This window comes from Artemia sp. Qi Xiang Cuo, chromosome 12 (genome assembly GCF_049724085.1).
Source record: "Artemia sp. Qi Xiang Cuo chromosome 12, ASM4972408v1, whole genome shotgun sequence".
In the NCBI taxonomy this organism is placed as follows: Eukaryota; Metazoa; Arthropoda; class Branchiopoda; order Anostraca; family Artemiidae; genus Artemia; species Artemia sp. Qi Xiang Cuo.
The window spans coordinates 42,407,542-42,551,720 of NC_142805.1; the positions used below are offsets into that span (position 1 = coordinate 42,407,542).

General features: G+C 35.4%; 3 protein-coding genes across 3 annotated transcripts in view; 2 read left to right on the plus strand and 1 right to left on the minus strand.

Annotated features, from left to right (window-relative positions):
- Positions 1-22,810, plus strand: part of LOC148946134 (uncharacterized) — a 103,445-nt gene extending 80,635 nt beyond the window's left edge. Inside the window, exons 10-14 of the mRNA XM_089097616.1 lie at positions 14,285-14,528; positions 15,451-15,618; positions 17,904-18,054; positions 19,666-19,909; positions 22,564-22,810. Coding sequence (XP_088953742.1) covers positions 14,285-14,528; positions 15,451-15,618; positions 17,904-18,054; positions 19,666-19,909; positions 22,564-22,601 — 845 coding nt within the window. The 3' untranslated portion in view covers positions 22,602-22,810. The remainder of the gene's footprint in view (positions 1-14,284; positions 14,529-15,450; positions 15,619-17,903; positions 18,055-19,665; positions 19,910-22,563) is intronic.
- Positions 22,811-31,944: 9,134 nt separating this feature from the next.
- On the minus strand, positions 31,945-37,502 carry LOC148946135 (uncharacterized). The gene is made up of 3 exons (XM_089098162.1): positions 37,404-37,502; positions 33,681-33,827; positions 31,945-32,141 (listed from the first exon to the last, which is right to left on the minus strand). Exons 1-3 carry the CDS (start codon positions 37,500-37,502, stop codon positions 32,082-32,084), a joined length of 306 nt encoding a protein of 101 aa, XP_088954288.1. The 3' UTR covers positions 31,945-32,081.
- LOC148946136 (uncharacterized) lies at positions 36,246-88,849 on the plus strand. Its single transcript, XM_089098161.1, has 12 exons — positions 36,246-36,287; positions 39,283-39,505; positions 43,879-44,018; positions 45,597-45,781; positions 56,903-57,000; positions 60,520-60,752; positions 64,743-64,856; positions 67,732-67,859; positions 73,814-73,908; positions 75,732-75,848; positions 82,409-82,518; positions 84,731-88,849. Exons 3-12 carry the CDS (start codon positions 43,968-43,970, stop codon positions 88,766-88,768), a joined length of 5,169 nt encoding a protein of 1,722 aa, XP_088954287.1. The 5' UTR covers positions 36,246-36,287; positions 39,283-39,505; positions 43,879-43,967; the 3' UTR covers positions 88,769-88,849.
- Positions 88,850-144,179: the final 55,330 nt, after the last annotated feature.

The following is a 144,179-nucleotide window of genomic DNA, read 5'->3' on the forward strand; positions in this document are numbered from 1 at the left end:
GTAGAACCCAAAATCACCATCCCTAAAAAAAAGGTAAGTAAACCCTAAACGCTTAATGAATTTCTATGAAATTACACTTTCAGATCCAACAGTTAAGTGACCAAGCTTTCAGGTTCATCATGTAGGAGAACCCTAAATGCTCATCCCTAAAAAAGGTAAGTTACCCCTAAACGCTTAAAGAATTTCTCTGAAATCCCACTTTCAGATTCAACATGTAGGAGAACCCTAACTGCTCATCCCTAAAAAGGTAAGTTAACCCTAAACGCATAAAGAATTTCTCTGAAATTACAATTTCAGATCCAACCGGTCTGGGAAAAATCTTTCAGTTTCAGCATGTAGGAGAACCCTAAATGCTCATCCCTAAAAAAGGTAAGTTAACCCTAAACTATTAAAGAATTTTTCTGAAATCCCACTTTCAGATTCAACATGTAGGAGAACCCTAAATGCTCATCCCTAAAAAGGTAAGTTAACCCTAAACGCATAAAGAATTTCTCGGAAATCACACTTTCAGGTTAGGTCAGGTAGGACCCCGACCCCACGACCACAACCCCCAACGGGTACAACCCCCCCAACCCCAACCCCCAACGAACCCCCCCCGGCCACAAATGTTGCCCAACCACCCCAAAGACCACCCGGCACCCAAAGGACCCCCGGACACCCAAAGGCCCACACCCGGTCCCCAAAGGTCCACCGGACTCCCAACGGACCAATCGGTCCTCCACTACCCCCTCCCAGACCCCCACAGGCCCTCTCCGGGCCTCCCAAAGACTAACCGGGGACCCCAAAAGACCACCGGGCCCCCCAAAGAGTCCTCCGGCCCCCAAACGACCCCTGAGTCCCCATTTTTTTAATACTTTTTATGGCTTTATTATATCTTTTCAGGACAAACTATTTTCCTAATGTCCATCCTAAACCCATTTTACAAGTTGAAGTACCCATCCCTTAACATTACTTTACAGCTCTTGAATGCTCCAACACCAAGCAATACTTTTCAAAGACATTTCAGAACAAGTTCCTTTCTTAATGTTCCTCCTAAACCCATTTTACAAGTTGAATTCCTCATCCTTTTTACCATAACTTTAGTATACTACTTTTTTGAATGCTCCAACACCAAGCAATACTTCTCAAATGACATTTCAGAAACTAATTTTCACATTGATGTGAAGGAAAGTTCAAGTTCCTTTCCTAACTATCCATATGAAAATAAATAAGTTACATATCAATTCAATTTTTTCAAGAAAAAATAAAAATTTTCCACTTCAGTTCAGATTTTTCTCAAAGAGATGGAAAAATTTAAAATTACTGTTCTAAATTTTTCATAGAAGATGCAAAAGTTCAAGTTCTCTTCTGAATTTTACCAAAGAACACAATTCAATTCTAATTTCTCCAGAGAAAATAAAAATCTTCCTCTACAGTTCATAATTTCACAAAGACACAAAGAAATTTTAATTTCTCCTCTGAATTTTTGTAGAGGAAAGAAAAAGTTATCATATGATTGTGATTATTTTCCATGAAGATAAAAAGTTTCATTTTAATTCTATATTTTCTTAAATTCAATTCCAACCTTTCTCAAAGAGATCAAAAAATTTAAAGTTCTGTTCTAAATATTTTCCCGAGAGAAGAAAAGTTCAACTTCAATTCTGAATTTTCTCAATGAAAATGAAATAAGTTTTTGATCATTTCTATTTTCCCAAAATAAATATAAAAATTTTCCACTTCAGTTAAGATTTTTCTCAAAGAGATGAAGAAATACAAAATACTCTTCCAAATTTTTCATAGAAGTTAAAAAAGTTCAAGTTCTCTTCAGAATTTTACCAAAGAACACAATTCAATTCTAATTTCACCAGAGAAAACAAAATCTTCCACTTCAGTTCTTTATTTCACAATGACATAAAGAAATTTAAAGTTCAATTCTAAGTTTTTCGGTATACAAAATCAGAAAAATCTTCAATGTTCCTCTAGTACCTACGCAATTAGGCTAAAAATGAAGATATTTATGCACAGTTTCGACTCGATATGGCTAATTTTTCTAAAGACAATCTATTTAAGTGCTAAAACACAAACACTACTAAAAAATTTTCAATGTTCCCTTAGTACCTACACGATTAGTCTAAAAATGAATATAACTCTTATCAGTTTCAACTCGATATGGTTAAGTTTGCTCAATACAAGCTATTTCCTTGCGAAAACACAAACAATAAGAAAAAATTTACAATGTTCATTTAGTAAATACACAAAAAGACTAAAAATGAAGATATTTATGCTCAGTTTCAACTCGCTATGGCTAAGTTTGCTAAAGACAAGCTATTTCCTTGCGAAAACACAAACAAACTCAGAAAAAAAAATGTTCAATGTTCCTTTAGTACCTACTCAATTAGGCTCAAAATGAAGATATTTATGCAGAGTTTCAACTATCTATGGCTAAGTTTGCTAAAGACAAGCTATTTTCTTGCGAAAACACAAACAAAATCAGAAAAAATATTCAATATTCCTTTAGTACCTACGCAATTAGGCTTAAATGAAGATATTTATGCAGAGTTTCAACTATCTATGGCTAAGTTTGCTAAAGACAAGCTATTTTCTTGCGAAAACACAAAATCAGAAAAAATGTTCAATATTCCTTTAGTACCTACACAATTAGGCTAAAAATGAAGATATTTATGCAGAGTTTCAGCTAGCTTTGACTAATTTTGCTAAAGACAAGCTATTTTCATGCGAAAACACAAACAAAAGCAGAAAAATTTTCAATGTTACATTTGTACCTATTCAATTAGACTAAAAATGAAGATATTTATGCAGAGTTTCAACTATCTATGGCTAAGTTTGCTAAAGACAAGCTATTTTCTTGCGAAAACACAAACAAAAACAGAAAAAATGTTCAATGTTCCTTTAGTACCTACGCAATTAGACTAAAAATGAAGATATTTATGCTAAGTTTCAACTATCTATGAATAAGTTTGCTAAAAACAAGCTATTTTCTTGCGAAAAAACACACAAAATCAGAAAAAATGTTCAAAGTTCCTTTACTACCTACGCAATTAGACTAAAAATTAAGATATTTATGCAGAGTTTCAACTATCTATGGCTAAGTTTGCTAAAGACAAGCTATTTTCTTGCGAAAACACACAAAATCAGAAGAAATGTTCAATGTTCCTTTAGTACCTACACAATTAGGCTAAAAATGAAGATATTTATGCACAGTTTCAACTAGCTATGGCTAAGTTTGCTAAAGACAAGCTATTTTCTTGCGAAAACACACAAAATCAGAAAAAATATTGTTGGGTTAGGTTAAGTTAGATTAGGTTAGCCTACGTACGCGCGCATATAGGTTAGGTTAGGTTGGATTAAGTTAGGTTAGGTTAAGTTAGGTTAGGTTAGATTAAGTTAGGTTAGGTCAAGTTAGGTTAGATTAAGTTAGGTTAGGTTAAGTTAGGTTAGGCTAGGTTAGCCTACGTACGCGCGCGTACGTAGGCTAACCTAGCCTAACCTAACTTAACCTAACCTAACTTAATCTAACCTAACCTAGCCTAACCTAGCTCTAACCTAACCTAACTTAACCTAACCTAACTTACTCCAACCTAACCTAACCTATATGCGCGCGTACGTAGGCTAACCTAATCTAACTTAACCTAACCTACGAATATTTTTTATGAGTTTGTGTGTTCTCGCACGAAAATAGCTTGTCTTTAGTAAACTTAGCCATAGCGAGTTGAAACAGTGGATAAATATTTTCATTTTTAGCTTAAATGCGTAGTTACGAGTGAACCGATTAACATTTTTTTCTTATGTTGTGTGTGTTCGCAAGAAAATAACTTGTCTTTAGCAAACTTAGCCATAGATAGTTGAAACTCTGCATACATATCTTCATTTTTAGTGTAATTGCGAGGGTAGTAAAGGAAATTTGAACATTTTTTCTGTTTTTGTTTGTGTTTTCGCAAGAAAATAGCTTGTCTTTAGCAAACTTATTCATAGCTAGTTGAAACTTAGCATAAATATCTTTATTTTTAGACTAATGGTGTAGGTACTAAAGGAACATTGAATATTTTTTCTGATTATGTGTTTTTTCGCAAGAAAATAGCTTGTCTTTAGCAAACTTAGCCATATATAGTTGAAACTCTGCATAAATATCTTCATTTTTAGTCTAATTGCTTAGGTACTAATGGAACATTGAATATTTTTCTGATTTTGTTTGTGTTTTCGCATGAAAATAGCTTGTCTTTAGCAAACTTAGCCATAGCTAGCTGAAACTCGTCATAAATATCTTCATTTTTAGCCTAATTGCGCAGGTACTAAAGGAATATTGAACATTTTTTCTGATTTTGTGTTTTCGCAAGAAAATAGCTTGTCTTTAGCAAACTTAGCCATAGCTAGTTGAAACTCTGCATAAATATCTTCATTTTTAGCCTAATTGCGTAGGTACTAAAGGAATATTGAACATTTTTTCTGATTTTGTTTGTGTTTTCGCAAGAAAATAGCTTGTCTTTAGCAAACTTAGCCATAGCTAGTTGAAACTCTGCATAAATATCTTCATTTTTAGTCTAATTGCGTAGGTACTAAAGGAAAATTTAACATTTTTTTCTGATTTTGTTTGTGTTTTCGCAAGGAAATAGCTTGTCTTTAGCAAACTTAGCCATAGCGAGTTGAAACTGAGCATAAATATCTTAATTTTTAGTCTAATTGCGTAGGTACTAAATGAACATTGAACATTTTTTTCTTATTTTGTGTGTTTTCGCAAGGAAATAGCTTGTCTTTAGCATACTTAGCCATAGCGAGTTGAAACTGAGCATAAATATCTTCATTTTTAGCCTAATTGTGTAGGTACTAAAGGAACATTGAAAATTTTTTCTGATTTTGTGTGTTTTCGAAAGAAAATAGCTTGTCTTTAGCAAAATTAGCCATATCGAGTCGAAACTGTGCATAAATATCTTCATTTTTAGCCTAATTGCGTAGGTACTAGAGGAACATTGAAGATTTTTCTGATTTTGTGTACCGAAAAACTTAGAATTGAACTTTAAATTTCTTTATGTCATTGTGAAATAAAGAACTGAAGTGGAAGATTTTGTTTTCTCTTGTGAAATTAGAATTGAATTGTGTTCTTTGGTAAAATTCTGAAGAGAACTTGAACTTTTTTAACTTCTATGAAAAATTTGGAAGAGTATTTTGTATTTCTTCATCTCTTTGAGAAAAATCTGAACTGAAGTGGAAAATTTTTATATTTATTTTGGGAAAATAGAAATGATAAAAAACTTATTTCATTTTCATTGAGAAAATTCAGAATTGAAGTTGAACTTTTCTTCTCCCGGGAAAATATTTAGAACAGAACTTTAAATTTTTTGATCTCTTTGAGAGAGGTCGGAATTGAATTTAAGAAAATATAGAATTAAAGTGAAACTTTTTATCTTCATGGAAAATAATCACAATCATAGGATAAATTTTTCTTTCCTCTACAAAAATTCAGAGGAGAAATTAAAATTTCTTTGTGTCTTTGTGAAATTATGAACTGCAGAGGAAGATTTTTATTTTCTCTGGAGAAATTAGAATTGAATTGTGTTCTTTGGTAAAATTCAGAAGAGAACTTGAACTTTTTGCATCTTCTATGAAAAATTTGGAAGAGTATTTTAAATTTTTCCATCTCTTTGAGAAAAATCTGAACTGAAGTGGAAAATTTTTATTTTTTCTTGAAAAAATTGAATTGATATGCAACTTATTTCTTTTCATATGGATAGTTAGGAAAGGAACTTGAACTTTCCTTCACATCAATGTGAAAATTAGTTTCTGAAATGTCATTTGAGAAGTATTGCCTGGTGTTTGAGAATTCAAAAAAGTATTATACTAAAGTTATGGTAAAAAGGATGAGGAATTCAACTTGTAAAATGGGTTTAGGAGGAACATTAAGAAAGGAACTTGTTCTGAAATGCCTTTGAAAAGTATTGCTTGGTGTTGGTGCATTCAAGAGCTGTAAAGTAATGTTAAGGGATGGGTACTTCAACTTGTAAAATGTGTTTAGGATGGACATTAAGAAAATAGTTTGTCCTGAAAGGATATAATAAAGCCATAAAAAGTATTAAAAAATGGGGACTCAGGGGTCTTTTGGGGTCCGGAGGACTCTTTGGGGGCCCGGTGGTCTTTTGGGGTCCCCGGTTAGTCTTTGGGAGGCCCGGAGAGGGCCTTTGGGGGTTCGGGAGGGGGTATTTGAGCGCCGTATGGTCCTTTGGGAGCCGAGTGGGTCTTTGGGGTCGGGGTGTGGGCCTTTGGGGGGTGGGTTGTGGATTGTGGAGCCGGGGGTTCTTTGGGGTAGTTGGGTACCATTTGATGCCGGGAGGGCTGCCTGGGGGTTGGGGGGAGGGGGGGTGGGAACCGTTTGGGGTTGTGGTCGGAGGGGCAGGGTCCTACCTGACCTAACCTGAAAGTGTGATTTCTGAGAAATTCTTTATGCGTTTAGGGTTAACTTACCTTTTTAGGGATGAGCATTTAGGGTTCTCCTACATGTTGAATCTGAAAGTGGGATTTCAGAGAAATTCTTTAAGCGTTTAGGGTTAACTTACCTTTTTTTAGGGATGAGAAGTTAGGTTTATCCTCAATTTTGTACCTTAAATTATGTTCACTTACAGTGTTTATCTGACAGTGTTAATTCATAGACATTCTTTCATAGTTTAAGGTTCACTTACCTTTTTATTGTTTTGCCTATATTTTTATAGTCAATGTTTAACCTGACCGTGGTATGTCAGAGAAATTCTTTAAGCGTTTAGGGTTAACTTACCTTTTTTAGGGATGAGCATTTAGGGTTCTCCTACATGCTGAAACTGAAAGAATTTTCGCTGACCGGTTGGATCTGAAAGTGTTATTTCAGATAAATTAAATAATCGTTTAGGGTTAACTTACCATTTTTAGGGATGAGCATTTAGGTTTCTCCTACTTGCTGAACCTGAAAGTGGGATTTCAGAGAAATTCTTTAAGCGTTTAGGGTTAACTTACCTTTTTTTAGGGATGAGCATTTAGGGTTCTCCTACATGTTGAACCTGAAAGCTTTTTCCCTGACCTGTTGAATCTGAAAGTATAATTTTCATGGCGACGGATATTTCTAAAGAATAAAAACGGTTGAGGCTTAAGATATTTATTGCTTAAACATATTTAAAAACATTTGAAAAAATAATGACATATTAAAAAAGAAGCTTAATCCATTTGATATGAGGAGGAGCAAGTTTAGGACTTTTGATATCTGATGCATTTTTCCATGTCAGGTATCTTTTCCGGTATCCATTGTGCGAAATATCTAACTTCATCTTCTGGGTCATGGACTGAATGCGGGTATTTCTCACATTTGAAGTCTTCTAAATTGAATAATGCTATGTTTTTATCACATTTTTCTAGCAAGAGTTTATCAGTTGGCACGTTTCCCTTAACATAAACAGCTTGCACACCGAAAAAACTGCATATTTCCTGAATTTCTTCTTGTACGTGTTGTATTTTATAGCCATTTTCAGTATGTGCTCGTATGGTTTTAGCGTAAAAGCCATTTCGATTTATAAAATTTAGTGTAGGACGCCATCTGTTTTTCTCGTACTTATACATATTGTATCTGATGTTCCATTTATAGCAATGAATTTCACGTCGTTGGTTGTCTAGGAGTGAGATAGCTGCTTCGAAAATGATGCCAGTTGAGGAATATTTCAGACCAATATATTCCGTATCAATCACACCAAACATTATTATATCTGAAAAAAAGTGCTTAAATTAAATAAATATGTAATGATTCTGAAGCTCTAACAAATACAGCTCACTTTCATAGAATAAACTGAGAAGGAGGGAGTGTGTTCAAGGATCTCAACTTGAAAATTGTGAAAATGATTGGCAAATAGGTAACGTTTTACATTTCAGCACCCACTCCTCTGAGTAAATATTTAGAGGGGTCAATTTTCTGAGGAATAACTCAAAGCATTGTTATACGAGAATTCAGTTTGAATATGTAAAAGAGATTGAAGCAGGGTGTAATAGCTTCTATCACATTTAGAAGGGGCATGGATCAATCATCTTGTGGAAATTTCCGTATGTAAGGAGAAATCTTTGTCGAAAGCAACCTAAACTCTGAAAATCATAGTTTGATTATAATTAATTAAACTTTTCTCGGGAATAGGTCAAAGCATTATTATATGAAGGTTCAGGTTTTTATTCAAGTGAAAGGCATAACTCACTAGCTTTTATTCAAATGTTATAGCTAAAATCACTAAATGATGAAGAAGCAATTATCTTTTCTATCTCTAATAAAAGCGCTAACCCCCTCCCCCAACAAAAATCCTGGATTCACGCCTGGGAATATAAAATAAACTTTATCGAAAGAAAGCTTGAAAATAATCTGTTTCTCTCCTTCCATACAGGTTACGAAACTACAATTCTAATTATTGCTTAAAAGTGTTTTAATTTTGACGGAGAAACCCTTTGACTACCGCGTTTGTAAACCGGAAAAGGGTGACTGCTAATTTTAACCTTGCATAGAGCCTTGTGTCAAAACCAGAGCGGTTAATAGCTAAGAGATATGCAGAAGTTGATAAGGCTTACAGAAAGGCCAAATTTATCAAAAAGGTATTTCTTTTTTCGGTGGTTAGGTTTTGAGGTTAAAATGTATATATTTTACGTTTTGCATTCAGTATGGTTTGTTGGGGGGGGGGATTTAGCTGGAAATATAGAGGGAAGGAATTTATCGAAAAGAGAATTTCTTTTTGCGAGAATTTGGGATTGTATAGTTTGTTGTGGGGGGGGGGTAGGTTTTGAGGGTAAAGGAATATATTTACATTGACTATAAGGATTGTATGGTTTGGGGGGGGGTTTGAGGGTAAAGGAATATATTTACGTTTTGTATTGAGTATGGTTTGTGGGGGGGGGGTTGAGGGTAAAGGAATATATTTACATTGAGTATAAAGATTGTATGGTTTGTTGGGGGGGGGGGATTTAGCTGGAAATATAGAGGGAGGAATTTATCGAAAAAAGTATTTCTTTTTGCGATGGGGTTGTAAGACAATAGGGGGGGGGTTAGGTTTTGAGGGTAAAGGAATATATTTACATTGACTATAAAGATTGTATGGTTTGGGGGGGGGGGTTGAGGGTAAAGGAATATATTTACATTGACTATAAAGATTGCATGGTTTGGGGGGGGGGGGTTTGAGGGATAAAGGAATATATTTGCGTTTTGTATTGAGTATGGTTTGTGGGGGGGGGGGGTTTGAGGGTAAGGGAATATATTTACATTGAGTATAAAGATTGTATGGTTTGTTGGGGGGGGGGATTTAGCTGGAAATATAGAGGGAAGGAATTTATCGAAAAAAGTATTTCTTTTTGCGATGGGGTTGTAAGACAATAGGGAGGGGGGGTTAGGTTTTGAGGGTAAAGGAATATATTTACATTGACTATAAAGATTGTATGGTTTGGGGGGGGGGTTTGAGGGTAAAGGAATATATTTACATTTTAGCTGAATATAAAGATTGTTTGGTGGTTAGGTTTGTTGGGGGGGGGTGGGGGTTTGAGGGTAAAGGAATATATTTACATTTTAGCTGAATATAAAGATTGTTTGGTGGTTAGGTTTGTTGGGGGGGGGGTTTGAGGGTATAGGAATATATATACGTTTTGCATTGAGTATGGTTTGTGGGGGGGAGGTTGAGGGTAAAGGAATATATTTACATTTTAGCTGAATATATTGGAGGATGTCCAAGGAAAATTTGTTTGAAAATAAAAATGCACTTACATTGCTAATTGCGGCTGCCAAGGCCTCAAGCTCATCAATTATCTTAATTGTTCTATCCATTGTCAGGTTGTTTGCACTGTGTCAAAATACTTTCTGATAATTTAATCACAATGCATGCCCGGTATATACGAAATCTCAAAGGGCGAATTGTTATGTAACGGGGAAAACTATATGTAACCATCCCCCTGATTGGCTGAGAAGGGGGATGTAACCGACTCGCTGATTGGCTGAGAAGGAAACACGTGATCTATCTGTTTCCGGGAACTCGTAACATCTGGCTCGAATAACAATAACAAATACTATTTCTGGATCATAACATCTTCCTCGAACCGGAAGGAAGTGTCATTAACTGTTTCCGGGAACCTCATAACATCTGGCTCGAATAACAATAACAAATACTATTTCTGGATCATAACATCTGCCTCGAACAGGAAGGAAGTGTCATTAACTTTGCTTCGAACGACAACAACATTGACCCTATTAACCACGTGTTCTCTCTAATGACTCTGTTCAAAACAACAATAACATTGACCTTGGCATTTGCATCGAGCAACAACAAGAAGGAAGTGTCATTGACCTGCCCCCATTAGACTCAATAATCCATAAAAACATCAAATAATCAACACACATAACCATCCATGAAAACAGACATAAATGTGACAAACTTCCTGTTTTTTCATTCTCACTGACAAAATCCATAAAACCATCCATAAATGTGACAAAATTCCTGTTTTTCAAATTCTCACTGACAAAGTCCATAAACCACGTGGTTCTATGCCCATATATGGTGTGGGTACCGGAGATATTATGGCATCTCTACTTATCCATCAGTTCGAAAAAATTATAACTCCAAGTCTAATGAATAAATACGTATTTATTCCTGTAACATTTTGTCGCATATTTAAAGCGTTTATTTGCCAATTTGGCTGTTGGTGGGTTTTTTTGTGGGGGTCGTCTTGCTGGTCCTTGACCTTGTTTGTTGTATATGAGCTTCTTCTGATTGTGAGAACCTAGGCCACCAGTCTTTCTGGTGTGTTTCCAGTCTTTCTGGTGTGTTTAGCCTTATGTGGATGGTAGTTTCTTCTAAAATCCCTGTTATTGAGTTTTTCTTCATACTTTTGTAAAACACTTGGCCTATAGATATCGAAGATTCATGGGCGTGAATAGTTCTGAAATTTCTTCATAAATCACGGCTATTGGATTCTTTGCTGTGCTTTTGTCCAACATTGACAGGAGGCCAAAGTATTTCATATATACTCAGTTTTTTTTTGTGATTGGTTTGGCAATTTGGCCATCAATCAATAATTCAAAATCTTTGGAGTTACAATTGTTTGGGTATCTAACCCACTGCGGTTTCATCTTAGTAGTGATGTCTCTATAACTGGTCAAATTACGTGATGTTATTTTCATGACTTCAATCATCTTTCTCGCATTTCCATTATTGTAGGCTTGGTAACTGTCAAATATCAAGTTTCTACTCAGCTCTCCGTTTTTAGCACAACTGTCCTGTCCAGTTTTAGCAAGGGAGCGATGGAATATCTCTTCAGAGTTAGTTCCTGCTGATAAATCTGCTTCTGATTTAATATGCTTTTGCAGATTCAGCGTTTCATGGACTGTAGCAACCTCAGCTACTACTATTATTGCTTATGCTCTTACAATTGAACTGAATCAAAAGAGAGTAAGTGCATCCAGGTTGTAAAAATTGCATAGATACAGTGTTTTAGAAAGGGTATTAAGTTTTATTTTTTAGGGAAACTTGCAGAGGTGTAAAAATAAATCAAGGGATACGATGTGTGTCCAGATTTCCAAAAGGGTGTATGTTATAGGAAATTGTTGAACAATTTTGTCGGTCATATAAATAGTAAGCCATAATATGAATTCTTATAGAAACAAACGAAAAGATTAAAAATATTATTTTCTTTACCTATTAAAAAGACTTATGTCAATAAAAAACAATAAAAATAAAATAGCCAAGACCCAGGGTGTTTTTTCACAGCTAAAAAAAAGTTTGAAGAATAGGAAGATAAGTCCGCAAAACAATATTAGAATATTGGAATCTACAGTGATGACAGTGGCCAAGTATGGTTCTGAAGCATGGGCGCTCCGAAAAACGGAGGAAGATTTGCTAGATGTTTTCCAGAAAAATTCCCTACGGATTGTTTTGAGTACCTAGATGGCAGACCGCATCTCAAACATTAGGCTGTACAACGAGTGTGGTTCAATTCTGTTTTCTAGGGCTATAATGAGGGAAAGCTTTAGATGGCTTGGGCAAGTTCTACGGATGAAGGCTGACAGCTTGCCAAAGATTGTCCTTCTCGGTCGACCGTTTAGGGCCATACGGAAAGAAGTTAATCCCCGGGTAGTTTGGGGTTATGTTATAAGGAAAGATTTAAGAGAAATGAGAACTTCTTGGGAGGATGTAAAGAGGGAGACTTTGAAGGCTCCCTTCTTGGGAGGCGTTAAATAGAATTGGATACAGGAGGAGCGTACATAGCTGTGTTGGGCTCAGGTTGCTTGTTGCTGCAGTGAGTTTTTAGTAGTGTATGTAGTAATGGAAGATAAAAGCATGCATAACGAGCCCATTCTGCACGAGTTAAGTCGGTTTATTCTTATTTCAAATTGAACGATTTTAAATTCGCTACATTATTTGATATGCAACATTCGTATCTCTGTAATGGAATAGCGGCAAAAGTTTTCGAACTAAGATTTGTAATTTTCTAACATAATTTATTTTACCAAGGGAGAGGAGGAAGGTTATAAATTTAAAGATAAAAAAATAGAATTATATTGAAAATCATATAAGAATACAACATATTTTTTTCATCTGGTCATATTCAGAGAATTGGAAATTTGGTGCTCTAGAGCTGGCTTTGTACGCAAATTCCTATAAATAGGGTTACCTTCCCCTTCGATGTGTCAGGACCATCACCGTGAGGGACCTTTTTATCCCAACCCAACCGTTACCACCCATCCTGACAGGACCCAATTTTGCGTGATTTTACTAAGGGTAAAATTCTGGACGGGTTTCATGCTATCTTGGAAAGCATATGAGGAAGGTGGACACAACTTTTAGGAATGGATTCCATAGTCTCAACTATGCTCTGGAAGGTCTTTTGAAGACCTTCCAGGAAAGTCCTTCTCCACACCTTTCCCTCTAAATTACATTGACCTTTGATAACATGGGATAAATCTATATTATACAAGTGAAACGTTTAGAATAGATCAAGAGTGTGAGTGAGGTCCACGGAAAGTATGATGAGCCTTATACTTTTGTTAAGCCCTGATTTGTATGCCTTCAAAGAATTTTTGAAAATGTTTCCTAGTTAAAAAAAAAAAAAAATCCAGTATGGCTGAAAATCTTACTCAATTCATCGGAACTGTGTTTCCAAGATTGGGTATCAAAGCTAAGTAGACTCAAACCAAAATGAAAGGTATTTTTTCTATAGTCAAGAACTGTCTTGTATCCAATTCTGCAAGAGTATTTTTGCTTATGTGCATGTAAATGAAATCCCGTTTAAGTGAATTCTGTTCAATTCAACCTATTTAATTGAACCCTCGTTCCATCAAGAACCTGTTTAACTCAACATCCGTTTTACTCAATTTCCATCCAACTCATACTCCGTGTAACTCAACACTCATTCTACATATACCCCGTGTACTTCAATCCTCATTTAACTTTACCCATATTTAAGCAGCTTAATAAACATAACCTAGGGCTTAAATTGTACGGGGACTGAGTTGAATGGGGGTTGAATTAAATGAGGGTTGAATTACACAGATGTTAAGCTGAATGAGGGTTGAGTAGCACGGGGAGTTGAGCTGAATGGAGATTGAGTTAAACGAGAGTTCAGTTAAAGGAGGGTTGAGTTGCATGAGGGTTCAGTTAATTGGGTTGAGTTGTTAGTCCAATGCAATGAAAGCTGTAAGCGAAAGTTTCTTACGCACAGGGAGGGGTTTTGGGCTTCTGCTCTCCCAAGATTTCCTAATTTCATCTGCCTGTTGGCAGATGTTTTACTCAGTGTCTTGTTCGTTTATTTTTGCTAGTTTTAGATTCAATAATAATACTGTTCTTTAAAAAAAAGGTAAAAATACGCACGGTATCTTACCAATGAATAATGAGCTTTGATGTTTGATGATGTTGTTGATGCTTGCACAGCATGGTAATTCAAATTTTTTTTATAAGACTGTGAATTTTAAATTTAGTAAAAGAGGAAGAGATATATTTATATATATATAAGAGGAAGAGATTTCTTCTTTATAGCTATTTTAAGGGGACGACTTGAATATAACTTTGTTGAAGTTCTTAACTTCTCATGGTCGATAAGAAATAAGATAATGAAAGCTGAGACCGCTAAGGTGGTTCTTTTGTGAACTAATATTTTCTCTTTAGTCTTATGAGAAGTTAGACCTTATTAGATGGGTAACCATGAAATAGAGCTGTTCAGTATTGCACTTTTTTTTTTAGAGAATAGCTTGCTGAGTTTCTTTTAGCCAAGTACACTAAAATGAAATCTTTTTACTATCAGTCAAATTTCTTTTCTATTACAGTAGCGCCAATAAAAGCACTATGCGCAGAGAGGTACAGAGATTGGTCTGTTCGTTTTGGATCATTGGGGTTTCGATGCGTCCAAATTACAGGTGATCAAGCTACCGTAGATGAAACGGAATCCTTCAAATATGCTAATTGTATCATAACTACTCCTGAAAAATTTGATTCCCTTTCTCGTCGTTATCTCAGAGACAATATTCACGACGTGAAGCTTTTTATGATAGATGAAATTCATCTAATAAGGTAAGATTCGTATTTGTTAAATTTTGAAGGTTTGTGTTTGAATTGGGAACTAAAGGGAAGTGGCGTAAGAGAGATGAATAGAGAGACATAGAGATAAAGGGTGAAAATCAGATAGAAAGAGGGAGAAAAAGAGAGAGAGAGAAAGGAAGTAAGAAAGAGAATCATATAAAGAGTTACTGACCATACGCAATCAAATAGAGTTTGTCACAAAGGTACTACTGGCTTTTATGTTGCTGTGTTGCCCTTCAGTGGGCTTTGTGGGCTTAAGCTTCGTGCTTAAAAAAAAAAAAAAAAAAATAATGAAGAACTGCTCTATTCGAATTATTTTTTTTTTAAGCACGAAGCTTAAAAAATCGTTTACTTATAATGACAACTCATAACAACATAATAAATTATCTTCAAAATGTGTTGTTGGGCCAGTGCCAACAAAGTAGTACCTTTGTCAGTACTTTTGTAGGTACTGATTTTATTCTTCATGATTAATACGAGAATGTCTTCGTCCCCTTTGTAACTGTCTTGCTTTCTTGTTCTATTATATTTTATTATTTATAGATAATAAAGACAAAGAAAGAGATTCCCGTTTTCTTACCTTATTAGCAAGACAGTTACAAAGGAGACGAACACATTCTCGAATTAATCATGAAGAATAAAATCAGTACTACTATACAAAGGTAAACACAGTACTATACAAAGGTATACAAAGGTAAACACAATAACAAAGGTACTACTTTGTTGGCACTGGCCCAACAACACATTTCGAAGATAATTTAAAGATAACCTTATTTACCTTATTAGCTTATTAGCTTTGTCACTACTGGCTTATATGTCGCTGTGTTGCCCTTCAGTGGACTTTGTGGGCTTAAGCTTCGTGCTTAAAAAAAAAAATAATGAAGAACTGCTCTATTCGAATTATTTTTTCTAGCGAAGAAAATCGAGGACCTGTATTAGAAGCTGTCGTCACAAGAATGAAATTGCTCGCTTCTCAGCTTGGCTGTTGTACTAGGTTTATTGGAGCATCAGCAACCATCCCTAATGGAGAAGACTTTGTTCGCTGGCTGAATGGTGACCGAGGGACAGGAAAGCTAATAAGGTAAAAAAACGGGAACCTCTTTCTTTGCCTTTATTATCTGTAAATAACAAAATATAATAGAACAAGAAAGCAAGACAGTTACAAAGGGGATGAAGACATTCTCGTATTAATCATGAAGAATAAAATCGCGGTAGATCTCATGCTGAAGGAATTAGGTTAACGTTTTTGAGCAACAATTTCGTTAGTATACTTTTATTTAGATGTGAGATAATTTTCGTCCGTTTTTCGATGTATCACTATTTTCTGATGATATATCTCTTACTCACTCTCTCTCTCTCTCTCTCTCTCTCTCTCTCTCTCTCTCTCTCTCTCTCTCTCTCTCTCTCTCTCTGTCTCTCTCTCTCTCTCTCTCTCTCTCTCTCTCTCTCTCTCTCTCTCTCTCACTCTCTCTCTCTCTATCTCTCTCTCTCTAAAAAAAAAATAATAATAAAAGGAAAGCCCAGTACTTTCTTCACCAAACTCTGATAGCAAGCTATTTATTTAAATATTTGACTTTACTTTATAGTTTTTTAAAATAAATAATTTGACATATTAGATTAATTAACCTTTTAAGTTTTATGAAATAGCCCTTATCTTACTGTACTATTTTAAGAACGGCGGTTCTCTATTAGCTCTTTATTACCGAAAATCTTTGGTTTCGCTTTAATTGTTGGCACTGTTTCAATTTTTAAAGTTCTTTTTAAGTATTGTTTGTTGTTTAAATATATGGATATCTAAGGCTCTGTTTTGAGAAATTATTTTGGTTGCAACTGGTACAATATTTCGAAAGCATGACACCCCAATGTCTTGCGGGTGAAATTTCGCTTCAAAAAAAATCGTGATCAATCGCCTTTCAGAGACCGTCTCATGGTAGTTAATGGTTCTAAGATCTTGTCTAAAGCGTAGTGTTACAACAAGTTCACTCAAAAATCTAAATATAACATAATTTTGAAGTTTAGCTGATCTAAGAACAAAGAAGAAAATTTTGAATAATTTTTTTTTTAATCTCAAGTTTTTCTCGTTTTGCTTAGTTTTAAAGTGAAATTTGGTAAACTTTTTGTTTTGTCTGTAAGTAGCTTGTGTAAGTTCATTGCTACTTTACTGTTAATTTTTCTGTGGTTTTAGTTTCCTTCTCTCGTTCGTTACTTTCGATAGGCAGTAAAACACGCCTTTGTTTCATACGCTTTCTTATCCATCATCTCTAATTGTGACACTTGCTGTTTTCTTCAATATATTAACTAGATTCATTTCGTTCTGGGAATAAAATTGAATTTCATATCCGTTTCTTTCATTTATTCATCTTCTTCATTAAAAGTGGTCATTAAACACACAGTGAGAATTAAATTAAACGTGGTCATGTTTCAAAGTTTTGAAGTGGTCTGGGCCCTCAGGCCAATGCCTTGGATAAGTCTATTTCTGGTTATGCTGAGAATAAACAAATCCTTTTTTTGTCCCAGAAGAGGCATTGTGATTTATGATCCTAATGCAGCTTTGTACTTAATCTTAAAAATGCTATCGTAGTATTTAAAATGCACACTTTTTTTGTGGAATAATATGTCTATTTTTTTACGGAACTTGTATGTTTGGCTTTTCCAAAAAATTCAACTTTATTGTTTAGAAAAGGTATGCTGATGCAACTTTCTAGGCTAAATTCTGCAATGTATCTAATTTTTTCTCTCAAAGTTTTTTTTTGCAATAGATTATGTGTGCTATAAAATCCTGAAAATGGAAAACTTCGTATAGAATAAAATTTGGTTTTGTGAATTAGTCAAAACGCCTAATTTCCGCATCCATTTATAACAGCAAACTTAACAATGAATATTGCTCAAAACTATGGTGGTGCAAACAATTTTTGATTGTATTTTTAATTTAAGTCCAAAAATTTGCATTGAAAGCATGATTTTTTTTTTATGGTTGCTGTAGTTAGTGCAACCTAGTAGAGAGTAAACCACCGCCTATAGTAGCCAAAATTTCAAGACGGGATTTCAAGGAAACTGTCGAGTGACCAATATTTCCAGTGTAAAACTAGTTTAAAAATAGTAATTCAGATTCAAATGAAAAGTAATTTGTAAATACAAGAAATTTTTTTTGAGAATTTCCAAAATGAGCCTGAAACCCCTAAAAAAAAATGACCTTCAGTTGAAATAGAAATTCCACCATTGACATTACCGTTGTCAATGACACCTCATTTGAGCATGAACAAGATGGAAAAATATATTTTTACATGGATAAAAATTCTCTTTTTTCTTAATTTAATGTCATGAATGACATTCGCAGTGACATTTAATTTGGAGCAATCCATTTAGTATTTCAGATGACAAACGTCCAGTTAGAGTGCAACGAATGGTCCTTGGATTCAAGTGTCAGAATGACCATTCGAGATTCAAGTTTGACATCATGCTCAATTATAAATTGCCAAGACTTATTCAGCAGTACTCAAACGGAAAGCCAACACTGGTAAAGCATAATTTACAATTTACGCTGAAATAGCTTTAGAGTTTTATATTAATATCATCGAGGAATACTTTTATCATCAAGGAATACAAGGAAAGAAAACTGTCTGTTTTCTTTTTTAGGGTTTTCGATTTGTTGTAATCCCTTGCTAAAATATATAGCCTACAAGTATTTTGCAATTACCATTTTTTTGCTCTTTATGTAATTTAATGTCTTTTCGTACTGCAGTCTGTTCAAAGATATTCGATTATTGAGGCTAGTCAGATTTCTAACAACGATATGTTCTAAGCTTCAAACTTTTGGTTTTACTTTTAAGGTTTTTGAATTGTTGTAATCCCTTGTCCAAATGGAGTATCATCATTTGTAATAATTGCAAATTTTCGTTTTTTTGGGCCTTCCTACTGACATAATATAACTGGTTGCGTTCAAAAAGGTGTTCTTTTTTAAGGTTTTTTAATTGTTGTTATCTCTTGTTAAAATATACAAAATATTTTAGTAATTACCAGTTTGTTTGCTCTTTACGCAATTTAATGTCATTTCATACTGCATTCTTTTCAAAAATATTTATTTATTGAAGCTTATCCAATTTCTAACAACGATATGTACTAAGCTTGAAACTTTTGGCTTTCTTTTTAAGGTTTTTGAATTTTGCTGTAATCCCTTGTCAAAATCTTGAATCATCATATGCAGTAATTGTAAATTTTTAGTTTTTTGAGCCTTCCTACTGACATTATATAACTGGTTGCGTTCAAACCTGTTAGCTTAATCACGTAGCGAGTGGATTTTATCTAACAAAAAAAACACAACTAATTTTACAATTTTCAAGCATTTTTCTAGTTTTGAATTAAAACATTAAAATTATTGCTCAGGCACCGTAAATATTTTTACAGTTTACCTAATAACTTTAGCGATTCTGGACTGAACTTAAAAATTGTTTCTAACTTTTTTCGTGTCTTAAAAAGACATAGCTTATACTTATAAGAAAAGAAATCCTCTAATGATGTGTTTCTAAGAACGATTTCTACTAAGCTTCAAACTTTTGGTTTTTTTTTTATTTTTTTTTTTTGAATTGTTGCAATCCCTTGTTATAATATATACAGATATTTTTGCAAATGCATAATTTGAGAATCGTACGTGTGTAAGCATACCACAAAATTTTTGAACAAAAAAACTTCTCTTTTTTTGGAATAAAATGGTATTTGCCTACTTTTAATCAAGTTTTTTTTCGTCTATTCAGACAGATGGGGTTGTTTGATGGTTGGCCATCTTAATATTTATGGTTGTTTGTGTATTGAATGTTAATATGGGTTTACCTGCGTATTTGTTAACTTCCACATTTCCAGCAATCTCTTTCTGTTTCTCTTATCAATGGGAATAGAGAGAGAGGGTTGAGTAATGGTTTCATGCGGGAAACGTGTCCTTTTTTATACTGTAATAAGTTTTAAAGTTATCTAATTAAAAAGTACCTCTGCTTGCAGTGAAGGACTATCGCTATTTTGGATTAAGGTGTGATTGTCGTCTGGTTGTTTACTTTCAGCTAATAAAACAACGTTGTCCTCTACTTGATAAATTATTAAATCTGTAGAAATAATTTATTGTTCATCTTTGCTATAGATATTTTGCTCGACTAGAAAGGGAACCCAGCAAACTGCTTCTTACTTAGCGAAACAGTCCGCTCTGTCTGTGTCTGAAGGAGGACGAACACTGGCAAAAATACTGTCCGATCCGAAGCTTAAGGAGTTTGTGCAGTCTGGTGTAGCTTTTCACCATGCTGGACTCAATTTAGAAGATAGAAGAATTATCGAAGAAGCTTTCCTACAAGGTCGTATACCTGTTTTGGTTGCTACCACCACCCTTGGTAAGTAGAATGACATTTACTAAAAGTACTATGTTAAAAACGGTGATCTGCAAAAACAGTTCTTTCTTCCTTTAGATTTCTTGATGCCTTCTATTTATATTGGAAGGTACTGAATCTGAATCAGGGAAAGTTAACCCATTTTAGTAATCATAACTGTTTAATATAAATAACTATAAATAACTTTTTTTTTTTAATTACTGAAAAATTTGAGTACCTTGCACTTGAAAAAGTTTGTATAAAACTTTATCAATTTTTGTAGTTATAATTGTAATTTTTTATGCTTATTCCAAAACATATGATAAGATTTTTTTACTGGTATCTATAGATTTGCATAATAATTTACAAAATTCTTTCCATGCAATCGGAGGATTTAAACTTAAAAAAAAAATGAAAACAGTAATTTAGGGAAAATAGAATTTTCGATATTATGACTAAAAAACTTTTAGTTATAACATCGTAAGAGCAAAATGAACTTATTTATGTGCAGTACTTTGTAACAGCGGCCGCCACTTTTAGAAGTTCATGGACCACTAAATGTATTATTTTTATTTGATGGACCACTAATATGGATTTGGAAAAAAGGTGCTGTAAATACATCCATACATTATAATCAGAAAAGTTTTAATATAGTTAACAGGAAATACACACAAAGAAAAAAATATATATATTTTAGTGGGATGGTTGCTCTCGTTTTGTTTGACATCATGTTGTGGAGATTCAGTTTCAGTGATGTCGCTGCGGGACGAAGAGCTGCATCTATTTCAAGCTGAGAGCGATACCGAGTTTTAATTACTGTCACAGATGTAACACTTTTTTTTTTTTTTTTTTTTTTTTTTTTTTTTTTTTACATAAATATGTAGTTAAAATTGAATCAAAATTTCCATAGCCTTTTCACTCAGTAATGGGTGTTCATTTTTTAGAGAGACCCAAAAATGAGTTCTTGATAAAGAGGACTTGAATTTTAATTCGAAACTATCATCACAAGAAAGATCGATGAGGCTTTTTTTTCATTTATGCTTAATTTGTCCTATTCGATGCTAGCTGCAAATGGATCTGTTATCCATATGTTTCCAGGTCTGGGATCTCCTTCCCTTGGGTAATAGAAAAAAAAAATATTCTGTCAGTGACTATAAGTGCTGTTGAATAATCATGGATACCCTTGACGATTGAGATCCTTCTCTCCCATATATTTGTCAACATTTATAAACATTGGTAGATCTCCATCTGCCAACCGTGTGTGCCATTAATATTTTCTTTTGAAAAGCATCTATCTTTCCTCTAATTTCTAATTTCTTCGAAAATAATCCAATTTCTTCACGCAAGAGGAACAGTAAGGCTCAATATATTGCCCCTTGATAGCCATCTTACCTCAGCGTGAAAAAGAAGGTGAGTATACTGGAAATCCATTTTTTTTGCAGAGCATTTAAAACATCCGAGAATTTAGAGCTCTATGTCTAATCTCATTCACAATTTTTATAACACTGAATAATAGTTTGTTTAGATCTGGGGACTTTTTGTTTACCACAAGCTGCACACAATATATAATACAATGGGTAGACAGAAAGTTTAGGTTACCAACATTTTTACTCTTGCAACAACTCGTAAGCAATTTCCAATCATGTTTGAAGCGCTGTCTGTAAAACTGCCAATACATATTTCCCACTCAATTTTGTGCTTCAGGAAATAAGTGCAAGTGCTTGAAAAATCTCGAAGCTAGTTGTTCTGCCTGACAAGTTTCGCGAGCAAAGAAGTTCGTTTTGTAATTCTCCTTGAAACTCAACGCTTACAAAACAAAGGAGAAGTGCTTTGTTACTGACCTGCAGATTCATTAAGTTGAATCAAATAAAATGATGCATTTTTGCCATTTTTATAGCTTGGTTCTGAATATCTTCAGCTATTTCTTTAATTCTGCGCTTAACAGTGTTAGCAGACATAGGAATTAACTTCAGTCTTTGAATAGCCTGTTTTCCCAAAACAGCTTCACAGGCTTGTAACATGCTAGGTTTGATTAAGTCTCCTCCTGTCATATATGGCTTTTTATTCTGTGCAATTTGGAGTGCTAACAAGTAGAAAGCCATTACTAGGAACTTATCTTCAGCAACCATTTTTTTAAAGCGTCTATTTGCTTTTTTATACCTTCAAGCACTCTGTGAAAACATTCAAGTTGTTTGTCAACTAAATGTGGGTGTTTTGTATGCATGTGAATTTTAAGTTTTGACGCTTTCATGGCATCGCTAGAATAACTTTCATGACAAATAACACAAAGAGGCTTGGATCCAGCTCACTACCAGGTTTTTGAATAAATCCAAATTTTAGGTTGTTTGAATCGTATTTTCTTGATATTTTGCATTTTTTATTTTCGCATCCTATTGGAATGTTCTTTCTAATGCTGTCTGCCGAGAACTGTGGATGCTCCGTAAGTCTAATTCACTGATCAGCTCACTACTATTACTATTTTCATCCCTTAATTAAGCTTTACTTTTTCAAAAGAATTGCAAAATATTCACATGCCTTTTCTCACTCAATAGTTTCATCAAAGTCCATTAATTAAATAATTTTCAAATTGATAGCTGTGCACTTCGTATGTTTCAACTTTGAGAACACTTGCTCACATAAGTATTAGTTTACTTTCAAGGAGCCTATGCCTGCCGCAGAAAATCAGGAACGTAAGCTCCCACTGGAACTAAATTAATACTGGAGACTGGATTGAAAATTGAAACAGAATTTAGAAATTCGTTCGCAGAAATAGCAGGCCAAACGGAAATTGTATCCTGTCATAAATGTATGCTGATTCAAGAATGTACATCAGAGAAATCATTAAATGCATCCTGACATAGATGTATGTTGATTCAAGAATGTACAACAGCAGAAATCGTTAAATGTGTCAACACAATTCCCATGTCAATTTTTTTTAAGCCTTTTCAGTCGCAATAAAGCTATATAATAATAAACGTAACTCTTAAGTTCTAAATGTATGATAAGTTTCCTTAATTTTGTCTCTTTTTTATGTTCATGAAATATAAAAAAAAGGAAATTATTTAATAATGGTCCCATTTCTTCGTGGACCACCCAAACGTTTTCATGGACTACCAGTGGTCCATGGACCATAGGTTGGCGATCTCTGCCTTATAAAATGTATTTTTTTTTAAAGAAGAATGTGTTTTCGTTTTGTAAATTTAATAAATAAGTGGTAAAAATGTTTCTTACAAAGGTTATACAGACCCAGATAAAATGTGACATGATAAAAAAAATCTACTAGAAACAAACATATACTTTAAGCATAAAACAGTTTCAGGTGCCAAAATTTTAGCAATTTTTGGTTTTGTAGATACTGAATAGGCTAGTATTCTGATTAGCCAGGTTGTCTGAATCCCTTTGTCATGATTGGAGATAATGTGGGAGCCTTTTCAAGTCTCGGCCTTTATAGTTTGGTAACATTCGTGTATAATATGGGTTTACAAAATAAATGAAGCTGTTGGGCAACCCCGTGCAAAGCTGACACAGCTTGACCCATAAGCGGAAATTTTAGTCCGAAAGAATATCAATATCAGAGTATTGAGAAAATAGGGGTGGCAACCCTGCTTCTCCTGCACACTCCCTTCATTAGAATATTAGTGATTTCTTATTATCGTTTGAAGTTCTTGCTTGAAACTTCTTTATGGCTTCAGTGGCTGCCTTAGTAAATATTATCAAATATTTGAATAGAACAAGCTATCAATATAAATATTTTCCATTCACAACCTGAGGAAAATAATATCAGACTTACCATTTTTTGTTGAAAATCAGTCGTTGAATCCATGGAATTCATTTTTTCTTCAATTTATATACTTTGTGAATATGAGCTAGTCCAAAATATGAATGATTAATTGTTGAAAATTCGGTGTTCTTATATGGCATAAGATAAACTTTTTCCACAAAATAAGTTTTTCAAAGAAAAGTAAAGACCTCCATTAAACCAAAAATGAGCAAAAATAAGATTAAATAATCTACCAAGCGTGAAACTACCACAAATCAGCATCGATAAATAAATGAAACCCAAAACGAACAGAAATTACAATAAAATAACCGAGTCAAACTCAAAACGAGCAGAAATTTACATGAGTAGGGTTCAAAACCCCTGTGCCTTCCTAAGGCCAGAACATAATTTGCACTTTATTGAAAAAATACAAATGAATGTGCATTGCCTGATATTTTTTAATCAAAATTTTAATATTATTTGGTTTATCAAAGTTATAAAAGTAAAAACATTTATATTTTTATGCGACATCAATATCCACTTCGACCTGTATTTGAAATGAAAATACACATATCATAAGGCTAAACTTTCGAATTTATTGGCGTCAACCTCCGTAATCCTGTTTTGATCATGGTATGTTGTACGTGGTATTTTCTCGTGTTTTATTTAATGTAATTAAATAAAAAAAACAAGTTTTTTTTAACTGAAAGTAAGGAACGACGTTAAAACTTAAAATGAACAGAAATTATTCTGTATATGAAAGGGACTGTCCCCTCCTCAACCCCTTGCTCTTTACGTTTAAGATTGTTATTGTTTAAAAAAAGAGTTGTAAGACAAAATCACACTTTAGCGTCAAGAGCGAGGCGTTGAGGAGGGGACAGCCCCTTTTCATATGCGGGATAATTTCTGCTCGTTTTAAGTTTTAACGTCGTTCCTTACTTTCAATTAAAAAAACTTGTTTTTATTTTATTTAATTTTTAAACGTTTTTGAATTGATGCAGGTTTTGATTTTGGCTCACCGTACATGATTGATTAAAACAAAATTTGTATATTAATTTTACTTTTATTTGGTTTAATGGCTTTCTCGAAACTTGTTTAATTTTATTTACGAACGTTTTTATTAGTAATTAATAGTACGTAACTTACGAATTAACTTACGTAACGAACTTCTATATTCATAGAATAAAAATAAGTATATTTGGGGGTTCGCCCCCTATTCAATACCTTACTCTTTACGCTAAAGTTTGAATTTTGTTCCAATTCTTTAAAAATGACCCCTTAATCACAAAGGCCGTTAATTAGAAGAAATAGCTCTTATGAAAGTACTAAAAAATTTTTGGCTTAAAGAGTGAGGTATTGACTAGGGGGTGAACCCAATCATATACGTAATATTTTCTGTTCGTTTTAAGTTTTGATGTTGCTCCTTACTTTCAGTTGAAAAACTTGTTTTTTATTTAATTTCTGATCTCTTTCTTTAATAATGCTGGGAAATCCTTCACCCCCTTCTTAGCAATGTCCCTTCCCCCATGAAAACTTCCTCCATGGAAAGATCCTCCCATATAACCCCCGACCCTCCCCCCCCACCTACCAGAGAAAATCCCCCCTGAAAACGTCTGTATACTTCCCAATAAACAATACTATATGTTAACATTGGGTAAAGTTCATAACTTTCAGCCCTCGCCCCGGGGACTTCGGGGGATTAAGTCATCCTACAAGACATAGTTATTTTATTTTCGACCATGCTGAACAAAAGGGCTATCTCAAAATTTTGATCGGGTGACTTTTTGGAAAAAAATGAGCGTGGGAGGGGGCCTAATTGCCCTCCATTTTTTTTGGTCACTTAAAAAGGGCACTAGAACTTTTAATTTCCGTTCCGATGAGCCCTCCCACGATATTCTAGGACCACTGGGTCGATAAGATCACCCCTGGGAAAAAAAAACAAAACCCCAAAAAAACAAATAAACACGCATCCGTGATCTTTCTTCTGGCAAAAAATGCAAAATTCCACTTTTTTGTAAATAGGTGCTTGAAACCTCTACAGTAGGGTTCTCTGATACGCTGAATACGATGGTGTAATCGTCATTAAGGTGCTATAACTTTTAGGGGGTCTTTCCCCCTTTTTTCTAAAATAAGCCAAATTTTCTCAGGCGCGTAACTTTTGATTGGTACGACTAAACTTGATGAAACTTATATATTTGAAATCAGTATTAAAATATGATTCTTTTGATGTATCTATTGTTATCAAAATTCCGTTTTTTATAGTTTCGGTTACCATTGAGCCGGGTCGCACTTTACTTACAGTTCGTTACCACGAACTGTTTTATTAAAGAGTGATCTCCTTCACTGTAGGAAATTGTTCGTTTGAAAACAATATAGACGTTAAAAGAATATACCTTTCTAATGATTTCAGATTTCATGTTAGGATCAATGTTTATTTGCTAACAATTTCAGTTGAAAAAAAAATATGAGTGGTATCCATACAGTACCTATGATCAACTGCATGCTGGATAGTTCAGAAAAAAAAACAAGCTTCTTTCATATGGCATCTTAAACCAACTGTTTGTAACTCTTGTTATCGGGCACGGGTTCATAATCACGATTACCACCTAACACGCTCAATGCTTTATTCTATAATATTCTGAGAGAAATAATACATCAATTAAAAGTAGCGGACCAGACACTCATAAAATTCAATAAATAAGAGTGAACCAGCGAAAAATAAGGAATTTGTAGTTCTTTTATTGGAAAAAAATATCTCAACTTCTGAAATATTGCAACGTTTCTGGCAGTTTCCGCACAAATACATTCGGTCTGATCTCGAAAACTGAGATATTCGTCAACTAAATCGAGGAGGTACTTGACAACACGAGTTCTTGGAAGGGTAAAGCATTACTAAGCCTCAGTTCTTAGGGTCCATGAGGTTTGGTTAATATTAGACTATCTTCTCTGTTAGATGTCATAATTACATAAATTTATGGGCCCTTTTTGACTTCCTCCACTTACGATGTATTGTGTCTGGAAACCCCAAAAGTCATATTAGGCAGTTACTCTTACTTCCTGTAAAATTTGACTGAGATGCGATAACCCCCTTGTTTTAGATGTTCAGATTAAGAATTTATATACCCCAGCACTGGTGGGATTGGATATTGACATCCGAAAAGCATAACTACGACACTTGCTCTTACTTATCACCAGGTTTAGTTGACATCTATAAACATCTTCTCGCAGATGTTCTGGTGATAAGGATTATGTCCCCCTCCCTCCAGGTTGGGTTCGGTTCTGATCCCTCAAAAGTATAAATATGGTACTAATTCTTGTCTACCAGCCAGTTTAGTCAAGATGCGAATCTCACTTGCGGTACATGTCCGGATGACAACAACTAAAACTCCTCCAACCCTCTTCCACAGGAGGGGTCAGATTGCGTCTAAATAACTCAAAAGAGTACCTAGACTGCTATGTTTACTTTCTATCAAGTTTTGTTGAGATATGACATTTCCTTCTGTTAGATATGCAACATACTAGAATCTCGAAAACCCTAACTTTCAATACCCATGAATTGGATCGCAGCTGGACTCATTTCAGCCTGGCTTTAAGCTCGAAGCTTATATGTATAAGACGATTTAGAGAATTTGATATAGAAGTTTTCTTTAGAAATATGAATTCAAAATTTTGTAATTAGATTTTCTTGGAAAATGTCCTAGCAATCTACATGGCATGCAAAATTTTTATTTCCCGTGGCAGAATGTACATGATTGGTCGTTTTGACAACCAGAGGGGATGTGATGACGTGTTATTCATTTGAGTTTTGTATTTAAAAGAGTACACATCTCAGCAATATTATACGAAAGAAAAGAATGTATTCCTGATTTTTGTATTAGACTCTATAAGACAACTGAAATGTTCTAGCAGTAACAAATAGGTATAGCATCTCATTGAATTGTCTATAGTAACCAGACATGCAGTATAATTTAAATACAATATTATGATTGGATTTCTCTGAATGTATCGAACGGGGGGGCAACTGTCCACCTCAAACGACGCCACTGGTTTTAATTAATTTCATTCTTGGCTTTCAATTGGTTTCAAATTGGCATTCAGGTCGTTTCACTAATGCTTTCAATATTGCTTTCAGTTATGTTAAAACAATAAACTGTTTTTCATAAGAACTTTTTTTTTTATTTTTTTAATTTAAATGGCTCCCACAAAAAATACGAGTGGTGATTACTTAATATAACGTATCTTTACTCATGGACGTAGAGAAGGGGAGCGGGGGGAAAGCTGTCCCCCCCTAGAAATTCAAATTTGCACTAGATATTAACGAGGACTTTTTGTATGGATTTTCTGTTGAATGTTCACTGCTAGATGGTTGAAAAAGCTGGAAATAAACAGAAAGTTCCAAACATTGTTTGCCATGTCGATATTTACGTTTCGATAGTCAGTATTAATATTTGGTCTGATATATAGATGTATCAGTTTTGATATCTAATATCACCTAACTTTAACCCTTAACTGGCAGGGAGAAAATAGTTACACTACTGAAAAGTTGGTTCTGTGGGACCCTACTTTTTAAAAATTTGAGAAAACTTATGTTGCATATTTATCCCAATTTCGCTTACAAAATATTCAGATGAATCATTTAGAAATACTAAAAAACAAAAAATCATTCCACTATTCGCATTTGCGACAGAGGAACTTGGCATATTCCATACATACATTTTTTTTTGGCATGAACTGCAGGTATGTTTAGATTTTTGTCCTTGCTTAGGGGGCAAATGATGCAACGACCTTTTTAGTCATTGGAACCTGAAGAATAAACACGGGGAAAAAAACTGACATTCTCAGCTGAAAATCATATGTGGTTCTTGATCAAATTACTCAGTGTTTGTGGGATCTTTTGTATGGTTGCTCTGATCCTAAGCTGCGGGTCGATGAGGGATCGTCCTAGCTCTATCAGCATTTTTTCTCTGGTCAAGTCTTTTCTTGGGGTGACGAATAGTTCAGAATGGCATTGGCATTGACACCATCTATATCCATGATCGCATGCCACACCTCCTTGGATCATCTTCTCGTGCGGCGGCTAGTCGTATAAGTGAAACACTTTTGGTCTACAGAGTTCACTCTATTTTTTGTTGCGCTGTACATCATGATGATCTCTGGTGTACTACTCTCAATTGCTGCTCTTTCAGCAGCAATGTTCAGTTGCTGCTGAAAAGGGGATCGACACAGCAAGAATAACTGCTGTTTTTTTCTTTGTAAAATACGACATCACGTTCGGATGGTCACTAAATTTGAAGATAGACGAGTTGGATTCCCTTGTATGACTAGCAAGGAAAGAGGGTGGATCTGTCTTTTGTTCTTTTTCACTGTGTTTTCTTATGCCATTCTCAAGGTTCTGAGCATTTCAATGAGTTCTGTGGACGTGAACCAGTTGCCAGCTTTGATGTTGGTGTTGCAGCTCTTCAAGAGATCGACAATGTTCATGTTCTCGCTGTAACTGAATCATTGTGGTTTTCAACTATAGGTTTTTCATTTCCAGTGTAGACAATGATTTTAGATAAATAAAATGTCTTCAAGACCGCTAAACATTAAATCTTGAATCCAAACTTGTTCGGTTTAGAACAAATTTACTTCTTGAATTTGCACCATTCTCTAAGTTCAACTAGCATTTCATCAATCGCCAAGTAATCGCCTGGTGAGTAATTTGCTTTGCAGTTTACGATGAAGGGGTCAAAAACTTCTTTGATGGGAGCTAGAGGTCCCACTCTTTCGTGACATTTGTGCATATCCATGAACTGAAGACAGTTTTCCAGGTACTAGAATTGCTTCAGGCTCATTGTTGCGTGGAAAATGTCCCACCTTGTGTATAAGAAGATTACAGGTTCTCGAGTCTAATGGGCAATGCAGGACGATCTTCTCAAGGATTTCAGCTGTGATGAAAAGGTTCCGTGCTTTTTCAGGGGGTTTTAGGTCTTTGTGTCCTTTGAGACCTGAAAAGTATATAACAAGATTACAGGTTCTCGTGTCTTATCTGTAAGAAGTATCTCACTTGTTCATAGCATTGGTCCGGATTGTCAGTTGTTTCATAGGAGACCATAGTCTAGCTATAAATGATATTTACCGGCTCTAAAAGCCAAAGAAAATTGGAATTACTCTAGGAATATAGGAAAATTGGAATTACTAAATAGGGTCCAGTAAAAACGAAAATCCTTTCCTCTCGAATGTAGGACACTTAAATAAGATGAAATCAAAGTAATTGTTCTAAAAATTAAAAGTTGATTTCACTGCTAAGCCACAAAGAAGTTATATAAACTGCAGGGTGGGGTCTGCTGGACCCTAGAGCCCTGTATCTCTGCACCTGTAAGTGATTTCGAGATGTTCTTTTTACTGAGGTTTAGTACTCAACTGGTCCGAAGATTAGAAGAGATATCAGCCTCCTTGCATAAGCCATTAGTACGAAATGAACATAAAACTTAGTGCTGGGGTCTGAGAGATCCCAACCTGCCAGTTAAGGGCTAAACTTTTGAATTGAATTTTCAGAACCTGAAGCTATTATCTAACGGTAGTGTGATTTGAGATTTCTTAAAATAAGCAGAGGAACTAACAAAAAGCAGGGACCTTCTTTTTGTCGTTAATGCCTTTTTGATATAACCAGAACCGCCGTTTTGCCGTGTTCATTTCAAAAGATTGGCGCTAATAACTAGGCATAAAAGATTAAAATATTGACCTATTACTAATCCAAGTAGGCCTACACTTAAATAGACCATGCACGTGTCACGATACGCGCAATTTTTTCTTTTTACTGTAGCACCGAAAATCGCTGTGTAGAGCGTGAAATTGGGCAATTTTAGCACTTTAGGAACTGACCGTAGTGGCAACCCTGTACACAGCACTACCTCGTCGTATTTCATATAAGTTTAATGAAAATAACCAAGAGATATTACCGATATAACTTCATCCCCCCACCTCTATCACAGAATCGGCTGCCCCCCCCCTCCTCTAGATAAGATGCTGCCTACGCCCATGTCTGTACTACGTTTGGTATCGGTAGCATTCTAAGATCTTTAAAGCTAAGTTACCTATTATTTCAAATATGCTTTTTCAATTATTTCATTATTTCAATTGCAAATATACAATTACTTCAAAATTGTCCAAAATTTTCCTTCTTATTCAGCGATGGGGGTGAACCTGCCTGCACACTTAGTCATTATACGGTCAACTTTCCTCTATGGACCGGGCGCTGACAAAGACTATGAAGTTTCTCAGCTATTACAAATGATTGGACGAGCTGGAAGGCCCCAGTTTGACACTTTTGCGACAGCCATTATTCTTACAACAGAAGAAAACAAAGTAAGTGTTTCTCGATGCATTAAGAAAAAGGCTCATTATGTTAAAAAGTGCTCTTAAAAGATATTTATAATAATACTATTGTCGTGACCTTGCAAAAAAAATTTGTAAAATAAAAGAAAAAAGAGAAAGTAAAGATGTAAACGATCGTAGAAAGCGTTTGCTATTGATTTTAGGAGAACATTCCTAAAAGGAAAGAACTGGCTTCTTACACCTATTTCCTATATTTCTTGTGTGTTGGGGTTTCACCCCTGTTTCTTTTCTTTTCAGATAAATGGCCTGTTTTCTGTTCCGTAATTACATTTGCCTAAAGGATAATTTTCAATCATAAGTTAAAATCTCGTTGCTAAGCTAGATTCTTTCGCAATAAGTAAGCTTGCAAGCTAAATTCTGTTTTGGCATTCCTGTTCTGGCGCATTGAAAGATAATATTATTCGAAAGAAGCCAGGGATTTGAACTTTTATTGAGCCGATTGGTTGGGTTAGTAGTTAGTCTGCATTTGAGACCCCGCTTACGGAGTCTGTATTGAGAAGTTGATATATTTTGTGCCCTTTTGGAAGAATACAAGTAAGCTATTTTCTACAACCGTGTTGACTATTTTTTCAGGAACCCTGACAGGGTAGGAAAAGAGTTTGCTAGACATACCAAGTATGTCTAGAGTATATATTAACATACTCTGTATTTACGGTACAGCAGTGGGGACCGCGAGCCATTCCATTACAGTATTTGGTGCTAGCAAGGCTTTATCCTCATAACAAGTGGTGCAGCACCATTTCCGCGCCAATATCTGGTGGCAACCGTGGTTACCATTACAATATTTGGTGCCAGCGTTGATTACACCGTAATATTGTCATTGTAATGTTTTCCCAAATATATCGTGCTAAAATAAAAAGCAAAAAAACATACCATACATTTTTAATAAACACGCTCCTGTCTGAGGCTACAAAAAAGCGTGATTACGCTACTATAGTTATCGAGGGAAGAAACGGAAGTGGCGTAAGATTTTTTAAATTCAGTATGTATTTTGCTAAATATATAATGTAGTTCATGTTCTTTAGTAATCACGTTGGATTCATAGTTTCTTTCTCATTTCTATGAAGGTGCAAATGGACTAGGAAGCATTGTAATTCTTGGTAGAAATCCAGAATCATCCTAGAAAATAAAGTATGAATTTTTACAAATAAAGTTTTAACAATAAATATCAGGTAAAATTTTATGCAAAACAAGCTGATGCTTAATCCAGGGATCTGTTGTCCTTATATCACGTTTAGCCATTGAAATCTTTGAACATGGGCTTCTTTTGCATCTCTATCTCAGTTTGTAGAAGCAGGTTTGTTGGAATATGTTATAGTCTAAAGTATTAAATAGTTTGTTCCTTTAAAAAGATTCATTATGTACAATTTTAGCTTTATATTTTAATTTCAAACACAGGGCTGATCCTTTTACAGACAGGCCTATATCCAGAATGTCGGTTCTGGTCGAAAGAATGCTCAATCTATTTCGGGGGGGGGGGGGGGGTCATAATAGAAATATTGTGTCTTCGACAGATCAATGACGAAACCGTATTTTATATATTTTTTTGCATTGCAAGGAGGTTCAAAACAAGTACATTCTCTATGTAGGCTCCGTCCCAAAACAATAAAATAGGTCCGACCAAAAAAAAAAAACTATTTAAAAAATGTTAGTCGTTGGGCTCAAGTTTAAGAACTTGAAAAACCAGAAATAAAGCGACATCGTTCTAATCTCGAATAATAAATATTTTAGACCTATTCAAATGCAAATTTTCAGCCAACCAGGACGGTGGAAAATGAAAGAAGCATGAAAGACCTTTTAGTGTACGGATAGATGTGGCCTCTCCCAAGGTTCTATAACATTTTTCTCTGTATAATGAGGTCGAAAAACCTGTATGAAACAAATCGTGCTTTGTTAAGTTGTAATATGATTTATGTAATTTCCGGGACTTACTCATGGAATTGCCCGGCGTAGGTTGCCCCTGGGGGCACAGTGTTTGGACATTTCGACCGTTTTGTTTAGAATGGCTATCGTATAGTTTTAATCCGATCACGTTTGCCCTTGGGCATTTGGGATTTTATGATAATCTTCGAATGATTTCAGTCCATAGAAAGTGTCCTAGAAATTTTAATCTGCTATTGAATAAGCCCGCCTCTAAAATTTTAGGACCATCAACTGTGGAGGGTAAAAACTACATGGGAGACACGTTGTTCTTTACTAAAGTAAACCATTATCAGTATCACGCGGATTTTTTTTATTCAGTTGACTCCGTTCAGTGCTTGAAAAGAGTAACTCACTTTTCGGCTATAGTAGATATTAGCGGGGGTTTTGCAATTTTGAAGCTCCAGATGTGCATGCTCCGGACTATGGAGATCAAAAGCGAAGCAGTAGGATTTCTCTGCTTTATTAAAGATAGTACCATATGACATTGACCTAAAAAAATGGGAATCGGTAATTGAAAAAAAAATCCTTTCAATTTCTTAGAAGACAATTTTCAGTAAAACTCTGTGGCAGAAAACTTCGGTATTTATGTGGTTATTTCTGTGGTAATAATAAAATTTGGTTATTCAGCAAAATCTGAGAGTGTTTTTTTCCTTGTTAGAATGCAAGTTGAACCTACACTACCTAATATATAATGCTTTAAATAGAAAAAAAACTTAAGAACTGAAAAAGTATTACCTCAACACTATATTCGACTAGCATTACGCGATTATTTGGCAGCAAAACATAGTATTTACCAACAGTCCTTGTTTCACCTTCTGATCTCTCGGCAGCACCATAGTACAGGTTATCAAACTCACTTTTGACCTCCCATTCATACTGGTACTGAAAAAACAGTCTAATTTACCGAAATAGCTAAGTTTATTAAAAAAAAATAACTTATTCGTTATTCACTATTCATGGCTTATTATTACAATCAAAAGAAACTGCCTAATGTCAAATTGCTTAAACCAGTCTTAATGAGCACTAAACGCTTTCCATTATTACGTTTTTGGATCCAAAACTTTAGTTTTGTCTTGGGTATTGTTTTTTTTCTATGTCACTGATTTCTGTTTATTGTGCTAAAGGCCTCTGTAATTTTTACGGAAAGTGTTGGTTTTGGGGTAAGGTTGATGAATGTGACGTTAAATGTTGGAAACCGAGTGATTCAAGTAAGACTTAATTTGTTTATGGCCAGTGTTGCATAGCTGCGTAGAAGAGGGGGTTGGGGGTCTGTCTGACGACCTAAAAATTGCATACTCTTTTGCTAAAATCTTTTATTTTCCGTGAGAGGCTCTTTATTTCAATATTGAAAGCCCCTGACTTTCATTCATTGAAGAAATATATTTGTACTAAGCCTGTAATTTGGCTGTTGTAGTGTTTACTGTTCCTTTCTTATTATGGAAGCAATTTGATTGCAAAATTAAATATCTCTTTCGTGTGCTTATCTGCGAAGAGCGGAAGGGTTAAAAAGTATCCGTAAGAAAAAGATTTGCACCAAGACCACCCCATTCAATAATTTTAAAATGTGACCCAAAATTTATTGCTTGTCTTCTAGCCATGATTCCAGACGTGATAGTCAGGGAAAAAAGAAAATTTTCCCACAGGTCTGAGAATGATACCATTTAATACTGCAAGTCATTTCTGTTTGTTATTTCAATTTATGAGGCAGAGGAATTATGTCATGTAAGCCTCCCAGACTTTAATAGTTCTCTCATCCTTAAGAAAATCGGAGCTTGAGCTTTGCTCCTTTCTTAATCGGCGAGAAAATCAACCCTCCTACTAAGAATGGTACAATTTAATTTTTAAGGCACAATAAAGGTCCTTGAGGATCTGATAAGAGTATATGCAATTGGTGTTTTTTAACAAAAATTAGCTACAAAGGCACTTGAGGATTTTATAAAAGTATATGAAATTGTTTGTTTTTTTTTTACAAAAATTAGCTCATGAAATGCACCACGGGCTACCTTTTTAAAGTTTCTAGGGTAAGGACAACTTCCACGGTTATGCTACAGATTGGAAAAAAAACGGACAATGACTGTGTAGAAACAAACTAAGTCTTGTTTCGATTAAAAAACGAGCCAGGTCCTGATTTTGTATAAAACAAGTTGGATTCTGGACAAAAAGAAAATAGGCATAGTACACCTCGGTTGAACGAGAATCACGCAAGGACTTTCAATCTGTATGGTTCAAGAATCAAAGTTGACAAGCGGCCTCCCCCAGTCGCGCCTATTTCCCTTTTTTAGTTGTAATCCAGGGACATTGCACCTTGTTTGAACTAGAATCATGCAAGGATTTTCAGTATCTGGGACTCGGGAGCCAAGGCTGGTCATATCCTCTCTACCTTCACCCTCACACACAAACCACTGTCAAATTGTCTTGTGAAAACTTTACCCCAGTACTAACTTCTTAATGAAAAGTGTAGCTTATATCACTTTCTTTGAACAAGAATCTCACAAAGATTCTGAGGTAGTACTATTGAAGGCAAAAAGAAAAATAGTGGCTCATCTAGAACCTCTCCCCTTCCCTGCTAATTTATTTTTGCAGAAAGAATGGTATGTTGCACTTTGTTTCAAGTGGGATCATGCAAGGATTTTCATCTGTAAAATTAGAGAAACAAAGTGGCACTGTTTTCCTTTTGAATATCTCCCAGCCCCTGTTGCTGTCAAGTTTTCATTCCAAAGGTTGGTCCTTTGCACCTTATTTGAACCGGAATCGTTTAAGCACTTTCAATTTGTATGGTTCGATAACTAAAGGATCAGAAGCTCTCCAGTGCACTCCAATCCTTCTTACGGTTAACTTTGTTGCCGAAGAGCTAGGGATGTTCCACTTTGTTTAAACCAGCAATATACAAGGTTTTACTATGTAAATGGTTGAATAAAGGGACACTATGGTCCAACAACTCCAACACCCCCTTCCTTCCCTGCCCACTGCCATTTTTGTAGAAATGTAGTTATGTTACATCTGGTTTAAACCAAATACATGCTGATCTGCATTGTTAGTGACACAAAGTGGATCTTGCCCCCTTCCTCGATTTTTTTTTTTTGCAGATGGACAGGCATATTGCACCTTGCTTGAAGTGGAATAAAGCAGAGATTTTCAATATCTTATTGGATGGATGGAGTAGCCCAATGGTCCCTGAAACATACCCTAATTCCTGCTTCTGCCAACTTTCTTGCAGTGATGTAGGCATGCTACTCCTTGTTTGAACCGAAATCACACAAGGATTTTTTCTTGAATGATTAGAAAACCAAAGTGACCCAGGACCCATGCCCGTCTCTCCACCAACTTTTTGCAGAGACATAGGTATTTTGCAGCTTGTGTGAAGTGGAATTATGGTGAAATTTTCAATTTGCATGATTGGACTCACAAAGAGGGCCCTTGGCCCTCTGTCTACCGAACAGTTGTTCAGTAAAAGGGCGGGCATTAGTTCTTTTCAGCGATCGGCATGAAATTTGTGAGGCAAATATGTTTTGCAAATAGAAAATTAGAATGGTGTTTTTTTGTTTTTTTTTTGGGGGGGGGGAGGTATAATTCTCTTGTCCGAGTTTTACACGAAGGTACTTGAAGGTGCGTGAAATTTATTGGACAATAGGAACAAAGGCAACGGGTTTTTACCGTTCTTTTGTATCAAAATGTTCTCTACAAAATTCACTGAAATTTGGTAGGCAGATACCTACAACTAAGAACACTAAAAGCGTGATTTTTTAAACAGCTGGTGTTCAGATTCCAGGTGTTAAGTTTCATTGTTTGGGGATTTATTGTCTATCACCAGAGAGTCCACTTCTAAGCAACAATAATAACACATGCTAATCTTTAGAGAAGAAAGGTTAAATAAGCGTGTTAACTCTCTATTTTTTTTTTCGTTTCTGATTCATTGTAAGTTCCCTTTTGCTTTTGGAAACACTTGCTTTTGTATTTGCACGTTAAACATTGCAATCTCTGTAATCATTGCTGCAGCGGTAGTTGCAACCTAGTAAAGAACGAACCACGGTCCATAGTAACCAAAAAACCCAAAAACGCGTTTATAAAAATTGGCTATTGAGAAAAATTGCCATTTCCAGCTGATCCAATAATGGTAACTTTTATCTCGATTAGTCTAAAAATAGCCTAAAACCCAAAAATTGCGTTAGATCGAAATGAAAAGTACACCATTAGAATTCCACCAATTCAACAAAAAGGAAAAATGACTTTTTCCATGGGTAGTACTGATGTGTCCTCTTTTTTTCCTTTTCTGCACTACTAGTTTGGTACTGGAACATCGTAAAGAGTTATTTAAGGGGCCATTTGAAAGGCAAATGATATATCTAGGTGCTTTTGTAAATACCAAGCGTAATGTTAAATATAAAATCCATTTTTTTTTAGAAAATGTATCTAAATGAAACTGATAGGTATTTATCTACTCATCAAAAGAAAACTTACAGGGTTGCGATCGGTCCTCTTTACACCACCGTCAGTGCCTTGAGGTGCTGCTTCAGAAAGAAAGTACGAACTAATAAATAAAAGACAGTACAGCTTCATTTGTGTTTACTAACTATTTCGAATCAATGATTTTCCGTCTTTTATTTGGCAGTAGATGCGTGATATTGTGGTGGTTTTGCATGTTCATCTGATTTCCGGTTGTTTTTATCGTTATTTCTTTTTTAAATCATAAATTTATTGACCTTTTCAAGGTGGCTTTTGGTTGGCATAAGTGATTTAGCGTAAGATAATACCCAAGGACTATAGATTTTAAACTTACTCACTTTTATTGACTTCTACAATATTTTATTAAACTTATACTAATATTTATACAAATTTACATTCAACTTATACTGAAGCTTCTCATGCTTATTTATTTGTACTAGATCTTAGACTTAACTGTCTAAGATTTAGTACATGATAATGTACTTGATGAAATACATGAATGTTAATGCTGGTAAGGAACAGTTTTATTGCATGTAAATGATTTGATTGCAACTACTTTTAGCTATACAATTGTACCCCATGATTAAAAAAAAAAAAATATTTTTTGCTTGGCCTAGAGTTTGTACATAAGAATTTTATTGTTTGTTTAATCGCAAACTTAAGTGTTTTTCATTTCTGAAACACAATGAGCTGGATGGCAAATTGGGTCCACAAGTCTCACGACTGTTTTAGAAATGGAACTTTAAAATATTTTTTTTTTTTTTTTTTTTTTTGCATCAGTGCGCTTGCGTACTTTGAGATTTTAGGAACTGTACCAAACATCCCAAATTTGAACGAACGGTCTCGTGGAATTCTAAATTTTTGATAAATAAACTTGCATTTTCTTACTTTTCTCTTCAAGTTCTGTATAGTTTTAATGGGCTGTCTGGTTTTAGATAGAACGAAAGCATAGTTTTCAAAGATATACTAGTTTTGACTATGAACTTAGCCCTTTCTCTTTTATCAACGACCGAGGATAAACATGTATATTTACATGTAAGGTAAATAAACATACTGTTTCTTACTTTTCTCTTTATTTACTTTATAGTTCTCAATAGGTGTCAGGTTTAAGGTAGCATAACACCATGGCTCTTCTAAGATAGAGTGGTAGATAGCCTTCGACAGCCGAGTGATTTTGTGCCGCGTCATTTATTTAAATATTTTATTTTAGATAGAATAAAACCATGACTTTTGTGAGATAGAGTGGTAGATAGCCTTCGACAGCCGAGTGGTTTCGTGCTGTGTCATTTATTTAAATATTTTATTTAAGGTAGAATAAAACCATGGCTTTTCTGAGATAGAGTGGTAGATAGCCTTCGACAGCCGAGTGGTTTCATGCCGCGTCATTTATTTAAATATTTTGTTTAAGATAGAATTAAACTATGGCTTTTCTGAGAGAGTTGTAGATAGCCTTCGACAGCCGAGTGTTTTTGTGCCGCGTCATTTATTTAAATATTTTATTTAAGGTAGAATAAAACCATGGCTTTTCTGAGATAGCCTTCGACAGCCGATGTTTCATGCCGTGTCATTTATTTAAATATTTTGGTTAAGATAGAATTAAACTATGGCTTTTCAGAGATAGAGTTGTAGATAGCCTTCGACAGCCGAGTGTTTTCGTGCCGCGTCATTTATTTAAATATTTTATTTAAGGTAGAATAAAACCATGGCTTTTCTGAGATAGAGTGGTAGATAGCCTTCGACAGCCGAGTGGTTTCGTGCCGCGTTATTTATTTAAATATTTTATTTAAGGTAGAATAAAACCATGGCTTTTCTGAGATAGAGTGGTAGATATCCTTCGACAGCCGACCGGTTTTGTGCAGCGTCGTTTATTTAAATATGTTATTTTTTCTTTTAGATCAAGTATTAAAAGCTGATCAATGACGCAGATCCAGTTGAGAGCTTCTTGCATTTAAAGCTGAAAGAACATTTGAATTCAGAGATAGTTTTGCAGACCATATCGGGGCTTGAATTAGCGCTTCAGTGGCTGAAAAGCACTTTCTTGTACATAAGAGCCCGTAAAAATCCGAAGTATTATGGTTTTGGAGTAAAATGTGACGAAATAGATAGGAAGCTTCAAGGTAGGATGGAGCCCAAGTTTGTTTTCAGTTGCATACTGTTTTGCCATTCAAATGTTATAAATAACTGGAAATTCAGTGAGGTTGCTTTATGAGGCAAACGAAATTTCCCCTTTGCTGTGTTCAGTAAAGACTGATAAGTAATTATCTCTATTCGAACCCTTGCAAAATCAAGCCGTAAAAGTACCTAAGGCTGAAACATTGTTTTACAGTTTTAAGTCTCTTTTTCTTTCTTTTTTTGTTTAGTAGTTAGGGTTTCCCTGTGAAACAGCTGCTCCTTTTTCGGTGCTGAGATCTGAAAAAGAAACCCATTTTCAATCCCACATAAGCCCTGTTTTATTTGGAGCTTTTACAGACAACATAAATGACTTGGTCAATCGGAAAACCCGTTTTTCCCTTAAAAACAACTGTCTTGCATTTTATTGGTTGACTAGATTTCTGTTGTGTTCCTGTAACGCCGAATTAAAATAGGTCTTTCGAGTCAGGACCAATTATGCACCTACTGTCTTTACCCCTAGGCGCGGTTGTAAAATACCCAAAGTAAAATTAAGTCTTTTAATGATCGGTATGAGGAAAAATTACCTTATTTACTTCTGAATTCGAATTTACTTTTATTTACTTTTGAAGGGAGCCAGATGTAGCTCCACCTTGCCTGACATCCATAATTTTGCTAATAGAATCTTTCCATGAGGTGTGATCTTGAGTGACAACCTTGAGATGGTACAATGAGTCACTGTCCCAGAGCCGACTAATTGGAAACCTGCCTCCACAGAAACCCGCCAAGTGGCTCCTCGTCTTTCCTTGACCACCAATTTCTTTCTGTTGTTCAGGACGTTATTTCCAGTCTTCAAGTGGTTGTGCTTAGATAGTGTTAATTTTGAGACGCAACGCTGGTCGAAAGGACATAGAACAGGATCAAACCCTATTAGCCATCATTTATTCATAATTTCCGGGACTGGTGTTCTTTTTAGAGCGCTTTTGAGTCTCCTTATTGCATATACGGTTGTGTCGCCTTTATATATATATATTATATATATATATATATATATATATATATATATATATATATATATATATATATATATATATATATATATATATATGTGTATCCTTTTTATATATTATCAAATCATTTTTATTCAAAGTCCTACCTGAAAAAAAGTTACCCGACCTTACATTGTGGCAAGGTTGTTTCCAAGACTTGGAGCCATATTTTTGAACCAAACTTGATAAGTTCCTAACTGTATCCTATTTTCGTAGATCCTTTCAGACCTTGTGCAAGAAGGAAGGGAGTGTAGGCATGAGTTTGAAAAACATCTTCTCTGTTCTTGATTTGTAGGTGTAGTACTGAATGTTTCATTTGCCTAGTAAGGCATTTTCTGTTTTAGGAGAAGTGGTTGTTCTGAATAGAGAAGAAAATATTGATACGTATTCAAAGTGCCCGCCCAAATCCTAATTCGGACTATCGATCCGTTAACAATACTTTATTCGTATAAAACAAAGGCTTTCTCTCTTGGAGAAAAATTGCCACTCTGCCTTTTTATTTTGTGATTTCATGTTTCTAGCATTAACTCCTGCTTTTAAATATCGTTTGCAGTACTTTGAATTTGGTTCTCTAATTTTTCGAAGTTTTTGAGAACTGATGAGAGCTGCTGTATGATTTTCACTAGTTGATCACCCAAGTTGGGCCTCTGTCCATTTTGCAAACCTGAGATAACGTTGATCTCTAGGGCCAAAGCGTTACCGATCCGCAATTATGCAAATCCTCTATTGAAAACAGAGATTGTATGAAAAAATTTATGTAAAATGTCGGACATCTTATACCTTGTGGAAATTACAGACATATAAGAATCTTCATTCTGCATGATTGACAAGCCCAAAATAAGGCTTTTGGGTGACCTCCAATACACTTTCACTTTAAACTTGCCCACATAGACGTTTTCTATGTCTAATGGTGGCTACTTGATAGATCATTTCTATAGAGCTTATAATAAAAATTCGTAAACATTAGACAAGGGTAAATTTACAAGGATGGCTCCTCTCCCTTCCTCTCCAGCCCCATCTTACTGCAATAGTAACATCACCTGTGAGTTGACTGAAATCGTAAAGTAGAATAAGTTGTATAGAAGGGAAAACACATGGGACTGTCACCTATGACGAATTCTACCGTTTTCAAACGTGAACCAAGTAGCTACTGATAGTTTCTATAGCAATTAGAACAGAAAAAGTAGAATCTAAGTTTCTTTGACCTCCCCTGGAAGAAATTTGCAATATTACCCGTGCTACAGTTGAGAAAATGACAATACGTGGCTCGTTATAACCTCACTCCTATTAATTACCCTTTTGAGGAAGCTTGCAGGTTGGAATTTTTTTAAGATGAAAAACAAAACTATTTTAGAACGGTTGCTCCAAATTGCCAGAGTTAGTAAAAACTGATAACTTTGAATGTTCTGCTTTTCTTTATGTCTTGACGCAAAATTGCTTACTTTCAAGGTAAATGTCACTCCGTAGCCCGCCATCTTCCCTTACATGGAATACAAGTGTTTTAAAATTATACGAAAAATACGGGAGACTGAATTAGTTATAAAAATGTTTCAAATAGTCCAAAACATTGGCGAAATAAGAGAATACACTTTTGAATGGTGCGTTTTGGTGTGTTTGGGGGTGGTGGTGACAACCTTCTCATGGTGCTCCTGAGAATGGCAGGTAAACTGGCATCTGAGGGGCAGTTGTCCTTCTGCCCCGTAGCAAATTATGCCCCTGTTGCACAGAACCAAATGTTTCGAGGGGGAGATATTGAGTTTGCCGACTGGCTGGTTATTTTTAGCCACTTTTTCAGCCTATCAAAATCAGTGTTTCAATAAGAATCTGCAAAAACTTTCATAAAAACTTATGAAAGTTTTTGAGAATATCAATTAGAGGTTCTCAATTCGGAATTTCAGAAACTCTGAATCTTTATCTTAGAATTAAAATCTCAAATTTTACTCCAGTAAACCAAGTACGCTGGATGGATAGGTTCCCCCTCCCCTTATACATACACCCCTAAGTGTGAAGTGTTGCAATGTTCTGTAATTTATAGTAGTTGTGTTAAAATCCAATTACAAGAGAAGTTTTTTTTTTCATGAAAAGTAAAGACAGAACGTAGAACTTCAAATGGGCATGCTTAATGGAGGAGGGGGCAATACTAAAAGGAAAAAAAGATGAATCACATGGAAACCGTAGAATTTCCGTTCTAGTTATCTATCTGGGGCCCAATGAAAAGCAGGTCGTCTCTGAATGGGGTAGGGGAGGTTGTAAGGGAGGATTAAAGGGAAATTAGAGCTTCTTCGGAGGGCATAAAGAGGGAAGTATTGAATAGATTGGGATCGAGGAGGAGGTTGCGTAGCTGTATTGGCCCAAGGCGGCTTGGTGCTGCAGTAAGTTGTTGCTAGGAGTAGTGGTTAAATACCGAAATCAGATGAATTGTCTCAAACATTTTATTTTGAGAAATATTAGTAAAATGAATGATTTTTTCGAGGATTTAAGAATTCTGTGTGCAAGAATAGGTTTGAAAATTAATATTAAGAAGACTAAGTCGTTTTGATTGCGCATAAGTGAAGGTGGAGAGGGGATGTTGGATAACAAGAAGGTAGTTCAAGTGATAGCTTGGCTTACCTAAGTAGTATTATTAGTAAAGATGGAATGAAGATGTTAAAAGTGGAATAGCGAAATCCCTGGGTTTTTTTCACAGTTAAAAAAAGTTAGTAAGAATAGGAAGATAAGTCTGCGAACCAAGACTAAAATTTTGGAAGCCATAATGATGAGAGTGGTCATGTATGGTTCTTAAACGTGGGCGCTCCGAAAGACGAAGGAAGATTTGTTAAATGTTTTCCAGAAGAACTGTCTACGCATTATTTTGGGTACCCGTGTGACTGATCATGTTTCGAACAGTAAGCTGTACGAAAAGCGTCTTTCTATCCACCTTTCTAGGGCTGTAATAAGAGAAAGATCAAGATGGCTGTGACACTTTCTGTAGGTGAGGGATGACAGATTCCCAAAGGTCGTCCTTTTTGGTCAACCAATCTAGGGCCCAACGAAAAGCAGGTAGTCCCCGAAGGCGTTGTGAAGAGGTCATAAATAAAGACGTAATAGAAAATGAAGCCTTGTGGGAGGGGTAAAGAGTGAAGCTTGGAATGGATTGAGTGGAGGAGGATCTTGCGCAGCTCTGTTGGCCTCAGGTGCCTTGGTGCCGGAGTAAGTTCGTAGTAGTAGTAGCAATATTTACAAGCAATTGAAATGGACAATTTTTCCTTGTAAGTTAGGATAAAATTGACAAAATACCTTTTTTGTTTTGTTTTCTCTTTTCTATTTACCCTTTTTCTTTTTTACCTTTAAAGAGCTCTGCGTAAGGAATTTAAATGGATTGGCAAAGTATGGTCTAATTTATTTTGATGAGTTCCAAATTACACCCACCGACATTGGGAAGATGATGTCGAGAAGCTACCTAGCCTTTGAAACTATGAAAATGTTCACAGAGGTAAGTCTACAGTATAGGACTTCAGTGTCTTAACTTTTCAATAAACAAAACTACTTTCATTCCTTCTAGCCTGCTTCCGACCCACGAGCCGTAACCTAATTAGAGGATCCTGAAAGCCCAAATTTTCATAAGAGGTATAAATGGGGGAGTTCTTTATGTCCCTCTAATGTGGAAATGGTAGCTTTAGCAATGGGTAGATTTTAACATCTACCCACTCATACGCTAAGGTTTTGACTTTTTTATCTTAGTGTTTCATAAGTGAATGCTCTAACAGACCAAAGTGCTTTACGATCCTATATGTTTTTTTTATATTACAGCTCTTTTATTGCGTAATCCTAAAAACATAGGGAAATATCAAGAGTGTATTTACTTGCCCTAGTTTTATATGTGCACCATAGGCTTCAAAGTAATAATTTTTGTAGCAATAATTTTTTAATTCCGCCTTTTACTTCTATCACAAAAAGTATTTTTTTTCGAAAGTGTCAGTGTATGTTGTATAGCAGAGTCTTCATTTAATCGGAGCTTGATTCGTCGCTTTAGAGTATGTACTATCAAAAGACAATAATCCCTAGTCCACTTTCGTCCTAGCGCTGACCTTTTCAACATATGTAGAAAAGTTCAAATTAAACTCTTCCAAATTGTTTATCAATTTGGAAGAGTTCCTGTAAAATGTTGGTACTGGAATTAAAGTACTTCCAGTAAAGCACTGGAAGAATTTCCAGTAGAACTTAAGTCGCTTCTCTATCCCGTTCGGGTCTCTTTGGATCAAAAGTCAGGGTAGTAGCTTGCTAATTTTGGCACCCAAGGAATTTGAAGATATCTAAAATGGGAGTTGTTGGTTGCTAGTTTTGGTGTTTATGAAAATCAATGAAGTACCGCATATGATAGTACTGATTGGATTGTCACTTTAAAGAACTATTTCGGTAGGAAAGCATTAGTCAATAATGTAGATGGAAGAAAGTAGGGAAAAAATATAGTTGATTTACTGCACACAGGAAAACACTGCAAGAAAATTTTTCTCAGAGGTCATAGCCCCACGGAATGGTCACGCCAAATAGGAAGAGGGTGGGGTGGTGGTGGCTCATAGTTGTACAACGAGTGCACCTACGAGGAAATCCAATTTATGTGATTTCCTATAGCACAAGAATAAGTAAGCTGCTATCCCGAATTTAGCTGTCTATGGGTCCTAAAATTAGCACAAATTACTCATCTGACAAAAAGCACTGACCCAAGCACCGCAGACCGGATTTTAGCAAGAACCTCTGTTTTCTATTACCTCACATTGTCCATTATATTCGTTTATCTCAAATATATCTATGATTTTAGATAATTTTAAAAACATCATTTCTGAATCGGAGTCTTAACTACATTGTGCTTTCGGCAGATAAACCAGTTATGGAAATTTAAGTTCTTCTTTTTCAGTTTGATGAGCTAGTAGTGAGAAAGAAATAATCTTCTACTAGTACTTCGTTTATTGGATGAATATTGAAACAAAGGAAATTGGAAAGAGCTTCCCATACCGTTTGCTATCGAACATGTCTTTCCTCTTTAAGTAATGTTAATCTGTGTATTAAATAGTTACAGGGAACGGAGACTTTGGACTTGCTTCTTTCAAAAATTAGTGGATGTTACGAGCTTCAAGATTTTACTCTAAGAGCGAATGAAAAGAGAACACTTAACTCATTAAATCGGGACAAACAGAAAGTAACAGTCCGATTTCCTCTACCTGGAAAGATTAAGACACCAGAGATGAAGGTCAATATGTAAGTAACTCACGACCAAATAATTAGCAATTAATGTATATTTTAGAGTGCTGTGAACATTTTGGGGAGTACCAACGGGGTCATAGCCTTTCCATACAAGACTTAACCTGAATCAAATTTAAACAAACATAAATTATCACAATTCAGGGTAATATCGTCGCCGCTTAAACCCCCTTCCCTTCAGAGGCTAGAAGTTCATCTCTGCTTCACCAAAATTAAATACGTTCCTTGAGTTGGATGTTTAGATCAACCAATTTTTCTTTTATGTATTTGAAAGGATCTCTGGACCTTCTAGGGCTAAAGAAAATGTAGGTCGTCCTCAATTGGAGTGGGAGGATGCCGTAGGGAAAGATTTAAGAGAAATGGGAACTTCCTGGGAGGATGTGAAGAGGAAGGTTTTGAAAAAATTGGGATGGAGAAAGAGCGCACGTAGCTGTGTTGGCCTCAGGCGGCTTGGTGCTGCAGAGCTGTGGTAGTTAAAAGGATCGGGTCTAAAAGAAAGAAAGCAGTGACAAAAATAAGGTCTTTAAAAAGAAGTAAAACTAAAAATGGACTGTGATGAATCTGCTATGTTGATAATTGTTTCCACATTTCATAGTGGGGTTACCACCTTCCAATCTTCTCACCTCATTCAAAAGGTTAGAATGTTATTTATATAAAAAAAAAGAGTACGGCATTGGACTTAACAGTCCCTACCGGCGGTGCTTATCTCCGTTTCTTGGCCCTTCAGACAGGAAGTGCAATGTGGGGTTGGGGGCCAACCATCCTGTGCTTTCACACACCCTTCCTGTTTACCTTCCCCGTATTTCTCCAGGTACCATTTAGAGCTGGGTCGACTCTGGCTGAACTTACAGAGTCACGCCACTGACCCCCGTCCCAAACCAAATAATTGGATACACAAATAATTGGCGTTATTTATGCTTTACTGAAATCTGTATAACGGCTTAAAGGGTCGAAAATATTTGTGAATATCCATTGCATGTTAGACTAATAGAATTTTATTGACTTTTATAACTGGGGTAATACCGGTTAGCAAAATTTCAAGATGTTTTATCAGCATTAAATTTGCTTTTAGTGAAGTGGAACGATACTCTAGCCGGCCATTTGGGAGGCGGCAAAACTACAGTTATTTCTGGAGATTTTTGTTTGTTTTTAGTTTCGTTTTGGTATTAATTTTACTTCCCGTTCGTTTTTAGTTCAATATAATCATTCGTCATGCTCGTTGCTTGTTTAAAGTTCTATTCACCCTTTACTTTCCGAAAAAATTAATTGTTTTTGTTGTTGATTTTTGTTTGATTTTAGTTTGGTTTTTAATTAACATAGTTTTACATATAATAGCATTTTAATGTTCGGCTAATGACCTGGTTTTGATTTTAATTAACAATAGAAATTTGGTGGTCTAAGTCATGATTGGAGTAGTCAAAAAATGACTATGGACTTATGTATTGCATGATTTGCCTCAAATATACAATCAAAAGCCTCTTAAGTCTTAAATTTTGACTTAAGAGAAATAAAACGTGTACCCTAATTTAATAAAATTAATAGCAAAACGAAACTAAAAACAAACAAAAATCTCCAGAAATATTGATTGGAAATTCTGAACTGGGAAAAATTTGAATAAACGAAATTACAAAACAAAAACGAATTGGTTTTTCGGAATGATTTTTTCCTGGAATCGCAAAGTTCCACTTTTCTGATAATCAACAGCTTATATATTTTGAAACAGAGGCGACGCCCTAGCCTTGCCATAGTAAAGAGCCATGTGCCTTCAATGAGTTACTTCTACTTGTTACTACTTGTTACTTCTAACTTCTACTTTATCTACTTTAGCCAGAGTCGACCCAGCTCTAAATGGTACCTGGAGAAATACGGGGAAGGTAAACAGGAAGGGTGTGTGAAAGCACAGGATGGTTGGCCCCCAACCCCACATTGCACTTCCTGTCTGAAGGGCCAAGAAACGGAGATAAGCACCGCCGGTAGGGACTGTTAAGTCCAATGCCGTATTCTTTTTTTTTATATAAATAACATTCTAACCTTTTGAATGAGGTGAGAAGATTGGAAGGTGGTAACCCCACTATGAAATGTGGAAACAATTATCAACATAGCAGATTCATCACAGTCCATTTTTAGTTTTACTTCTTTTTAAAGACCTTATTTTTGTCACTGCTTTCTTTCTTTTAGACCCGATCCTTTTAACTACCACAGCTCTGCAGCACCAAGCCGCCTGAGGCCAACACAGCTACGTGCGCTCTTTCTCCATCCCAATTTTTTCAAAACCTTCCTCTTCACATCCTCCCAGGAAGTTCCCATTTCTCTTAAATCTTTCCCTACGGCATCCTCCCACTCCAATTGAGGACGACCTACATTTTCTTTAGCCCTAGAAGGTCCAGAGATCCTTTCAAATACATAAAAGAAAAATTGGTTGATCTAAACATCCAACTCAAGGAACGTTTTTAATTTTAGTGAAGCAAAGATGAACTTCTAGCCTCTGAAGGGAAGGGGGTTTAAGCGGCGACGATATTACCCTGAATTGTGATAATTTATGTTTGTTTAAATTTGATTCAGGTTAAGTCTTGTATGGAAAGGCTATGACCCCGTTGGTACTCCCCAAAATGTTCATGACAGTTGACTCCTGTAAATTAAGCATTTCGGCAACTAATATAGATTTTTAAATTGATGAATTATCGACATATAACAAGTCAAACTTAAGACGTAAAAAATTGCTACGAACCAATGAATGATAGCTTGAGGAAGTTGAAATTAAAATAAAGAGCAAATTTAAACTTAAAATGAATAGAAATGTGTCTAAAAGTTGCCCTTCACTTTTTCCGTTAATTGTAAAGTATGATATTATTTCAATATTGAATTGCAGAGAAGAATGAAAATTAAGCTTACAATTTTCAATTATGTATTCTGCGAGGTGGTTGTGTGTTCCATATCTATCGTTATAATTAATAGCTTCATTCATTTTAATGGTAGATGCAATACTGGTTGTTTCCTAAAGGGGAAGGAAAATGTTAGTTTGAATGCATGTGTGTAAGTTGGTATTTTTGAGGATAACTAAACACATTTCTTGTTTTAAGTCTGTTTTTGTAAAAAAAAGGGTGTTGAGAAAAAAAGGGATGACGCTGAGAGGGAAGATGGTGCGATCTACTTATATCGCACCGTATATGCGATGTACCATATTATATTATAGAAATAGGTTTAGCAGGGATGAATTGATCTCAGGAGTATATTATTATTTATATCATTTTATGTATTATTATCTTATATATATATATTATTACATAATTTTATTATGGTAGATTGCATAATTAAGTATCAAAAATATAGAACATACCTTACGTAGCTTGTCAGATGACTCTTCTGGTAGGTTTGTTTCATAATTTTATTATGGTACGGTAGATTGTATAATTAAGTATCAAAAATATAGAACATACCTTACGTAGCTTGTCAGATGACTCTTCTGGTAGGTTTGTTTCATAATTTTATTATGGTACGGTAGATTGTATAATTAAGTATCAAAAATATAGAACATACCTTACGTAGCTTGTCAGGTGATTCTTCTGGTAGGTTTGTTTCATAATTTTATTATGGTACGGTAGATTGTATAATTAAGTATCAAAAATATAGAACATACATTACGTAGCTTGTCAGGTGATTCTTCAGGTAGGTTTGTTTCATAATTTTATTATGGTACGGTAGATTGTATAATTAAGTATCAAAAATATAGAACATACCTTACGTAGCTTGTCAGGTGATTCTTCAGGTAGGTTTGTTTCATAATTTTATTATGGTACGGTAGATTGTATAATTAAGTATCAAAAATATAGAACATACCTTACGTAGCTTGTCAGGTGATTCTTCAGGTAGGTTTGTTTCATACCTGTATCCTGCATTACTATTCTGTTAGGTAACAAAAAAACAGAATACAAAGGGGTTGCAAAAACTTGAAAACATGTGAATAACGGACAATATTGAAAAACCTTAATTCATGTGTGCTCCATGGTACGTTGAATTAAGGTAGCAAAAGCTATGGAGCTCAAGAGAGTGTGCTTTTTCCCTTTAATTTGTAATTAGTGACTTACATCCTTTAGTAGGGATCTAGGAAACAAAGTCTAATACTTACAGAAAGCACGTATTCAAGCGGTGAAATACGTTGCTTTAGTTCCATGGGCTGTGAAATATGTGTTAGTTAACGTAGTTGTTTCATACCTGTATCCTGGATTACTATTCTGTTGGATTACAATATCTATTCCGTTGGGTTACAAAAAACAGAATACAAAGGGGTTGCAAAACTATTCAAATTCCATTTATTTCCATAAATAACAATAACAAAAACAATATCCCAAAGGGCTCAATGGCCCGTTATTTGGAAAACGACACAGAATAAATGACTAATATTAAAACTTGGCATAAACAATACTAAACAATGTCTAATTTATAAATCTATAAGGAAAAGAAGTCAACTCACCGACAGTCCACACTAAATAGCGACCCTCCTATCACGCGACAATAAATAACAAATTAAAATTCTCTACATCATCGGGGATCCATCGCCAACAAAACAACCAAACAACCACCCCCCCCCCCAAAAAAAAATGAAACCATAAAACAATTAAAAAACAACTAAAAATTATTTAAAATAAAATAAAACAACAACAAAAATTCTTTTTGGGTTACAACATCTTCTTGAAACTCATTTATAATCTAACTTGTTTTCACATCAAGTACTATTTGTACTGAATAATTCTGTCTTGGTCTGAATTCCATTGGTTGATACTAGCACATTGTTGACTTTTCAACCTATAACTCATCGAATGGTGTAATTGGCACATGATAGGTTCCCTGAAACCACTTCTTCTTCTTCTTTTTTTATGTTCTTGACTTTAGTTCTTTATTTCAGACCCACTTACTAGCTTTTACTTTAAGCTACACAGCCTAGAATATTCTGTATGGGACTAATGTGTTATAGAAGCTTGAGTGATTTTCTTGAGCTTTCAAGCGTATTCTCCATGTTTATAATTGATGAAGTATTTGTGGTAAGATGTCTCAGAATTAGTCTCTGGGGCCTGATTAGACAATTGTTTACAAAATTTTATTTGTTTTAACCTCCAGTATTTGAAACAGTTCGGTATCTAAACTGAACTGCTGAATAAACACCCGCTCGGATTTTTTTTTATTTGAAAAAAAATTTAATACTCACAATTATACATTCAAAATCTCACATTGAGGGGAGGAATACTACTTCCGTATGTAAATTTCAACTTAATCATCTATATTTCATTTATGCAATCTCCAACTAAAAATTGGACCTCCAAACGTGCAAACCTAATTTGCATGAAAAAAAGAACAAAATACAAAATTATTCGTGAACGATTTCGATCGATTTTTATCTTCAAAGAACAATACCAAGTGTTTTTTTTTTCGCTCTGATTGGTCAAAGCCAAGCAGTCTCCTCTCCTTCCATTTCACTTTGGCCACAAATATTTATTAATGTAGTGTTTGGTTAATTTCTAGCAACTTTTGTTTTGTCTCCCAAATATAATAGTATGTTACAGGTAATTATTTGGTTAAATAAAAAAAAAAAAAAAAAGAAAAAAAATAGTGACAACTGTCTTCCTAATTTAATAACTGAAATAAATGAGCACTTGAACAAGGTCTAGACCTTATTCGTCCATCCAATCACCTAGGACAAAACAGTATATCCATTCCAATAGCCAAAAAATTTCCAAAATTGAGCAAATTTTTTTCAGTCCTACAAATCTACATATTGAGATTTTGTGCCCAACTCAACTTTCAACAAGGTGTAGCATCCCACTATTTGCAAAATATGTGCTTAATATGTTTTGAGTTAGGACTTTTTTAATTTGTTTTGAGTTTGGAGTAATATTAGCCTTTGATCTGTAATCGGGTTCTATTGAAATCCAATACTATATGTGAAATATGCATTTGATTTTTTTTTTTACATTCGTATTGTGATCTCAGTGGTCTTTTAGGATTAAAGTTCAATTGTTTAGGGTCATCCCACATTGGGCACTGGCGTAAGGACCCATCTACTGGTCCTCCCATCATTCGGATTGAAAATCCCCGCATGAATCAAATTCCAGCAAGACGGAATGTGACTACCTTTTTTAGGCATATGCTGCCTAATTGTACTTGCCTTTGCTTCATTTGGCTCCAGGGTAGTCTGTCCTTAGTTTATTGCTCTAGAATTGAAAGTTTTTATATATATATATATATATATATATATATATATATATATATATATATATATATATATATATATATATATATATATATATATATATATATATATATATATATATATATATATATATATGTGTGTATGTGTGTGTGTCCCTAAAGGTTCTCTGAAGGATGACGGGTCTAAATAAACATAACATGTCTGTGTTTTTGAAATGTTGTAGGGTGCATAGGCGTCTGGGCCCTACATAAAAATCCTTGTTTAATCGTTGAAAATCTTATTTTTGACGAGATTTCAGCAAGGTGCTACATTTCCACCATTTTGAAATATTTACTTGACGAGTCCTGATTTTGAAAGTCTGTATTGCAATACTGGCCTCATATTTTTGATCAGTAAGCTCGTAAATCCGTTATAACCAATCTTTGTGGAAATTAACCACCTTAGTTTAAGTGTGTACTCAATTTGTTTTGATTTTGAACAGTAATATTGTGACCCTTAAAGTTTTGGAGGCTGTGAAGACAAGGGCCTGTCTTCTATGACACTGCTGATTATAGTTCTTTGTATAACCATGATTTCGACAAGGTTTAACATGCCTTTTATTCTGGTAAAACAGGGAAAGAAACATCAGGGACGGGAGGGGGGAAGAGCTCAAGGGACTCACGTCAGAGCCTCAATCATACATGTTGCAAATCCTTGGGAAAAATTGAAGCTACAAAGGGGATATCTCTCGGGCCCTTCAGATTGAAAAGCGTTGTATGACTGAAATTTCAAAAAGGCATAATATGCTCTGTTTTTTTTCTATTGATTAATTTTAAAAAACTCGAAAAAAGAAGTGTTTCAACGAAAAGTAAAGACCCGTATTAAAGTTTAAGACGAGCTGAAACAAAGTCCAATAATAATTCAAATTCAAAACGACGAGAAATTACTATCAAATTACTGTCGTTTTGTGTTTTGTATTTTTAATTTTGTGCTTCAATTTTCCAAAACATCAACGAAAAATGAAAATAAAACTGCTATCGAACAGTTCGTGGTAACGAACTGTAAGTATGGAGTGACCCGGCTCAATAGTAACCGAAACTCTAAAAAACAGAATTTTGATACCAATAAGATACATCACAAGAATTATATTTTTATTCTGATTTCAAATATATAAGTTTCATCAAGTTTAGTCCCACCCATAAAAAGTAACGCGCCTGAGAGAATTTGCCTTGTTTTCGAAAAAAGGGAGAAACGCCGCCTAAAGTCATAGAACCAGAATGAAAATTACACCATCAGATTCAGCGTATCAGAGGACCCTACAGTAGAGGTTTCAGGCTCCTATCTGCAAAAATATGGGATTTTGTCTTTTTTGCCAGAAGAAAGATCACGAATGCTTGTTTATTTGTTTTTTTTTCTTTTTACCAGGGGTGATCGTATCGACCCAGTAGTCCTAGAATATCGCGGGAGGGCTCATTGGAACGGAAATTAAAAGTTTTAGTGCCCTTTTTAAGTGACCAAAAAAAGGGCGGCTACTAGGCCCCATCCCACGCTATTTTTTTCCCAAAGTCACCCGATCAAAATTTTGAGATGGCTATTTTGTTCAGCATAATCGAAAAATATAATTACTATGCCTCTGAGGATGATTAATCCCCAGCGGTCTCCAGGGGAAGGGCTGCAAGTTATGAACTTTGCCCAATGTTTACATATAGTATTTGCTATTGGGAAGTACACTGACGTTTTCAGGGGGAATTTTTTTTTCTGGTAGGGGTGGGGATCGGGGGTTACATGGGAGGATCTTTCCAAGGAGGAAGTTTATATGGGGGAAGGGACATTGCTATGAAGGGGGCACCGGATTTCTCAGCATTATTTAAAAAAAACGATCAAAAAAAAAACCAGTTTTTCAACTGAAAATAAGGAGCAACCATGGGCCCCCATATGGGGGGGGGGCAGGGGGGCCCCCCCCTGGCTGAATGATGCTGCCTTATTTTTATATTTTTGTTCTGAGATTTCTATTATATAGCATTAAAAGTGTCAATTAAACGAGGTTTGCCCCCCCCCTGGAATTCAGCTTATGGGCGCCCATGCATCAAAACTTAAAACGAACAGAAATTATTAAGTATATGATTGGGTTCGCTCCCTAGTCAATACATTGCTCTTTACGACAAAGTTTTTTTTAGTATTTTCATAAGAACTATTTGTTCTAGTTAACGGCCTTTGTGATTAAGGGGTCATTCTTAAAGAATTGGAACAAAATTTGAGCTTTAGCGTAAAGAGTGAGGTATTAACTAGGGGGCGAGCCCCCTAATATACCTAATAAAATATACAAATATAGAAGTTCGTTGCGTAAGTTAGTTCGTAAGTTACGTATATTTATTACTAATAAAAACGTTCGTAAAAAAAATTAAACAACTTTCGAGAAAGCCATTTAACCAAAAAAAGTAAAATTAATATGCAAATTTCGTTTAAATTATTCATGTACGGTGAGCTAATATCAAAAACCTGCATTAATTCAAAACGTTCAGAAATTAAATTAAAAAACAAGTTTTTTTAACTGAAAGTAAGGAGCGACATTAAAACCTAAATCAAACAGAAATTATTTCGTATATGAAAGGGGCTGTCCCCTCCTCAATGCCGCGTTGTTTACGCTAAAGTTTGACTCTTTCTCACAACTCTATTTTTAAAACAATAAAAAACTTCAGTGTAAAGAGCGAGGTATTGAGGAGGGGACAGTCCCTTTCATATACGGAGTAATCTCTGTTTGTTTTAAGTGTTAATGTCGCTCCTTACTTTCAGTTAAAAATAACTTGTTTTTTTTATTTAATGAATAGAAAGAACTAATAAAAATCAACTGAATGTTTAAGATATAACGATGATAATTCCTGGAAATAGAAGCAATTCAAGATTCAAGATTTTATTTAACAGTAATTTTTATTAGTGTTGTAATTATAAAAATTCAGTTTAAAATATGTCTTGTTTGGTATTGTTATTTATTTTAATTTCTGTTCCTTTGGGTTTGTAATTAGGACTTCACATCTGCTAAGTTAGTTTCTGTTTGTTTTTGATAGCCTAATTTTTATTAATGGTTAGTATAATAGTTTTCAGGTTTTGTGGTTAAGTTCAGCATCCCCCTCAACATTCTCAAAGTTTCAAGTTAATGACCCTTAATTGTTGTTGAGATATTGAAGATATACTGTTTTCACAACTTTTATGCATACATTGTCTTTTGTTTAAGTTTAGCATTCCCTTTAGTAGTCCCTGAAAGTTTTAACTTAATAGCCGTAGCTTTTCCTCAGAGGCATAGGTATTGGTTCTTTTGACTATTCTAAAAAAATAAATGACTATCTCAGATTTTGATCAGTATTGAGGGAGTCTAAAAATGGCGGTGAGGGGCTTGAGTTTTCCTCAAATCACTGACTATCTGTCTTGGCCTTTTCCACTATTAAACCATGGCTTGATGCCCGCAGCTGTCCTCCGATCACTTTGACTCTTAAAAAGGGCACTAGAGCTTCTTATTACCAATGCAATGAGCCCCATCAGATGTTTATTCGATCACGCTTTCTATAAAAATCTTAAACGCCCCCAGGGTATAACTTGCAACCCTTGACCTGAGGGCTGGGGGGGGGGGTGAGGGTTGTCATCCTCAGATATAATTTCCGGACCTTTCAACTATGTTGAACAAAATGGCTATATCAAAGTTTTGATCGGAAGTGTTTGGGGAAATGATGGCCGTGGGGGGGATGCATTTGCCCTCCAATCCCTTTCGACTGATAAGAAGGGCGCTAACCCTCTCAATTTCCAATCAAATGAGCCCTTTTTGAAGTTTCTACGACAACACTTTCTACAAAAACCTTAAATGTCCCCAGGGCATGACTTACAACCCTTGCCCTGAGGGCAGGGGGTTTTCATCCTCAAAGACACAATCTCCGGACCTTCAAACTACGCTGAACAAAATGGATATCTCAAAATTTTGATTTAATGTGTTTGGGGAAATGGTGGGCGTGGGAGGGGGTTAGCTGGCCTCCAATCACTTTCGAATATTAAAAAGGGCAGTAGCCCTTTCAATTTCCAATATAATGAGCCCTTTTTGAAGTTTCTACGACAACTCCTTCGATACGAAGTGCCAAACAAACCAAAAACTGGTCTAAAACAAACCAAAATAAATAAATAAATAATACATTGCGCCGACATCGTTCTTAACTTAAGCAGTACTATTGCGCTGCCTATGATTAAACCATGGCTTGATGCCCGCAACTACTTGATTTTAATTAAAAATCAGTTGATTTCTAATTAAAATCAAGTAGTTGCGGGCATTAAAAATCCCTTGATTTTTAATTAAAATCAAGTACGAGTAGTTGCGGGCATCAAGCCATGGTTTAATAGTAGAAAAATCCAAGACATATAGTCCGTGATTTGAGGGAAACCCATGCCCCTCACCGCCATTTTTAGACTCCCTCAATACTGATCAAAATCTGAGATAATCATTTATTTTTTTAGAATAGTCAAAAGAACCAATACCTATGCCTCTGGGGATGGCATGACCCCCCCCCCCCCACCACAGTGTTTATATATAGGATTCGTTTTAAGGAGAAGGCGGCATGTTGATCAAAATACACTAAGTGCATGCTAGTTTCAAAAGGGCGTGTCTGCAACATCTTAGGACCGGCTAAGGGTATTAACTTGAAACTTTCAGGGCTGCAAATACTACTACTGCTACTGGTCAGAAAAAATAAAGCGAGTGAGTAACGTGATGCTAACTTGTATCAATTTGTACTTTGCACTAGAATCTACAACAGAATAGTTTCTTATGTCTATTTTCTTCACCCTAACAAACCGACTTTGCATTTGCGGCTCTTTGCTGTTTTCATTTTGATCATTTTCTTTTTTATTATTTTCATTGATTCTCCCACATTAAGTTTCCACCTATTCCCTTGCAGATTAATTCAAGCTGCCATTGGATGCCTAGTTTTACCTGATCCTAGTCTATCCCTGGAAGTTCCTAAAGTTCTACGACTATCATCGCGTATTGCTAAGTGTAAGTTTTTTATTGTCTTTTATCAGTCTTATATTGACGATTCTGCGTTTCTAGGCTCGTTTATAAATTTCTAATATAACAGAGAACCATTGAAATACTACCAGAAGCATGTTTAATAAAAAAATTTCCACAATAGGAGTCCTGCAATTCGAGTATCTGATTCGTCCTGTTGAAGAGTATTTTGTTTCTTTTTTACCATGTAAATTATTTTAAAAAGTTGAATGGAGATTAAAGCGCACGCTAGGACAAACAAAATGAAGTGCATTGTTTTTAAGGTCTTGATGCTCAACATCTTTTTTGGTTCAATATATTTTTTTACCACTTGGTGATAAGTTTCTACGAAGGGCAAAGTCGGAAATATGTTCCTACTTTTGCCCAATGTGTGGAGATGGGGAGGGTGACTTAATTCATTCTTTCAGTTTTTTAACGAATTAAATGTTCTAAGGGAGAAAATCTTTCCGGGGTGGAATTCAAGGGAGGAGTGGGTGGATATACTGTTAAGTGATATAACTTGTATGGATCTTAAGTGTAAGATTTTGCGTAAGGGTATGATATATAGGGACCATTTCTTGTAATTTATTTATAATTAATTTGGAGTTAAGGGTTTGATTTGTTTGTGTAGTGCTATATTTTGTATTAACCATGGCCCATAAAGGCTTTTAGTGCTCATAAGTATCATATCCTATATGTTCTACAGGCCCGGTCTCACTAAAATCGGGTCTTCAATACCCGGGCTGGTCCTGTATAGGATCAAAAATCGGGGTAGTAGTTTGTTAATTTTAGGACCCAAAGGCATCTGAAGTCAGGATAGCAGCATGGTGATTCGGGCTCCCCAGGAAATCCAACAAATTTGATTTAAATTCAATTGGATTCCGAGAACTGGGGAAAAGTTTTCCCTTCATTTTTCCTTGGTTAAAGTAACCGTCTGTACTTTGTATATACGTATACTTGTATACTTTGTAGTGCATATTTTATGACTTTATTCTTGGGGCTCTAAATTTCTGGCTCTTGGGAGGAACGGGGCATGGAAGGCATTTGCTCCCTGTTTTCATCAGTCTGTACTACCGACTGATTCTTTCTACTCAAAATGCTTTCTTAGCAAAACGGTTATTGCAGGTACTGATGTCGCTGGCACCCATTGAATACACTATTACTTTATTTATATTGGTTTATTAATTTTCTTGAGCACCGAAATGAGCAATTGACTTACTCGGTTTTGGATACTTCCAAGTTTCTTTGACACCATTGGCACCAAGCTTAGCAAGTTGCTGCACCGAATTTTGACCCATAGGTGCCCAACCTGGGTACAAAAGCACCTACTTTAGTTTTATCGCCACAAGTCAGGCTTCATGAACCTGACAACCCGGCTTGAAAATGATTGGAGGAAATTTTGACTCTCCAAAATGCGTGTCTTCTTTTATCTACCGAATAATTTAAATATAAAATCAAATGAAATTGGTAAATTTTTCAACGTGTTTTGCGTGAAAAGTTCTAAATTCTGGTTGATCAATTTAAGTCACGGGTGGCTTATAGAACTTGGGGTCGTCCATTTTCTGTAGGATATCTTTAATATATCTTTATATAAGCTCTGAGTCAGGCCAGTTGTTGAATATGGTGGCCCACTTTACACTTTGCCACTAAGGTGGCCACTAAACAGGAACAAATAGGAAATGCTGTAGCATTCTCCATAATTATCTCCTAAAATTAAAGCCCACTCATCTCCTTCTGAGAAGATTTTTCAAGGTGAAAGGACAAACACCCAGCTACGCTACTAAATATAATAGATTGAAAAAAAAACCGCATTGGCAAGATTTTCTAAGAACAAGTGTATATTTTCTGGCCAAAATATTTTCTGATCAGTTTTCAGTTCAAATCCTTGTTTTTTTAACAGTACTATTAGGAATACACAACATTCAAAGCCAATGTACAGCTTCGACACTAAAATCTTTGAAATATAAAAGAGTGGACTTAATGCCTGATGGAAAGTGGACAAATTTGACGGTTAAGAATAATCAGGTGCCGGGTCTAACCAGCAGAAATAAAAAAAAAAACAAAAAAAAACGATGATTGTAGTATCCTTAAATTTTTATCTTATATTTATTTTTTATATTAAGCTTAACATAGAACTAAAGAACTGTATGTCCTACGAAGCTTTGAACCCGGTAGTTTTCAGCAAAGGTGATCGAATGTACCTCCCATTACTTCCATATGGAATCCCTTGGTAATCGATGCTTTGTCATAGCTGTATCAGATGACCCTCTAGAGAAACGCTATCAGGGGTAGGATGATTCTAAGATTTACACAATCGCAACAACTACATTCTTTGACCATTGAACTTCAAACCAATTTCCCAATGTTCTACACAACATATCTCTAAATTTCTTCAATGCCCGAGACAGCTCTAGGCACGCGTAGATGAATGTCCTTCGAATTTTTTCTTAGCCTCCAGCACACTGTTGTTACATAATAGTGGGAATGATACACCATCCTTGCTAATACCGTTCCAAACACGTGTTAAATCGAAACAAGGAAACTCACCCGCGTCGTGATTTATTTTTACATATGAATGTTAAAGCCTTCGGTAATTGCTTAATTTAGCTGGTTTCCCAAAAAATTGATAAAGTGTCATAATTCTTCCTTTTTTATCTGCATAAACTCATTAAATGCTCTTGTATATGCGCCTGTAGCTTGATTTTCGTTTATTTTTGGCTAAATTATTAAGTCTTCGTTCTTTAGTTTAGTCCTTTTATTTTTTGTTCTTTGTTTTAGACAATCGGTAGCTTTTGTTTCAACTCAAACCTTGATTTAAATTTCAGTATTGACCTTTTTCGCTTTTACGTGCATTTTACCAATTTCTATTTTTTGTTTTTATGTAACTGCATTACTTTTTTGCTATTTTAGCGAAAAGATATATTTTTTTATATAAAGAGAGTGCTAATAAACTTATTAGTTTTAAACTATTAACAAGCGTCCTCAAAAAGATTGGGAACAATCTAAAGTTTGTACTGGAGTAAATTTGAAGAAAAAAAAATTAAGAACGAAATAAAATACAGATGTAACATTCATATTTCTATATGGTGAAGTATTTGCCGCATTAAAACTAAGAAAATTGCTATAATATGAATATCCTTTTTGCCACTAATGAACGAATTATTTGCCACAATTAACAACGAAATAATATACAGATGTAACATTCATATTTCTATATGGTGAAGTATTTGCCGCATTAAGACTAAGAAAATTGCTATAATATGAATATCCTTTTTGCCATTAATGTCGCATAAAATATGCCACCTTAATGCTCCAACCACCTCTCCAAAGCCTCCCAGTCAAGAAATGCCTTATCTTAATGTATGTGTATGTGATTTTTTTTCTTTTTTTTAGTAGACTAGTTAGTTTTGAATTTAGAATAATCTTTATCATATTCAGAAATGATTTTAGTGCATTACCTGGCCTGGAATAGCGCCAAAGAAACAAAAAAAAATCTATAATTATTCTTTAATCTATTTCTCGTTGCAGGTTTAGTTCGATATGTCTGGCATAAGACTCAGACAAATCAGAAGAATTGTTTCGAGCTTTTGTATTCAGCTGTTGTTTTGAGCAAATGCCTCAACTGTAAACTGTGGGAAAACACAATCTATGTTACAAAACAGATTGACCGTGTTGGACCTGCTTTGTCGCGACTTCTTGCAGATTCTGGGATTACATCATTCGGAAGTTTGGAAGTGAAAAATGCTCGTGACATTGAACTCGTAATTTTTTTCTGTCCAACTTTTGCTAAATTTAGGGAGATAAATTAGAAGTATAAATAGCCTACAACGTAAAATGCGATTTTTTCAAGAAAACTCACATATATTTCATTTTGAAAATGTAAAATGGGTTGGATAGGTTAACATTAGTTCTCAAAGCGAAAATGTTTAAACGTCAGTGTTCAAAAATTTCTCTCGTCATTTTGCAGCAGCATTGCCACTTAAGGAAACTAAAAAACGATGGCAGAAAAAAAAAATCAAAATGATATTCAGAAGGCCTCTATATTGAAACTATAGTATTGATTGTTACCTCAAAACAGATTTGCCACTAGCCCATCCGTAAGAAAATTGTCACAACACAGTTCAATTTAGGTATTCATTATGCACAGAGGAACAGATTAGCAAGGATTTCTGAGACTGGGCTGAGCCTTTTCTGACACAAAGATTTTGCAACCTGTCCGATTTAGTGTTATGAATACAAATCTTATTTGTCAACGAAAATCGCTGAGCGTCAAAAACAATGAAATTGAATCTTGGAGCCAATGAGCTTATGGAGCTACTGAGCTACTGGAGCTCATAGCTAATGAAAAAAAAACAAGTACTTTTCTACATATTTAAATGAAGAATCTCATTGAGCAATTTACAAAAAATCAAATCATTAGAGAATAAATTATAAGATCAATTCCTACCGAAGTTGTGTCTTTGTCTAGCTGATTCTCAGCTGTTTGTATCATTGATTTTAACGTTTTTAATTGGGGTGCAGCGAAAACTTGCAAATTTTTACTTTGAAAACTGGGTTCAATCCCAGTTTCTAGGGCTATAATAAGAGAAAGGTCGCGCCAACTGTCTAGGGCCAAACAAAAAGCAGTTCGTCCACCAATGGGGTGGGAGGATGTCTTAAGGAAATATTTAAGGGATTTAGGAACTTCTTGGAAGGCTGTAAAGAGGGAAGCTTTGAATAGATTGGTATGGAGGAGGAGCGTGCGTAGCTCTGTTGGCATCAGAGATCTTGGTGCTGCAGTGAGTTGTTAGTAGCAGTAATAGTAGTAGTTGTAACATAAAACATTAGTTAAAGACCTAGTTTCTGAACCTCGAGACATCTTTCTCAGGGCTAAGTTTCTAAAAAACAGTCAAGTGAAGCAACTTTGGTATCAATCAAAAGTACATTCCTTTTTCTTCCAAATTATTTCTTCTGTTAATGTGTCTTGGCATATAGATACTTCGCCCAGCATTGTCACTTTCGAAAGAACTCCCTTTATTAATGTGCTAGTTTTGTTGGGAATTGGGACCTATCGTGAGAATGATGATTTAGTACCTAGTTATATTTATAGTTTTCTGAACGCTTCATGGATAAATGTTTGTTTTCCTAACTGAGTTTCCATACTAGGTTCTTTGAATTTTGAGAAAAAAAGAACATAAAATAAGCAAAAACAGTTTAGAGGAAATTGCTAGTAAACCCAATAAAAATAAATAAATTTGTTTATCACTTTCTTTAATTTGTCTTTTCATTCTTGTTTGTCCTCTGTTCTAGCGTTTTATTCTGTCTGTTGGTGTTTGTCGCTTTTCTAATTTTTTTGTTCTTCTTTTACTTATGATTCTTTTTCGTACTCAATTTTGGTTGTTCAAAACCACTTGAAAACAAATTTTCTTGCTAATAAAACGGTTACTTAACCTGGAAATAGTTTACTGTTTAACTGGTTTTCTTCTTTTTATTCTTAAATAAAAAGTCTACGAAGAATGGGGGGGGGGGTATACACTATACAGTATTACAAACCACTCCTCCTTCAATATTAAAGACACCTGCTGATATTGCAAATCTTATTGTGATGCCAAATGTCCCACAAGTGTAGGGTGAAAAACAACGTTCTTTCAATATTAAGACACCCTTCTTTAAGCGTGTCTGAGGTTAGCATTATTACAGCATTATTTTCCATTTTAGTAGCGACTTTAAAGTATTATTCATTCATTCAGAACTATTATGAAAAATACTATAGTTTATGGTTATGATTGAAACTCGCTTTCTCACCATTTTGAATGCCAGAAATAAAAAAGGAGGGTTTTAAGCATTTGAAAACTTTTTTTGGTTCATTAAAGATGTTATTATGCTTCCTGTTCCTAAAGGCAGAGCATGAAAGTCACGTGATGTACATACTTTACCATATAGTGATCCCTGTCACAGCTGATTTGAACGTTTTGGCAAGCATTTTTTTCTTCATAACTTTCAAAGAAAGAGGAATTGACTGGAATAGAAGTAAACACTAAAACATTCTCTTTTTTTCATAGTATTAGTTAAATCTTTTAGACCGAGTTAGTTATTTCTTTTAGAATGATTCTCTTCCTTATGATGGTTAAACATCCCCATTAACAATAAGAACATAATATGCAATATGTATTTTGTCTGGCGCAGTGGTGCCAATTGATGGGGGGAGGGGGGAGGAAGCATATGGCTCTTAGAATTCGAAAAATGCCTTGAGAGGGGGGGAATTTCTATTGAAAAATGCATATTTCTTTTTCGAAAGATTGAAAAACGACCAATTCCTCCCCCCTCTCGAAATTTTTGTTAAGTAACACCAATGATCTGGCAATTTATTTTTTTTATGCATAATATCACGACAATTCAGAAAATGTACAAACTGATCTGTGCGGTTGCACGTTATGACTACTTCCATGCGTCTCAGTGTCTCAATGCGCTTATTAATGCATTATTAAATATCTCGATTTTAGCAACTATCATTCGTACTGACTGGCCTTTGTTAATAATGTTGCAACTAATCACTTCTTTGACAATGTGTGTATCTGTATGTATATGTATGAACCAATTAAAGCCTAATTTGACGAGACTGTTAAACAAACAAAGGAAAAAGTTCAGAAAGGAATCATATTACTGGTTTTAAATTGAGCCTGGCTGGTCAGGCAAAAAAGATGTTTTGTGAATTGTGATGTTTGACGATGTACTTGGGTATGGACAGTTTGTTTGGATACGTTTTATTAGGAACAGTGTTGGACCGAAGAGGAACAATCCCCCCCCCCCCGGAGGGGCTTTGATATGACCCTTGCATAAATACATAGAGTAAAAATAAAAATTCTTAATGTGAAAAAAAAAAAATAGAATCCAACAAAAAGAAGCAATCAAAGTCTTGGGTGCCCCCTCTCCCTTTCCTAAAGTCTTGGATACATCACTAAGTATGAATATAGTCAAGTTTTTGCATCTAAAAAATGGTTAGTTGACCGATGAGCTAAATGTATTTTTTTTTATCGATTTTAGTGTTAATTCTTATTTTTAGGGATTGCTGCTTTGAAGATACAAAACGCTGATAAGCGTGTTTAAACCTAAAATATACAAAAAAATCCTGAAAGGGCCACTGAAAGTAATTTAGGTCTTATAATTGTCAGATGCCATTCGAAGCCACGTTTATGCATATATCTCTTAAATTTTTGGCGAATTGGAAATAATGAAATTTCAAGCGGTAAAGATCTTAATTAACCGCTCCAAATGATTATTTCAAGCTCAATTAGCAATAATTAACTACAATAATACAAGTGTGGGTGACCACATGCACATAATACATAGTTCACTAAACCGGAGTAGACGCTAATGAGCCACTATTGATAGGAGTATAAAGGATAAAAATATTCCACATCCATTGCTGGCACATGGGCATTGATGGGTTATTGTCGATGTTTCAGTTGCTAGGTCTTTTACACGGACGGGTAGCAAACCTATCACCCAACCTTATGGCAGCTGCAATCAAACCCCAGGTCCTGTGTTACCAAGCACCAATCCACTGCGCTACCACAGGTTAGCCAATTAAATATTTTTAAAGTATTTAAGTGGAAGTCATTAATGCCTAAACTCTGCTATGTGTCAGAAATATAACTCTTGCTGCTTACAGTTTCCCACTGTAGAGACTCAAGACGCCTTTAATGAGCCTTTAATCAACTTAGGTTTTGAATAAACAGCAACGTAATGTTTATTTCTATTTTTTTTTTTAGGTGATTAATAGACAACCACCGTTCGGAAATCGTTTAATTGAGTCTGCTAGGCGTCTACCAAAATATTCCTTGTCTTTAAAGCAACTTGAAGCATCAAATTTTACCGATGCAATGGTTAGTCAAGCTCCTACTTGTTAAGTTCCTTTTTAGGTTTTTCCTAAAGACAACTAAAAAAGGGTATTGAAGCTTAAGGAGGTCAACTAAAGTTTTGCCTTATTTTTTTTTATTTTTAAGCTATCTTACCAGAAGCAAATAAACAAAAGAAATTTTTGGCTAAAAATGATAGTCTTATAGATAGAATTCAGTTGATAAACATTTAGTGTTGTTTCGTAGGCTACCGCTGTAATATTCTTCGGTAGTGTTTCATCCTTTTTCGTTTTTTCTGTCTATATACATTAACTTTTATGACAAAAACTAATTTACTTTCTAGGTGCGCTTCTTTTGCTTTTTTGCCCTATTTTTTTTAGTATCAAAGCTGATTTTCCCTTTTATTCTTATCACATTTTAGAATTTAAGGACCCAAGGACCAAGGACTCTTTGTGATGGAATTTCAATTATTGTTCGTTGGTTTAATTTCGATGATTAGAATTGTCTTATCTTCTATGCTCAGTAGATAATGTACCATTAAATGTAGGCTGATTGAGGTATTGTATCCGATCATTTGACATTTTATATGCTTCGATCTAGAAAAGACACCTTTTTAGTGGGTTCCAAAAAAGTAGGGCAGTTATATTCAATGTTCAGAAAATATATAGTTATTATTATAAATACTGACTGTTTTGACTTTTCATCCTATCAATCACATTCATGAGCATAGATAATTTTCTCTAACCCTTTATGGGCAATGTACTATAGGTAAAATACGTGTCAAATATATCAAAACTATATTATTGCGCGTACGACCGTACATAAGTATTAAAAGCAGCAAGTAAGATAAACCTATAATATACCTCATACGCAAAGAGACACTTTGAGATTGAGTCAAAACTTATAACTGAACCGAAAACCACAAAGCTTAAAAAAAGAAATATACTCTGCATTGAAGTCTAAGGTTATTCTCGTCAAGGTGTAAAAGTGGGCATAAACGCCCCTTTTTATTCTTACTAGCAAATAAAACTCATCCTGCCCTTAAGTTACGGTAGTTCGCCTTTAATGGTGTCCATTGACGAAAATTCAAATGTCTTGAATTTAAATAAATCCAATGTCTAATATACGCCTTCAGCGAAAATAGCTGGAATATGGCAATATGATAATTCCAGAAAAATTTAATCTGAGTAACTATTTAGGTACATCCCTGTTTTTAGTTTGATCAAATAAAAAATAATGAACTCCAACTTCAAAAAAATGAAAATTTCCACTCTTGTGTTATTCATCTGTATACATCCTAGCCTGTCTGGGCTTATTGCTTACAACCCAAATTTATTTGACACTACTTTAAAATCTGTTTTTAAACTTTATGTTTTTAATTTTTTCCTGAAAGGATCTACTAGCATAAATTCAAGAAGTTCTAACTTTTAGGGGATAGTGGTAAGAATATTTGTTCCAAGGATCGGGATTCAGAGGCCACAAAAAGTAATTTAAGGACCAACTATTTCTGAGTTATAATCGCATGCACAGCTCCGTATAATCCCATTTCTATTAAATGTCTTTGAAATTTATTTTATTTGCAGATCTGAATATTTAATTGTGGTGTTTTTTACTATGATTACGTTCATAGGTCCCCACAGCCAAAACTTTTGAGGGTCTTGGAGAATCTTACCAGAGGGATCTTAAATCTACTGAAATTGCATCTTTAAGCCTATATTTTCAAAATATTTCCAGTTTGTTCTTCAGACTGATCCAAAGAATGTTCTACTTACTCCTCTCTCTCATATGAAACAGATGATTTGTACCCCAGTATCAGAATCGGGGTGGGTAAACTGTCTGGCGTGATGGTTGAAAAACTATATCACTTCAAGTAGAAAGATGCAATAAAATGATTAACATTGGAAATGGTTAACTTCCACCGATTTTTGCCTTACCGCGGCTTGCATAAGACTTTCTAAAATTACTTTTGTCTTTTCGGTCATCTCATAGCAATCATCTGTGAAAAAATTCAGTTCGATTTAAACTTACAAAGTTATGACTCTTTCATTGACTGCATATATTGTTTAAAGATGTATCTTTCAACATGCTCATTCATTTAATTTTTCGGGCTCTAAGCAGACAAGTAAAGGTCATACGGCACTATAACTGTTAAATGTAGCGTCTTGTTTTGAGAAATTATTGATGATCAAATTCCAAATGGTTTTTGGATTTTTGGTAAGTATACATAAAAGGATGTGTGATCAGTTGGGATGTAAATAGAAGTGACAAGATATAACAATAAAAGTATTTCAATACTTAAAACTTTCGAGTCTGGTAGACCCTAAAGTTGAGTCCAAGGGAAATTCTTCCGTCTCCATGGGGCAGTCCACCGCTGGTTTTCCCATCTTAGCAGGAGGATTGAGTAGCTTCTCTTTTCATCTCTTCTTCTTTTTAACACATTTTTTAATGTGAAGACGTTTTCATTGGTGTATGATTCAGATGTTTTTTTCTTCTGAAGGGTTTCCTAAAGGGTAAGGGCATGGGTGTGTTTTTAATTTCCCTTCCTTAGAAGACTAAAACAATAGAAAAATATTAAACGTTTGAAAAGTTCAACCGTTTTTCAGGAAAGCACTGATTTTAAAACCTTACATTTTGAAGTAAGTTTTTGCAGGCCTGGGGGAGAAATTATTTGTTTTAACTTAAGTATTTATGGGTGCTTCCAGAACTTTCGTCTTAAGGGTGAGAATAAAACCGTAAATATTGTTTTTCTTTCTTTTTTTTGGAACGGGGGGGGGGGGGGTCTTTACATATATTTATGTAGTTTGTGTTGACTAGATGTATCTATTAAGGACAATAGAAGAAATATGGGATTACCAGGGGATCTTAAATTTATAGCCCTTTTGTATCTTTTATGTCATTTTAGATTGAAATAAGGGTGATTCTCGAGAACTATGAGCTGCTTCTCCAGGGAGCAACTGCTGGACTTGAACATTCGTCTATTTTACTGATTGGTAGTGATACCAATGACATTATTCTTCGCTGCAGAATCAAGTAAGTACTTTAACTACATTGTAAGTAGTTTTATCTCTTTATATTATTCGTATCTGCTCAAAAGCTATAACCTTACCTTTGACGCCTAGCAAACCATACATCTGAATTTATGTATTATATCAGTAGATAGTTTTCTAATAAAAATTTTTCGAATTAAATTAAACTGAAACATTTCCTTTTCCCCTTCAAGCTCAAGCCCGATTCCTTTTGAAGCAGAGTTTAAGATCCTGGGGCCTTATTTCCTTTTAGGGAAAGACTGAATAGTCCTGCGGAAGACCCATTCTAGCGGAAAAGGGATGATTTCTGGACACAGTATGTGCATTGATGAGTGTTTCCACAAGAGGTGTGATCAACAAATGCCTTTCATCGAACTGTGTAGTATTGTTTATGGTGTAGGAAAAAAAAAAATCTAGGCTAGGGAAAGATTGTGTGGGAGGATGAAGGAAAGTTATTTTTAAAGAAAAGCAAGAGTTTAGGGAATAGTCTACTCTATATAACTCATAAGGGCCGTGAAATGTACTTTGGAAAGAGCAAGAACGATAGCAAGCTGGGAAAGCAAAGAATTAAGCAGGCTTCTAGTTAGATAGATTGAAGGAAATTCATAAGGAATTTGAAGAATTATGTAGAATGAGGTCGTGAATTGGGTCGAGTAATCGACCCAACTTCACCCAACTTCAGGAAGCGGGTCGAGTTTCTTCAGCTGAAAGTTTAGCTGAATATTTGGATGCTTAATATTTTAAGAAAGGAAGTTCAGGTGTTGAATGAGTAATGTTCAGATGTCGATAAAGCTATGGGTTTTGCAATTCAATACGGGTGATTCAGTTGAATACAGAGATAAAAGAGTAACATTTGTATTTTTATCGAATAATAGCGTCCCACAACAACGTTATCATTTACTGTTGAAGATATTCGAGAAGGTATACAAATCATAGGCAGCGCTAGCGCGCTGCCTAAGTAAAGAACGATGTGGGCACAATATATTTTTTCTCCACCCTGGCACTTCGTATCGAAGGAGTTGTCGTAGAAACTTCGAAAAGGGCTCATTCGATTGGAAATGGCAGTGGCTAGTGCCCTTTTTAATAGTTGAAAGTGATTGGAGGGCAACTACCCCCCCCCACGCCCATTATTCCCCCAAACACATCCAATCAAAATTTTGAGTTAGCCATTTTGTTCAGCGTAGTTGATTTCCAGATAGAAAATATGTTTCTGAGGAGGACACCCCCCACAGCCCTCAGGGCAAGGGTTTTAAGTTATGCCCTGGGGGCATATAAGGTTTTTTATAGAAGGCGTTGTCGTAGAAACTTCAAAACAGGCTCATTCGATTGGAAATTCAAAGGGCTAGTGCCCTATTTAATAGTCGAAAGTGATTGGAGGGCAACTAGCCCCCCCCCCCACGCTCATCATTCCCCCAAACACATTCAATCAAAATTTTGAGATAGCCATTTTGTTGAGCGTAGTTGTTTTCCAGATAGAAAATATGTTTTTTGAGGAGGACACTCCCTCACAACCCTCAGGGCAAGGGTTTTAAGTTATGGCCTGGGGGCATATGAGGTTTTTATAGAAGGCGTTGTCGTAGAAATTTCAAAACAGGCTCATTCGATTGAAAATTCAAAGGGCTAGTACGCTTTTTAATAGTCGAAAGTGATTGGAGGGCAACTAGCCCCCCCACGCCCATCATTCTCCCGAACACATCGAATCAAAATTTTGAGAGCCGTGTTGTTCAACGTAGTTTTAAGTTCTGGAAATAAGCTCTTTGAGGATGACAACATCCTCACAGCCCTCAGGACAAGGGTTGTAAGTTATGCCCTGGGGACATATAAAGTTTTTATATTACGCATTGTCGTAGAAACTTCAAAAAGGGCTCATTTGATTAGAAATTGAAATGACTTGTGCCCTTTTTAATAGTCGAAAGTAATTGGAAGGCAACTAATACCGCTTCCATGCCCACCGTTTTCCCAAATACATCCAACCAAAGTTTTGAGATAGCCATGTTGTTCCACGCAGTTAAAGTTCAGAAAATTATTCCTTTGAGCAGGAAATCCCCCAACAGTCTGCAGGGCAAGGGTATAAGTTATGCCCTGGGGGCATATAAGTTTTTATTGAAATCTTTGTCGTAGAAACTTGAAAAAGGGCTCATTAGATTGGAAATTCAAAGGTCTAGTTCCCTTTTTAATAGTCAGAAGTGATTTAAGGGCAACTAGCCCCCCTCTCTCCCCTATCTTTCTCCCAAACACATCCAATCAAATTTGTTCGATAGCCTATTTGTTCAGTGTTGTGCTGTTCCAGATAGAAGTTATGTGTTTGAAGAGAACACTCCCCCACAGCCCTCAGGGCAAGGGTTGTAATTTATGCCCTGGGGGCATATAGGGCTTTTACTGAACGCGTCGTCGTAGACACTTCAAAAATGACTCAATCGGTTGGAAATTGAAATGGCTAGTGCCCTTTTTAATCGTCGAAAGTGATTTGAAGGCAACAAACACCCCTTCCACGCCCACCATTCCCCCAAACAAATCCGATCAAAATTTCTTGATAGCCGTTTTGTTCCACGAAGTTTAAAGTTCAGGAAATTATACCTCTGAGCAGGACACTCCCCATAGTCTTCAGGGCAAGGGTTATAAGTTATGCCCTGGGGGAATATAAGGTTTTTATTGAAATGGGCAACTAAACCCCCTCTCACGCCCGCCATTTCCCCAAACACATCCAATCAAAATTTGTAGATCCATTTTGTTCATCGTAGTCGAAAGTTCTGGAAATTAGGTCTTTTAGGATAAAAACCCAATCAGAGCTTTCAGTGCAAGGGTTGTAATTTGTGCCCTGGGGGCATATATGGTTTACATAGAAAGTTATTGTAGCAATTTCAAAAGGGGCAAAATTGCCCTTTTTAATAGTTGAAAGTGAGTGGAGAGTGATTAACCCCCCTCTCACGCCCTCCATTTCCCCAAACACTTTCAATCAAAGCTTAGAGATAGCCATTTTGTTCAACATAGTTGAAAGTTCTGTAAATACTGTATTTAAGGATGACAAACCCCCTATAATCCCCAGGGCAAAGGTTGTAAGTTATGCCCAGGGGGCATATAAGATTTTTAATGATAGAGTTGTCGTAAAAACTTCAAAAGGGGCTCACTCAATTGGAAATTGAGAGGGATGATTGGATGTGTTTGATTCCCCCAAACACATCCAATCATAATTTTCAGATAGCCATTTTGTTCAACGTTGTAGAAAATTCTGGAAATTAGGTCTGTGAGGATGACACCCCCCCCCATCCAGCCCTCAGGGCGAGGGTTGTAAGTTATCGCATATAAGGTTTTTATGGAAAGTGATGTCGTATAAACTTCAAAAGGGCTTATTTGATTGGAAATTTAAAGGGCTAGTGCCTTTTTTATTAGTTGAAAGTGATGGGAGAAAGACTGACGCCCCTCTCACGCCCACCATTTTCCCAGACACATCCAATCTAAATTTTTAGATAGCCAGTTTGCGTAACGTAGTTGAAAGTTCTGGAAATTATGTCTTAGAGGATGACAACCACCCTCACAGCCCTTAGGCTAAGAGTTGTAATTTATGCCCTGGGGGCATATAAGGTGTTTATAGGAAGTGTTGTCGTAGAAACTCGAAAAAGGCTCATTCGATTGGAATTCGAAAGGCCTAGTACCCTTTTTAATAGTCGAAAGTAATTGGAAGGCTTGACATTTTTATAGTAAAGATCGATGTGGATATAATGTATTATCCTTTTGTTGTTGTTTTGGTTTAGACCAGGGCACTTTGTATCAAAGGAGCTGTCTTAGGAACTTCAAAAAGGGCTCATTCGGTTGAAAATAGAAAGGGTTGATGCCCTTTTTATAAGTCAAAAGGGATTGGATTGTAACTGAACCCCCTTCCCACGCCTACCCTCCCATTTCACTTTATGTTTAAAACTGGATGTTGCCGTAGGATTAAATTCAAATACACGGTGTTAATACTAATTTCCAGTGAGGAATACCAGCAGTATCCCAAGAACGACTAAAGGTATTATGTTCAAACTTTTGGGGCTACTTCTGCTCTTAAAATTTAACCAATTCAAAACAGCGTAAGTGTATCCAAGCTATCAAAGAAAGTAAACAGATTTTTTTTTGCGAATGGTATCAAGTTTTCCATTTCAGGTCAACTAGAGGAGGTATGAAACTAAATTAAACATTACTATTTTGTGTCCAGATTTTTAAGAGGGTGTATGTTGTCAAAAATTGCTGAAAAATTTTCTCCAGCATACAAATTGCAGGCCAAACTATAAATTCTTAAAAAAATGAAAAGATTTAAAGTATTATTTTCTTTTTCTCTGAAAAAAGACTATGTCAATATAAAACGAACAGAAATTATTTAAAAAATTTGAAGATTTTAGAACTTTAAAATACAAAACTTGAAGATTTACAAGCAGATATTTCAGGTAAAGAAAATATTCGTGCTTCTATTATTATTTGTGCAAAAATAGGTTTTTTCGTTTTCCATTGTGTTGCAAAAACATTTTATCCGTTTTATGCATTTTCCTTTCGTTTTGATTGTAAACGGAAAAGCAGCTTGTTTGTAAAAAAACAAAACAATTTACATAATAAGCCGAGACAGATTGGTCACCACTCAAAACAGTTTTACAAATACCCATAATATCAAAATTTGATGAAGATTTCTAAATTAAATGCAGAGTATCTAAATATCCTGGAGTTAGGTATTAATTCTACGAGCGAAGACGCAGTGACATGTCTGAACTAACTTATTTCGGCAATAAATAAGTACTTTTACAAAGCGGCTTTGAAGACATAAATCTTCACATCCAATTTGAGCCTCTAAATGTTCATCAGTACCGAGCGGATTATTTAGAAGGGTCATAAACAAAGAAAATTACTCCAAAATAAATGTACAAATAAACCAATGTCTTCATCCAAAAAAAAATAAAACTGAAGAAAAATAATGTGAAAATAAGGTGATACAAGAAGCGTAAATGATCAACTGATTAAATTTTACTGAATATTAAAGGGTGTCAACAACTCACAATATGCGTATTGGATAGCTATCACCTAGCTTACGATTGTAAACATGATTGCGACCTGTCCATGCGTTCAGAACACCATATCTGTCCCTCACATCCTCAGGAATCGCTTCTTTCATTTCCGTTAGACATACAGTTGCAAAGATGCCCCAATTCTCCATCTTTGATTCCGATCGGAAAACAGTGCAGGCCCTTCATTACAAAGAATGACGTCTTTAGATATCACCTCATCTCAGTACATAAACAGAGTACATATAACCAATGTTTAACTTTGTACAGCAAATTTTAATAATAATGATACTAGATGAAAACTATTTTTAAACTAAGAAAAAGCCAATGATACTCATCAGTCTTTACAGATTGTAGCCTACTCTAGGCGCACTTATCATTGAATTTGGTATGATCTTGCCTCGTCTTTCCGATGTCAAAATAATCTTTATCGCATTGAATAATATAGTTTTGGATCTTTTGCAATCGATTTTAGAAACTCTTGTATTTATATTTTTTTATTTATACCAACTCACTAAACAAAAGTTGCTATAACCTTCCTTCCGTTGTCCCATACTAGTTTAAACTGCAGTTTCAATGCTATTATTATTATTATTTTTTTCTTGATGGCCGAATTGGGGTTGTTGATCATGCCGAATTCTAAGAGAGGAATCAGTTTTCCATAATTTCTATGACGAATGATATTATTAAGAAAAAAGAAGAATAGAAAGTTTTTTTATATATATATTATATATATATATATATATATATATATATATATATATATATATATATATATATATATATATATATATATATATATATATATATATATATATATATATATATATATTTATCAAAGAGAAATTTTGCTTCTTTGTGCCCACATTTTGCTTGTAAAATTTTAACCTTGTTTCAAGTTTGTTAACCTTGTAAATTTTTGTTTTTTTAGGGATGAGGTACTTGTGAAAAATGAAGGGATGTATACGCAGACGATGAAAGTCAACTGTCAAAAAGTGGTAGCCCATTTAGTCAGTGAATTCTGGGGTATGAGTGTACCTTCCTTTTTAGCTCTCTTCAAGCTTCTTGTATTTTGTATATATATAATATATATATATATATATATATATATATATATATATATATATATATATATATATATATATATATATATATATATATATATATATATATATATATATATATATATATATATATATATATATATATATATATATATATATATATATATATATATATATATATATATATATATATATATATATATATATATATATATATATATATATATATATATATATATATATATATATATATATATATATATATATATATACGTATATATATTAAGGCCCAGTAAGCAGATGACAAGCATCTTGTATTTTCACATGCAAAGCTCTTTTTTATTTATTTTTTTCCTTGTGATTAAAACTAACTGACCCTGGCTACGATTTCGAAATGTGTTGGTTGTGTTAAATTTGAATATTTATTTATTTTTAGCTATGTTAATTATAACCCCCTTAAAAGTTTTTGTCACTACAGAATCTTAAAAGTATCCAAACCAAAATTCAGGGTGAAATGTAAGAGGTTGTAATCAACAAAAATGAACTGTAAAGGTCTTTTTAAAATATATTCTATCATGTCATAAGCTATATTTTCTTAGCTGACCGGAATTGAGATTAAAAAGTTTGCTTAGCCTGATTAAATTTTCCCATGAGTCACTTCAAAAATGAAAGATAGGCCTTGAGGCCTGGATGGACGCAGCTGTTTCTTCAAATGTTTTAGTTTTGTCGTGTAAAACTCTCGTACTTAAATCTTATTAATTCTGCTAATGATAATATTACTGCTAATGCCTCACTGTAACACCAAATTCCCTGAAGCCAACACAGCTGTGCACCCTCCCGTTTAGCCCTAATACATTAAAAACTTCCCTCTTAATTCCTTCCTAGAAAGTTCCAATTCCTTTTGAATCCTTTGATTTGAACTCTTCCCTTGCCATTCGGAGATACCCCGATTTTTTTGGCCCTAGGTCATGAACCAAGAAGCGAAACCTCTGGCAATCTTTCGCATAATCGTCCCAAAAAAGCTCGAAATTAGAGATAACCCATAAAATGAAAACAAAAATTGAAGAAGAGAAATTGAGGGTAATTTCAGTCAATAGAAAAAGGAAAGATAAGCATACAGATATCTCAATCAAGACCTCTGATTTAATTTAGTGTTTGTTTTTTAGTTTTTTTATTGTGTCCTTGGAACTTCTATGTGCATGTTTTCTACTCTCGTTTACCTTTATGCACTGAGGACGGTCGAGTGAAGGCCTCGACAGAAAAATCGGCACATTTCTCCATGTTTTTTTCATTGGTTGGAATTATCCTTACTCTTTCTTCTTCATTTGGTCATGCATAGTCAGCGTGGTCTTAGAAATTATTAACGATAATCCACAATGAATTCCAAGGTTGAATTTTGTCAATTTTAGGTTCAAAAATGATACGTCTGTCAAGTCTTTTGTTCATTTGGCAACAGGGAAGGCTTGTTGTTATAAATTGATTTTTCGTCCTATCACTGTTGGAACACACATACTGTTAGCACCTAACTATAACGTTAGCTAAAGTTTCCCAAATCTGCTTAAAAAGCTATAATAATTGTCGTTGATGAGATCTAAACTAATGTGATGTAAAAGATAACGTCATTTCTTTCTTCTTCTACTTTCCTTCTTTTTTTTTCTTTTTTCCTTTTTTTTCCTTTTTTTTCAATGGACTGAGAGTATACTCGTTTTACTAAACCAATTTCCAAAGACCAATTTAGTTTCAGAATTGTAAAAGAGAAATATGCAATCTAATTATTCGTTTCAGCCGGTCTTGATGTATCTACCACTTTTAATCCTTTTTTTCAACGAAGAAAGATGAACTATGAATTTCGTAACAATCAGGATGTAGTGAAATACACTGAAGAAGCTGATGAAAACTATGGTAAGTTTTTCTAGCTACTTATTGTAGGACAGACTCTTGTACATACTAAATGTGTTTTATTCCAATGTTGTTGTGTCAGTTCCATTCAGTTTATCCCAAAATAATAAATTAATAGTATTAATTTATAATATTATTATTATATAATTATAATATTATAATTATATAATAATATAAGTATATAGTAATATTTATATGTTATTATTATTATATTATTATATAATTATAATATTATTAATATAATTATTTTATGATATAAGAGTTAGCTATTTAATGAGGAAAACCGTAATATCGAGGAGTGGATAAAATATGGAATTCTTGGGAGCCTGCGTAATGATTTGGGACAAATAGCTTAATGACTTGTAAAAAAAAGCTCTACCAACTGCTCGAACTCTCAAGACTAACTTATTGATAATTTAAAATCAGGTTTTATTGTTATCCTATAAAGTTAACATTTGTCAAATTTTCCTGGGGGTGAAGGGGTCCTACATAACAATCCGTTAGTAAGGATTTACTTCCGAATGCGGAAGTATCAATTAAAGAGTTAAAATCAGGTGGAAAAGTAAGCACCCTGGGATTACAAAATGTGAATATTTTTGGGAACTGCAGTTTATTTTTCTTGCATTTTTCAAACATTTTCTTGGGTTTTTCAATACATTCAAGAGGGTAATCCCAGTTCCCTGACTGTAATCTTTGGATGAAATAAATAAATTTATCTTTTGGAAGAAGCCCATTCGACATTAATTGACAAAATTGTATGGTTTCATGTAACTGAGAGAATAAAGTAGGCTTTAATTTGTGTGTTATACTGAATGACAATTAATCTTGCTTTATTACAGCTTCTAGTTTAAACTTATTACAATAATAAGGTCCTTGGGATTATAGCACTGGGGATTACTTCTCCTTCCTCCCACTTACTCTAAAGTTTCTGCCTTTGCCTATTCAAAAAAAAATTCGCAAATACTTTAAGTCATTGAATCTTGTTCCAAGCATAATCTAAAGATATGCTTGTTTTGCCAGCCTTTGTTTTAGCCCCTTGTAGACCACGCATTTTGTTATAAAATTGACTGAGGGTTGGGTGTAGTAGTGAATCCCATTCTCTCTCGGTGCACTTGTTGTTGTTTACATATTGTTTACATGTTGTTGTTGTTGTTTACATGTTGTTTACATGTTGTGTTACAATAAATAAGCTGTTGTTCTGTCATGACCGAGGGTCAAATAATTTAAAAAGCCATCTGGCTTTTGTCACTGTAGTTAGGGAGGGGTTTAGAAGAATCTCAAGGCAAAAACCAATACATCAATGTCAAGCTGTATTCAACTCTGTCTAATGGTGTCACATTTGAGCCTCCATATTTACAATTCAAACACAACTGGCTGATATGGTAATTTAAACTGATGAGCTTGGCTTGCAATATATATACATACTCAAACATATAGCTTACATATCACTAATTTACATGTACAATATTAAAATAATGTGAAATAATATTAATATATACAATTATTAATACAAATTACAGCACTAAGTGTAGCTTAGTATCTACAATAAAACGGCCTAATACTTCCACAGATTTTTTCCTAGCCCATGGTGGTGCCAGTGCATGGCCCAGGATACTTCTGAGCGTGAATGCACCAAAATACTTTAGGCAAGCTTTTTTCAGTGACAATCTCTGTGCCTCATACTTTTTAAAATACATTAAAATATACCTAACATCCTCTTCTACATTGCAGACCTCACATAAAGGAGAGTCGACTGACTCCCATTTAAATAATACACTCCTAATTCGAGCACGGCCTGTTCTGAGCCTGAATATACTGATAGCCAGGTGTCGTACTGGGTGACATAGATCAGGAGGTGGGGTACCATAATCATACAAATCAAGGATCTGGTTCTGAGACCTTTGACCAAAAACCTCTTTCTCCTTTTCCTTTAGCAACTTATCATAATAACATAAGAAATCATTCACTGAATACTGACAAACTAATTTCTCCCCATACCTAGCACCCTATTTTGCCAGCTTATCTGCCTGCTCATTTCCCCTAATTCCAACTTGTGCTGGTACCCATGTTGCAACAATATCATACTTGGCTGTCATCAGTTTTAGCAGTATCTTTTCTAAAAGCAGCACTGATTTTCTTGCTGGCCTATGACCATACATCAAATGATTCAGCACTGAAAGTGAGTCACTACATATCAAATATTACCTACTGGCAAAGCACTTGCAATAAATTCAAACGCTTTCAATAGTGCATACAACTCAAATGAAAATATTGACAACTTCTCTGTTGCTTTGAGAGACAGTGCATGACTGAGCCCAAGGACCACAACTGCAGCCCCACCCCAGTGGCAAAGCATGATCCATCAGTGAATACCATTTTATGTCCAGTCTGTATCGACTGCTCTACCCATTCATGCCACCTAGCTCTTGCCATCTCTGGTGGTTACTCTGGGCTACCCCTTGAGAATGGGGGTAGTCCTATATTTGACTTTATACCTGTACTAGAAGCTGAACCTACCTCATCAGTAACATCAGGAGCTGGGATAGGAGCAGGTGTTTCAGAGATGTGTTTCACCATTCGACAGTATGGTGGAATTGATTTTGGTTGGAATCTTTGGTTCTGATCATACGTTTCAATAAGTTCTTTTTAGATAATGTCATTTGGGATCAACATCTTCCGTGTAAAATATTGTGCTTCTAATTTCTTCATTCTAGTTTCTAATGTTGTCAGTCCTAGTTCACAGTATATTGCAGGTAGGGGGGTTGATTTTAGGCATCCGAGAATTTTCCTCAGTATACAATGCAGGGCTGCGTCCATTTTTTTCAGGAGTTGTGCAGGTGCTTCTCGGTATAGGAGGCAGCCATAATCCAGCTTGCTTATTACAACTGCTTTCACAAGCTGGGTGGCAAAAGAGGAAGGGGCTCCTCTCTTAGATAAGCAAATAGCATTGACAAAGTTGGCTCTGCTCTTGAGGTTTCCAATTAAATAATTTACATTGCGAGTCCATGAGAGTGAAGTGTCAAAAGTCACCCCAAGGTAGCAGAACTTTTCAACTGCTGGGACTGTGGTGCCATTGATTGAGAGCCTTGGTGTTGAATAAATATTTGTTCTTGTGATGAGGAGCACTGCTGACTTAGCAGGAGAGAATTCCATGTTGTTGACAGTTGCCCATAAACTAAGATAATCAAGACCCTTCTGGACAGCAGCTTGCAGGACATGCTTATCTCTTGAAGTTGCAACAAGTGCAATATCATCAGCATACATATACACATTGCATCCCAGAATATGTTCAAAACTAATATCACTGCAATAAATAAGGAAGAGGAGTGGAGTACCCCCCCCCCCCCCTCCCCTTGCGATACTCCCACATCTGGCTTAGTTCTTGATGGAGATTTACTCTCTCCCATATGGATATCCAGTCCCCGGCTTCTCAAGTAATCTTCTATCCACATTCTCAGTTCTAGGCAGATTTGGAAAGACTGTAACTTTCCCATCAGGTTATCCACACTAACCCTATCAAAAGCAGCCCTCATATCCAAGAAGACTGCTTGTGTCTCCTTACCCTGCTTGAAACCAAATTTTATCTGGTGGTCTAACCTTAGAAGTGCATCTGTGGTTCCTCTATTAGGGAGAAAACCAAATTGTTCATGTTGGAGTGAATTTGGTAGTTCTGGGAGGATTCTTAACTTAACAAGGTGTTCCATAAGTTTGCAAAGGCATGATGTGAGGGCTATAGGTCTGTAGGAGGCTGGAAGTTTTGGATCCTTTCGTGTCTTCAATATAGGAATTACTGTGGCTTTCTTCCACTGCTTTGGAACTGTTGATGTTTCTGAGACTTGTTGAACAAAGCTGTAATGATGTCTACTGTTTTGGGGCTAATGTTCCTTAACATTTGATTGTGTATCAAGTCAGGTCCCATTGCACCTGATTTCAGTCTCTTAGTTTGCTGAATAACTTCTGATACAGAAAAGGCTCAAAAGATATGTTGTATTTGGTAGAGTGGGTCTTTTGGTGATGTTTGCACTTTCTGGTGCTTGTTCAGTGAACTGGTCCAGAAGAACATTGAATTTTTCTTGGGTTGAGGTAATTGGAATGCCATTCTCATGGCATCCCATGGCATGCCATTTCTCAGGAGGACTGGGGGTTCCTTCCTTGTTTTCTTTTTCCCCACAAATGCTTGGAAGCTTCGCCACAGATCTCTAATAGAAGTTGACTTTTTGAACTTTGTCTCAATAAGAGAGGTCCAGGTTGCAGTTGTTTCTTGGATTATGGTCTGGTGGAGTTTTGCTAACTTTTTATTCAGTTCAATACGGTTTTCTGTGCTAGGGTTCTGCTTGATCTTGTTCACAGCTTGTTTCTTCTCAATGTGGGCTTTTTGTCATGTTGAATTCCATCCAGGGATTGAGTTGAGCTTTTTTCCTTAAATTTCTTAAAACCAAATACCTTCTGACCTGCCCTGATTAGGGTGTTGGTGATTGTGTCTGTCAGTTCATCTGTAGTCATGGCAGCTGTATCTTGAGTTTTGTTAAGCTGCTGGTCAACTTCATATCTCCAGGCTGGCCACATCTCTTCTTTAAAATTTCATAGTTTCAATTCTTGTACTTGGTATGTGTTCCTATGCTCCTCAAGTATGTGAAAAGTAGTTAACACTGGATAGTGATCTGATGAGAAAGTGTCTGGGATTCTAATGCTGAATTCAGTTGATAGGTTTGTGGAAGCCAAGGTCAAGTCAATTGTAGATGTTTTTCCAGTTGTTTTATTAGAGTCTTGTACCAAGATCCAGGGGGGTGAGTAAGCATGTCAAGAAGGCTGGATCAATGATAATGTTGATCAGTTCATTTGACTTGTGATCCTGAGGTGATACTGTATCCCACATGGGATACATTGTGGAGGTTGAAATCTCCAGCCAATATTTTTGAGTCTTCACAACTATTCGGAACCTCCTTTAGTTGTTTCACATCAAAGTTTCCTGTAGAACTGTTATAATAGTTAACAATACTTATCAAATTTTCCTTGAATTTTACTTTAATTGATCCTATTTCATTTCTTCCTGGTACATTAGGCTGCACGATATGGGCAAGGCAATCTTTAACCAAGGTTATGAGCCCACCCCCAGTTCCCTGGTCCCTGTCCCACCTTTCTGCAGTATATCCTCGGAACTTTGGTGTAGCTTTTTCTGCAGTAAGGAACGTTTCTTGTAGCAAGACTAAATCTGGTTGTAGCCTGAGGATGAGATTACGGAGCTCAATTACCTTTGTCCTTCCCAAGGTGCACTTACTGAAATGACCCAAAATATTGCTTTCATATCTTTTTCTTCTTCTTTTAGTGTCCAATCTTTTGTTGGATACTTAGCTAAAGTTGATATCACACCGAATACCTCAAGTCATGGCCTACTTTGGATTCAGTCTTTCAGATACCTTTAATTGTTTAAATTCAATTTTCTTTTAGTGATGCATTTTAACTTTTATGTTTTACATCGAATATTAATAAAAGGAGTCCTGAAGGCTCCTTTTCTCTAGAGTCTGCAAATGCAATGCATGACAATTCTATATATTGAATTTAAGTTTTGCTAAATGAAAATGCTATGTTTTGAAACTAAAAATGCTCTAAAAAATTTCAAAAAAGATTTTAGCTGTCAGACAAAATTACAGCTATGGAAACAAAAATTAACATAAATGGTGTCAAAAAGTATTTCCTCTTGCTGCACCAGTTTAAAACCTCCAATGAAACTAATTTATCTTGCAATGGGAGGTTTCTTTTTGAAGATTATCAGCTTATCAACGCGTTAGGAAAACGCTTTTAAGCAAACACTGAAAATAAGTAAGTAAGTTTTATGGTGGTAAAAGTTCTAGGGCCATGGCAATATATATATATATATATATATATATATATATATATATATATATATATATATATATATATATATATATATATATATATATATATATATACTTCTAAATAATTGACATTACAAAAACAAAGGAAAACACAAATCAAGAAATCTACCTCTGTTTCCATTGCACTTCTGTGTGAAACTGAAAAATCGTTCTAAATTTTTAACATCAGCAAAATATTCATCACTCATTACATTCACCAGCAATTTCTCATCAAACCTATATTCCTAATACACTTCATTTCGCACCTCACATAGTTCTTCACACTCGTGCATCACACTCGTTCATACTTCCACACATCAGGCAGAAGTAAGGACAATCCTGCCCCGCCTCCTCTCTAAATAATTCCTTCTTACCCCAAGTGGTAAACTAAACCCCCTAAACCCAATAATATACTTCAGTTGCTCCTCCTTTAAACTCACCTTAAACAAAATCCCTTCAGCCCGTAGTTGTCAGACTTTACCCTATCTTTTTTTCTTTATTATTGTACAATTCTCTTTTATCATAGAGACAGTCCTTTTCGAAGATCACCTATTACAGTCTATCAAAGGGTTCGAAAAAGACCTTCAGACAGATATTGAGAAATGCAAGACTTGTTGTAATTTTTCCCAATCGAAGTTAATTTTTTCTGCTTCCTTTATCATTACATATATTTCTTTTTTGTTACAGAGACATCGCCGCAGCCAATAACTTCAACTCGAAAATCTAAACCATCAAACAAGATGCTGAAGTATGTTGACAAGTTTTCCGCTGAAACAATGGACATGGGTCGTATCTCAGTAAGTTTACATGTTTTTATATATGTGTTTTATATATATATATATATATATATATATATATATATATATATATATATATATATATATATATATATATATATATATATATATATATATATATATATATGAATCAAGTTGAGAGATTAGCAAATATAAACAACAAAGAATTTCCCAACCACAAGGCCACTCTTTGCGAACAAATCGCTTCAATCTATTTTATTAAAGGCTGGATAAGAGTACTTTGACATGTCTTCTGATTCGGAATGATCGTACCCCTTAATTGAATTCTACCAAAGATCTCTCAAAAAGTCAAAAGAAACGAAGGATGCAACCGATTAGACTTGGATTAGGGTATTATACTAGAAATTGAAATATTTGAATTTTCATTTGAGTGATAGCAAGGGAAGAACCATTCCAGACCACTTGTTAGTGGCTTGACTTCAGTTAGTTTAACTATGTAACGATTATGTCTAATCATTATAATATTCTTTTGTTTTATCTGTTTCATAATGTAAAGATTATGTCTAATTATTATAATATTCTTTTGTTTTATCTGTTTCAGCCCGAAGGACTCTGAGGTCCATATTCTTCTCCTAGAGATTTTGATATGTGCCTGGATAAACGTAAATTAGTATTAATTTTAATCAATATTAGCTAGAAGAGTAATATCGATTTGGTGATAATAGATGTGAAAGTAGTCAATAGTGCTTCATTGTCGAAAAATCGTTGATAACGGTATTTGCGGGTAATTCCGCAGCAAAACACAGTTTTTCGTATCAAAAGTATGTCGTTGTCTTTTTAATCTAAGCAGTTACTAAAGCTGAGTTTGAATTACTCAGACACGAATTTACATCAGTAATAACTTAAGAAATGCCTTAAATTTGAGGGATCTATTGTAAATGCACTTTCATTTGCTAAGAACTATTGATGAGATCAAATTGCAAGATTTACAAAACTAACTGATGGGCTGATGATTCCTAGAAGGAGTTTAAACCACACAAATATGTGTAAATTTTTTCGTATTTGAGCCCGACACTTTCCAAAAATTATGCTTATTTACCTTAAATAGTTAAACATAAATATAAATATATAATATGCGGGCATATAAAAATACGCGGAATTGTGTAATTCTTTTTTAATATTTCTATTAAAAAGTATTTATAATCAACATAACCTCTATCGAGGCTTATGCTATAGTCCAGGCAAGAATTCCATCCTTTTAGACCAGTTTTGAGGAAATCTGGAGACCCTTTAATGAGCCGTGTTTTTGTTAAAGTGGATGCCTCTAAACTGTTCCTTTAGGTTTGGGAACAAGCAAATTTCTACGGAGCTAGGTGTGTTCTATAAGGTGGATTTGGCAGTAATTCCCACTGAAATTCCCTCGGGTCTTTTTTTGTAACACTTGAAGAATGTGCTGGGACCTACTCATGGTGGAAGAGTATTCTACAATGGAGCTATCTTGGACGTTTTTTAGCTTATTCTGAAATTTTTTCATAACAGGCTCTTATGGCAGTTTAAAATTTTTAGAGGCCTATGAGTACGACTCCACAAAACAGTTGGCATTACCTTGTTGACAGAAATTCTGCGTATTATTTTGGATGCCCATATGTATAGTTTTGTGTATAGTGTTTATATATAGTTTTTTATGCTTAGAACAATTACTTTCTTCCGATACTTTAGCAAATCTTTATATCATCATTAGTTCTTGTGGTGTTACAAAATAACTATCTTTTAGGAAATAAAAATGAGAATTGATTTAAGAATATGTTGACAATTTTCATGGTAGAAAGAAGAACTAAAAAATAATATTGATACTTTCTTTATTGATACTGTAACAAAATGTGCTCCAAGGTGTAGTTTAACTTAAATTATATGAGAAGCAAGTAAAACCAATCCTGTTACAGCTTCAGACGAACAAATCAATGTGGAACCATTAACTAAAACTGGGATTATTGGAGCAACATTTTAACGAAACAGGAACAGGATAAATATTATAAATGCTTAATCGTAAAATGATCCGGCCTACATAGGCACATGCGCAGTGGTAAGGGCCCTCACTCACAAAGTCTTGAAATTTTACGATTCACAATCTGTAATATTTTCTTTGTTTTTTTTTTTAAGTTTCAATTCCTTCTCCTCTGAAATAGATTCTTCTGCACATACCCGATCATACTGCTTCTTCTTCTTTTTTTTACTTGTCTTTCTTTTTCAGCTTCCAGCTAAAAGTCCTCTGCCCCTTGAAGAGGAATGGTATTTAACTGAAGACGAAATTGAGTGTGATCTTGGAGATAAACATGATAAACCGAATAAAGGAGACAATTTTGATTTTGGCTCAGATTTCATTGATCAGTTACTTCGTAGTGATTACGAAAGTGTCACCGGAACAAGTTCAAATAATTCTCATCTTCAGGGAAATAGCGAACCGGCTGCAAAGGCTGAAGGTCTAGAATATGTAGATTTTGAAGAGGACTGGGAATCGTGGACCGCCTCGTCTGAGATTCATCAGCAGGGCAATGTTTCAAATACCACGTGTCACAAAACAAAACTGGATGAATATGTAGGTGATCCGACATCATCCAAGTTGTCAACGAGTTACGATCTCGCTCCTGATAGTTTTTCTTGTGACTGGGAAGATTGGGAAGTTCGTGTCGGTGCTGAATATATTGATAATTCCAGCTTAAATTCTAGTAAACCTAACAATGTAGATGAAGAAATCAGCAATAACCTTAATGCCTGTGAAGACATTCGTCAAAGTACTAAGCGAGCGAATAATTATTCGCTGATTTTGAATGGTGATATAGAGCCGAAGGAGAAGAGAAGTCGCTCCTTATTCACAGGCTCTATCCCAGCAGAATTCAACAAGAGAGATGAATTTAATAAGGGTATATTAGAAGCATCGGTATTTAACAGTGGAAGTTCAGTGCTTGTCCAGAATCCAACAGGCTCTCTTGATTCCAGCCAGAAGAACTCTTATCTAAATGCTCATAGTTCTGATGGGTTTGCTGAAACCAATACCTCTCTTCCATTTTCTTATAAGAAGAAAACCCGAGAGAAGAAAATTCGCATCCTACCTGCTACCGATCTTGTTTCAAAGGATATGGGCTTGGAGCTCGTACCTGAGCAAGGTGTAACAAAAGTGCTGCATTCTCAAGACAAAACCAAGAATTTTAATGACCCGAGACATCAGCCAGGTCCTTCAGCAAACCATTCAGAAGTTAACGTTCCTTGCGAAAAGCCGTGTCAAAGTGTGGTTAACAATAGAGTAAAGCGAATTATTTTTGAAAAGAAACAGTCTCTACCTACTAAACAGGAACGTATATTCATTATGGCTGAAAAAATTGAAACAAATCGTTCATCAGCCGGAGGAAATTTTTCAAACAACTTTCCAGTTGATTCTGTTCCCAAGAATCCTATCCTAATGGAAAGATATTCTACCATGCCTTCAAAACCAGCTGTTTCTGGATCATTTAAGGCTTTTCCCAAGGAGACAGAAATAGTGCGAAGACCCAGCGCTAAAGAGCTGTACGGTTTCAATAATACTTCTCTCGGCAATGGCTATGAACTCATGGAAACTTTCGATTTTTCTAAAACGGAAACCATCCTAAAAAGAGATAACTTTGTTCAAAATATTTGTTTGAATAGTTCGGATACAATCAAAGCAAGTAACGTGTCAAAAACTTATGCAGGGCAAGGCAAAGATAAAATTGAGCTAGCTTATGTATATGACAATGATGCTAAAGGCATTAGCTACTTGAACCCAGACCCTTGTAATGAAGAATTTGATCCAAGACTGTCCAGATCTTATGGCCCAACCATGAGTATACAGGAGGAAAGTCCTCAAAGCAGTGGCAACAGAAATTTTTCTTCTGGATTAGGTGCACTTCATGACTTCATCCCCGTGTTTCACGAATCTAGACCAGTGAAATCTGAAAACTATGTTTTGACTATGAACATACCAGAACAAATTATTCAAAGCAGTGATAAGCGCAACTGTGGTCCTAGGCCCTATCAAGATACCGACAGATATCATCATAGACCAATGAGACGTCATGATTATGATTCAACTTTCAGAATACCTGAACAAAATCCTCTAAGCGGCCCTAAGGAATATCGTATTCCTAGATTTGATACTGGTAGCAGCAATAGCTCTATTTTCTATGATCCCAGAGTGGCTAGGTCGCGTAATTTTAACTCAACTACAAAGGAACACCAACAAAGTCCTCAAAGAAGTGGTGAAACAAGTTTTGTTCCTAGATCAAGTAATGGTAACGACAGTAGCCCCATGATGCGTTATGCTAGACCGGTGAGATTCCATAATTATGATTCAACTGTAAAGATTCTGGAACGAAATCCTCACAGCAATGCGGAAGGCGATTTTGCTCCTAGATTAGACACAGGCAAGGATTGTAGCACTGTGCTCTATCATTCTAGATCGATGAGACGTCAAGATTTTGATTCGTATGTACAAATGCCTGAAGAAGCTGATCAGAGCTATGACGACATTAGTTTTATTCCTAGAATGGATACATATAATGGCAGCAGCCCTGTGATCCGTGATGCTGAACCGGCGACGTCTCACAGTTTTACTTCAAAGGTAAATGTATCGAACCTAAGTTCTCAAAGTGATTATAAAAGAAGCATTGCTCCTGGATGCATTACGGGCTTTGACAGTAGGCTCATGACACCAAGTAAACTAAGTTTGCCTGAAAATTACTTATCAGATAGCAATGTAGAAAGGAACGTTCGAGACGTAAAAGAAATGATTTTCAAGAAACATTCTGAATTGCCCATTGAGTGGGCTAATGATGTCAATTTAAAAAATTGTTCAATTCAGAAAGAATTTGCTAATTCTAATAATTGTTTGAAGCCACCAGAAAACTGGAACTACAACGAAAGATGTGGTGCAGCAACCTCTGGGCATTTGAGGAACAATGGGCTCAATTCCTCACCAACTAGAAATGCTAAAAAAAATACTAATGCTTCATTTTCAAATAATATAACTGTTTCAAGGCATCTAGATGGCCCCATCACTTCTTCCACCAACAATGGAACCGACCACGCAACTGCAATAAACACACACGACTCTCCAATTAATTGTATTTCTGATGAAACGCGAAACTATGAGACAAGTCTATTATCCCATGAACATTTTCTACCCTCTCAAACTGAGGAAGGGGAAATTCTACCATCTCTGATTACATTAAACGAAGACAATTCCTCCAAAGTATTACCACGTCACACCATATCGCCTCCAGGCGCTTTTCATGCCTGTGCTCCTGTTGATGAAAGCCTTATTTCAAATCATACAAATGGCGATAAGTTATCTGAACTATTGAATTGCATTGAAGCTGACTTACCTCCGCATTTTCCTGAAAATTCTGTTGAATCACATTTTACTGAGGAGTCGCCATTTGGTAAATCACCTATGACGCCGTTTGCATCCTCCCGATGTTTTTCTGCGAGTGACAATAAAGGACCCCCGGTTTTTGATGCTACCTTAGATACTGATTCTTTAAACTTGAGCAGCTGCGGTAGAGAAGAACCGGCGGCTGAAGTTGTAGAAAAACTGAACGGTGGTGAATTTGGTTATTCAAATCCATTTAAAGCTGCAGATGCCGAAGAGCTGTTTTTTCAGCCAGGAAAAACCAGTTCGGAAATGAAAACTTGTATAGACATCAAATCATGTTTAAATGTTTCCAAGGTCTCGAAAAATCCGAAGCATATAAATAAAAACATAGATTTTACAAACACAGCTGAGCCGAAAATTGGCTCCAGTAACTCATTTTTAGATATGATTCTAGCCAAAGATAGCAATTCATGCAACATTGATGAAAAATCCGACGAAGTTCCCGAACCATCCGCAGTAAGATACAAAAGAGCTATTCAAATGACGTTTCGTACTGGGGCTGCAGGATTCAACCCTTTAACACTCTCTTCTTCAAAGCCTAAGTCAATTGTAAAATTAGACCCATCTGCTGATGTATTCTTCTCTCGCATGGGAATAATGGGTCGGATTTCTGATACTTTTTTAAAATCGGATAAAGTCTCTTCGGAAGTATCTAACTGGAAGACTGAAAATGGTCTCGTTGAAGAGATGCAGAATAACAAAGGAAGTTCAAATGATGTACCTGAGTCTATTAAAAATGTACAACTCGAACGCGGCAAAACAAAGAAGCTTATTAAGCTTCGAGAGGTCTTTCAATTTGAAAAGCGATCTGCCGAATTCGCTGTAGAAGAAGAAAATGTTTAACATGAATTCTAAGTTTTATGTTATACTGATACTATACTCAAGAGTGTATTCAGGATTTAAGTTTGAGGGGGGGGGGCTTTACAAAAAGAATTCTTAAAATGCATAAACAATTTGCGTATTAGTATTTTTGTTACGTTTTTAAGAGTCGACAAAATTTCGGGGATGGGGAGTCCCTGACCTCCCTCTGGATACGGCCTTGACTATACTCCTAAGTATTCAGACAGGTTTGCTTTGCTCGTCAGTAGAGTTCCATGGAAAACATATTTTATTCAATATGACAGCGGGACCAATTTGATTTGTTTTTTGTTTTTTTTTTTGTTTTTGTTTTTTTCAAGAATCCTTAGTTTTTCAATTTGTATTTTAATATTTTCCTGCTATATCCTCCTTTTTTAGACGGATCTCTAACGTCAAATATAAACGAAAAAATACCTGCAATTACAAGCCTTTGGCAAAAAATAGAGAAACCACTGCCCGGTTCATTCATATAACTCATCGATTATAATTAAAATAAATAGCCATATTTTTTGTACAAACCGTTTTTTAAAGCCGCAAAAGTAGTGTTTATTATAGTTTTTCTTTGTTTCATCATTGCGCAAGGACTAGGCACGTACGCTGGAAGGGAGGCTTTAACTCTTGGCCACCTGAAAATTCCTCGATTTTAAGCTCTTGTTCATTATTTTCCTAACTTTGTGTTGACTTGGTTATAGATATTGGTCATTTATTCAACACTTGCATTATTCAATGAAAATGAGGGCTTTATTCCGTTGTCATCTTAGGCTAATCCACGTTGCAATAACGTAAAAAATACCTTGTACATTATTTCATTTATATTTGTTGTTGTTCTGAGCTTAATGTTATATCACAACTCAAAGCTGGAACAATTATCAATATTTTGTACTTGGCGTCAGGCTTATTTTACTGACGCCAGGCTTGTTTTCCTGACATTAGGCATTGTTTATACTTTTCAATTCCTTACAGCCATTGTATGATGGTCACAAAATTATTCTTCTCAAAATTTTCTGGTTTCTACCTTGATTAGTTTTGCTGCAAATTGACCGACTAGAAAGAAGTGTAGAAAAACAGATTAATTTTATATGTATACATTCTAAATTCATAAACTAAGTGTATGTCTGTCTGTCGTTTTTCACTGCATTAGCAGCTAAAATATTTAAGGTAGAAATGTGAGAATTTATACAATTTCGGATCCATGGCACGGACATCGGATATAAAACATGGGCATATGGGAATATGAGTATCGAAGACCAAAGTTGCCGGTTTCAAAGAGTAAAGCGAGTAGAAGAAGGTGGCGTGAGGCAATTTCTTCAAAATTACAAACAAAAAATTAATTTTATATATTAAAAAAAAAATATTGAGTAATTGTTAGCAAAATACGACTCATGAAACTTGACTGACAGAATACTTTTTGTCAAGGAAAAATAGTTAATAAAAGGAACTGAGAGGTGTTTATATACATCAACTAAAAACTAGGATGTAATTTCTTGATTTTAGCTGACATTTTACTCCGGAAAACTTTCATTATTTGTGATGAAATAAGTCCTTTTTCTAATGACTGTGTCTATTTATTGTTTTTTCTCTTTTCCCCACCCCTCCCTCCCCCTACAAAAAAATATATGTAAGTCTCTGTAAAAAAAAAATATATGAAACTTTCTTCATCATTTCGACTTGTGGCTTTGTAATCATTATAAGTTTAAATTAGTTATGCATAAAAACTGAAGCATATAAAATATGTGTTCAGTCAACATATTTCAAACAATGAGTCTGGAAAACCTGGGGTATGTTTCCGTCATTTCAATTGTCGCTAACAGTTTGATGTTAGGTCGTGGAAGCGCAATTGTTTTAGTAAAATTCTTCCCAACATTTGTTATGATCAGAAGATTAATTTCCTCTCCTGTTAAAAGAATTTCAATGCAAGTTTTGGCCCTAGGTGCGATAGTGACAATAGCAAATTTTTCTAGTTCTAACTTTTAACCAGTTCTGAACAGTCGTCATTTAACGATTGCTAAACCTATTTCTCTGTCGTATCTTACACTGTTAGTAAGGCTATATTGACTTCCTGTATTTAGACTAGGTGCTTTGAAAGAAACTTTAATCTCAAATGATAACGCTAATATTTTACCTTATTAGAAACGAAAGGTATTATAGGCTTTGTTCTATTCGTACTTGGACTACGTTATTTGTTTTCTTTTTCAATTGTCATGCATTATTCTCTTTATTTAAATCTGTTTTTATATTCCTTTGCCACGTGTGTTCCTTCTGCAAGATTGATGCAAGGGTTAAATGTCCACGAGGCTAAAAAAAAAAAGGATCAAGTGAAAATAGGTAGACTGAAGGGGTTCCCCTTCTATGTTCTTAAATATACCATGCCCAATAAATACAGCAGTTTACAGCAGTACAGGGGTTTTAAGTTGCACAAAAAAAGTTGGAACATCTTAATTAGACTTAATTGCTTAAGAGTTGTTATGTATAATTAAAAAGATAACCATCTTCCTGCTTTCGCAATTTTAACTAGAAGATCTCACCAGTTTCGGGAGATTTGTGTCCAATACTATTGTTATATAAACTGAATGGACAAATGATATTGATATGGTGCTTCTTTGTTTGCCTACTTTATTTTTTTACCTGCTATATATACTATGTTTTTATCTTCTATATTTTCCTGTGGCAACTAGCGTTTGTCATATCATACATCCAATATATCTGATATATTTTCTGTATTTCGTGAAAACGTGAATATGTATTAGTAACTCCAATCATTTCCAATCCAAAGACGATAGTGGCTTAAGATATGAAATAGATGGCGAGTATTATTTGTAAAAAAAATTGTTCGTCTCTGCACCCTTCTCAAGCTACTCAGTAGATATATCCTGATAATTGAAGTTAAAGACACTGATACTGTTCACTTGCCTATTTGAGATCAACTTTAGTTTCTAGCATTATTATTTTGCTATAAAAATTTCTACAAACCTGTCATTCATTTTGAGATATTTGTGAGAGTATGAACATATTCAATTGTAAAAGCAGTAGACCAGTTGATTATGCTGAAATTCCTTCGAAAGCAGACGCTACGTTTTTGGTTGAAAAAAGAATAAAACTTATTAATGGATTTTAATCTTATAATTTAAAGGTTTTACGGGAATATTTCTCATTGGGGCTATTGATAATCTAGTTGGTAAAATGAGCGGATTGTAAGTATTTCTTGAACTTTGAATATAGAAGTTTGGAAAAAGGCCAATGCTTTATTGGATTTTCTTTTCTAACATTATAGGCTTGATCAATTAGTCTACTGTTGATAATATTTTCCTCTTTTCTTGTTTAAGGTATTAATTATATTTTTTACATTTTCTTTGTTCTTTTGCTTATTTTGTGTTTTATCTTTATAAGAGTTCAATAAAAGAGAGTTGTTTTCTTTTTCAGTCTTTTTCTATTTCAAAAATATCATCCATTTCGCCCAGGTTTTTTCTTTAAACTTCCCTTTTTTTTCTTTTTTTTTTCTTTTTTTTGCTCACTCTTTTCTCGTTAACACTAGAAACTGTTAAGCTCAAATCAAAACAAAGACCGGTCGTCCGAATATCCTTATTTCTTGTACGAACTGATAAACTGTTCAGTGTACTTTTGTTTTGTTGCTCCAAATTTGGTAGTTGGTTTCTCCAAAAGCAAATAGTTGGTTTGGTGTGAAATCAGGAGTTTAGCAGGCTGTATCCTCGATCTGGATTATTTTCAATGCAATTTGTTCCCAGGAACACAGCTAAGGCTATAGAATAGAATAGAATATGATTTATTGGCTAAAATAGCGCAAAAGCTAGCATAAGCACGTCAGGATTACCATAACAAAACAAATGTTATGTGATAAACATAAATCAAAAAATTGAATCAATAATAAAACAGATGTCAGGGGATAAACATAAAACAAAAGTTATATCAATTATTAACTTAGGAAACTAAATAGGAGACAAAAGAATTTTTGTAGCTCATGGTCAACATTCGGGGATGCAGGTCCTGATGGGTATTTGGAACTCTAAGAGCATTGATCCTTGTATTAGGAAGGGTTGGGGGATTTTCTTTAAAGAGAGGGAGAAAACGTCGATGATAGTCAGAATTAAGGCAGTTGAGACTAAAGTTCATGGTAAGGATGTGATGTCGTGATTCCAATGTAATAAGTTCAAGTCTAGCCAAACCTTCATTAAACTTGTGAGAACATGGAATCAAATGGGAAGTTAAAATCTTCTAGACTTAGATTTTGTAGAGGCTTTGAGTGTCCTAACCAAAGAGAGGTTATAAAAAGTAGAACAGCCAAGATTTTAGAATGATATTTCAAATTTAGTTTTTTTTTTGAAAAAATAAAAGATAAGCATTTGATTTAAGATTTGAATATGGTAAGCCACGGCAGTGACAATGGTCGATTATCGTCCTTAAAGTACATTTCCATACAATCCAAATTTTTATGCTAAACTCCTTCAGAATGGATGTACATAGCGCCCAGTTTCTTGCAAAAAAAAATTATTGAGACGGATCATGAAAGCCATACTCCAATTTTTTTTTTTTTTTTTTAATCTAAAGGTGCTTACAGATCTGATCCTAAAGGGAGGGACGGGGTTCAAAGGTCTATAAACACGTATTTTTAGGCAACTATTTTGCCAATGGACATGGGGGGGGAATGATTTAGGTTTGTCTTAGAAGGAGTTTAACCAGCGCCCTTTGAACAGTTCCTAGGTACTCCACTGTTCATAAAGGAAAGAAGGAAGACGTATCGCATATCAACCTATTCACAACATGGGGTTTAGTTTTAAAAAAAAAAGAAAAATTTGATAGTAAATGAAAAATAATAGAATCGTTTAAGAGACAAAATAGGAAGACCAGTTTCTTACTAAAACAACAGCCTATAATAATTGCCCAGATGTTTACCTTAATCAAACAGTTCGTGGTAACGAACTTTGCCTGCAACGAACTTTGAATTTCTTTAACTTGGTGGAATTGATGAAAGACTTGAGAGCCAGCAAGGGCTAATTAGAGTAAAGCCAAGGCAGATGGTCTCTGTAAGAGGCAGGCAAAGCTGGTTTAGCTTTGACAGAGATGTATAAAAACTGATTATTGTCACTTGTTAGATTTTTTTTTTAGGTTAGGTTGATTTTTCGTGGCAACGAACTGTAAGCAAGAAGCAAACTTGGCCCAGTAGTATCTGAAACCTTAGAAAACGGAATTTTGATTGCAAAAGAGACAACAAAAGAACTAATTTGATATGTTGAATCCAAATAAATAAAATTAATTATGTTTAACGTTGCCCATCAAAATCTACGAGTCTGAAAAAATTTGCATGATTTCGAGAAAGGGGTAAACCCCCCTAAACGGTTCAGCGATCCTAATAAAAATCATGCCATCAGAAAAAAAACTGCTGAGATTTCTAGCTGCTATGTAAAAAATATGGTATTTTGTGTTTTTGTCCAGAAAAAAGATCACATAATGCATGTTTAGTTTATTTGTTTGTGATCTCAGGAGTTATCATATCGAACCACTGGTCCTAGAAGATCGAGCGAGCTCACTCGAATGGAAGTCAGACGTTCTAATGCCCCTTTTGAATGACCAAAAAGATTCGAGGGCAACTAGCGCCATTTCCCAAAGGCCTTCGTCTGATTATTGAGATTGAAATTCTACTAGAAGGAACCACAAAGAAAGTGATAAGTGGAAAACTATATCATAAAGTCTTTGCTGTTCATACTTTATTTCTCGAGGCTATATCTGTTCTGTACTGGGAAGCTTTTGAAGACTTTTGGATTAGATGAGACGATTTACCGTTCATTACTATCTTCGAAGAAATTAGAGACTTACTGTAGAACTTGAAAATCTCAAGAGAGGATACTCCTATTGGTGCAAACCTTCAGTTACTTTAAGAAAACCTTGTCACATTGTCCCAGTGGTTGGAAATGTTTGAGAATTCCTGTGCAAGCTCAAAACCCCGCAAGTTCTGGAAACAGTACAAATAAATTATACTAGTTTTTTGACAGTTTTTGTGTAGTGAAAGACCTAGTGACCGAGATGGCCACCTTGCCGGAGGAGTGGCGGATCCAGAAGGGGAGGCTAGGAGGGCACGCATCCCCTAGCGTAGACTAAAGTAGTATAATTTACTTATTTAACTCAAGTTTGCGCTAAATAAACTTGTTCCTAACGCAAGTTTATCTCATCAACCTATTTTGTATCCCCCCCCTAAATTTTTTTTTAGGATCAACCTATTTCGCGCCCCCCCCCCCCCGCCTAAGAAAAATCCTGTATCCGCCCCTGTGCCGAAGTGGACCATTTAGTTGCACATCCTTCCTTCCTTATTAGTTACACATGGTCACTATAAATGTGGGATAGGCCCAGGGGTACATCATGAATTCTGCAATTGACTGTGAGTATATAACGGTCATTTTCGTAATTAGCACTATCAATTGTCTCATATTCCGTTATCAAGCCTTCTGCTGCTCACTGATCACAGTTCTGGAAACAGTACAAAGAAAGTTTACTATTTTTGTGGCAGTTTTTGCGTAGTAAAGGATCTAGTGACCAAGATGGCCGACCTTGCCGGAGTAGACCATTTAGTTGCATATCCTTCCTTCCTTATTAGTTGCATGTGTTCACTATAAATGTGGGATATCCCCAGGGATGCATAAAGTATTTTGCAATTCACTGCGAGTATATAACGCTCATTTTCGTAATTAACGCTATCAATTACCCCATATTCCGTTGTCAAACCTTCTGCTGCTCACAAATAACCTACTAGTCATATTTTCGACTAGTGGCTCCCAAACCACTCATCTAAAGTTTAAATGTTGCTCCATGCTGTCATTTGATACAAACTTTTTTTATTCAATTTCTAATCATTTTTTCAAATAATGCAGGGAAATCCAAGGAGGGATTAGTGAGGTATGCAGATAGGGCAGCCCCCCATATAGGGAGTAATTTTGGTTCTTATTAAGGTTTAATATTGCTCCTTACTTTAGTTGAAAAAAGTTGTTAAAAAAATTTAATTTCTTATCCGTTTTCAAATAATGCCAGGAAATTATTTACCTCTCCCTTTTTGGAACCCCCTTCCTAAAAAAAATCTTTCAGATATTTCTGCCTGGAAAATTCCCCTTGTTTTCCATTTAATTTCTGATAATTTTTCAAAAAATGTTGGAACCTCCCCCCCCCACTGTGAAATTTTTCGGGAAATCCCAGTCCCCTTCCATCGGAAAGTTTTTCCCGCCAAAAGCTCCCATGGATAATTTTTCCCGCTGAAAATGCCACACAGAGAACTTCTCTGGCAAAAAATTTCCCCAACGGAAAATCCCCCAGAGAATTCTAACCCCGCTGAAAATTTCAACCCCGCTGATTATTCCCCAGAAAATTTCCACATGCAAAAGACGCCAAAATAAGAAAAATGAATAGAATTTATTTTAGGAAATCTGGCAAATTCCCATCATGTAAAATTTCCCCTGAAAACGTCCCTCCCCACGGAGAATTTTCCCTGTGGAAACATATTGCACAAAAGAACCCTTAAAGCAAAACAGGAGGGAAAGGCCAAAGGCTACTAAAAATATGAAAGATCTTAAGCTGAACTGACCAGCCATGACAAGAAACAAAAATATAAACAAAAGATAAAAAAAAACTATAAATTTACTTGGGAATACAAGTTGAGACAGAACCCTACAATTTCATTACGTAGGCATTTAACTTCAATTGAGACGATTAGAGTCGATAAAATATTTTTTGGATCTAATTTGCAGAAAATAGCACAGAAAAAAGAAAATGCTTAAAGGTCTTTCTGTCAATAAGCCCTTTAAGCAGTTTCCTTAGTTCTGGAAAGGATATGACTCGGGGCAATTGGATTAGTGGGGCTTATCGTATTCCTTGTCCTTGTGGGAAGATTTACAGAACTCACCAGCAATTTTTTGAAAGATTTATTGAGCATCGTAATTCAATAGAAAAGGCTCTAAAATTAAGCAAGCCTCTTGAAATTTTTGTTTCGCCGTTGGCTGAGCACATTTTCTTCAACCCTAATCATCATGTAAAATTTGATGATGCCTGGGCCATTTTTAAATACAGTGGTTATACTCAATCGGTGAGGGAAGCTATTGACATTAAAAAATATATGTTTGCAAATGTTTCAATAAATTTAATTTACACAGAAAATTTAAATATTGATCCAATTTATAACATTCTTCTAAAAAATGAACCAGTTTATAACGAGGGTATTAAGATTTTACAAAATCACCCAGGAATGAGATTAAATACAAGACCAAGGAGAGTTGCATCAGTGACAGCAAACAACAGGATTATTTCACAATAGATTAATTAACGTAATTTCCATTTTGCATAATTTTTATCTAGTTACTTTGGTGTTTTCATCGAAGTAACTCTTTTAGCAACAGATCAAGTGGTCTGTTGCGATAATCGTAGTTTAATATTGGTGGTGTCTTTTTTTTTTTTTAATTAAACACGCCCCTGCTTTAATGCCTTCAACCATTCATTTTGGCGAAATTCAAGTTTGCAATAATGTTTAGCAATTTGTCTAGCAACTAAGGTTTTGGGTGAAAGTTACAGATGTCGTAAAATTGTATTTATACTTCTTAATTAAGTAACAAGATTGTAAAAATACTAAAATTACAGTATTTTCACAAATTTAGAAAAAAAAATTAATTTCGTATATAGAAAGGCAGAAAACATACTCTGATTGTATCGAACTAGTAATACCCCAATATTCTGGGAAACTAAAACGGAGATAAGCATCGCCTGTGGGGACTCTAAAAGTACAGTGCCATATGCCTTACTCTTACTTTCATATGGTCTGAGCAATTGATAGCAAACTGGCTTTAATACATCATAGACAGCGTAATAGCGCTGCCTATGTAAAGAGCGATGTCGGCACAATGTATTTATTTTTTTTTAGACCAGGGTACTTCGTATAGAAGAAGTTATCGCAGAAACTCTGAAAGCAGCCGCCCCTCTCCCCCATGCCGATCATTTTCTCAAATACATCCAATCGATATTTTGACATTGTCATTTTGCTCAGAGAAGTTGAAAGGCCCAGTATTTGTGTCATTGTTGGATTTTCAAAGCAAAGTAAAGAACTCGATTGAACCAAAGATGAGGAAAAATGAAGTTAAATGATCTTCCAAGCGGAAATTTACAATAAATCACCATCAATAAATAAGTGACACTAATAACAAACAGAAATAAATAGTGAAATATCAAATACCTTTAAGTACCTGGCGCCGTGAATATAGGAATAAAAAAAGTTTGTTTTTAGGTCGACTTAAGGAGGTATAAAATTAAATTAAACGTTACTATTTGTGTCAGGGTTAAATATTGGTAAAAAGTTTCTCAACCATACAAATAGCAAGCCAAACTATGGGACCTTATAAAAAAAAGACTGTCAATAAAAAACGATCATTAATTAATTTATAGAACTTTTTCCAGAAAAGAAGTTTTTCTTCTTTTGTGGAAAATGCAAAACGAAGAGAAATTGGGATAAATAATCGAGCTACACTCAAAACGAGCTAAAATTAACATGAGTAGGGTTTACAACCCTCATACCTTCTCAAGATCAGAACATAATTTGCAGTAGCCTATACTATATAAAAAAAAAAGAAAAAAAAGCATCCTTGGATTGTACAAATCAAAGGAATTAAGGAAAGAAGATATCAGAAATTGTACCTGTATTCTAATGTAAATGTAGAATATAGGGTATAAAATAACAGTTTGTGGTAGCGAACTGAAGCCGCAACTCGTACCAAAAGTTACCAGAACAAAAAAAAAATATAACAAATAATATATGTTTATTTTTATGCTGATTTCAAATATACAAAGCTCATTAAGTTTAATATTACACATTAAACGCCACAAGCCTAAAAAAATACTTGATTTTCAAGAAATGAGGCAAACATCTCCAAAATTAGTTCCAAAGTCTCCAAACATCTCCAAAGTAATCACAATGATAATCAAATCGTCCGATTCAGCATATTAGAGAACCCTATTGTTGAGGTTTCGAGCTCCTATCTACAAAAATGTGGTATTTTGTATTTTATCCAGGAAGAAAAACCCTAAATGTGTGTTGATTTTCTTTTTTCTTAATGAATTAATTTTGACAGTAATACGGCCCAAATCAGTCGGTAAAAATGGCCTGCCCTCTGATGAAATCAATTGCTCCTTCCCAAACATTTTGGCTAGTTACACCTCTGGTCAGTAGCACGCTAATTCCCGGGAAAGTAATTACTCGTATATCACGGATGCGTGTTTGTTTGCTTGTTTTTTATGAAGTAATTTTAATACTAGTATGCCCTAAATCAAAACCAGACCATGTCTATGGAGAATAACTACTCGTACTTCTTGGTTCCAGCTTGTTATCTCTGTGTACTTCCATCATAAGACAACTCATATACAGGCATGAGCGCCCATAAATGGGGTAGGGGAGGGGGGGAATCAGACCCCTGGCTGAATGACGGTGTCATGTAGTCGTATTAATTTAAAAAACTTTTTCCACAGAATAAGTTTTCAGAGAAAAGTAAAGAGTTCCATTAAGACAAAAATGGGCAGAAATAAAGTCAAATAATCTTCCAAGCGGTAAAACTACCACAAATCAGTATCAACAACTAAATGAAACTCAAAACGAACATAAATTATAATATATAGCCTCGTCAAACTAAAAACGAGGAAAAATTAATATCGCTAGGGCTGACAAACCCCATGCCTTCTCAAGGCCAGAACATAACTAAGGCTTTACTAAAAAAATAAAAAAAATAAAATAAAAAAAATGACGGTGGATTGTCAGTTTAATATACATATACTGATATTTATTCCTTAAAATAAAAAAGAGTTTAAAAAAGTGAGCAAAAAAAGTTGTTTACTTATTTAAGTAAAAAAAAGTGAAAACATTTAAACGCATTTTGTTTTCAGTAAAGTACAAATTTATGTTCTGGTCTTGAGAAGGCATGGGGGTTATCAGCCCTACTGATATTAATTTTTGCTCGTTTCGAGTTTGACTAGGCTATCTATTCTAATTTCTGTTCATTTTGAGTTTCATTTATCTATTGATAGTGATTCATGGTAGTTTTACGCTTGGATGATTGCTTGACTTCATTTCTGCCCTTTTTTTGCTTAATGGAGCTCTTTACTTTTCTTTGAAAAACTTGTTTTGTGGAAAAAGTTTTTTAGATGAATTTCTGTTCGTTTTTATTGACAAAGTCATTTTCATGAAAAAAATAATATTTTATATATCTTTTGTTTTTTTTATATAAGAATCCGTAGTTTGGCATAATTGTGGGTGTTTTACATGCCCAATATCCATAAAGACATAGTTGCTGGACTGTTCTACTATGCTCAACAAAATAGTTGTTTCAAAATTTTGCCTAGATGTATTTGGGAAATATATCAGCATGAGAGACGGTCTGATTGCCCTCCAATCTCTTTTTACTCTTAGAAAGGACCCTAGAGCTTTTAATTTAGAATCGAATTAACTTCTTTAAATGTTTCAATGATATTTCTAGCTATTATAGAATAGTGCTGCCTATGATATCGCTTATATGCCTTTTTGAAAACCTGCATGTATACAATTTTTTGTTTAATTAGAACGCCCCCTAAACACTTCCTAGAAGTTTCACCTTAGTACTCTCAGCGTCAATAGCTACAGTAACTGTAGTTGTAGCACTAAAAGTATACACATAGTCCCTTCTGGTAAGTTCAAAATCCCCCACAATGTACAATGATGAGATAGCCATCTAACTTAATAGTATGAGTTGTTCTTGAGATATTGCTTTGACAACTTTTTGAAAGTCCACATTTTCATAGTTTGTTTTGATTTAGTTTATCGTCCATCTAAATATTTCTTGTATTTGATTACTGAAGATGTTGTTATGTTCTCTTTGGACTATTGGCTACAAAATGGTTATCTCACTATTTCGACCGAATGTGTTTGACGAAAAGAGGATATCAGGGAGGGAGGGGCCTATTTTCTCTCCATCCTGCTTGACTCTTAAAATGGAACTAGAACTAAGCATTTCCAATCAAATGAGCCTCCTCTAAAGTTCACAAGACCACCTCTTCATAAAAACCTTACATCCCCCCGGGGATATAACTCAAAACCCTTACCCCCGTACTCTGGGAGGTTTTGTCAACCCCAAAGGCCGGTTATGAGATCTCTGGACTATTTCTTAACAAATGGCTATCTTAAAATTTACTTCAGATGCATTTGGGGAAAACATGACGTGGGGTAGGGGTATAGGGTAAGGGTTGACTCTTAATAAATTTGATTCTTAAAAATGGCTCTTCAAATTCTGATTTCCAATCCAATGAGCCCCCTCCGAAGTTAATACGACCATCGTTTACATTAAAACCTTAAATGCTCTCGCGGCATATCTTACATCCCTTGCCCTGAGGACTGCGAGGGGGTTTCATCCCCAAAGACATAATTTCTGAACTTTTAAGCTATGTCCAACAAAGTTGCTATCTCGAAATTTTGACTGGAGGTGTTTGGGTAAATGATGGGCATGGGGGGGATGGTTGCCCTCTAATCACTTTTGACTATTAAAGAGGGCACTGGCCCTTTCAATTACAAACCGACTGAGCCTTTTTCGAAGTTCCTACGACAACAAATGACCATCTTAAAATTTCTATCAGATGCGTTTCGGAAAAATACAACGTGTGTTTGTGTGTCGGGAGGGGTATTTGCCTTCTGATTCCTATAAAAACCATATATGCCCCCAGAGCGTAGCTTACAACCCTTGCTTTGAGGGCTTTTTCGAGGGCAAACTCAGTTGCTTTGATAGCATCCATTTAAAAATGGATGCTATCAGATCTTCTACCTAATTTTAATAGTCAAAAACCAAAACTGGTAGTCAGGAAATTAGTAATTAATTTCCGCGTGAGAAGTTAATTTCCACCGTTTCTATAAAAAACCTTATATTCCCCAGAGCATAACTTACAACCCGTGCTTTGAGGGTTGTGGGGGGGGTGTCATTCTCAAAGTCATAATTTCCGGACCTTTAAAACTACACTGAAAAAAATGGCTGTCTCAAAATTTTGATTAGATGTGTTTGGGGAAGTGATTGACGTGGGGGAAGGGGAGCTGGTTGCCCTCCATAAGCTCTTTTTGAAGTTCCTATGATATATCTTTTGTATAAGAAGTGCCCTGGTCTAATAAACAAAACAATATATTATGCCCACATCGCTATTTACTTAGGCAGCACTATCGCGCTGAATATGATATTTTGTCTTGATATTTCAATTGTACAGCACTGGAAGTGCCGATTAGACTAGGTAATCCACCCCTCAAAATTCAGCCTATGGGCGCCCATGTATACAGGGTTGCCAACTTTTCGGTCAATGAATATGTCCCTTTAGCATCTGAAAATATGTCCTTTTCAGCCAAATAATGTCCATATTTTGTCTATAATAGGCCCGTAATATGTCCATCTTGAAATCTCAGAAACCATTTTTTGTACGACTTGTAAACCTCTTTCGAAGTGACCAGTTAATATCGAATATAATGAAAACGAAAGAGATTCATTTAGTACATCCATACAGAATGAACTAGTGTGAAAGCACAAAAGTCATAGGAGCTTGTAAACAGTAAACAACTTCTTGGGAGAGCTTAAGGCTCATCTTCCTACGAGAGTTCCTCTTGACAGGTATGGTTCGGCATGAGGGTCAGTTTTTTCACTTCTTTTGGTGCCCTTTTGTCAATGAGAGTAATTCTTGCGCCTGTTATAAGGTACAATCCAGGACTCAAGCGACGTTGCAGAGCGCTAGGTAAGCTGAGTTGCCCATCAATCAGGGGAGTGACATCCCCAAAGGCATAATTGCTGGACTTTTTAACAATGTTGAATAAAATAGATGTCTTCAAATTTTGAATGGATGCTGCTTTCCGGAAAGGATTGGTGCGGGAGGGGGTGTTGCCCTCAAATAACTTTTGACTCTTAAAAAGGGCACTAAGCTTCAATCAAATGAGCCCCATCTGAAGTTTATACGACTAACCATTCCATGAAACATTATATGCCATAACTTACAACCCTTGTCCCAGGACTCTTAGGGGTTGTGTCAACGCTGAGGACATTGTTATATCTTCTTTGAACCATTTTTAACAAAATGACTACCTCAAAACGTCTTTTGGATGCACCTAGGGATAAGAAGACATGGGTAGAGGGGACTGGCTGGTTTGCCCCTGACCACTTCTGACTCTTAAAAATAGCACCAAAACTTCTGATTTTCAATCGAGTGAGCAACCTCCAAATTTTATAAAACCAACTCTTCCATAGAAATCTTATATGTTAATAATGGGGAACTAGTATAACTCGCAGCCCTTGCCCTGAAGGCTTTGGGGGGGGGGGGTGTCATTCACAAAAACATAATTACTGGACTTTTCAAATGTGCTAAACATAATGGCAATCTCAAAATTTCGATTGGACATTTTTGGGGAAATGATGGGCGTGGGGGGGGGGGGTAGGCTGTTCCCCCTCCAATCACTTATGATCCTTAGAAAGGGCATTAGATCTTTCAATTTCCAATTTAGTTGTTTTCGAAGTTTCAACGACAAACCTTTCTACACGATGTGCCTTGCTCAGAAGTAAGAAAAAATAAATTGTAACCTTGTCGCTCTTTCATTCATTAAATAAAAACACGTTTTTTTCTACTTAAAGTAAGGATTAACATTAAAACTTAAAACAAGCAGAAACCATTCCGTGTATCAAAGGAGTTCCCCTTTCCTCAATACCCCTCTCTTCACGCTAAAATATTTTTAAGAGCTTTTAAAAAAGTTTTTGAATCAATTACATGGCCCTTGTGTTTCAAGAATAGTTCTTAAAAGATATTAGACCAAAGGTCAAACATTAGTGTAGAGAGGGGAGTATTGAGGAGGGAGTAGCCCCCGTCGTATACGGAATAATTTCTGTTCGTTTTAAGTTTTAATTTCGCTCCTTACTTTCGGTAGAAAAAACTTGTTTCTTTTTTTATTTCTGATTGTTTTTTAGATAATCTCACGAAATCCACCCCCTCTGTGGAAAATCCCCCGACGAAACATTCCTCTATATAAAGTTCCTCTCATGTAAAATTCTTCCGCCGGGAAATTACCCCCGGACACTTCCTTCCCTGCTGCGAATTCTTCCCAGAAAATGTTTTGCTTACGATTCTACCTGAAAAATACTCATTAGCACACTTTTATTTGAAGAAAGTCTTGTTTTCATTTAGTTTCTGATCCTTTTTAAGGTCTTTGGGGAATATCTGTGTGTGGAAAATCCCCCCATAAAGCCAGAGAATTCCAACTCCACTGAAAACTTCCCTCTGACAATTCCGTCAAAGTGTCTCCACATGTACAACGGGATCAACAACGAGACAGTAAGACAAATAACACAAATTTTGTATACGAGTTCTGGCAAATTCTCCCCATGTAAAATTTTCTCTGAAAAGTTCACCCATATTCCATCCCAAAGGGAAATTCTCCCCTTAGAAAATCCATCCCCAGACGATCTCCTTACCTCTTTGGAAAATGTCGGTATACTTCCCTATAACAAATACTATCATGGGCAAATTTGACAACTTGCGGTCCTTCATCTGGTGGTTCTGAGGGGTCATGTTATCTCCAAAAACATATTTATTGTACTTTTCAACTATACTGAACAAAATGGCTAACTCAAAATTTTGATCAGACGGCTTTCAGGAAAGAAGGGTGTGGGACGGGGGCTAGTTGTCTTCCAATCTTTTGGTCACTTAAAAGGGACACTAGATTTGTTAATTTTCATTTGAACAAGCCCTCTGGCGATATTCTAGTACCATTGCTTCGGCACAAGCACGCCTGAAAAAATCAAACCCAACAAATAAACAGTTATCCCTGATGTTTCTTCTGGCAAACACTACAAATTTCATATTTTTACAGATAGGAGCTTCGAACCCCCACAGGGGGATTCTCTGATATGCTGAATTTGATGTCAAGATTTTCATTAAGATTCTTGGATTTTTAGGGGGTGTTTTTCACCTTTTTCGAAAATTTGGCAAATTTTCTAAGGCCCATAGCCTTGGATGGGTAACACTAAACTTAATGAATATTATATATTTGGAATCAGCACAATAAGCCAAGTCTTTTGATACATCTATTGATGCCAAAATTGATTCCAGATCATCAAGAATCCAATTATTTTCTTTTGTTAACTTTTCATTTTCAGTTCGTAATACTTTTTAAAAATATAGATGTTTTTGCCTGACTATTGGAAGCCGGGAAACGATTGTTATCGATAAAGCTGACTGCATGCCTGTTACTTTGACTGTAGCGTAAAAGCAAGGAGACATAAAATCGTTTATAGATGAAAGAATACAAAGTTGTAAAGAATTTCAAGAGTATTTGCATATAGTTCTCTGCGGTAAAAAGCAAGCAACTCTAAAAAATATAGTGTAAAACGTAAAAAATTCGTACAAAATAAGTAGTTAAGTAAATTTGAAAAATTATATTTTTTTTTTCAAAACATATATCCAGCAGAGAAATATTCTATTTTGTGTCATAAAATTTGCAAAATATGTCCCTTTTATGTCCCAAATTTCTAAAATATTTCCCTTTTTTGCCCAATTATGTCATTATGTCCCGGCACATAGGAATATGTCCTTTGGACATAAAATAAGTCCAGTTGGCAACCCTGCTCATATACAGTTGCCACTGATTTCATATTTTCAAATATGAAATCTTACACTGCAATCAAAACTCAATCCCAACAGAGGTAAACGGAGTTGAAATAAATTAAAATTTAAAAATGGATGCTATCAGATCTTCTACCTAATTTTAATAGTCAAAAACCAAAACTGGTAGTCAGGAAATTAGTAGTTAATTTCCGCGTGATAAATTTCTCATGGGAGGATGGTAAATTCCGAAAGAGGGTATTTTCTCCGGTGAGTGTTTTACAGGATGAAGGGGAGATAATGCATCCAGTATCTCTTTTTAGGTTAGTTACTGAGAACAGAAAGAACAATAGCCTTTGTAGAGATTAATGTCATATATTTATTGTCTACTTAATCCGTTTTGAAAAGATTTTGTCAAGATTCTTATGTACTCCAAAACTTCAAATTAAATTTTTAGTCGAATATAGCTCAAAGTATGCTTCGATTATTCATTAGTTCTGCTTTATCGTAAGTAACCTCTGAAGAACAGAGACATCAAGCTGATCAGATACGCATGTCAGAATTTTGAAATCCTTTGACTTTGAGAGCTTTTGCCGATACAACCAAGTTCGAGAATTGAGATTTTTTTTATTCCGATTCCGTGACCTCTTAAAGCAATAAGAGGAAAGTAAAGGTAACAAGAGAAGGTGTTGAAGTGTGACTAAAGGACAAGTAAAATGGAGGCTACGGAGACGATTGTTGAAAACTGGAAGATACAGCCAGACGACATTATAGATATACAAGATGGTGTAAATGCATGTTAAGAAATTGAGAGAAAGTAGTTTATCCAGACCAGTCCGATTTCAAATTTAAACAAGATTAAAAAAAATCGAATGGATAGTTGATATAGCCTACTTTTCCTTTGATCTTATCTTACTTCGTTGATTCGTAAAAATAACAACATTGATTGGGTGTCCACTTGATTTACAAAAGTAACAGCGTATTTTCAGATCACCTTTAAGGAACCTGCCACTGTTTTTTTTTTTTTAAATAAATTCTCCTTGGGATACGTATGCTATTTGAAAACTTAATAAAAACTGGCATCATCCGTGCTTGATGAACAGCCAAAAAAAAAACAAAAAAAACAAAGGCTGCTGCAACACTTCGTTTTTTAGGCAGCGTTTTTCTAGTTCCTATTACCTTAGGTTTTTACATCATTGTGTGAATTGAACGTATATATTACACGAATTAGACGCATATCTTACACGACGTGAAGAGCAACCAGTAGAAGCAGCATTAAGATTCACATATCAGTATAATTGTGTTGTCTCTAATAATCAAAAGTAAATTATATTGCTTTGCTCTTTGTCCTCCGTGCTATTAAGATAACCATCCTTGAGATCATTTCACCACTTTTTCACTTCAGGATTGTTGATACTGATTTGGTATAAAGAAAAATTTCGTGATTAACCCTACGAAAAACAGTCAGAATAAAATTAAAGCTGACAGAAACAGAAACTTCAGGATTTATGAAAATTAATGAAATATTATTTCAAAATTTTTACATAAGAAATGAACAAAACATGCTAGGATTTCCAGAGCATGTATCTCCTCGTTTAAACTTCAAAACTGTTGGTTACATAGGTTTGATAAATCCACTCAATATTCTCGCCAATTGATGTTTCGAGGTCATTTGACACAGGATTACATCTTGAAATTGATACTTGGCCTATAATCATTTACTTAGGAGGACATCTGTAAAAATCAAACCGCCCTCTCAGCAAATGGTTTTTTTTTATCTAGGTCATGCCATCACCCAAGCCAACTTCCATACACAGGAGCTAAAGGATCAAAACCAACCATAATCCTAAAAAGTAATAATACTTGACTTTAGAGAAGACGCCAAATGAATATTAACACAACTTTTGATTGATGTGTTTTGACTGATTGTAAGTGACGTAGTCACTGGCAGGGAGATTTGTTAGCTGCTAGGCTAAGTACTGGGCCCAGTTGACGGACCCATCAAAGAAATCACTTGCGCCAGGAATTCAAATTTTTGAAGCTGCAAACATTGGAACCAGCCCTAGTGAAGACGGAGCTTGCCCCGAAAAAATATACGAAATAGTTACCCATGGAAATCAAAGAGAAGATTGCATAAAAAAGCAACGAAGATTCACAAAAAAGATACAGAAATTAAAGCGTTCGTTGAAACAACACTACTTAGAACAGCGATGAATCTGCACAAGCTGGCCAGAGTGGAAGTAGGGAGGCTCCAATAGATACAGAACGAACACAACTGCTGCCATCTATAATATGTTTTTATGGTTTTTCTCACTGAGGATGTTTTTTCGTGGTTTTTCTCACTAAGGATGTTTTTTCATGGTTTATCTCACTGTTGATGGATGTAGACAAAAGGCCAATAACATTTGCTGGATGTCAAAATAAGTTCACATCAACAATTGCTGGATTATTGATCGAGTCTAACGCTACAGGGTCAATGACACCTCTTTCTAGGTCAATTTGTTTTGTTGTTCCTAAGCGTATTGACTCCGCTCTAACTGGACAAGACCACGTGTCTCTTTCTAAGCCAATCAGGGAGTCGGAAATATTAACGGAATAGGATTGCAGAGAATATAAGGAAAGGATTTTTGCTACAGTTTTTATTAGTTTGTGAATAGAATTCAGGGAGTGAGAACAATTTGACTTTACTCATTAGGATATATTTGTAATAATGAGTGGAATAGTCTCACTATTAGAAGTTGATAGTGGAGTTGGTAGCAATGATACAAGAGCACCAAACATTGCAGAGAAAATTGCAAGAAGATCACGGCTTTGTCTGGAATGGGATGAAGTATGTGCAAGATATGTGATATCCTTGAGCAAATTTAAAATGGAGGATCAATTATGCTTCGCTGCAAAAGTTGATATAGCGTATGCAAATAGACATCAAAGTGCTTTAAGTGCATTAGTGAAGCATATCGAAGACAATAAGCTATATAGCTAATTGTACATGTGTAGTATTATTGTTGTAATTATACAATAAAAATTTTTTTCGTGGTTTTCCTCACTGTTTGATGGATGTCACTGAGGATGTTTTTTCATGGTTTTTCTCCTTAGATGGATGTTTCTTCAACAACAATTGCTGGATGTTTCTTGGATGTCAACATCCGGTCGGAATACTATGATAACAAGGTGACATCATCAGATAAGGAAGTTTCAATATTGGAATATTCTTGTTAGAGAGTTGAAAATACAGACAGGAAAAGATAACTGATTGACACAATTTTTCCATGAGACAAGATAAATTTGAAGGTAGAAACCAAAATGGTAAACCATCTGAGTGAATGCTAACTCGTATTAAATACATATTATTTTTTGTTAGGGTGGTTCTCGACTGTGTTTGGTATAATACACAACTACCATTTGAAGGGTTGTAAGGTCCCCTACCCCAACCCCAAAGGCCCTCCAGGCCCCCAAAGGACCCCCCGGGCCCCTCCCCAAATCTCCCCTCTCCTCCCCTCCCCCTCCCTCCTCCCCTCCCCATCCCCTTCTACCCTACCCCTACCTCCCCTCCTTCCCCCTCCCTCCCCCATTTTTAAAGTACTTTTTTGAATTTTTTTAACATAGTATTTTTCAACTTTTTTACACGTCTTCGAATGAGATGAAACATACTTAAAACGTTAAAACTATATATTTAATATTTTCCAAACTCAAAATGAGAATGGTATAGATATGTTAGTCATGACCTTTACTATTAGAAAAATATTGTTTGTAGTAGCACTTTTTTATTGGACTAAATTTTTTTTTGGACTTCGAAATTATTCAACTTTTCTTTTTTTACGTATCTTAAAATGACATGAAATATGCTTATGACCCTGACAAGTGTACTCTATACTTGCTCTGAGACAAGACGCGGCTTTCTCACTGGTACTCTATGGCTGGTTATCGACACTACCTAGTTTATTGCACGTATTAAATCAGTATTTTTACGCAGTGCATGGATAAACACAACTCATATCCCTAAAAAGTGAAGATAAAGCATTTTAAGAATGTGTGTTCACATGATAGTGTTATTGCAGCATTGAATGCTGACAGGGAGAAGTATTTAAACTATGAAATAAAGTACAATTGGTAGCACTATCGGAAACGTATGCGTGAATTGTCATGACAGTAAGGAATTAAATTTCTTTGGAGTACCAAAACAATTCAATTATACAAATAGTGGATATGTGAAAGTATCTTTTCCAGAGAAGTTAGTACTCAAAGAGAACTGCCAACATAAAAATAATAGTCGATGAAAAGGGGCATCTGCTTGCTAGTGCTTGTGGTAACATGCTATATTGATAGAAGCTATCGTCAGCTTTCGGGTATTATCGTTCAAATGAAAGCAAAGAGGAAAAGAAAAGCCTACTCTTCTACTAATATCATAAACCTTATCTTTTCTACATGCTGAAACTGTTACCTATGTAAAAATAATGTGATAAAAGACAGTGAAATTGGCCATAAAGGACATTGGTAGTCTGAATCTATTTGTTTGTATGTCTGGGCTGGTGTTTGTCTTTGTTGGTTTGTATGTCTAAAGTGATGTCTTTCTATGTTTGTATGTCTGAATCTATTTTTTTGTATGTCTGGGTGGGTATTTGTAAGTCCAAGTGTTTGTCTCTGTTGGTCTATATGTCTAAAGTGTCTGTCTTTCTCTGTTTGTATGTCTGAATCTATTTGTTTGTATGTCTGGGCTGGTGTTTGTCTTTGTTGGTTTGTATGTGTAAAGTGCATGTAGTTCTCTGTTTGTATGTCTGGGTTTGTTTTTGCAAGTCCAAGTGTTTGTCTTTGTTGTTTTGTATGTCTAAAGTGCCTGTCTTTCTCTGTTTGTATGTCTGAATCTATTTGCTTGTATGTCTGGGTTGGTGTTTGCAAGTCCAAGTGTTTGTCTTTGTTGGTTTGTAGGTCTAAAGTGCCTGTCTTTCTCTGTTTGTATGTCTGAATCTATTTGTTTGTATTTCCGGGTTGGTGTTTGCAAGTCCAAGTGTTTTTCTTTGTTGGTTTGTGTGTCTAAAGTGCCTGTCTTTCTTTGTTTTATGTCTGAATCTATTTGCTTTTATGTCTGGGTTGGTGTTTACAAGTCCAAGTGTTTGTCTTTGTTGGTTTGTATGTCTAAAGTGACTGTCTTTCTTTGTTTGTATGTCTGAATCTATTTGTTTGTATGCCTGGGCTGGTGTTTGCTTATTCCAATGTATGTCTTTCTCGGTTTGTGTCTGAATCTACGTATTTGTATGTGTTTCTCACTCTATATGTTTTTATGTCTGGGTTGGTGTTTGCAATTGCAGTGTTTGTTGGTTTGTATGTCAAAAGTGCCTGTCTTTCTCTGTTTGTATGTCTAAATCTATTTGTTTATACGTCTGGGTTGGTGTTTGCAAGTCCATTGTTGGTTTGTATGTCTAAAGTGCCTGTCTTTCTCTGTTTGTATGTCTGAATCTATTTGTTCGTATGTCTGGGCAGGTGTTTGCTTATTCCAGTACATGCCTTTATCGGGTTGTGTTTGAATCTACGTATTTGTATGTGTTTCTCACTCTATTTGTTTGTATGTCTGGGTTGGTGTTTGCAAGTCCGAGTTTTTGTTGATTTGTATGTCTAAAGTGCCTGTCTTTCTCTGTTTGTATGTCTGAATCTACTTGTTTGTATGTCTGGGTTAGTGTTTGCAAGTCCAAGTGTTTGTTGGTTTGTATGTCTAAAGTGCCTGTCTTTCTCTGTTCGTATGTATGAATCTATTTGTTTGTATGTCTGGGTTGGTGTTTGCAATTCTATGTGTTGGTTTTTATGTCTAAAGTGCCTGTCTTTCTGTGTTTGTATGTCTGACTCTTTTTGTTTGTATGTCTGGGTTGGTGTTTGAAAGTCAAAGTGTTTGTCTTTGCTGGTTTGCATGTTTAAAGTGCTTGTCATTCTCTGTTTGTATGCCTGAATCTAGTGTTTGTCTTTGTCATTTGTTTGTGTCTTTGCCAAGTGTTAAATCAAGTGTTTATCTTTTTTACTTTGTATGTGTAAAGTACTTGTCTTTCTCTGTTTGTATGTCTGAATCTATTTGTTTGAATGTCTGGGCAGGTGTTTGTAAGTCCAAGTGTTTGTCTCTGTTGGTCTATATGTCTAAATTGTCTGTCTTTCTCTGTTTGTACGTCTGAATCTCTTTGTTTGTATGTCTGGGCTGGTGTTTGTCTTTGTTGGTTTGTATGTGTAAAGTGCATGTCTTTCTCTGTTTGTATGTCTGGGTTGGTTTTTGCAAGTCCAAGTGTTTGTCTTTGTTGTTTTGTATGTCTAAAGTGACTGTCTTTCTCTGTTTGTATGTCTGAATCTATTTGCTTGTATGTCTGGGCTGGTGTTTGCAAGTCCAAGTGTTTTTCTTTGTCGGTTTGTATGTCTAAAGTGCATGTCTTTCTCTGTTTGTATGTCTGAATCTATTTGTTTGTATTTCTGGGTTGGTTTTTGCAAGTCCAAGTGTTTGTCTTTGTTGGTTTGTATGTCTAAAGTGCATGTCTTTCTCTGTTTGTATATCTGAATCTATTTGCTTGTATGTCTGGGTTGGTGTTTCTAAGTCCAAGTGTTTGTCTTTATTGGTTTGTAGGTCTAAAGTGCATGTCTTTCTCTGTTTGTATGTCTGAATCTATTTATTTGTAATTCTGGGTTGGTGTTTGCAGGTCCAAATGTTTCTCTATATTGGTTCGTGAGTCTAAAGTGTCTTTCTTTCTCTTTTTATGTGTCTAAATCTACTTGTTTGTATGTCTGGGCTGTTGGTTGATATTCCAAGTGTTTTTCTTTGTTGGTTAGTATATCTAAAATTCTTGTCTTTCTCTGTTTTTATGTATGAATCTATTTGTTTGTATGTCTGGATTGGTTTTTGCAAGTCCAAGTGTTTGTTTTTGTTGGCTTGTATGTCTAAAGTGCCAGTCTTTTTCTGTTTGTATGGCTGAATCTATTTGTTTGTATGCCTGGACTGGTGTTTGCTTATTCCAATGCATGTCTTTCTCGGTTTGTGTCTGAATCTACGTATTTGTTTGTGTTTCTCACTCTATATGTTTTTATGTCTGGGTTGGTGTTTGCAATTCCAAGTGTTTGTTGGTTTGTATGTCTAAAGTGCCTGTCTTTCTCTGTTTGTATGTCTAAATCTATTTGTTTATATGTCTGGGTTGGTGTTTGCAAGTCCATTGTTGGTTTGTATGTCTAAAGTGCCTGTCTTTCTCTGTTTGTATGTCTGAATCTATTTGTTTGTATGTCTGGGCAGGTGTTTGCTTATTCCAGTACATGTATTTATCGGGTTGTGTCTGAATCTACGTATCTGTATGTGTTTCTCACTCTATTTGTTTGTATGTCTGGGTTGGTGTTTGCAAGTCCAAGTGTTTGTTGGTTTGTATGTCTAAAGTGCCTGTCTTTCTCTGTTTATATGTCTGAATCTACTTGTTTGTATTTATGGGTTTGTGTTTGAAAGTCAATGTTTGGTTTGTATGTCTAAAGTGCCTGTCTTTCTCTGTTATTATGTATGAATATATTTGTTTGTATGTCTGGGTTGGTGTTTGCAAGTCTATGTGTTGGTTTTTATGTCTAAAGTGCCTGTCTTTCTGTGTTTGTATGTCTGAATCTTTTTGTTTGTATGTCTGGGTTGGTGTTTGCAATTCCAAGTGTTTGTCTTTGCTGGTTTGTATGTTTAAAGTGCTTGTCTTTCTCTGTTTGTATGTCTGAATCTAGGGTTTGTCTTTGTCATTTGTTTGTGTCTTTGCCAAGTGTTGAATCAAGTGTTTTTCTTTGTTGCTTTGTATGTCTAAAGTACCTGTCTTTCTCTGTTTGTATGTCTTAATCTATTTGTTTGTATGTCTGGGTTGGTGTTTGCAATTCCAAGTGTTTGTCTTTGTTGGTTTGTATGTCTAAATTGCCTGTCTTTCTCTGTTTGTATGTCTGAATCTATTTGTTTGTATGTCTGGGCAGGTTTTTGTCTTTGTTGGTTTGTATGTCTAAAGTATCTGTCTTTCTCTGTTTGTATGTCTGAATCTATTTGTTTGAATGCCTTGGAAGGTGTTTGTAAGTCCAAGTGTTTGTCTTTGTTGGTCTATGTGTCTAAAGTATCTGTCTTTCTCTGTTTGTATGTCTGAATCTATTTGTTTGTATATCTGGGCTGGTGTTTGCCTTTGTTGGTTTGTATGTGTAAAATGCTTGTCTTTCTCTTTTTGTATGTCTGGGTTGGTTTTTGCAAGTCCTAGTGTTTGTCTTTGTTGGTTTGTATGTCTAAAGTGCATTTCTTTCTCTGTTTGTATGTATGAACCTATTTAATTGTATTTCTGGGTTGGTTTTTGCAAGTCCAAGTGCTTGTCTTTGTTGGTTTGTATGTCTAAAGTGCCTGTCTGTCTGTGTTTGTATGTCTGAATCTATTTGCTTGTATGTCTGGGTTGGTGTTTCATCTTTATCGGTTTATCGATTCATCTTTACATTCCTTAGTGATATTTTCTACCAATGTCCTTTTTATTTCTCTGGCAATTTCACTGTCTATTATCACATTATTTTTACATAGGTAACAGTTCCGGCATGTAGACAAGATAAGGTTTATGATATTAGTAGAAGAGTAGGCTTTTCTTTTCCTCTTTGCTTTCATTTGAACGCTAATACCCGAAAGCTGACGATAGCTTCCATCAATAGGTAGCATGTTACCACAAGCACAAGCAAGAAGATACCCTTCCTCATCGACTATTATTTTTATGTTGGCATCCTCTTAGGGTACTAACTTCTCTGGAAACGATACTTTCGCATATCCACAAAAAATACTGATTTAATACATGGAATAAACTAGGTAGTGCCGATAACCATCCATAGAGTGCCAGTGGGAATGCCACGTCGTGTCTCAGAGAAAGCATAGAGTACAATTGTTAGAGTCATAAGAATATTTCATGTCATTTTAAGAAACGTAAAAAAAAAGAAAAGTTGAATAATTTCGAAGTCCAAAAAAATTTAATCCAATAAAAAAAGTGCTACTACAAACAATATTTTTCTAATAGTAAAGGTCATGACTAACATATCTATACCATTCTCAGTTTGAGTTTGGAAAATGTTAAATGTATAGTTTTAATGTTTTAAGTATGTTTCATCTCATTCGAAGACATGTAACAAAAAAGTTGAAAAATAGTATGTTACAAAAAATTCAAAAAAGTATTAAAAAAATGGCAGGAGGGAGGAGGGGATGGGGGGAGGAAGGGGAGGGGATGAGTAGGAGGGAGGAGGGGGAGGGTAGGGGGCTCTTCGGGGTTCGGAGCACTTTCGGGGCCCGGGGGCCTTTGGGGTTGGGGTAGGGGACCTTATAACACTATTCAAATGGTAGTTGTGTATTATACCAAACACAGTCGAGAACCACCCTAATAAAAAAAATATGTATCTCTTAATACGAGTTAGCATTCCCTCAGATGGTTTACTATTTTTGTTTCTACTTTCAAATTCATCTTGTCTCATGGAAAAATTGTGTCAATCAGTTATCTTTTCCTGTCTGTATTTTCAACTCTCTAATAAGAATATTACAATACTGAAATTTCCTTATCTGATGATGTCACCTTGTTATCAGAGTATTCCAACCAGATGTTGACATCCAAGAAACATCCAGCAATTGTTGTTGAAGAAACATCCATCAAAGTGATAAAAACCATGAAAAAAACATGCTCAGTGACATCCATCAAACAGTGAGAAAAACCATGAAAAAACATTTTTATTGTATAATTACAACAATAATACTACACATGTACAATTAGCGATATAGCTTATTCTCTTCGATATGCTTCACTAATGCACTTAAAGCACTTTGAAGTCTATTCACATACGCTATATAAACTTTTGCAGCGAAGCATAATTGATCCTCCATTTTAAATTTGCTAAGGAATATCAAACATCTTGCATATACTTCATCCCATTCCAGACGAAGCCGTGACCCTCTCGTGATTTTCACCGCAATGTTTGTTGCTCTTGTATCATTGCTACCAACTCGACTATCAACTTCTAATAGTGTAAACATTCCACTCGTTATTACAAACATATCTTAATGAGTAAAGTCAAACTGTTCTCACTCCATGAACTCTATTCTTACACTAATAAAAACTATAACAGAAATCCTTCCCTTATATTCTCTGCAATCCTGTCCCGTTAATATTTCCGACTCCCTGATTGGCTTAGAAAGAGACGCGTGATCTTGTCCCGTTAGAGCGGAATTTACGGGTAATTTAATACTGGCGGGTACAATACGTCCCTTGCGGGAGGTTCCTTCCCCTCTTCTGCTTGTTCCCAGTACGCTTCTTAACGATAAGAAATCAAAACTGGCGCTATAAAAATTGATACTGTAAATGGCGTGCCAATCTACCAGAGAAAAAAGATGGCGCGGGTAAAAATACCCAGGAAAAGGGGTTATTCTAACAATTAGAGAAGGTCATACAAACACTACTTGGCAAAAAATCTATCTTTAGAGTGTAAATAACAACAGGAAAAAAAACAACATTAAAACAATTCAGGAACTTTTTCAAGTGACCAGCAAAGATGCAAACTCAGTCACAATAGCTTTGAACATACTATAGATGGCATTCTATTTTTTTGGCGAATAAATATAGACTTTTATTTTCTATTTTTTTGAGAGTTTATCACGAACGGTGAACCAAATCTTTTTCAGGTTTGCTTTGCAATTGAGAATTTTTGTATGATAATAATTTTTCGTCGCTTCACGGATGAGTTTAGTATATAAGTTTTTATATTTTTTTTATAGTTTGATAGGTCAGGTTGGTAGGTATATTGACTTTCATAATTCTATGCTATCTTTGGAGGATAAAAGTAGGACCGTAGCTTTTTGCCAGATTTCCTCTCCTAGGAGCGTAGTAATGGCCTTTTTAAGTATATTTTTCAGTTCAACTGGTTCACTGCCAACCTCGATAAGATCGAAAACTGCGAGGTATATGGCTAACCTTTGCCATTCTTGATTATAACGATGAATAACTTGTGGATGCGATAAAACTGGAAGTTGGGAAGAGGACGGCTGCGATTTGGCGTTAAGTAGAGGAAATTGAGTGGAACATTGGGTAAATGAGAAGCCGTTATCTATTGGGGGTGGGACCTGTTTCCTCCAGTCCTTTGAAACTTCGGTTTGGCTATTTAAGGGTCGACTTTTAGCTGGGTGTCTAGGGATTGTAGCGGCTACGACGGAGTAGGGCATATTAAATCTCACAGAGATTCGGGGGATCTCGGCTCTCTTGTGATAGGCCGGACAATGTTGCTTCTCAAGTGCCGTTAGCCCCTTATTATTACAATTTTGACAGTAGGCGTCTTTCACGGTGCAGTTTTCTGTAAGGTGGCTTGGTTTACCACATTTTAGACATGATTGGAATGACTGTTTACAATTATTTTTGCTATGACCATGAGCTAGGCAAATTGTGTATTGTAGAGGCTTTGGTTTATAGGACTTATGGGGAAGGGCCATACCATACAAAAAAAAACTTCTCTTTGCAACTCTTTTTTACATGCAATGAGCACTGAGCGACTGGGTATAAGATTACCATCATTTTTTAAGCTGAGTCTCGCGGCTATTGCTGGTTGGACGGGATGACCTGAAGAATCAATTAGTTCAGCTGTAAATTCCTCTATTGGTATACCGGTATCAACTCCGTAAACCACGTATTTATACGACTTTTCAACTTGTTTTGAAGTGGAAAAGATTTGGGAACCGTCAACAATTATTTCCTTGGTCCTTGAAAGGACTGAATCCGCGGCCTTGTGAGAGGTAAAATAAAAATCTATCAGACCATCTTTCAGAAAGACTACCTCAAAAGTTGAATTAGCTAGTAGAAATATAGGCTTTCTAATATCCATTAACCGATCCTTAGTAAAGGATTGACCATTGGTTTTCATAATGGTCACAATGTAATAGAATGGCTGATCTAAGGAGCTAGGTAGTGGTTCAATTGATGGGGAATCATCAGGGAGTGATCTAAACTCTGGTTGGGGTTCTTCAGGGGGTGATCTAATTGTATAATTTTTGCATTTTTTTCCAGGGGTTTCACCAGTACTTTTAGCTTGAAGGATATTTAAGGCTTGTATCCCCTTAAGATGTGGGGTTGATTTAGACATAGGAGTCGGGGGGAGGAGTTCTAGTTAAGTCTATTTTTGAGGGCAGGAAAAGGGAGACATCTATGTCTTTTTCAGGAGGTTCCTTTGTGTCAGACATGAGCTATTTGGAACTAAAAATCTCATCCCTGATTTCTTTCACTGTTCAGGACTATAATACAAATCCTATAATCCAATTAACAAGAACCAAGGTCACTAGTATCACTTAGGAATATGCCAGGAATATGCACGGTCCGTCCAGGAATATGCACGGTCCTATAGATGTTCAAGTTACACACGGGGAATTTCGACTGGCAAATACCAAGCGTGAAAAAAACAAATTAGATGTTAACACAGCGGAAGCAAGTTCATAACTCCTAATATAGGATTCTGACTAGTATTGATCCTTTTGTCCCAGTTATGAAAAATATTCGGCCCAAGTTCCAAGGTCCAACACTAGACCGAAAGTGTTAATTTTAAGGTACTATGGTGGTTTTGACCCTTGGATAGGTCTTTAGGAATTTATTGCTCCGAAGTATTATTTTTACTATCATTTATTTTCTGAAGTGATAGCTTTACCTGTAATATTTTCGCAATTATATTATGTTTGTTTATTTTAGCCTGTTTACCTCAATTTTGTTCAAAGCATTGGGAAGCGATCTCAGTCAACAGAAGAAGAAGACGAAGCTACATCCCTCGTAGATTGTATACCTCAAAGAACAGTTGTCGTCAATCATAACTGCCTTTGTATAAATTGAATCTCATAAATCTGCCTCTTTTTCATGTTGTGCCGGAGTTTAAATAAAAATTGTTTATAAAATAATTTGGTTAGACTAGGCTCTGATAAAAGATGAATTTAGCTTCAGTTGCTAGATTTTACTTCATCCCATTTCCGATTTGCTTCTTTTTCGGATCGGGGTTTAAAAAGACATTTTTCCCTGATATATATTTCTTTGGTTTTCTGAGATTTCCAGCGGTTTTCGAGTAATAACTGTTTAAATACTGAGAAAGGGTTCGAATCAAAATCTCACATTTTACTTGTTCAAAATTTTTGCTGATTCTGAGTTGAAAACCACTTGGTGTTACAGGAAACTATTTTTTTGCCACGAGGTTACTGTTATTGCCTACTTACAAAGTTCAGAAGCCTCTATCGTGATAAACTTAACTGAAATGCCTTTTCCTTTTCTTACAAAAGATTTACCCATTTAGGTTCAGTTGTAAAAACCGTTTCATGGTCCTTGTGCTAAAATTCTTTTTTGCCAACCAATAAGACATTCTAAAACGAAAAAAAAGTAATTATGAGTAAAATAGAAGAAAGATCGCCACTGCTACTGGTCATCCAAGAGCAAATTCCTGACGTAGTACTAGGATAGACAAATCTGATTTGCACTACCCATCTCAGAGCGATGACATGTGAAAACGGCATCTATCAAGGAACAAGAATATAAAAAAAATGTGGCGCTTATCCCTCGATTCACGCTGCTGTGTTTTCACGCAAAACGGCAGTTTTTACGTGTTCCGTCGAATTTCATTCGTTTTTTTTCTACAGGTTTATGCGTCATAACGGTTTAACGCCAGCGTCAAAATATTTCTACTGACTGACCCGTTAAAAACTCGTCGTGTACTTTGAGTTGAAGCCATTCTTGAACCATACAATACAGATTATTGAGAAACTAATCAGAACAGGGGTTTGAGTCTTGGTGACGCTGGTTATTTGGTTTGAACGGGGGTCAGTGGCATGGCTCTGTAAGCTCAGCCTGGGTCGACTCATTTAGAGTCAACCCAGTTCTAAATGGTTACTTGGAAAATAAGGTTAAGGTAAACAGGACGGTGTGCGATAGCACAAGATGGCTACCCCCCTCTCATTACACTTCCTGGCTGAAAGCCAGGAAACGGAAGTCAGCACCGTCGGTACGGGTTATAAAGTCCAATGCCATATTTTTATCTATTTTGATGATTCAATATTGTAACACTAATAAAATGTAACCAGCGTCCTCGGTAAGTAGGCTACCAAATCTATAAGTGTAAATTTACCTAAAACATTGCGTAAAAATTACATACATCCGCTTTAGCTTTAATTATTCCTGCGGCTATTGAGAACAACTGGGTAGTTTAAATCAATCGGATCAAAATAAGATATTCAAATCCTATCATATCAATATCACTGTCCTATTTAGTTAGTAAGCCAACACTTTTGGTTTATAAGCGAAGCTATTGAATTTAGATTGAGATTGGCTTCATAAAAATGCACAATATGTTTTTCGAAGCAGCAGTATCCAAAGAAAGTTGGAAAAACAAGTTTACACCATTTCTAGACTCAATTATTTATAGAATAAACAAAAACATTCTTCAAATGAAAGTAAAGACCAAAAGTAAAGCTTGAAACAAGGGGCCTGCCCCTCCTCAACCCATACTCTTTATGCCGAAGTTTATTTTTCTATTCTGAAAGTATTTATGAGTGCAACAAACTTGCATCCAAATGCTTTTTTAAACACCTGAACTGAAATTTGTATTGTTTAACCCTTTGCTTCCCAACGTGGGGGGCACTCCCTACTCCCCACCGTGGAGCGCGCTCCCACCCCCGGGGGTGGTGGGTCATGACAATATTTTAGTGGGTCATGGGTAATACGTGACACCGGCCGACTATACTTTGGAGCCTTTATTCTGATGGAAAAAAACATTTTTCACCCGAATGACATCACATTTAAGTGAACTTAAAGAGCAAAAAAGATACACGATAGTGCTGCAATAACGTTACACATTGTATAAAAGGTGTTGCATTCACAAAATATTTTTCATTAGAATAAAACATGCCCAGAGAACGACACAAAAAAGATATCAAGTTAATGGCCTTTTAAGCTTCCTTCAGGTTAATACACGTTTTCTTCTTTATCGTATAAAAAGCACCTGGAATCCTAAACAGACTTCTTTCGGCTTCCAAGTGCACGTTTTCACATTTATATATACACTGCACATAATACGACAGCCATAGTACATTTCATGGTATCATACATGTTTTGATTTTCTCATGGGAAGTGCAAGTACACGAGCTGCCTATTCCCAGCAATTTGAGGCCTACCTGCCTGATGGTACCAATATGGCTCTTCCTGCTCAGTCTAGCTCTATTCTGCATAAGGAAGCAATACTCATAAGCAGCATATTATTTGTTTTATGAAGAAAAAACAATTAAAAATACATAATCATCAATCAGCCCCCAAAGAACAAATCATTAACATCAGAGCACATCTTGGTCTTTGAAAATATCGAATGCCTGTCTGTAAAATGCTTTTTCAATGGAAGCTGGTAAAGGTGCATACATAATCAGGTTAATACTTGGTGGAAGTTTATACTTTAGATCTAGGGCATTCAGCTTACGAATTTCAGGAGTATTTGTCGTCCGAGGTGGATCCAGGGAGGGGGCGGGGGGACCTTGGGCCCACCAATATTTTTTCTGTCGCCGTCATTTGTTTTCTCTTTTTTTCTCACCTTTTTATAATAAACTTGTCAATTTGGTCAATTATTGGCGCCCTTGTCACATTGCCACCCAAGGTTTTTCTTTAGATCCACCTTTGTTTGCTGTGCATTTGAAAAAAAGGTTTTGCAAGGTTTCTTCAACAAAGTTGCAGAGTCTACAATTCGGATCATTATGTTGCTTTCATCTGTTTTCTTCTCGTCGTAGTATTAGTGCTAAGCTTTTTATTTTGAAGTAAGCCCAATCATATTTGCGCTCTTTGAATATTGGAACCAGATCAGGGGGAGGCTTTCTATAAGGATGGCAGTTTCTAATTGTATATTAATACTTTCAAGCAACTTTTGCGTTGATAGACTTTGCTGTCTCTGCAGCAAGACTATCTACTTTTTCATTATAATTGATGCGTACATAGCTAGGCATATTATGCTAGAAATCTACTGCTACGTTATCTTGGATAAAGAATCAAGTAGCTTCCTTATCTTGTGTAAATCAGTGTCCTTTAAATTCCAGGTTATCGTTTTTAAAATTTTAAGAGCGGTTTGAGAATCTCAGAAGAGGGCTACCTTACATAAGCTGGAAGGTATATTATTGGCAGCCATCAGTGATTCAACTATTGCTACCAGTTCAGCCTTCAAAACTGATAAGTCCAGAGGAAGAGGTTTTCGGATGGTCAGGGATGTATCTGGAATTATATCTGCTGCGGCGGGTTTATTCCCTACTAGGGGTCCATCAGTGTAAACAAATAAATGATTCTTGAGATCTGTAGCCTTTTCCTTAAAAATCCAGCTCTCATTAGTTCATGTGGAATATTCTCCTTTTTGTCATAAGCTCAAGGCTAATATTTGATGGATGAAGCTTCAATTGAGAAGGGAGCTTAGAAGAATTGACCTGAATTTTGCCCATGGACGAGTTTAGAGATAGTGCTAAAGATGCTTGCCAAGATGGAATCCCGATTTGATTCTGCTGCCTAGCGCTCCCATGACAAAGAGCGATAATAGGTTGTTGTTTCCCAGAAGCTTGAATCCTGGTATAATATTTGACAGTGGCTTGGCTATTCTGTCGCTTATAGATACTACTCCTAATAATTTCCTGGTACGTTCATGCAAATTTTGAATAATAAAATCTAAATATTACGAGGGGGGGCATTAAGATTTTAGAAAAATCTAGGTGGGTCAAGGTCCAAAATCCCTTTGGAAATAGTCTTGAAATATCTCCCAATCCAAATTTTTGCATAATCTTTTTGATGTGGTACCAGGGTTGAAGAAAGTGTAAAAATTTACAAAACCGTAAGGATTTTATCCGTAGAGAATAGATGTTCTTGTTTTATAAAAGCAGGTGAAAATATTTAAGATGTAATGGTCGGTCCCATGGTCCCATTAAGCACGGACGCTTGATTCAATCCTATCTGTCTTGGATTGAAAGATTGATTCAAGCAGGCAAAAGTTTGTGAACTAGCAGAGAGGAATTAAGTTTGACGAAAGATTTTGGCATTAAATTGAAGGCTTGATTCAAGCTTATTTGCTGGTATAACTTTCAATTTGCAAGGTTGATTTTGCAAGATTGCTTCGAGCATGTTTACCGAGCTTGATTACTTCGAGCTTGCTTAAATCCAGCTCACAGCAAGCTAAAACCAAGCTCATTGTAAGCTTGATTCAATGTCTGGCATAGCAACCTAAAATGTGCAAGGTTGATTTAAGGTTGGATTTTTAAGCTTATTTTACTGGCATAGCAACCTAAAATCATGCTCATAAAGAACTCGTTGCAAGCATGATTCATGCTAATTTGCCAGGCATAGCAACCTAAAATTTGCAAGGTTGAAATTTCAAGTTTATTTGCCTGGTATACCAACCTAGAATCAAACTCTTAGCCACCTAAAATCAAGCTCATTGTAAGCTTGATTCAAACTTGTTTGCCTGGCACAGCAACCTAAAATTTGCAAAGGTGATACAAGGTCAGATTTTTCAAGGTTGATTCAAGCTATTTGCCTTTCATAGAAGCCTAAAATCAAGCGAATAGAAAGCTAAAATGAAGCTCATTGCAATCTTAATTCAAGCTTGATTGCCTGGCAAACCAACCTAAAATTTACAAGCTTGAATTTGCGAGCTTATTTGCCTGGAATAGAAACCTAAAATTCAGCATAAAGCAACTTTTTTGCTTTACAAATTCTAGATACAATTGGAACAGATTGGTTTTTTCAACCCATAAAACTATTTACCTTGGAGGAGTGAAACTTCCAGGACAGAATAAAACAAAAGATTAATGCCAGGTAGGGTGTTTTGAAGCTGCTATTCTTACTCTCCCCTTACAGAACCCTGACATCTTGTATATTCAATTTTCTTTTAAGGGGTACAAAACCTCCAACAATGGGTCTACAAAAGATGTTAGGCTTCGAAAAAGTGTTATCGAGCTTCCAGCTGGTACCCTTTCTCCATAACACTGATGTAAATTTCACATACCAGAGTACATTGGCTCCCAGATAGCAAACTCATTTTTTTTCGGGTTCTCTTTAAGATTGGGCCATTCGGCGAAAGAAATCATCCAAACGAACAAAGATTTACTTGGAAGGTTCAGTATTACAGTGAAACAAGCCCCTTTTTTGTATTCAAAGTATTGAAGCCCCAGAAGTAACCCGAACCGAGGGGTCATCAATCACTTTCCGTCACCTGGTATACGTCCCGGCGTGCCCCGTGGACTGCACATTTCACGGTAGCAGTCGATACTTAACTGGTTTCCCAAAGTTTTAGTTCATGTGTTTGCCAGAATACGACATACGTGCAGGTTCTGAAGTCTTCAGTGTATGCAGGAGGGGGACTTGGGACCCGTACTCCCTCCAAAAATCCTAGATTCTTCCAAATTCATGGGCACTTCTTATTCAAATTATCAAATAAATATTTTTTTTGTAATGTGGTCTAAAGGGTCGTTGACTTTCAAGTATTACGCACACGACGCGGCTCGTGCCAAGAGTGGTGTAACTATGTCAAGCACTGCGGAGACTGTGCCACGCCTGGTGGGACAGTGAGGCACATGCAGCGCTCAGAGATGTACACCACAAAGACTAAATTAAAAAAATGAAGATCAAGATAAACCAGGTGGCAGAAATGGGGCAACCCCTCAATCGACCCCCCCCCCCCAAAAAAAAAAATCTGCTTGTGTGCCTAACTTAAGTCCTCAGAAATACTTTATTCCTTCAGAGAAACAGTCAGCCAAATCCAAATTACTTTGTTTTGACTTTTTGCTGATTTGTTATACAAGACAGTTTTTTCACTTCCTTATTGCCATTCCGTCTTTACATTCTTCACCGTCTTTACAGTTATAACGGAAAGTATGATTTTCAATTTGGGTCACATACTACATACGTAAGTAAAAATGCATTGTAAATATTTCGTCTGCGTCAACAAGGCATCCTTATCGTTAACGACAATTGCAAAACACCGAAAGTGTTGCAAAGCAAAGTAAGATATCAAGAAGGTAAAAACTAAAAAAAAACAGAGAATGAGAGAAAAGAACTTTCAAACAAATTGCAGAACGAACAATTGCAGATTATAAGAAACAGAGATAAAAAACCAGCAGAGATTTTAACACAATGCAAACTTGAAAAGAAGGACATCAAGAAGGTAAAAACTGAAAAGAAACAGAAAATAAGAGAAAAAGATTTCCAAATGAAATTGCAGAAAAAAAAATTGCAGAGTACGAGAAAGAGAAATAAAGAACCAGCGAAAGTTTTAATACAATGCAGACTTGAAAAGAAGGAAATCAAGAGAGTAAAAACTGAAAAAATGAGAATGAGAGAAAAGAACTTTCAAATGAAATTACAGAACGAACAATTGCAGAGTATAAGAAAGAGATGTAAAAAAAACAGCAAAAGTTTAAATACAATACAAACTTAAAAAGAGGAGATCAAGAAGGTAAGAAATGAAAAGTAAAACAGAAAATGAGAGAAAAATATTTTCAAATGAAATTGCAGAACGAAAAATTGCAGAGTATAAGAAAGAGAAGTAAAAAACCAGCGAAAGCTTTAATACAGTGCAAACTTCAAAAGAAGGAAAACAAGAGGGTGAATCAAGAACTAAAAAAAAAAATAGAAAATGAGAGAAAATTTTTTTTAAATGAAATAGCAGAACAAAAAACTGTGGTGTATGAGAAAGAAAGATAAAGAACCAGCGAAAGTTTTGATACAATGCAGACTTAAAAAGAAGGAAATCAAGAAGGTAAATATTGAGAAAAAAAGTGAATGAAGGAAATTCATTTTTCAAGTATAATTCCATTTTTCGATTTTTTTTCTTTTTTTATCATTTTACTGCTTTATTGAATAAACCAAACATGGCCTAACCCATACTTTCGGAGATTACCGTATAAACTCCAAAATAGACAAATTATGCAAAAATGTGGAAATATTTGAGGAAATCCACACAAATGTTAGGATTTTATAGGGGGTAGAGCACAGCACTCTTTGGTTAACGAGCAATTGCAGAGTGCAAGATAGGAAAGAAAAAACACCGAAAGTGTTAATGCAATGCAAAATTCAAAGAAGGAGATCAAAAAGGTAAAAACTAAAAACAAAACAGGAAATGAGAGAAAAAGATTTTCAAATAAAATTACAGAACAAAAAATTGCAGAGTACGAGAAAGAGAGGTGAAGAACCAGCGAAAGTTTCAACACAATGCAGACTTGAAGAGAAGGAAATCAAGAGAGGAAAAACTGAAAAAAATAAGAATGACATTAAAGAACTTTCAAATGAAATTGCAGAACGAACAATTACAGAGTATAAGAAAGAGAGGTAAAAAACCAGACAGAGGTTTAATACAACGCAAACTTGAAAAGGAGATCAAGAAGTTAAAAACTGAAAAAAAACACAGAAATTGAGAAAAAAAGATTTTCAAATGAAATTGCAGAATGAAAAATTGCGGAATACAAGAAAGAGAGGTAAAAAACCAACAGTTTTAATACAATGCAAACTTGAAAAAAAGGAAATCAAGAGGGTATAAACTAAAAAAAAATGAAAGAAAAAGATTTACAAATGAAATAGCAGAACGAAAAATTACAGAGTAAGAGACAGAGAGATAAAGATTCAGTGAAATTTTTAATATAATGCAGACTTAAGAACAAGGAAATTGAGAAGGTAAAAACGGAAAAAAGAAATGAGAAAAAAATATTTTCAAATGAAAATACAGAACAAAAAATTGCAGAGTACGAGAAAGAGAGGTAAAGAACCAGCAAAAGTTTTAATACAGTGCATACCTGAAAAGAAGGAAATCAAGAAGGCAAAATATTGAGAAAAAAAACAGTGAAGGAAGGAAATTAATTTTAAAATAAAATTCCATTTTTTTTATCTCATTACTGCGGGATTGTCATATAAACAACAAAATAGACAGATTATGCAAAAATGAGGAAATATTCGAGGAAACCCACACAAATGTTAGCATTTTATAGGGGGGGGGGGTAGAGAACAGCACTCTTTGATTAACGAACAATTGCAGAGTAAAAGAAAGGAACAAAACCGCCGAAAGTGTTAATGCAATGCAAACTTTAAAGAAGGTGATCAAAAAGGTAAAAACTGAAAAAAAATGTGAGAAAAAGATTTTCAAATGAAATTACAGAACAAAAATTGCAGAGTACGAGAAAGAGAGGTAAAGAACCAGCGAAAGTTTTAACACAATGCAGACTTGAAGAGAAGGAAATCAAGAGAGTAAAAACTGAAAAAAATAAGAATGAGAGAAAAGAACTTTCAAATGAAATTGCAGAACGAACAATGGCAGAGTATAAGAAAGAGAGCTAAAAAAACCAGACAAAGTTTTAATACAATGCAAACTTGAAAAGAAGGAGATCAAGAAGGTAAAAACTGAAAAAAAAAACAGAAAATGAGATAAAAAGTATTTCAAATGAAATTGCAGAATAAAAAATTGCAGAATACAAGAAAGATAAGTAAAAAACCAGCGACAGTTATAGCAAAATACAAACTTGAAAAAAAGGAAACCAAGAGGGTAAAAGCTGAAAAAATAGAAAATGAGAGAAAAAGATTTTCAAATGAAATAGCAGAACGATAAATTGCAGAGTACGAGACAGAGAGATAAAGAACCAGCGAAATTTTTAATACAATGCAGACTTGAAAAGAAGGAAATCGAGACAGTAAAACTGAAAAAAAACAAGAAACGAGAGAAAAATATTTTTAAATGAAAATACAGAACGAAAAACTGCAGAGTTCGAGAAAGAGAGGTAAAGAACCAGCAAAAGTTTTAATACAATTCAGACCCGAAAAGAAGGAAATCAAGAAGGCAAATATTGAAAAAAAAACCAGTGAATAAAGGAAATTAATTTTCAAATAAAATTCTTTTTTTATTACATTACTGTTTTATTGAATAAACTCAAACATAGCCTAACCTGTACATTGGAGATTGTCATATAAACCCCAAAATAGACAAATTATGCAAAAATGGGGAAATATTCGAGGAAAATGCACAAATCTTAGTATTTGATAGGTGGTATAGAACAGCAGTCTTTGCGTAATCTTGTGTCTAACGAACCATTCACTGTCTGCGGAAAGTTTTGATTTAAACTTGAATTAAACTTAAAATGTTTTGACTAAAATGTGACGACATGATATTCTAAAGTAAGCTGCTTCTATGCTTACCTCTAAAACAGCGGTCGGGGAACCGGGGTAAATTACCCAAAATGGGGTGAAAATAAAATTTTTGGGGGTAAAAATGAAACTTTTGTGAGTCAAAAGTATATATTTTTAATTTGCTATTTTATAAACCTGTATAATTTTTTCAACTTAAATAATTTAGCAACATATGCAGGCCACACCATCTCGCTCCCCACCACTAGAGTGATCTCGAGTTAAATTTTTGCGCAGTAAAGCACAGCCCCGCTACCTACTTAGTCTGTGCCATGCCGTCAAGATACAAATACATTGACGAGTCAGAGAGCCAGTTTTTCTAGTTTGTTGCTGACAAGACTGCCATTTTATCTTTAATCTTCAATATACCAATAAAGGTTAGCCGCAATTTGAAAACTTAATTCAAGTGTTTTAATGATTATTTTTCGCCGCCCTTCAGATGGCAGCAACTAGAAAAAAAACATACCAAGACGAATTTATTAATTACGGTTTTACACAAATGGAAGACAATGGTGCAATGAAACCACAATGTGTTGTATGTATGAAGATACTGACTTCAGAATCTTTCAGAAAAAGTCAATTGAAGAAACTTTTAGATAATTTTCACTCACACCTGTCTTCCAAACCGGGAGAATACTTTGCAAATTTAGAAATATCTGTTAAAAGACAAAAGACTGAATCGCAACTTGTTTGGTACATTTGATCAGCGTTCAGCATCAAGGGCTAGCTTTCAAATAGCCTGGTTAATTGCTCGAAATAAGAAACAATACGCAATTGGTGAAGATTTGGTTAAACCAGCTGCTGTAAAAATGGCAGAGATTATGTGTGGTCAAAAATAAGCGAAGGAACTGAATTCAGTGCCCTTGTCTTCGAGAATTGTGAAAGAGCAAATTTCTATATTAGCAGAAAATGTGAAGGAACAGGTTATTTTCGCATTAAAATAGGCTAGATATTTCGCTATTCAGCTTGATGAGACAACTGATTTTAGTGGCAATTCACAGCTATTGATATATGTTCGCTACAATGGGCAGATAATTTTGAAGACGAATTGCTGTTTTGTTCTCTTCTCGAGTTGAGATCTCGTGGAATTGATGTCTATAATAAAGTAAATGAATAGTTCAATGCGCACAGTTTAAAATGGGAAAGCTGTATTTATGTGTCTTTGGATGGAGGTCCGGCTATGCTGGGTCATATAAATGGTTTTTCAGCTTTCGTAAAAAATAACCCAAATATTGAAGTTACTCGCTGTATGATCCATCGCCAATGGTGCAGATAATTTTGAAGAGGAATTGCTGTTTTTGTTCTCCTCTCGAGTTGAGATCTCGTGGAATTAATGTCTATAATAAAGTAAATGAATACTTCAATGCCCAAAGTTTAAAATGGAAAAACTGTATTTTAGTATCTTTGTATGGAGCTCCAGCTATGCTGGGTCATATAAAGGGTTTTCAGCTTTCGTAAAAAAAAAATAACCCAAATATTGAAATTACTTGCTGTTTGATCCATTGCCAGGCCCTTATGGTCAAATATTTAGAACCTACACTGGAAGCCGTCATGCATGATGTCATCAAGTTATTTCATGAATACTTTAGAGCAGCGGTTGGGGAACTTTTTGATTCATTACCCCAAAATATTTTTGTGTAAGTTGATATTACCCCATGGCGAAGAGCAAAAAAAACGAAATCGCCTCTTTTTAGCATATTTCATATTATAGCCCCTCATGATAATTTTGAAAAGAAAACAATAACTGAAAATTTAATTTAGACACCATTTATTCAATTTATGAATGTAAAACCTAGTACTAGTAAGACATAACGGTAATAATAGTAATATAAGTAATATTGATTACCTATTGAAGTACAATTGAGGGTTGACATTTTGGGGTACTGTAATAAATTATAATTATAATAACGGTGGTACAAACAAAAATTAGAATTAAACAAATTAGAAAAACAGAATAATTGAAAACATTCTTCCTTCACGTTTTGGAGAAATGATGTTGTTTCATATTCTATACAATTGCTTCAAAATTGGGACGTTTTGATGTAAGAGCGATTTGAATACAGTCTTCTGCGGTTTATCGATTTCTGTTCTTCGTTTTTATGTTTATTAGAGTGGAAAAGCCTTGTTCGCACAAATATGTTGTTCCAAATGACAGCAATTTTTAACCGCCTCTTCATGTTCAATTTGGAAAGCCTTTGCAGCTTTTGATATACAAAAAAAAAAGACAGGTTTGGTTTACTCTCAAATTGTCTACGTGCTTCAGTATTAGATCGAAGTTCAAGAATTGCTTCTGCCAAACCTGAACGATCTTCTAGTATCATAGCAATTTCACATTTAAAAGGATCTACAATCCAACCGACAGTACGTGTATCAAGATCTGGAAAGTAATCTAAAAACCGCTTTCTGAGTTCGATAAAATGTCTTACAATAGTGTCCTTGATATCAGCAAAAGTCATTTTTTCGCAATCTTCCAAAAACAAAGCTAACCTTGAAAAAGAAGCTATCTTGTTCTGCTCTACTTACTGTCTCAAATATTGCAGCTTTAATCCAAACGCTGACAATATTTCTCTCGCTGAAATAATATTAATATTCTTTCCTTGCAATTTTTTTTTAATATATTTATATCCTCAAACATGTACACTAAATATGCGGGATATACAACCCAGGAAGTTTTTAAACTTATCTGCAAGAATATATTTTTGATCAACTATAAAAATTTCGACTTCAGTTTCGAGAGTCCAAACTTGATTTAGTACATTTTCGTGAGAGAGCCACCTTGCTTCTGTATAATAAAGTAGGTCTGTATATTCAGCTTCACCGTCCTGACATAACTCACGAAATAGCCCGTGTTTAGTGCATGTACTAAACATGCACTAAACACGTGGCTATTTCGTGAGTTATGTCAGGACGGTGAAACCCTCCATAAACCAACAAAGACAATCACTTCAGACATACAAACAGAGAAAGACAGGCACTTTAGACATAAAAATCAACAAAGACAGACTCTTCAGATATACAAACTAACAAAATAAAACAATTTAACTATACAAGCGGAGGTAGACATATACTATGTATATAAAAATCGACAAAGACAGATACATAAGACATAAAAACCAACAAATACAAACACTTCAAACATACAAATAGAGAAAGACAGGTACTTCAGACATACAAATAGAGAAAGACAAACACTTTAGACAAACAAACCAAAAAAGAGAGACACTTCAAAAATACAAACCAACATAGATAGACACTTCATACATACAAACCAACAAATACAAGCACTTCAGACATACAAACCAACAAAGACAAGCGCAAACCAACAAAGACAGACACTATAGACATACAAACCAACAAAGACAAACACTTCAGACATACAAACCAACAAAGACAAGTACTTCAGACATACACACAGAGAAAGACAGGCACTTTACACATACAAACATAGAAAGACAAGCACTTCAGACATACAAACCAACAAAGACAGGCACTTCAGACATACAAACAGAGAAAGACATGCACTTTAGACATACAAAAAGAGAAACACAAACACTTTAGACATACAAACCAACAAATATAATCACTTCAGACACACGAACAAACAAAGACAGACAATGTAATCACACAAAAAGGGAAAGACAGGCACTTTAGATATAAACCCAAGCATTCACAAATACTCCAGACAAACAAACCGAAAACGGGACTCACTCTATACATACAAACCAACAAAGACAGATACTTCACACATACAAACCATCAAAGACAAACACTTTAGACATACAAACCAACAAAGACAAACACTTTAGACATACAAACAGAAATTAAACATTTGTTGGTTTGTATGTCTACAGTGCCTGTTTGTGTCTGTTTGTATGTCTGAAGTGTTTGTCTTTGTTGGTTTGTATGTCTGAAATGTCTGTCTTTTTTGGTTTGTATGTCTAAAGTGCTTGTCTTTCTCTGTTTGTATGTCTGAAGTGTTTGTCTTTGTTGGTTTGTATGTTCAAAGTGCCTGTCTTTCTCTGTTTGTATGTTTAAAGTGTATGTCTTTGTTGGTGTGTATGTCTGAAGTGTTTGTATTTGTTGGTTTGTATGTCTGAAGTGTCTGTCTTCGTTTGTTTGTATGTCTAAAGTGACTGTCTTTCTTTGTTTGTATGTCTGAAGTGTTTGTCTTTGTTGGTTTGTATGTCTGAAGTGTCTGTCATTGTTGGTTTTTATGTCTAAAGCGCATGTCTTTCTCTGTTCGTATGTCTGAAGTGTATGTCTTTGTATGTTTGTATATCTGAAGTGTCCGTATTTGTTGGTTTGTATGTCTAAAGTGCTTGTCGTTCTCTGTTTGTAAGTCTGAAGTGTCTGTCTTTGTTGGTTTGTATGTCTAAAGTGATTGTCTTTCTCTGTTTTTATGTCTGAAGTCTCTATCTTTGTCGGTTTGTATGTCTGAAGTGTCTGTCTTTGTTAGTTTTTGTGTCTAAAGTGTTTTTCTTTCTCTGTTTGTATGTCTAAAGTGCATGTCTTTATCTTTTTGTATGCCTGAAGTGTTTGTCTTTATTGGTTTGTCGGTCTGAAGTGCCTTACTTTCTCTGTTTGTATGTCTAAAGTGCCTGTCTTTCTCTGTTTGTATCTCTGAAGTGTCTGTCGTTGTTGGTTTGTTTGTCTAAAGGGCATGTCTTTCCCTGTTTGTATGTCTGAAGTGCATGTCTTTGCTGGTTTGTATGTCCGAAGGGTCTGTCTTTCTCTGTTTGTATGTCTTAAGTGTCTGTCTTTCTCTGTCTGTATATCTGAAGTGTCTATCTATGTTGGTTTGTATGTTTGAAGTGTCACTCTTTTTTGGTTTGCTCGTCTAAAGTGTTTGCTTTCTCTGTTTATGTGTCTGAAGTGTTTCTCTTTGTTGGTTTGTATGTCTGAAGTGCCTGTCTTTGTTGGCTCGTATGTCTAAAGTATCTGTCTTTCTCTGTTTGTATGATTGAAGTCTTTGTGTTTGTTGGTTTGTATGTCTGAAGTGCCTGTCTGTGTTGGTTTGTACGTCTAAAGTGTTTTTCTTTCTCGCTTTGTATGTCTAAAGTGTTTGTCTTTCACTGTTTGTATGTCTAAAGTGTCTGTTTTTGTTGATTTGTCTGTCTGAAGTGCCTGCCTTTTTCTGTTTGTGTGTTTGAAGTGTTTGTCTTTGTTGGTTTGTATGTCTGAAGTGTTTGTCTTTGTTGGTTTGTATGTCTGAAGCGTTTTTATTTGTTGGTTTGCATGTCCAAAGTGTCTGTCTTTGTTGGTTTGTATGTCTTTAGTACATTTATTTCTCTGTTTATATGTCTAAAGTGTCTGTCTTTGCTGGTTTGTATGTATGAAGTGTCTATCTATGTTGGTTTGCAAGTTTGAAATGTCTCTCTATTTTCGTTTGTGTGTCTAAAGTGTCTATCTATGTTGGTTTGTATGTTTGAAGTGTCTCTCTTTTCTGGTTTGTTTGTCTAAAGTGTCTATCTATGTTGGTATGTTTGAAGTGTCTCTCTTTTCTGGTTTGTTTCTCTAAAGTATTTGTCTTTCCCTGTTTGTATGTCTAAAATTCCTGCCTTTTTCTGTTTGTATGTCTGAAGCGTTTATCTTTGTTGGTTTGTATGTCTTAGGTGTCTGTCTGTGTTGGTTTGTATGTCTAAAGTGTTTGTCTTACTCTTTTTGTATGTCTAAAGTGTTTGTCTTTCTCTGTTTGTATTTCTAAAGTGTTTGTCTTTGTTGGTTTGTATGTCTGAAGATCCTGTGTTTCTTTATTTGTATGTCTGAAGTGTTTGTCTTTGTTGGTTTGTATGTCTGAAGCGTTTGTCTTTGTTGGTTTGTATGTCTGAAGCGTCCGTCTTTGTTGGTTTGTATGTTTATAGTGTCTGTCTTTGTTGGTTTGTGTGTAAACAGTATATGTCTTTGTCTATTTGTATGTCTAAAGTTTCTGTCTTTACTGGTTTGCATGTCTGAAGTGTTGGTCTTTGTTGGTTTGTATGTCTAAAGTGCTTGTCTTTCTCTGTTTGTATGTCTGATGTGTCTGTGTTTGTTGGTTTGCATGTCTGAAGTGTCTGTCTTTATTGGTTTGTATGTCTAAAGTGTCTGTCTTTTTCTTTTTGTATGTCTGAAGTGTTTGTCCTTTATGGTTTTTATGTCTGAAGTGTCAGTCTTTGTTGGTTTGTATGTGTGAATTGTTTGTCTTTGTTGGTTTGTATATATTAAGTGTATGTCTTTATTGGTTTGTATGTCTGAAGTGTCTGTCTTGGTTGGTTTGTATGTCTAAAGTGCTATTCTTTCTCTGTTCGTATGTCTGAAGCGTCTGTCTTTGTTGGTTTGTATGTCTGAAGTGTTTGTCTTTCTCTATTTGTATGTTTGAAGTGTTTTTCTTTGTTGGTTTGTATGTCTGAATTGTCTGTCTTTGTTGGTTTGTATGTATAAAGTGATTGTCTTTCTCTGTTTGTATGTCTGAAGTGTTTGTCTTTGTTGGTTTGTATGTTTAAAGTGTCTGTCTTTGTTGGTTTGTATGTCTAAAGTGTCTGTCTTTCTCTGTTTGTATGTGGGTGAAAAGGATGGGTAACTTGTAAATTGGTTTAGGATGTACATTAAGAAAAGAACTTGTTCTGAAATAATATAATAATACCTTTTTGAAAAGTGTTGCTTGGTGTTGGAGTATGCAAAGAGCCGTAAGGTAAAGTTGTGTGTGAAAAGGATGAGTACTTCAACTTGTAAAATGAGTTTAGAAGGGACATTACGTAAAGAACTTGTTCTGAAAAGACATAATAAAGCCTTTAAAAAGTATTGCTTGGTGTTGGGGTGTTCAAGAAGCTGTAAAGTAAAGTTGTGGGTGAAAAGGATGAGTACTTCAACTTGTAAAATGGGTTTAAGAGGGAAATTAAGAAAGGAGCTTGTTCTGAAAAGATACAATAAAGCCTTTTGAATTGTGGGGGCCCTTCCGTGTCTCAAGTGCACAAAAAAGTATTGAAAAATGGGGAGGGTGGCTCTTCGGGGGCACGGAGGGAGGGGGCCCCTCTGGGGGCCCAGGGGGGGTGTCCCTTTTCGGGCCCGGGGGGAAGGGGGCCCAGGGGGGAAGAGCGCCTTTGAGGGCCCGAGGGAGGGGGGCCTTTTGGGTTGGGGTAGGGGGCCCTTTGGGGTTGTGGTAGGGGACCTTACAACTCTGTTCAAATGGAACTTGTGTACTATAACGACCACAGAGTTTCACCCCAAATCATCTTGTAAAATGTCTCAAACTGTTTTGCCCAAAAAATCAATAAAATGTCTCAAACTGTTTCGCCCATTAATCCCCAAAAAGTAATTTCTGTATGTTTCTTTGTTTCGACATCCCTGTGCTGTCACATTTGAAATTCCCAGGAAACCATTTCCCGCGTAAAATATATTCAATCTGTCTTGATCTTGTATGTAATTCTGAAAAATATCTAAGGTGTTCCTACTTACTCTATTATGGCTTAGATAGAATATTAATTTATCTCTCAGACCTAAAGAATTTTAAATTACATATCGCATATTTTCAGCAAACTAAATGCTTCATCTCTTCCTCTAAGTGAAGCCATATGCATCCCTCTCTCTATCTTCCGAACTTAGAAATATCTTAAATCTAAGTTATCCAAGAGATGAAATGAAGAATCAAGTTGCATTATTAAGACCTCGAAAGAATATTAATTCCTGAATTTATCGCTAAGCCTAAAGACCAGAAAAGCCATACTTAAAAATAGAATATTAATTTATCTCTCTCACTAAAGACCATTTATCTCTCAGACCTAAAGATCAAAGAAGCCATATTGTTTCTTAATTCCCTTGTATTACATTAGAATTCCCCATCAGATTATGTAAATCAATTTTTTCTATGTCCATATTTGGTTCCCCGTCTAGAACTCATGATAGGTTTTGGATCAATAATTCATGAATAAACTATGTCCTGTCAGCGTTAGACTTGATTATAGATGGCAGCACGCAGTGTAATCAGGAGCAATACCTGACTCCCTACTAACTAACAACTGATTGTCAATATTCCTAGTATTATTTCGACGTGAAAACGTTCTGGTGGATTAGTAGGATCTACGACAAATATTTTAGGCCAAAACAATTCGCTAAAGTTCCGAAAAAACGTGTTTACGCATCTACGTTTCATCATTATTTGAATTTGCCGCCCGAGAATTGACGTCACGCTTCGCAGCCCTATTCAATATGGCTTGACCAGCGGTAAAAGTTGCCTTTTATCACGTCTTCACACGTCCCTTTCCCTTTTATCATACCTGCTTTTCTGTTTAGTGGCTGTGCCAAGACGCACCCTTGGATCTCGGGTTCTTAATTGTACTAAACTAAAAATGAATCTGCTGCTTTGACACGAAAGAATCTGGAAGAAACACAGATCCCTTTCTCCCGAATGTACTTAGAATCCAACTTTCTTGGTATTAAACCCAGGCCTTTGGGTATTTGAAGAGAAAACTGTAAGGCAACAGTCATAAAAACTGTTACTACCGAGATATTAGTAAAAAGCGCTAAGTAAAGCAACCAACTAAAAAAATAACTAGTTTCTCAGATATTTATTCGTACGTTTTAGTAATCATCTCGATAATCACAGCTCAAATGAAAACCCAAAAAAAACTGGACAAATGAGCTTCAGTAAATCAAACTAAGCTCGGTTAGCACAAGTATAAACACTAAGTCAGTAGAGTAATGCTTTTCATTTCTATAGAGGCCCTAGGAATCACTGTGCTATTCTATAGAGGCCAGAGGAACCACGTTCTATAGAGGCCATAGGAAGACGTTTCTATAGAAGCTCTACACCTTTTCAGAGAGAGTGATTATCCCCTCACAATGTCGTATGGATTATATGGGTTCAAGTTCCTCCCCATGCTATTTGGGGACATTATGTTCCTTGGTACCTTTCCAAGCAAAGCGATCATACACGTCTTGAAACTATGGTTGAGATTGTATAATGCAACCAGACTGGTTTATGAGACAACACTCATTTTTTTAGGGGCATTCAGAGAGAGTGGAGGCTACTCCATATACGACAACTTGATTAGTGATTGGATTGAAATAAAAGGAGTGATTTTCATTGTAGTTCATATTAGTAAGAGAAAAGAATTCAGAGAAAATAGTTTATTTGAGACGATATTAGTAGAGAAAATGAGTGGAATATTTACACTATTGGAGCTTGATGGTGGAGCAGGTAGCAGCAATGATACAAGAGTACCAAACGTGGCTGTGGAAATAACACGAGGATGTAGACTAAGCCGTGAATGGGATAGGTGATATCATTGAGCAAATTTAAAATGGAAGAGTAATTATGCTTTGCTGCAAAACTGAACATTGTGCATATAAATAGACTTCAGGGAGCATTAGATGCACTAGTGAAATATATTGATGAAAATAAATTGAATCAGTGATTATTATTGTTTTAATCATGCTCAATAAAACTGTTTCTAAATCAAAGACAGTTTTCTTTCTATAGTCGGTTAGCATATATTTTTTAGAGTAGAAAAAAAAGAATCCTGGTTAGTCTGAAGTCTGATGTGAGAGTGTTAGGACTCTAAAAAATGGATAGATTTGAGAAAGAGCGAATCCTGGGGATCATGAAGCTTTTACGTTGTGGTGCAAATACATTTACACAATTTATTGACATGTTAATCACGACAAAGCGAAATGATACTGTGGATATGCTTTTAAACACTAGCTTAGAAATTTAGGACTTTTTCTCATGAGAAAGATGGAGCTCAAGGATGATTTACTCCTCTCTCTCTCTCCCACTCAATTTGTTGATGGTAGTTCAGTTTCATTTTGGCTGTGAGAGTGTCAACACATGAAAAAATGTTCTATACATTTCCACTATGCATGTATACACTTTGCAGCTGGTCATCATGTGAGAATTGTACAATGATTGACGAGTATGATGAAAAGTGCAGATTATTCAACGCGTGTAAATTGCATAGAGGATATGCTGTACAAATTAAAGGTTGTAATTCCTGTCTTGCAGAGGTGTGTGACTCTCATCCTAGAGGGCACCTATGCTTGAATTTTCACTATGATAAATGTAATCAGTGGGAGAATACATATCCTGGTATGATTAGAAAGAGTCCTAAGCGTGATTATAGTTTATTGCTAAGAGATTGGTATCGTCGTGGCTTTAGATTGTTTTGGGAGGAGGAGCCGGGTCAGCAATTCAACTGTTGGAAGAAGAAAGAATTTGGTTTATACGTCATCGTTGTTAAGACAATGGCTACTATGATTATAAGCCAACTGATTTTATTTGACTGTGAGGGAATGTGATTCGCCACTTGAGGACACTGTTTGTGACATTGCTTCAAATAAGCAAATTGAAACATGTGAATTCTATAAAATGAATGAGAATAGTATCATTGACTATACAAAGAGATATGACAAGAGTGAAGCTACACTCTACTGTAGAAAATGTGACCCTGACATTGCAGTACATCAGGATCAGTATACTGTGAATTCAGATAAACTACCTGCATTAGTTGTTCTCGACAAATACCTATACCTAGTATAAGATGAAATCTAAGGAGCAAAAAAGCCCTTTTTATCATGTACATACATATTTTTTATTAATAAACAATTTCACATACATTTTTGGAACATTTTATTCGTAGGGCACTAAAATCAATATTAAACGCACTTGTAAGTATATTTTCCCCTAGAAAGTCGTTCAATCGAGGAAAGTCAAGGTAGATGTCGAGAAACTGCTTGTAGGTATAGACACGAAATCTGAACATGAAAAATAGTAGAGCATGAAAGCTGCATGTCATAGTCGTTAAATCCTGTACTCTCCTTTGATTTTGAATAATAGTTTCCCCACTGCTCTCATTAAAGTTGCTGATGTGTGGAGTGTAGAATTTATAAAATAGGCGAAGAGGATCAAAAAATTCAATATTCTTCGCTGTTTGAAAGATGCATAGCCAATAGCCTGTCTTCAAAGTTGAATGTCTGCTATTAACAATGATTAGGCTATTGTTAACACTTGGAATTTTGTCAATGAAGTCCAATGGTACGCAATAGGACTTGTACTGGGACATGTATTGATCAATACTAAATACGTTGATTATTTGATTTGTGTTCATGGTGCTAGGTCTAGTAGAACACTACCTTCGGGTGTGATTTCCCAATAGGTTTCAAATTGACTTAATGATATTAGCGTTATGCTCTCAGTCAAAGCATCGGCAAATGTACACTCTAAACGTAAATTCCCTGTTCGTACTATGCTCATATTCTGGGTCCCCGACAGGTCCAAACAAATTATGCCATGATTTTTTGAAAACATTGAATCGGTTTTTCCATTTTCAAATAGTTAGGAGTCATGATCTAGGGATGGCTTGGTCAACTCATATAGAGTTCTATAGGATTTTTTTTTAATGATAGAGTGTACAGTGGAATACCATTCACTTTGCACACAAGGCTAGATAGACCGAAAAAACTAAAATCATGGGGGGACTCAGTCCAGGATCCAATGGCACTGCCACTCTTCACAAAGGCCAAAGCGAGTTTTGATGAGATTTTTCCATTGATAAATGATGAATCGGTATAGCTAGGAGACTCGGTGGCAATGTGACAATAATTGGTGATCGTATGGGGGACAAGAAGTTTAATGTTGTTGCAATTGGTTCTTAGCTTTTCCACCGCCAATGCAACAGAGCTTATAACCTGTTGTTTTCGGACATGATGAATTGCCGATGTGATAATGACATTTGTATCGGGTGCTGCGGGAAGTGTTATTGTCAAAATGAAATTTGACAGGGCTAGTTGCAACTTTATGTCAATCTTGACATTTAGGGGTAACTATTGGGATATATTGAATATCTCATGATTTAATTTTCAAACTAAATGATACTCCTGGGTCACTGCAGTAGTCAACTCACCGTCAGTATCAACACCTGATCAATATTAATAGCCCAATGACTGTCCTCTCAACTCCTTATATGCTTTTGGTTTCATCATCATAAATTGTATGTAGCTTGCATAGTTGGATAAATTATTGCTAGTGCTCACCGATGTTCCATTAATAAATACATTAATTTGTTTGAACAGGTTGCTTAGAATACAGTTTTCGTAGGAGAGACCATCGGCATCAGTAGGAGTTGTATTATCTGACTTTTTCTTCACCACAACATTTAAATTAATAAATGTTGATGACAAATCAATGAAATAGTCTTCATTGGAAAATATTTGAAAGTGCATATTTTCCGAGAGGGGTTGCTGGGGATTAAATTGTTCATAGTGGCCATACTTGGCACTGACATCAATATTCCCAGAATTGAACACATGCAATGAAGAACTGATTGATGGATGTGATTCCTGGTGGGGCAGATAAGTCATCTCAAAAGAACAAATCCTTCTTTGATCTAACAATCTTTTTCTTTTTCTTCATATTGGTCTTCGTCGTTTTATTCTTCAAAGTCCTTGTTGATGTCCTTCGCTTCCCGCCTGAGTAGAGACTGATGAATGAATGACGCGCACGCATCCTTTTCAATCCCTTCCCATTTTGCTGGGAGTTTAATTGCTCACCAACGGCTCTTGCTGAAGATCTAATATATTCCTTAACACTCTCGTTGAAATTCTTACCCAACCCCCAGTCCTGTAGCGTTGAGGCAGCAAAATTTGATGCAGCAAGTACAAGATATTTTCTGGCAAGAGATAGTGCCGAACAAAATAGCAAAGCAAACAAGCTACCAAGACCATAGCCAGACGTTGTAGCACGCCCCTTGTAATTGTTCACTCCTTGACCTATTTGACGTGGACTCAGGGTACCAACATTGCAGTTGAAATCGGGACTGACAAATGGAATTCTTCTATTGTTCATTTGTGGTGGTGCTTTCAACGACGATGGGTCGAAAATGACATGTAATCATGGCTAAACCTTTTGTTATTGCTAGAGGGACACCCAATTCACTGCTTAGTGTTAACCGACAGAGTTCCAAATACGAAGTGTTTACAGGAACATACTGAATATACTCTATATTTTAGTGACGAACAAGTTCTTGAGATGTTTTTCGTTCAAGATCACGGAGGAGGGGGACATTTGAATTACCGACTCTCGATGTTTCCACAAAGGATGTATACAGAAATATGCAAGAGTCCGAGATGAAACCAGGTGGATAATCAGCAAAAATAACTTGATCCATCCCATTAACAGTACCTGCGTTTTTCTCATTGATCATATTCTGTTTAAAGCCAAGAACATCTCTCAGATTATCATTGAAATGAATTATTTCATTGTCAACAGGTGAGGTAATGTAAATCCTATCGTGTTTCATTGAATAATTAAAATGGAATATACCATTCCTACGATATGATATTTTTTTATTGATTGTACGGCACAGATTTGTTATACTATCATATTCTATATATTTCAATGTGACATGTGGATATTCACTAGATTTAAGTGCTTCAACCCAGTCATACTCGACAAAGAGTGACCAATCGAATGGTATAACTTTTATATCAAGCACACGATCCTTTCTCAAGATGTCGTAGGTATTTTTGAGAATACAGTCGACAAGAGCCACTTCATACGCACCGTCGAATTTGATGGGGGGGAGAGTGGAGTCCAAGAATCACGTGTTTTATTCAAGTCATTGTAGAGAGGATTGGAAACGTTGGACATAAATGTTACATAGAAATCATTAGGCATTGTCAATATCTTCAACACCGATCCAAGAATCAAAATCAGAGTTGTATCCTAGCCACCGAACAAGTAACTGTTTCTTACCCCTGTGAGTACGAGTCTTTAATATCTTTTCAATTTGATAGATTTCACTATTATTTTTGACTCTTTGTAGTTCATAGTCACAAAAACAACCGAGAATCTCTTCATTTTTGGTATCGAGCAAACGATAAGTTACGGGTTTAGTGTCTAGGAGTTTCGCCACTTTAAAAAGTTCTCCGGACCACAAGTAATTACCCTTTTCAAAAACATTAGTTGTTCTATTAATTCGAACGGTATCACCAACATTAAATTATTTCTTGACAATCGTTTCATTGGAATATTGTTTAAGAAAAGTATCAATTGTATCATGATCAGAATGATGAACTTCCGTTTGGGTTGAATTGGACAATGATCGATGAGGTCATTGATTATAAATCAACATGATTTTATCTAAATCATGAATAAAAGCAGATGTATTTTTCAATGTACAATATCTTGAAATTAAAAGTCGAGTAGTTCTTATCAATCGTTCGGCCAATACAGCCTCTATAGGACGATGACTATGATAGAGCAGTGTATTATATTTTGCTAGTACTTTCAACATGGGGATTAACAAATTCACTACCGCGATCCGTTTGAAGTTTTTTATATGAACCCTGTTCAAGAATACTTTCTATAGCCTGAACAACTTCAACACCTCTCTTTGACCGCAATGGAATGGCATATGCATAGCAACTAAAAACACTGATTGCAAGTAGAATGTACTTGTATGGTATATTGTGGCGCCTTTTAATCTCATCTAGAGTTGAGAGATCTGCTTGCATTATATGCCCTGGGGAAAAGGCTTTGGTTTTTCGATATTGATTAGCACGAAGCCTATGATTTCTATGCAGAGTCTAACTTAATTAATTTGGTAGATAGTCTAATACACTTTTAGTGTGAACACCTGTGACTTTGGAAAGAGTGGTGGGGGAGCTTAAACTTCCCGCTTCACCATTATTTTCATAAACCCGTTTCAGAACTTCAACTATTTTGAACGTAAACATGTAGTATAACATCCGCTACATTTTTTATACTAGTGGTTGGCGGTGGTGGTGGTGACGTTGACTTGATACGTCTTCGCTTTTGTCTAGCTATCAGTGGTGTGCTCCTCCTCCTCCTCATTGTCAAATCAATGTTTCCACTATATGTGCTAGTATTTTCCAAGATTGATTTAAAATCTTCTTCTTCTTCTTCGTGTTCATATTTTAATGGTGTTGACGACGGGGGTGCATGTTCATTTAATTTGTTTAGGATTTGCCTATTGCTAATAAGGCTTTTGGGAAAGTTTAATGTATTTAGAAAGTTGTATAGATGAGTGTCAAATGATAATAGTCCTTTACGATTTGTAACCATATCATAGATTAAATCAAGTAGATTATAGCTTTTGCCCTGAATTATAATCCCCTTCCCATTGCTATTGAATATGATCTTGACCACTTTCCATGAGATATGTTATGAGTCGTGTATTTTGTTCACGATACGAGTGCGGCATTAAATTTTCAATGCGTTACAAAATTGAATCCAACTCCTCCTTCTTTAATTGTCTTCCAGCAACAGCAGTAGTGATAGCAGAAGAAGAATCTTGAGGGGATGGTTCTTTTTTGCGATCAATGCCACTGGCCTTCGCACGATAGGGCTTATTTTTGTCTACTCGGCGAAGTGTATCTTGAAGTAAAAGTAGTTTTTTATACTCCTCAATATTCTCGTTGTCAATGAATTCACTCAGATTATCCCCAAAGTTTTCCACGGGTGAGAGAGCGAGTTCTATTGGAGTCAATTTGTAGGGATTAGCCATCTAAAGAAAAGTGTTTACAAGTCCTGCAATTATCGGTAGTAAAAGCATGAAAAAGCTACCGCCCGCCTGAAGAAGACGTTTCCTTTTAAAATTCTTTCCTTTTTTTTAGAGGCCAATGTACGTATAATGGAACGATGTTGCTTTGCCTGTTGCTTAACTACTTCTGGCAGTTGAACATTGCCCTCAGTCAAATTTAAACAAAGTTCAGATATTAGATTAATGAAATCATTTTCAATACCATGTTCGAGTATGACTTCCTAAGTGGGAGTTTTAAAGTGCTTAGGACTGAAAAAAAATGTCTAGTTTCATGTAGTTTCTTCAGTGTCATGATGACAACTAATAGGTATTTTTACTGTTCACGGGGAGATATACTGTAATTTCATTATCAAAAATATCTCTGACTCTACGCAGATCCCCGGGTGTATTTTGATTAAGAACCAATAGGATGTAGCCGTAGGGTTCCTTATCTGCCAGATTGTACGCTAAGAGCAGAAATTTAGGTGCCCCGGGGTATATTTGTTTATTGAGAGTTATTAGCGAGCTAGAATCACGAACAACTCAGTAGATGATATAGTAGGTGCAGTTCAATGCAAGTGTTTACATACATTTGCTCTGATGATAGAGGTTGTGTAGAACGAGAGTAATGCAAATCTGTTCATGATGAGAGCTAACAGTGAACAGTTGTAGCATTTCCTGGGACCATTGTTCAATAGATTCATCTAAATCATCAATAATCAGCCAAGAGTTTGGTTCAATAATTTTGAAAACATCAATTCCCTGTATGAACTGTAGCTGCACCAACCCCAATATAGCAATTGCTTTTATTTTATTGTATGACTCCTGGCAAATACTGTAACAATAGTAGATTTTTTGGCTTTTCCACAAACATTTTATCTCAATTTCTACTTATTTTAGTTAAGAGCGTCGTTTTGACCGACATTGATGGACCACATAGAAACGATATGAGTGGTGTTTTAAATTTAAACATGTTCCCTTCAACAGTTCACCTACAACTAAGTGTAGACTATAGTTGTCTAATGACTAAATAATGCCCCTATTAGTACTACTAGTCCGTTCAAGAATAGTGAGAAGAACAAAATCAATAAAGAATCATAT

Excerpts from the sequence above, each read along its gene's own strand:
- LOC148946135 (XM_089098162.1), bottom strand. The coding sequence starts at position 37,502 with ATGAAGCTGTACTGTCTTTTATTTATTAGTTCGTACTTTCTTTCTGAA. Across the intron at positions 33,828-37,403 it reads AGAGGACCGATCGCAACCCT|TACCAGTATGAATGGGAGGT; the intron begins GTAAGTTTTCTT and ends CTGTTTTTTCAG. Across the intron at positions 32,142-33,680 it reads TAGTCGAATATAGTGTTGAG|GATGATTCTGGATTTCTACC; the intron begins GTAATACTTTTT and ends TTTATTTTCTAG.
- LOC148946136 (XM_089098161.1), top strand. The coding sequence starts at position 43,968 with ATGATGTCGAGAAGCTACCTAGCCTTTGAAACTATGAAAATGTTCACA. Across the intron at positions 44,019-45,596 it reads CTATGAAAATGTTCACAGAG|TTACAGGGAACGGAGACTTT; the intron begins GTAAGTCTACAG and ends TGTATTAAATAG. Across the intron at positions 60,753-64,742 it reads ATGCTCGTGACATTGAACTC|GTGATTAATAGACAACCACC; the intron begins GTAATTTTTTTC and ends TTTTTTTTTTAG.